The 106,255-nt window shown below is 39.1% G+C and overlaps 1 protein-coding gene across 1 annotated transcript; it reads left to right on the top strand.

The window, feature by feature from the left end:
- On the top strand, positions 1,863-93,675 carry CATSPERB (cation channel sperm associated auxiliary subunit beta). Its single transcript, XM_021099620.1, has 26 exons — positions 1,863-1,941; positions 5,150-5,238; positions 7,378-7,518; positions 12,231-12,291; positions 22,069-22,164; positions 28,755-28,904; positions 32,300-32,395; positions 32,516-32,634; positions 33,992-34,024; positions 39,102-39,168; positions 39,433-39,479; positions 39,859-40,011; positions 41,353-41,505; positions 43,624-43,768; positions 53,754-53,908; positions 57,359-57,513; positions 67,323-67,513; positions 73,122-73,460; positions 78,227-78,366; positions 80,072-80,269; positions 81,625-81,735; positions 83,686-83,796; positions 86,130-86,265; positions 88,745-88,845; positions 89,531-89,605; positions 93,279-93,675. The coding sequence occupies exons 1-26, from the start codon at positions 1,863-1,865 to the stop codon at positions 93,453-93,455; spliced, it is 3,318 nt and encodes a 1,105-aa protein (XP_020955279.1). The 3' UTR covers positions 93,456-93,675.

Here is a 106,255-nt window from a genome sequence, read left to right as displayed (position 1 = left end):
GGAAAACCATCAGTTAAATTTAATTTACTTAGCAGTTGTCAGGAACCCCAGAGGATCTGGTGTGCACTCTTCCCACAGCTGGCTACTGTCAGTCTGCTACTGTATCATGGATGCTTGCAGAGGACACGACTCCCAGGTCAGAAGTGTTGGGCTTTCCACTCACAGCAAAAGCAATAGTCAATGTCAGCATGATGCTAATCCCGGTGCCCCAGTATCCACCCCAGTCCCATGGAGTAGGTGTCCATAATGAGTGCTGTGCTCATTGACTAGGGCTGCTGTAAGCAAGCACCGCACACTGAGTGGTTTAAACAACAGAAGTTTGTTGTCTCACAGTTTGGGAGGTTAGAAGCCGAGATTGTTACTGAACCTGGCTTTGGGTCTGTTCCTGTGGTGAACAGCAAAGCCAATGTACTGATACCAGGTTGTGGTGAAGGAAAGTACAACAAGTTGATTGCAGGGCGCCAAGACATGCACAAACTCCCCGATGGCTTTCTGGGAAGGGTTTTTAAAGGTGTGGGTTGCAGAGTGCCTGAGCCGTCCGGAAACGTTCTTCTGATTGGTGGTGAGGTAAGCGTGCTGTTTGAGCAGGCAGCATCATCAACCCTCTGATCCCAAGTGGCCTGAGGTCTCTATGCTTGGAGTCAGCTGTTTGCATCTGGTGGGAGTCTGGTTTCCTTAAAAACAACTTAGGGAGGTGCATCAGGCACTGTTACCTATGACTTTCGTGGAAGAACCAGAGGTCCTGTGACTGCTGTGTGGCCAGTCTATGGTTTAAATCGTTACCGGCTTCCTGGCCCAACAGCTCTTCTTTGTTATTCTGTGTTCACATGTTCCAGTCATTAACTCCTGAGCCAGCCTTTTGAGATGAAGGGGAAATCTGAAGCAAAGCCTTTTTATTTCCAGAGTCAGGTGGTGGGGCATAGAGCGGGGTTGGGGGGCTCATGTAAACAAGAGGGTCCTATCGGGTCCTGCTTGGTTTCAAGATCAAGATGTTAGCAAAGTGGGTTCCCTCTGAGAGTCACAAGGGAGGACTCTTCCCCCTGGGTCTTCATGTTGTCTTGCCTCTGAGCGCACGTGGGTCTAAATTTCCCCTTCTTATAAAGACACCAGTCCGATTAGCCCCTCACCTAGTGGTCTCATTTTAACTTAATTACTTCTGTAAAGACCCCGTCTCTAAATATAACCGAGTGCATTCTAATGTATGGGGGGTTAGGACTTCAACATATACATTTGATGGATCTTCAACGTATGAGTTTGGTGGGGGGGGGGGCAATGCTTGCTAAGATACATAGCAGTGTGCATTACAGGAGAACAACGCTGAATTTGGGATGTTTACCATGGACCCAAGCCTGTGCTTGTCCAGAGGAGATCCTCCCTCACCCCTCAGGGTTGCTTGCTGCAAACACAACGCTGAGAAAAGGAGCGGTCGGGGTCTTGCATTGTTGGCACACGACAAGGATGTGCGGGAATGCTCAGGGCCCATGTGGATTATCTCTTCCAAGAGCAGTGCATTCATGTTCTCAGGTCAAGCTGTGGTCCTCAGGGTCTTTATTAAGTCAGGTTGTGTGTATGCAGCTGTAGAGTTGATCATGCCTCTCTAACTGTTACCTACATTGCAGAAAACCTGAGCCACAGCTCTTTAGTTTGCAATAATTATATTTATACGTTATCTTTAACACCAATAAGAGAGTAAATATTAAATTTAGTTAGCTGTTATGTTGTCCAATTTTGTCATGTAATGAGAAATATTTTTAATTTAAAGGAAGAGATGATTTATTTAATATGCAGGTGTTGATAGCAAAAGGAACTCAAAAATATGTTCAGAGTAATTGAATGGATGTAATTCTTATTCCCTCCAACAGATGGAATTGCTATTTTTATATGTTATGATTTTACTTTTGAACATGTTTGATTTTTCATCAGGAATAACATATAACAAAGGTAAGTTTCAGACTTTCTTATTCTCTAAAGTAGAAAAAAATCTTTTCAGGAGCTCCCCTTTATATCCCTTCCTCACTAACAGCTAAAATGTTTTTCTGTTGGTTCTTTTTCTTTACCTTATCTTCCAATTTTTCCCAGGTATTATCTATTGTACTCTGGTCCAGAGGTTTCTAATAACATCGTTGTGAATCTGCTGTTACTAAGTTATGAATATTGGGACTTGGCTTTTGTTATAGTATTTCATTACTTATAAGTCATAGAGTATTTAAAATTTGAGAAGAATGTAACATTTGCAAAAACTTTCTTATTTGGATAGGTCTTTTTGATTTTTTTCCTCCATGAATGATTGTACATCATATGAGTTGTAAACTAAATTATAAGGCTGGTAAAATGATAATTTTCTGAAATTAATGCATGGATTATTAAATTGGCCAATAGGACTTTCATGGTGGAAAACTTTGAAAAGGAATAAGACAAATCCACCTCCATTTGTGCAGATTCTGTCGATTCTGTAGTATCCTGAACTGGATCTACTAGAACATAGTAGATGCTCAAAAAAAGATTTTTTTTTTTTTTTTTTTTTTTTTGGCTGAGTGGATGGAGAGAGAGACTCAGGCTCTCTTTTACACATGGATGTGTCATAGATTTGGGTGAGTTCTGGGATGAACTAGTTCCAGTTCCTATGGTCTGCTAGAAATATTACACAAGTATGAGTGTAAGATTGGAGAGTCACCAGCAAATTTATGAGATTTCAGAGAACAGAGAGTTTAGTCTCAACTGGGGCAGGGGCTAGAGTGTCAGAGAAGGCACTGTATGAAAGGTAGCAATCCATATAGGTCCCCCAATATTTGGGGGTAATACTGGGTAATATTTGTCTACACCTGCATGGGCAAGAGTATCCTAAGACATCAAAGTAAGTCCTGAGAAAAGTCTTGGAGGTGGGAAACCACAGAATGTGAGGGAAGCAGTAAAGAGCTCAGTTTGACTTGAAAAAAGGAATAGAAGTAAAATTTTTGGAAAGATAGGAAACTGGCTTTTATTATAGAAGCATTTGAATGCCAGGCTAAGGAATTTGGTCTTCAGTCTATATTCATTAGGAAGTCACTTAAAATGACTGGGTAGGAAAGTAGCATGTCGTAACTATAACCTGGGAAGATTAATATGGCAGCATTATGTACAGTGGATTGACGGGGAAGAGGCGGGAGGCTGGGGCAATAGAGGGAAGATCATGATAGCAGTTACATCGATTTACATCAGTCATGGATGGTTTCTTCAATTGTGAAGTCAATCTTTTTGTCATGGATGATTTCTTCAGTTGTGGAGTCAATCTTTTACTCCTGCCACTTCATCAGTAAAAAAAGAAAAAAAAAACCCACAAAGTGTTAAACTTGGTTCTCCAATATTTGTATATTTTTGCTTTATTTTATTTTTTTTTAGGGCTGCAGGTGCAGCATATGGAAGTTCCCAGGCTAGGGGTTGAATCAGAGCTCTAGCAGCTGGCCTATGCCACAACTGCAGCAATGCCAGATCCGGGCCACATCTGCGACCTACACCATAGCTCACAGCAATGCCTGAACCTTAACCCACTCAGTGGGGCCAGGGATTGAACCTGCATCCTTATGGATACTAGTCAGGTTTGTTTCCACTGAGCCACCGCAGGAATTCTTTTCTTTTCTTTTTAAATTATTGGAATATAATTGACTTACAATATTGTATTAGTTTCAGGTATACAGTAAAGCGAATCTCAGATATATATACATATATATATATATATATATACACACATACACGCACACAGTAGGTCCTTATTTAGTTATCTATTTTATATATATAGTAGCATATATATGATACCCATCCCCCTAGTTTATCCCTCCCCCCATGGTTTCCCCTTTGGTAACAGTAAGTTTGATTTCAAAATCTGTGGGTTTGTTTCTGTTTTATAAGTTCTTTTGTATTGTTTTTTCACTTATAAATTTTATTAGATTATAGGTGACTTACGGTGTTATGTTAGTTTTAGGTGTACAGTAAAGTAAATCAGCCATACATATACATATATGTATACATCCATTCTTTTTCAGATTCTTTCCCCAAATAGGCTATCACAGAGTATTGAATAGACTTCCCCAAGCTACATAGTAGGTCCTTGTTATAAATTGGTTTTGTGTATAGTGTGTATATGCCAATCCCAACCTCCCAATCCATTCCTCCTCCTACCTTTTCCCCTCTGGTAACCATAAGTTTGTTTTTGAAATCTTTGAGTCTGTTTCTGTTTTATAAATAAGTTCTTTTGTATTATTTTTTATTATACCACATATCAATGATACCATATGATATTTTCATGGCCACATGAGTGGCTGGTGGGGGGTGAAGAATTTGAGTAGATATTGGGAGTGGTTAGATAGCAAAGATGGGGATGAGTTGGGGAGGGGAGGGGAGGAGTAGGCATGTTCTTGATAAGGTGCGTAATGAGATTATTGAGAAAATAGCTATGCAGGAAGGATAGCTTCAGAATATACATGAAAAGAATTTACATATTTCACTACAAAAATTCAACTGGATGCAAAAGAAGACAGTAATGCAGAAATGGGCAGAAAAGTTAAAGATGTGTAGAAAACTAATGGCAAAATAACAGAAGTCAGTTTCTCCTTATCAGTAATTACTTTAAATGTAAATGAATTAAATTCAGCAGTCAAAAGGAGATTGGAAAATGGATAAAATCACGTGATCCAACACTATGCTTTCTACATGACACTCTCTTTAGATCAAGATAACGAGGCGAGATCTTCCCAACTACCCCTTCTTTTTGGTAGAGGAGTCACCTTCATAACAGTAACTCTGTATCAGAACAGTTAATTCTCCAGTCTCCAACGTCTGTCTCTTTCTATATGTTCACCAAGGTTGAGGAGTTTAAGAGTTAAGAACTGGTTTTTAGCCTCCTCTGAAAATGTGTATCATAGCCTAGCATGTCTTATATTTTATTTCAGTGTTCAATCTAACCTCCCTTTCAAATGTCCTGACCAGGGTATCTTTAAAATGAAAAAAAAAAAAGTGTAAAATTTTAATTTTATCTAGAGTAATGCGAATTTAAAATATACAAATCATAATTCTTATTCTTTTAAAAAGATTTCCTCAGTTTAAAAAATATGGTTCTTTTAATGGAAATTCTTCGTCAGACCTAAAATGTGTATGTATTTTTTGCCTTGTTTAGGTGATATGGAGAATCGCTTTGCTTGTGCTAGCCAAGGTTTCCCCCAAAAGAATGAAATAATCAAGTTGTATCTTTTCTCTGATGATTTGGTAAGGTCCATTAGTAGCATTGTTACACCCCCTCATATTCCTTTTAGGTCCACATGTGAAACCAGTAGCACCGTACTCTTTTCAAATACCTCCTACTATTTTCAAACTTGGGGAGGTGAAATTCGATATAAATAATATTCCTTTCTATCCGTTCTATTTGTTTCCAGTTGGATCAGGTAAAATATTTCATTTAGCCATTGAACAGCCTTGGTGGTTTGCTTTTTTTGGTTTTTTGTTGTTTTTTTTCCCCCAAAGATGCCTCCTTCCCTCTTTTAAAAGATTGGCTATAGTGATCTTCATAGTTTTGTTTGTTTTTGTTTTTTGGCCAGTGAATGTTCATGGGCCAGGGACTGAAGCTGCACCACAGCAGCAACCTGAGCCATAGCAGTAACAATGCTGGATCCTTAACCCACTGCACCACGAAAGAACTTCTGATCTTCATTGTTAATGCATCGATTTGTCCATTTAAAGTTTGACAGATGTAGCCTATTAGAAAAATAATGTTATCTCACATGACTTTGAGAAAGAATCTTTCTTTTTTATAACAAGTACTGCACTGATGTTGTCATTTGGGATAAGGAGTGATTTAATTCCTTTAATTCAAATAATGGCAATTTTTTTAAAAACACACAACAAAGTAAAACGTACCACTTGAGATAGACATGCAGCAAATGCTAACAATAACGTAAGTTAAAACTTGTACAGATTGTCTAAAATCTATGATAAATATGACAAAAACAAACACCCCATGAGGACAAATACATTTATCCTAAAGTCTGCTTTGACTTAGTTTCTAGTTCATTCTTGATGTGCCAGACATATATTTAGCTTTTTATTTACAGCTGTTGTGAAGTGCATGCCCTTTGAGTCAAATATGTCTTTCCTATTTTTAATTAAATATTATGGGAAAAGAATGGGCTCTAGAGGAAGAGACCTGCAGAGCCAGGATCAAATTTTGGTTCTGCCATATATGGTCTGTGTGCCATAGGGCAGTTTACCTAACCTCTCTGATCCCCATTTTTGTCCCTTTGAAAGGGAATTATAACCTACTTTTTGGATAGTTGTGATGTGGTCGTTCTAGAAGAGGTATTAGTAGAAATAACAGCTAACATTTGTAGAGTGTTTATGTGTGTCAGGCATTTTTCAAAGTGTTTTGTATTCATTATGACATTTAGTCTTCTATAAAATAAGTTCTGTCAGGGAATCCTGAACCTGCCCTCTTAGGTTCAGTGGCTGGAGCCTATAAAATAAACTGGCAGAAGAGAGATTAAACAGGAGATAAAAACAGTTTATTTACACATGTGATGCACATACCCATGGGAGAACTCAGAACTGAGTAACTCAAAAGGGTGGTTAGAATTTGGAAGTTACATACCATCTTAACATAGAGCAATAAATTATAGAGGAGGGATGATGAAAAGGGTTTGAGTTTATTTCTCCATCAATCCCCTTAAGAATATAAGTTCTATTAGGTCAGGGTCTTTGCCTACTTTATGCACTTCTGTTTTCCCAGTATCTATTACACTGCCTAAGTCATGGAAAAGGCTCAGTAAATACCTTTGGAATGAATGTTTTATAGATGGGAAAACTGAAATTCATATAAGTAACTTGCCCAAAGTGATCTTAACAACTGTGAGAACTAAATGAAATAAAGCTTTTATTATCTCTATGGGTTTTCAGGGAAACCCACCATTTGCGATTGTTACATTTTCATATACCTTCTTAAAACTGGGAAATAGTCACTAAAAATGAAATAAAATGAGTTTTGCTTTATACATTTGCTTCTTTTTAATTTAGACACAATATAATGATTTTATTAAAATATAGGAATTTCTACATGGATGTAGCTTTGATTCTGTTTATTAAATGTAATTTATGACTACTTCTATGACAGAAAATGTTATTACAGAATGGATTGAAACCTATGATGACACTAACATAATAGGTTACTGAGTTCTGAAAGTGACTTTCAAAGTAATTTTTTCCAGATTAAAGGCTGAAATTACTAAAGACAGTAATCTATAGCATTACCTACTTTTCATATATTTCTCTCCACTTTTTTCCTTACTTTTAAGTTATTATAAAATATGCTTCTCTCCATCAAATTGTCATGACTTTTTTTTCTTCTTGTTTCTAAAGAAAATCCAGTGTTTTTTCCAGTCTGAAAATGAGCTTACTTCAAGGGAATTTCTAAGCGTGTTCACATCAGGAGGACTTGCTCCCAGCTTGGGAATCATAAATAGTACATATACAGGCATCTTCCACTTTAATTTAACTTTGGTAATTGCATTTTACTTTATTCTGTGAAATGTTATTAACAAGAATACTCTTCCTTTTAGCAGGTGTTTTTTTTTAATTTATTTTTTTAATAATTTTTTATTTTTTCCATTATAGCTGACTTACAGTGTTCTGTTAATTTTCTGCTGTACAGCAAGGGGACCCAGTCACACATACACATATACATTCTTTTTTCTCACATTATCATGCTCCATCACAAGTGACCAGACATAGTTCCCAGTGCTACAAGGCAGGATCCCATTGCTTATCCATTCCAAAGGCTATAGTTTGCATTTATTAACCCCAATTCCCAGTCCCTCCTACTCTACCCCCCTTGGCAACCATATGTCTGTTCTCCATGTCCATGATTTTCTTTTCTGTGGAAAGTTTCATTTGTGCCCTATACTAGATTCCAGATATAAGTGAAATCATATGGTATTTGTCTTTCTCTTTCTGACTGACTTCACTTGGTATGATAGTCTCTGGTTCCATCCATGTTGCTGCAAATGGCGTTATTTTGTTCTTTTTTATAGCTGAGTAGTATTCCATTGTTTTCTTTAAATTTAATTTTATTTTTTTAAAATAATTTTTAAATTTTTTCCATAGCATTTTTTTTAATGTTTAGTCTGATAGTATTACATCTATATATGGTTTAAACCCAACAGTACATTGTTATACTTTTTATATTAAACAGTCATATTGGTTAAAAAATTAAGAGGAAAAGAAAAAACATATGTAGCATTTACCGTTTATTCACAGTTACTATTTCCACCGCTCTCCATTTTTTTCTGTAGATATAAATTGCCATCTTGTGTCATATCCCTTCCATATTATTTTAACATTTTTTACAGTGCAGGTCTGCTGGCACTTAATTCTCTGGGAGGTTTTTCTCCTTGAAAATGTCTTTATTTCACCTTTTTTTGGGGGGGGGGTAACAGCTTCACTAAGATGTAATTTAAATACCATACAATTTCCCTGTTTAAAGTAAAGTACACAATTAAATTATTTTTCTTATATCCATAGAGGTGCAACCATCCCTACTATCTAATATTAGAACCCTTTTGTCACCCACAAACGAGAGTCCATACCATCGACAGTCACTCCCTGTTCCACCCTTCACCTCCTAGTCCTAAGCAACCACTAATCGACTTTATGTGTCTATAGATTTGCTTATTCTGAACATTTCATCTAAATGAAATCATACAGTATATAGTCTTTTGTGACTGGCTTCTTTCAGTTAGCATGATGTTTTTAAGGTTCATCTAGGTATGTATCAGTACTTCACTTCTTTTTATTACCAAATAATATTCCATCGTATTGATACCATCGTTTGTTTATCCATTCGTCAGTTGATGGACATTTGGGTTGTTTCCACTTTTTGGCTATTGTGAATAATGCTACCATGAACTTTTGTGTACAAGCTTGTGTGTGGAAATACTTTTTTGTATTTCTCTTGTGTATGTAGGAAATGTTATGTATACAATTTGTGTATATACCATTTATAGTATATACACGAATATACCCAAATTTCTAGGTCATAAGGTAACTCTGTGTCTAAGTGTTTGAGGAACTGCCAGACCGTTTTCCGAAGTCATTGTCCTCTTACATTCCCACCATCAGTCTATTACAGTCAGATGTCCACATTTTCACCAAGGCTTGTTATTATCTGGTTTTGTTTTGTTTTGCTTTGTTATAGCCATCCCAGTGGATGTGAAGTGCCATCTCATTATGTTTTGATTTGCATTTGCCTTGATGATTAATGATGTCGAGTTATCTTTTCATGTATTTATTGGCCACTTGAATATCTTCTTTGTGGAGCTATCTATATAAATTCTTTGACCATTTTAAATTGGATTGTCTTTTTATTATTGACTGGTAAAAATTCTTTATATATTTTCAATTCAAGTCCCTTATCAGACATATGATTGTACATATTTTCTTCCATTTTATGGGTTGATTTTTCACTTTTATGATAGTGTCTTTTGACACAGAAAAATTTTTGACGTCTAATGTATCTAATTTTTCCTTTTGTCACTTATTCTTCTGATGCCACATGTAGGAAACCATTGCGTAATCCAAAATAATGGAGATCTACCCCTATGTTTTCCTCTAAGATGTTCATAGCTTTGAATTGTGCATTTAGTTGTTTTGAGTTGATTTTTTGTGTGTGGTGGGGCCAGGGGGTCATATGGATATTATTTTGCATATGGATATCCTAGCGCCATTTGTTGAAAGTACTTCCCCTAATGAATGGTTTTGGCACTTTTGTTGAAAATCAATCAACTCTAAATGTGAGGGTTTACTTCTGGCTTCTCAAATCTATTGCATTGATTTATATACTTGCCTTTATGCTAGTACCATGGTTTTTGTTGTTGTTGTTTTGTTTTGGTTTTTGGTTTTTTGTTTGTTCGTTTGGCTGTGCCCATAACATGTGGAAGTTCCCAGGCCAGGGATCAAACCCATGCCACAGCAGCACCATCAGCTGCTGCAGTTACCATACCAGATCCTTAACTTGCTGTGCCACATGGGAACTCCCAGTACCATGTTGTTTTGATATTGCTACTTTGTAGTAAGTTTTGAAGTTGAGAAGCATGAGCCCTCCAACTTCTTCTTTTTTCAAGATTATTTTTGCTAGTCTCCTTATACATTTCACTGGTTTCCATATGAATTTTAGGATAAGCTTTTCAATTTTTACAAAGAAACCAGCTATGATTCTGACAGGGATTGTGTTGGATCTGTAAATCAATTTGGGGAGTATTGCCATGTTAGCAATCTTCTGGTCCTTGAATGTGAGGTGTCTTTCCATTTCTTTAGATTTTCTTTAATTTTTTTCAAGTCATATATTTTAGAGGACAAGTTTTGTACCTCTTTTGTTGATTTCTAATATTTTATTATTTTTGATGCTGTTGTAAAGAGAACTGCTTTCTTACTCACATTTCTAGAGATATCTTTGCAAAAGTAGAGTTAATTTCTTTTTCTTTTTTTGGCTGCACTATGGGATATGAAAGTTCCCAGGCCAGGGGTCAAATCTAAACCGCAGTTGTAGTCTACATCGCAGCTGTGGCAACACTGGATCCTTAATCCACGGTGCCAGGCTGGGGATTGAACCCACACTACTGCATAGATAACACCAGATCCTTAACCTGCTGTGCTGCTGCAGGAACTCCACAATTGACTTTTGTGTATTGATCTTATATACTGAAACTTTGCTGAATTCATTTATAAATTCTAGTAGTTTTTTAGTGGTCACCTTAATTTTTTAATGATTGTTTTGTCAGATATAGAGTTTCTGAGCGACTTTACTTTCAGCATTTTGAGTATGTCATTACAATTTTGAATGTGTCACTGGAAACCATTGTTTCTGAGTAAGTCAGCCGTTAGTTTGTAATGTAATGTATATGTAATGTATCATGTTTCACTTAACTCCAGGCAGATATCTCATGTTTCTCTGGGTGTTTTTAAGATGTTCTCTTTGTGTTTACCCTGATTGAGGTTCTCTGGGCTACTTAAATTATAAGTTTACCAAATTTGGAAGTCCTCAGCCACTATTTCTCCAAAAAAACTTCTCTGCTCCTTTCTCTGTCTCTTTTCCTGCCTGGTACCCTAGTTATGCACATTTTGAAACATGATATTTACTCACAGATCTTTATAGCTATATTTATTTTTCTTTAATCATTTCCCCCTTTTCCAGATTGAATAATTTCAATTGTTATATATCTAATTTCACATATTCTTTCTTTTGCCAATCCCCAACCTATTGAACCCATCTAGTAAATATTTTATTTCAGTTATATTTTTCAAACTCATTGTTTCCATTTGATTTTATTGTTATATTGTTCATTTTAATACTGTATTTCCTATCCATTCCCTCATTAACATATTTTCTTTAAATCCACTTACATATTTGTAATAGATTCTTTTTCTGTGTCTGAACTGATTCTGAGTTAGTTTATGGTTTATCTTTTTTCCCTGAATATCACTTACATGTTTCTGTTTCTTTTCCTGTCTTGTCATTTTTGGTTGAAACTGGACATTGAGGATAATAAGCTATAACAACTCTGGATTCCACTATGTTTTTACGAGAATTTCCTGTTGTTTTTGCCGGTGGTCTAAAAGGCAAATCGTTGCCTTGGTATAAATTGCAAATGGTCTTAACCTATGGCTTCAGTAGCTGATACCTCTGCTTTGTTCTTTTAGCTTCCACTGTTGTTTTTTTAAACACGGTCTTCTGAAGTTCTCCCCTGCATGTGTGTTGCTCAGGGATTTGGGAGGAGTTTACATTTAATTCTTAGATCACCATTTCTGCTCTTCCCTTGCTCCCGAGATTTTTCCTCTTAAATTCTTCAATTTTCTGTTCACACCAGGCTCTGTCCTCTGACACATTAAGCCAGTAATGCTTCAGCTTTGTGGTATCTGAACTTGGCTATGTAATATTCCATTTTGTGGCTATATTCTTATACATAACTGGTGAGTGGTTATTTCCAATCTTCTATCATCACAAATCATGACGAAAAATGTCTTTGAACACATTTCATTTCACACAATGTGAGGATAATGTAGTGTAAATTCCCAAGAGTGAAATTGCTGGATAAATGGTATATGCATTGAGTATTTTTGTTTAATTTTTGTTTTTAAAATATAAGGCAGACTATGCCAAAACAAGTGTTGCTATTAACATTGTAAAACACTGTTTTCTGATGTCTTCTTTATTCAAGTTCAGTGATCGGGTTTACTGGTTGATTGATATTCCCAGAGAAAACATTACCAAAAATACAGGTAAGAGTGATCTGATTTCTTTTACTCATGGGTCTATATTGCCAAATTTATCAAATAAAAACCATTTATTATTTTAAAAATGATTTGTTTTCCCATGTTAATGTCTCCTGTGGTTTGGGGGACATATGTACTTACTAAAAACTATGTAGTGATTCATCTGAAATTCAGATTTAGTTGGGCTTCCTGTATTTTTATCTGGCAATTATAGATAGATGGTTCTGACATACATAGCATTTATTTAAATTCATTTTCTAGAACTTGAAAATTATAATATTGAGAAATTCAGGTACCAATTAATTTTAATGAAATAAAATCATTAATTTTAAAATGTAATAAGTAATATATTATTTTACCATCAAGTCTACTATTAAGTGCAGTTGCATCAACCTAGTTTGTATGCTACTGTAAATAAATACCCAGAAGGAAAAAGGAAGAAAGTCAGATTCTAGAAGTTGTGAGTATTGAGCTATTAGACTAAGCTAGTAGAACTTCAGGCACGAGATACATTCCCATAGTTTAAAAATTATAAGTGTTATATTAGTTTATTGAGATAGGTACAAGAAACAAAAACCATCTCAACTTCACTTAAGGAAAAAGACTAAATGTATTTTTGTTATGGAAACCAAAGACAAAAATGCAGCCAGGTTATAGGAAGGAACTAGAAGTAATAAATGGAGAACCATCAAGAACCCAGGGAATACTTTCACCCTGTTTTATCTATTTTCTGTAAATCCATATTGATTTTTCCTTTTTTGCACACTGGTTTCCACATTTGAATTCATAGTGGGATAAAAGAAGATGGTCTAATATTAGTAATATACTAGAAATCAAGGAAGCACTTGTTTGGGGAAAGGAGATCATGTTAGCTCATTCACCTTTTCCTCCCTATTAGTGTATTATTTGGTGCCATGCCATGAATTTGAACACTATGTCTGTAAAGTCTTGGGAAGAGTAGAAAAAGAAAAAGCCACAAAATAATCATCACAGTGATAGAATTTACAGGTGGCATGTATCAAATTCTTATATTTTCAACACAACTCTAAACACGTTACCCGTCTCAATTCATTTGTTACTCACTATGTGTTAGGTACTATTACTATCTCCATTTTTGAATGATTTAACTGAGGCCTGTGGAGCCATATGGAGATTTGGTGATCGCTAAAAAGTGGTGAAGGCAGTTTGAAGTTTGAACTACGTAGAGCTGTTGTGGGTAAAAAAGAGTCCCTCCTTGATTTATGCTTCATCATGTGTTCTTTTTTTTTTCACTTTAAAATAAGGCATAATTTACATTGAGTAGAATATACCCTTTTTACTGCCTAGCTCTTTAAGTTTTCACGGATGTATACAATTGCGTAATCACTAATCGTGATTTAGAACAGTTCCATTATCTAACAAAATTACTCCAGCTTTAGTCAACTCTCCATCTCCTGGGCCCCAGCAACCACAGATCGGTTACTCTTCCTGTCGTTTTGTCTATTGAGGAGTCAATGGAATATAAATGGAATCATCAAATATGTAGCCTTTTGAGCAGCTGTATACTACTTTCACTTGGAGTAATTTATTTGAGATACATCTATGGTGTAGTTTCTTACATGTTCTTACTGGGTAGTATTCCACTGTATAGATACACACAGTTAACTTTGTTGCAGGGCATTTGGGTTTTTTCACTTTTGGGCAATTATGAATAAACCCACTAAAGGAATTTTTATACCTATCCTTGTGTGAACACAAATTTTTGTTGCATTTAGCTAATATTAGGTAGTAGGATTACTGTGTTAAGAGTTAAGTTTATAAGAAATTAAACTATTTTCCAAAGTAGCTGTGTCATTGGGTCTTATCTCCACTAGGTTATCTGGATCCACGTCAGCCCTTAGTATATTTAAGGGTGTGTATGTGTTTGAATATAGGCACACATGTACATATGTGAATATTTATATAATATGTATATTAATATAAAGTATATTTATATTATTAATATATATGATTTTAATTTTAGCTATTCCAATAGGTGTATAATGGCATTTAATTATGGTTTGAATTTGTATTTCCCTAATAGCTAATGGCATTGAAGATTTTTTGTGTGCTTATTTGCCATTTGGTCAATTATTCAAATCTTTTGCAAGTTTGTTATGTTATCTGGATACCACTCCTTTCTCAGATATATGCTTTATAAATATTTTCTCCCAGTCTATGGCTTGTATTTTTCATCTCTTAAGAATGTCCTTTGTAGATCAGAGTTTTCCATTTTGATGAAGTCTAATTTGTCAGTTTTTTATTTTATGGAGTATATTTTTGGCATCATACCTATGAAACTTTTGCCTAACTCAAGTTCGTAAAAGTTCTCCTATATTTAATTCTAGAAGTGCATGGTTCTAGGTTTTATATTTATGTCTATGAGTGAATTTGAGTGAATTTTTACATGTTACATAGATTGAGGTTAATTTAGGTGAAATATGAATATCCAATTATTACAGCACCATTGTTGTAAAAGCTATTTTGCCTCCATTAATTTGCATTTCAGGCTCTGTATTCTTAACCAATACCACACTGTCTCGATTACTTTAGCTTTATAAATAATAAGCTTATAACTAGTAATACTAACTCTTCAACTTTGACCTTTTTCTCATTCTTTTAGTTCTTTTGATGCTGCATGTAAATTTTAAGATCAACTTGTTTAGTTCTGAAAAAAAATTCTGCTGTAATTTTTTTGTTTGTTTTAGGATTGCATTGAATATATAGGTTAGTTTAGGGAAAGTTGACATCCTAACAATATTGAGTCTTCCAGTCATGGACATAGTATACCTCTCCATTTATTGACAGCTCCTTTGATTTATTTCATTAGGCTTTTGTGGTTTTCAGCATAGAGATCTTTCATTTACTTTTAAAAATTTATTTCTAAGTATTTCATGAGTTTGGTGTTATTTTAAATAGTTGTTTTTTGGAGTTCCCATTGTGGCACAGCAGAAACAAATCTGACTATTATCCATGAGGATGTGGGTTCAATCCCTGGCCTTACTCAGTGGGTCAGGGATCCAGCATTGCTGTGAGCTGTGGTGTAGGTAGAAGATACGGCTCGGATCCCACATTGCTGTGGCTGTGGTGTACGCCGGCAACTTGCTCTGATTCCACCCCTAGCCTGGAAACTTCCATATGCTGCAGGTGTGGCCCTAAAAAAGAAAAAAAAAGAATTTATTTTTAAATATTTTAATTTATAATTGTTCATTGATAATATGATTTTTGTAGATTGACCTTATATCTTGCAACCTTGTTAAATTCACTTATTGGTTCTAGTAATCTTTTGAGATTTTTCTATATGGATAATCATCCATCTAGAAATAGAGATAATTTTATTTCTTCTATTTTAATATGTATTTATTTATTTACGTATTTATTTTGGCCTTATAGTACTGGTAGGACTGCCAGTACAATGTTGAGTAGGAATAGTAAGAGAGGACATCTCCGCCTTCTTTCCAACTTTAGGGAGAAAATATTCAGCCTTTCATCATTAGGTATGATGTTATCTGTCGGTATTTTGGAGATGACCTTTATCAGGTTAAGGAAATTCTTTTTTCTTCCTAATTTGCTGAGTTCATGAATTGGTTTTGAATTTTGTTAAATGCTCTTTCTGCCTCTGTTGAGATGATTATAAGGATTTTCTTCCTTGTCCCTTGACACAGAGAATTCCACTGATTCATTTTTGAATTCTGAAGCAGCCTTGCAATCCTAGGATTAACAGCTCTTCATTATGATGTGTTCTCTTTTTTAGGTATTGCTGGACTCATTTGGCGAGTGCGTTCTTGGGATTATCAGCCTGGAGTTTTATTTTCTTGTAATGTCTTTATCTCTTTTCGGTGTCTGGTAATGCTGTATTTATAAATTGAGTTGCTCAGCTGTTCAGGACGCTGCTGATGACCGCTGGGGGCAGTGCTCAACTTGAAGCTGAAAAGAAAGGGCACTCAGGGCTTTGGGAAGGAGCCGAGGGAACCCAGCACAGGTGATACCAGCCTTATGCTCTTACTGAGCCTTAGACACGTCAGAATCTCATTACCCTGGGGAACTTTTCATGAGTCCGACAGAATCCTGCTGTTGGCTCTTGAGTCCCAGATATGGAACCAGGAACACACCTGCCCAGATGCCGGGTCTCCGTCCCTTCGTTCCCAAGGACTTCAGGAGTGTTTTTGACTGGAAAGTCGGTGACCTTACCAGAATACCCAAGCTCGTGGTAGGTGGGAAAATGTTGGCTAAGATGCACGTGGTTTCCCAGTCACATCACTGTTTTCCTTTCAAAGGCATTTTCACTTTGGTCTCTGCCTTGAAATGCTGTCTACTGGGAGTTTCAGGAGGGCTTTTACAAGAGGCTGATAACCTTGTATTCTCCATAGACAAAGAGCATACCTAGGATTTTTTTTATCACATTGGAATCCATCTTCTATCAAGCTTTCAATAGAAACTTGCTTCTATATCTTGATTTTCTTTTTCATAATCATCTTTTGGGTTGAATCACACAGATTTTTAAAAAATTTTTTAAAAATTAAAAAAATAAGAAATTTTTTTAATCTAGGCATCTGGGCAGAAAGTTGGTCTTCTACTTTTTATGGTAACCTCCTCATTGGACGGTGTTTATGAGTAAGGAGCAAGTTCATTCTTTCTGGGCTTGACAGCAGTACTGAGACCAGCAAGGGGCCCCCTGTCCACATTCCCCCCCAGTGGAATCCTGCTCTGCTTGGCAGCTGAGGCAGTTCCCAGGACTTTAAGGCTGAAGTATTACTGATTCCAACAGAAGACAGTGGCAAGAGCAGACGAGGGTGTTATGAGAAATTTTGCCTTGTCTTGAAGCCCTCTGTTAAATAAAGGAATTTTCGTGGCCATTAATTTTACAGTTGCTAGAATGAAAGACATTTATGTAGTGATATTGGGACTGAGTTCTGAAAGCTTGGTTTTCTGAGTCTGCTTTTCAAGTGGGTGAATTTAAGGCGGAAAAACAATGAACCTTATTCTAGGAAATACAGCGTTTTGCACAGCAGCTTCTTTGAAAGGAGTCCTGGTTTAATTGCCAAAATGAAACGCAGGTGGGCACTGCCCAGAATCCCACAGGTGTTTGATTGCTTGTTGTGGTTTTTGAAATCCTGATTGGTAGATAAACCTGATCAGAGGACAAAGTAAGTATGCAGGCTTTTAGATCTAAATTGCACTGAAAATAAAGCTCACTTCTAAAAAAGGGAAATAATAAGAGTTGGACAGAGTTCCCTCCTATATTATGGGAAGGATTTTTCTAGAATTGGGATCATTTTTTCACTGAATGTTTGGCAAGATTCACCTGAAGATTTCTGGGCATGGAGCTTTCTTTGTGAGAAGCATTTAAACTACAAATTTAATTTCCTTAATAGATATGGGAATATATATGCAAGGTTTTGTTTTTTGTTTATTTTTTGAAGTGCATTTTTGGCAGTTTGTGTCTTTCAAGGAACTTGTCCATCTCATCTAAATTGTTGAATTCATGACAGGAGAATTTTTGTGATACTCTTTTATTATCCGTAAAGGGTCTGTAGTTAGGTGGCCTATTCATCTCTAGCATGAGTTATTTGCATCTTTATTTCTTTTGTGAGTATTCTAGCAGCAGTGCATAAATTTTATTGATCCTTTCAAAGAAGCATCTTTTGATTGCACTGATTACAAGTATTGCTTTTCTGTTCTTCGTTTCATTGATTTCACTCTTTCATCCTACTTGCTTTGGGTTTCTTTGCTCCTTTTTTTTTTTTCCCCTAGTTCTTAAGTTGGGAACCTTTAGATCAGAGGTTGGCAAACTACAGTTTGCAGGCTAAATCTGGTCTACTGCCTGTTTTTGTAAATAAGTTTTTTTTTGAACACAGCCATGCTCATGTGTTTATGTTTTCTATAGCTGCTTTCATGCTATCATAGCAGTTGAAGTGTTAAGACAGAGACCATATGGCCCACAAAGCCCCAAATATTTATTATTTGACACTTTATAAGACTGTTTCTTTCAGTCCCTGCCCTAGATAATTGATTGGAGGTCTTTCTTTTTTTAATGTAAATATTTTACTCCTCCACATTTCTGTTTAGCGCTGCTCTATCTGTATCTCATAAATTTTGATATGTTTTCATTTTCTTGCAGTTCAAAATATTTCCTAATTCCCAATGACTTGTCATTATTTAGAAGTGTGTTGTAAAATGTCCATATATTTGGGAATTTTCCAGATATCTTTCTATTGTTGATTTTTCTAGATTAATTCCGTTCTGTTCTGAGAACATATTTTGTATGATAGTTTGTATTATAAAGGTTTTTATGGCCTTTTTGGTGAATCTTTCATGTGCACTTGAAAAAAATATTTACTTTGCTGTTGTTTTTAGCAGGAGTGTTCTATAAATGTTAATTGGTCAGTTGGTTGATAGTGTTATCCAGATTTTCTATATCCTCACTGATTTTGTCAACTACTTAGAGAGGAGTGTCAAAATATTCAATTATACTTGTGGATTGGCTTATTTATCTTTTCAGCTTTGTCAGCTTTTGATTCATTTATGTCGAAGCCCTGTTAGGCATGTGCACATTTAGGGTAACTTTTTAGTACATTGATCCTTTATCATATGTACTGCCCCTCTTTATTCCTGATATTATCTTGATCTGAAATCTCTTTTGTCAGGTATTGAAATAGCCAGCACAGCTTTCTTTTGATTAGTATTTGCATGATATATTTTTTTCATCTTTTCCCCCTTTTATTTCCCCAGGACAACTTTAAGAATACAGTAATCAACAGAACAGAAGTATATAAAAGAATCTTAAAATAAAATCAGTGGAGTAACAAGTAAGGTCTAATACAAAAGTACAGCTGCCTCACAGTGAGACTATAATGAGATGGAGGAAGGCATAAATCGAAGCTAGAGAGTGCAGGAGAGATGCATATAAAGGAGGAAGGACCTCAGCATACTGAATGATCAAGACAGATTCAAATGGAGTTACCATGGTGGCTCAGCAGAAATGAATCTGATTAGCATCCATGAGGGTGCAGGTTCAATCCCTGGCCTCACTCAGTGGGTTAAGGATCCGGGTTGCTGTGAGCTGTGGTGTAGGTCGCAGATGTGGCTCGGATCTGGCATTGCTGTGGCTGTGGTGTAGGCCAGCGGCTACAGCTTTGATTCAGCCCCTGGGCTGGGAACCTCCATATGATGCAGTGGCAGCCCTAAAAAGACAAAAAAACAACAAAAAAGGACAGACTCAACTAATGTCTTTAACTTCCAGATACCTTGGGCCCTATGTGATGGTCTGGAACAAGCATGATACTTGGTAACAAAGAGCAAGAGTAGGTATTTGCTGAAGAAGTTCAGAATCTGTAGAGATTATAGATACTTGATTCTATAATAAGGAAGTGGAGGGTATGAAGCTGCAAGACCCGTAGGGAGGCTGTGCTCTTTTATGTCAGGCACTAACCACATTGCAACAAGGTACAATGAAAAATGACTCAAGGTACTAGTTCAGTGGAAGAACTGGAGTAGCTTTAGGAAGGACTTCATGAAAAATGTCCAGCTGATATAGAGAAAACAGACATTCAAGCACTGGCATAACTATGGGGCTATTGTTCAGAATGGGACACCATCACCTTGGTCACTAATCTAATGGATACATCTTCTTAACCCAAAGTAAAGAGGGGTTTAACACCCAGATAGCCCTCCTTTCTGTAACTCTTCATGCAGTTCTATTGTTGTTCTCACTGAGTTCTTCAATAGCATGTGAACTAGATGTGAAGGCATAGATACTACCTGAATCAGTTTGGCCTTGAAACTCTTCAACTTCCAGCTCTGGAACTACCAGTTAATGCTATTCACACTGTCTTTGGCTGTTTCATATACATCTTTCACTAAGTGAATGACATTACAAATGGGGCTAGTATGTCCTGTGGGTTTAGGATAAGCAAGAGTAATATCATCATGAAACAGAAATGTGTGCTAGTTAAATATGCATGTGAGGGAGTCCTCATTACGGCCCAGCAGGTTAAGGACCCAGCATTGTCTCTGTGAGGGTGCAGGTTCGATCCCTGGCCTTGCTCAGTGGGTTAAGGATCTGGTATTGCCGCCAGGTTATGGGGTAGGCCACAGATGTGGTTCAGATCTGATGTTGCCATGGCTGTGGCAAAGGACACAGCCACAGTTCTGATTCAACCCCTGGCCGAGGAACTTCCATATGCTATAGGTGCAGCCATAAAAAGAAAAAAAAAATATGTACGCATGTGTGAAGAGTTAGAGTTGGTATAAAACCAATCCAGAAAATATTCAATAACTGCTAATGAAGCTCATACTTTCCCTGATATTCAATCACTTCATGTAACCATATGGGAACTGCATCATTGTTTCTTTTCTGATTTTTGTCGAGACTTGTAGAAAATTTTCCAAGACCTGTGGATTCTCAGGGCTCTTTTTTTCGTATTTTAAAAGTTCAAGAGAGCAGAGTTCCTGTTTTGGCTCAGTGGGTTAAGAACCTGACAGAGTGTCCATATGATCCGTGGCCTCACTCAGTGGGTTAAGAATCTGGTGTTTCTGCAAGCTACACCGTGGGTCACAGGTGAGGCTTGGATCTAGTGTTGCTGTGCTGTAGGCCCACATTTGTAGCTCCTCTTTGACCCTTAGCCTAGGAACTTCCATGTGCTACAGGGGCGGCCACAAAAAAAAAAAAAAAAAAAATCAAAAATAAAAGTTCAAGAAAGATATGCATATACCACCTTTGAACCAGTCATGCTAAAGTCCACTTAAGTTTTCCATCAGAAGATTGACTGCTCTCATTGTGTTCACCAGTTGTGCAGGAAGCTCCTTTTGTAGACAAGTATATCACGTTTCCTCATACCATTATCTTTCCCCAAATCCAAGAACTGCTTGATAGAGAGTGGTAACAAGAAGCATGAATAGCACTTGATCTACATCATGACCAGCTGCTTCAGCAGCCACCGAAGGTGGTGCACAGATCCACCCTAGGCCTGGGTGGACATGAGAGCTTTTGCTGCTAAGGTGTTTGGGTCAGGCATCTTCTTCATGAGTATCCTGGTTAGAGCTCCTGGGTGCAACTGCTGCAGCAGCTCCCAGGCTGAGTTCATCGCCCATGGCATACCCAGGACCACACAGTCTTTAACTTTTAACTGATTTATGTTTTTATAGTTAAAGCGGGTTTCTTAGAGATAGCATATTGTTCAGTCTTGATTTTTGTATCTAATCTGGAAATCTGCTTTTAATTAGTATTTTAGGCTACTTACATTTAATGTAGTTGTTAGTATGATTTTATTAAAATCTACTATTAGGTTGTTTTCTAGCTGTCCCATCTCTTCTGTTTGACTTTTCTTTCTCTGTCTTCATATTATTTTTTATGATTCTGTTTTATCTCAACTATTGGCTTATTATTATTTCAATTTCTTTAAGTGTTGGCCCTAAAGTTTATACTATATATTTTAACTAATCATGGTCTACTTTCAAATAATATACCACTTCACCTGAAGTGTCACAATTTGCTTCTTATCAAGCTATGATTACTTTCAGAGAAAAATTATAATCTACAATCTTATTATCTGGATTCATTGCTGTGGTGATAAGATCACTTCATAATTCTTTTTTCTTATTTTATGACCAAATATTTGTAGGAAAATCATGGGAAAACATAGAAATGCAATCAAAATGATTGGGAAATGAAAGATCATTGTTGTTGGTAATGTTCATATAGCCTTCAGTTTTGCCAATGTGACAAAAAAAATTGCTGATTGTTTGCCTTTTGTTTTCAAACAGATATTGCAGCTGTAGAAGAATGGTTAGTCAGGATCACTTTACAACACGGATTAAATATTTATAATACTGAAGGAACGCTATTGGATAGGGTTCGAGGTAAATGCCAGTAGATAAAAGTAAAGTGGAATTTGTAATATTCTTTCAACAAATCATATAGCCTACTGTATGCTAGACTCTGTGCTAAGTGCTAGAGATAAATAAATAAGGATGATCCTGACCCTTGAGGGGCTGGCAATCTGATGAGGCAGACATAGAATTAAATACGCATGTGTAATTGTTTATAGAGATCTGCATAGAGTACTATACAAATGTGGAAAGTTTTTTTTCTATAACTATATTGGGTGGTCATCACAAACAATGGCTCTGTAAAGTTAGTTTTTGCGTCTTCTATAAAGCTGTTTGAGAAGATACTGTTTACTGCCTCACAGTCTACTTTGTGAGGATCACTAAGCAAAACTTCTTGCTCAGTCTTAGAACATTTGTATTTTTTCATAAAAAATTGATTGTTTTAAGGTTATGAACACTGAAGAATAGGACTGACTAGGCTTTCCTTTTTCAGTGATCTTATATATAGCCCAATTTTGGGATCACCTGTAGTGCTATATAATATAGGGAAAAAATCCCTCAGTCTTGGATTTTGATTTATCCTCACCTTCCATTTTTACTTTTATTATTTTGCTCCCACTTTGATATGGTGCCATGTAGGATGCAGAGTAAAAATAAATAAATATTTTATCTGGAGTTCCCGTCGTGGCGCAGTGGTTAACGAATCCGACTAGGAACCATGAGGTTGTGGGTTCGGTCCCTGCCCTTGCTCAGTGGGTTAACGATCCGGCGTTGCTGTGAGCTGTGGTGTAGGTTGCAGACACGGCTCGGATCCCGCGTTGCTGTGGCTCTGGCGTAGGCCAGTGGCTACAGCTCCGATTCAACCCCTAGCCTGGGAACCTCCATATGCCGCGGGAGTGGCCCAAGAAATAGCAACAACAACAACAACAACAAAAAGACAAAATACAAAAAAAAAAAAATATTTTATCTTATGGAAAGAATCATCTGAGTAGTTTTAAGAAACCTGGTCATGATGGAGTTCTCACTGTGGTGAGAGGGTCAAGGATCTGACTGCAGCAGCTCAGGTTGCTACAGAGGCAAGGGTTTGATCCTGGGCCTGGTGGGTTAGGGATCTGGCATCGCTGCAGCTATGGCATAGGAACTTCCAGGAGCTTCCATATGCTGCAGAAGCAGCCAAAGGGAGGAAAGAGAAGGAAGAAAGGACGGGAAGAAAAGGAAGAAAGGAAGGAAGACCTATAGACAGGAAGGAAGGAAGGAGGGAAGGAAGGGAAAGTAGTGATGATTCAGGGCCAAGACGGTGAAGTAGGACGACCCTGAACTCACCTCCTTCGGCAGACATTCCAAAATTACAACTATTTACAGAGCAATTATCTAGAAGAATGACCAGAATACTAGCAGAAAAGATTTTCCACAACTAAGCACATAAAGAAAGAACCACAATGAGATGAGTGAGAAGGGTAGAGACACAGCATAGTCAAGATGAACACCCCTAGGTAGGCGACCCACAAATGGGAGAATTAAAACAATTGGAGTGGTCTTCTTAAGAAGCAAGAGGTCCAAGCGCCACATCCGGCTTCCTAGACCAGAGGTCCTGCACTGAGAAGACAAGCTCCCAAAATGCTGGGCATTGAAGGCCACTGGGGGTTGTGTGTGGAAACAGAGAATGTTGTTCTTAATGTGTGCACACTGCCCTACACAGAGGCAGGAAGTTGAAAGGAGCCTGGTTCAGACCCACTTAGGAAATAATCAACTTAAAATAATGATGTATTTAGCATGTAAACAATCATGTACATAGGTTGTTCTATGGTAACCACAAACCAAAAACTTGTAATGGGTAAACAAAAGAGAGAAATGACTGCAAACATAATACTAAAGATAGTCATCAATCACAAGGGAAGAGAGCAAAAGAAGAGAAGAACGAGAAAAGAATAAAAAACAAAAACCAAAAAACAAAACGTCAGAAAACAATGAACAAAATGACAATAAGTATATACCTATCAATAATTTTACTTTAAATGTAAATGGACTAAATGCTCCAATCATTGGCTGAATTGTTAAGAAAACAAGAATTAACATTGTTAAAATGGCCATACCGCTCAAGGCAATATTTATCAGAACACCAATGACATTTTTCACAGAACTAGAACAAATAATTTAAAAATTTTTATCAAAACACAAAAGAACCTGAATAGCTAAAACAACCTTCAGAAAGAATAATAAAGCTACAAGTGTTATGTTCCTTGATTTCAAGTTGTGCTAGAAAACTACAATAATCAAAATTGTGTGGTGCTGGCACAAAAACAGATACATAGATCAATGGAACAGAATAGGGACCCCAGAAATGAACCCACATTTCTATGGTCAATGAATCTATGACAAAGGAGGCAAGAATATTTAATGGAGGAAAAGATAGTTTCTACAGTAATTGGTGTTCAGAAAACTGGAAAGCTACAGGCAAAATAATCAAACTGGGCTATTTTTTCACACCATATACAGAAAAATAAACTCAAAATGGATTAAGTGTAAGACCTGAAACTAAAAAACTCCTAGGAAAAACATAGGCAGTACACTTTTTGACATCAGTCTTAACAATATTTTTTTAGATCTATCTCTTCACACCAAGGAAACAAAAGCAAAAATACAAATGGGAATACATCAAATTAAAAGGCTCTCACACAGTGAAGGAAACTATCCACAAAATGAAAAGGCAGCCTACTGAATGGGAGAAGATATTTGCAAATGATATATCTAAGGGGTTAATATCCAAAATATTCAATCATGGAAACAACCCAAATGTCCATCAACAGACGATTGGATTAGGAAGATGTGGTTTATATACACAGTGGAATACTACTCAGCCATAAAAAGAACAAAATAATGCCATTTGCAGCAACAAGGATGGAACTAGAGACTCTTATACTGAGTGAAGTAAGTCAGAAAGAGAGAGACAAATACGATATGATATCACATATCTGGAATCTAATATAAGGCACAAATGAACCTTTCCACAGAAAAGAAAATTGTGGTCTTGGAGAATAGACTTGTGGTTGCCAAGGGGGAGGGGGAGGGAGTGGGATGGTTGGGGTGCTTGGGGTTAATAGATGCAGACTATTGCCTTTGGAATGGATTAGCAATGAGATCCTGCTGTGTAGCACTGGGAACTATGTCTGGTCACTTATGATGGAGCATGAAGTGCAAAAATAGAATGTGTACATGTATGTATAACTGGGTCACCATGCTGTACAGTAGAAAAATATTGGGGATATAACTATTAAAAATAATAAAACAATAAATAAAAATAAAATATACAAAGAACTCGTACAATTCAACATAAAAGAAAAAACTTTGACTTTTAAAAAATTAGCAGAGGACCTGAATAGAAAAATTTCCAAAGACATAGAGATAACCAAAAAGTGCATGAAAAGATGCACAACATCATTCATCATCAGAGAAATATAAATCAAAACCACAATGAGATATCACTTCACATCTATCAGAATGAATATTATAAAAAGATAATAGGAGTTCCCATTATGGCTCAGTAGATTAAGAACCTGATATACTGTCCATGAAGATGCAGGTTTCATCCCTAGCCTTGCTCAGTGGGTTAAAAATCCAACACTGCTGCAAGCTGCAGTGTAGGTCACAGATGCAGCTCGGATCCCCTGTTGCTGTGGTTGTAATGTAGGCTGGAAGCTGGAGCTACAATTCAACCCCTAGCCCAGGAACTTCCATATGCCTCAAGAAATTAAAAATGGAGCTACCATGTGTTCCAACAATTCCATTTCTGGGTATTTTTCCAAAGAAAATGAAAACACTATCTGAAAAGATATATGCACCCCTATGTTTATTATGGCCTTATTTATTTATAATAGCCAAGAATGGAAGAAACTAAATGCCCATCAATAGATGACTGGATAAAGAAGATGTGGTGTATACATATACAATGGAATATTACTCAGCCATGAAAAAGAACGAAATCTTGCCATTTACAAAAACATGGATTAATCTAGAGGGGATTATGCTAGGCAAAATAAGTCAGACAGGGAGAGACAAATACTATATGATTTCACTTATATGTGGAATCTAAGAAACAATAAATGAACAGACAGATCAAAAAAGAAACAAAGATCTAGAGAACAAATAGGTGGTTGCCAGAATGGAGGTGGATAGGGGGATGAGTGAAATAGGTGAGGGAAATTAACAGGTACAAACTTCCAGTTGCAAAATTAATGAGTCATGGGGATGAAATGTACAAAATGGGGAACATAGTCCAAAATAATGTAATATATTTGAATGATGACATGTTAGACTTATAGTGAGGATCATTTCATCATATGTAGAACTATCAAATCACTGTGTTATGCTTGAGGAACTAACATGCTGTAGGTCAATTATACTTCGAAAAACAAACTCATAGCCAAAGAGTTCAGATTTATTGTTAACAGAGGCGGAAGGGTAGGGGAAGAGAGAACTGGATGAAAGTAGTTAAAAGGTACAAACTTCCAGCTATAAGAAAAATCAGGACTAGGAATGTAATGCACAGCATGACTGATAGAATTAACACTGCTCTATGTTAACTATGAAGTTCATTAAGATAGTAAGTCCTATTTTTTGCCTTTTTCTTTATTTTGTATCTATATGAGGTGATGAATATTCATTAAACATATTGTGCGGGTAATCATGTGTGTAAGTCAAATCATTCTGTTGAACACCTTAAATTTATATGATGCTGTGTGCCAGTTATGTCACAGAACTGGAAGGAAAAAAAAAAAGTAATGATCTCTTGACCCCACCATATACTGATTAAACTCTGATCATCTTCAGATGGGGTCAGACTTGTGGTTGCCAAGGGAGAAGGGGAGGGAGTAGGAGGGACAGGGAATTTGAGGTTAATAGATGCAAACTCTAGCCTTTGGAATGGGTAAGCAATGGGATCCTGCTGTGTAGCACTGGGAACTATGTCTGGTCACTTGTGACCGAGCATGATACTGTGAGAAAAAAGAATGTATATGTGTATGTGTGACTGGGTCCCCTTTCTGTGCAGCAGAAAATTGACAGAACACTATAAATCAGCTATAATGAAAAAAATAAAAACCATTATAAAAAAAATTCGTAGGCAATTCTGATATGCAAAGATTGAAAGCTGCATATATGCCGAGAGACACATACAAGCCTATCTAATGCAACGTTATTTGTAATCAGAAAAAAACCGAAAACAACGTAAATGTTCATCCATAAGAGAAAAAACAAATACATGTGATATATTCTGATAAAATGAAGGAAATAGACCCATATACATCAAGAACAGAATTACAATGTCCCAAATGTAAGCTCAAATCTCCCCGTCTTCTAAGATCTGGTCATTAATTGTCTGTATACACACGCTGTATCCTGGAAAGGTAGCTGCCTTGCCCCAGATCTCTTTGAATTTTAGAGTGAATTAATTTGGTTATAAATTGTGTTTCTTTCCTTTCTTGGCCACCCTTGTGTGGGGTCTGTGTGCTACACTATGTCAACCTAAATGGAAACTTAGTTTCTCGCTTTGCACAAATGAAATATATATCGCATAAAGTCTGGTTTGCAGCAGATTTTATTGAAAATTTGATGAAGAGATGGAGGAGAGTCACATTGCCAAAATGTAAACAGCTGCGCCTGAATGAATCTCTCTTCTTAAAAGTCCTTTGATTATTTTTGAAATTTAGCAGTACTCTGTCAAACTGTCCTGGCTTACTTTTTGTATTCTCTTTTCTCATTTTTTCAGAAGAACAAAATCCTCCCATTCATCTTGGTTGCTCAGTGGTTAATGAACCCTACTAGGAACCATGAGGTTGTGGGTTCGATCCCTGGCCTCGCTCAGTGGGTTAAGGATCCGGCGTTGCCATGAGCTGTGGTGTAGGTCGCAGACACAGCTCGGATCCCGCATTGCTGTGGCTCTGGCGTAGGCCAGTGGCTACAGCTCTGATTCCACCCCTAGCCTGGGAACCTCCATATGCTGCGGGAGTGGCCCTAAAAAAAAAAAAAAAAGACAAAGATGTTCAAAGCAGTACCTCCCATTTCACATGCTCTTCTGCAATATGATCTTGCCAGGCCCCCTGCAAGGAAATTAGATCTCATTCCTCTTACTCTAGAAAACGAGAATTGACCTATTTTTAAAAATTTTCTTGCAATATTGATTTCCAGTATTGTGTTAGTGATTCAGCAAAGTGATTCAGTTAAAGTATACATATATATATGTGCATTCTTTTTCAGATTCTTTTCCCATATACATTATTACAGAATATTGGGCAGGGTTCCCTGTGCTATACAGTAGGTCCTTGTTGTTGTCTGTTTCATATATAGCAGCATGTATATGTTAATCCCAGACTCTTAATTTATCCCTCCCTCCCCTTTGGTAAGCATAAATTTGTTTTCGAAATTTGCGAGTCTGTTTCACTGTGTAAATGAGTTCATTTGTATCATTTTTTAAAAAATTAGATTCCGCATATAAGCAATAACCACGATATTTGTCTTTGTCTGACTTCATTTAGTATGCTAATCCCTAGGTCCATCCCTGCAGCTGCAAACGGCATTATTTCATTCTTTTTATGGCTGAGTAGTATTTCATTGTGTATACACAGAACCTATTCTTCAGTGGAAACTTGGGACTATGATGACAAGAAACAACATCAGTAAAGTATACCCACATGTGGTAGATCTCAAAGTGACGAAATGCCCTTGTGCCAATGATGTGGCCTTACTTGGCTTCATTATGGATTCAACTCTTGATGGTAAGTTTGTGGCTTTTTTCAAAGTTGGAGTTGGTGCTTTGTATTTTATAGCAGTGATGTTTAACTGGCAGTGCGAGTTAAACACATAGGCATAAGGGAGTGAAAATGTTACCTAAAAACACCTAAGAGTTTATTCTTCATCACGTCCCCTTGTCTACTTGCTAGCGCGATAAGCTGTTTTTTCTCTGTGAGTTTTGGGCATGTTACTAGTGGCTTTGGAGTCTCTCCAAATTTCCTTGACAGTCTACCCTCCCTCAATATGTTCCTTCCCCCCAAAGACCATTCATTGCATTTCCAGTCCATCTGCCATTCTTGCCGTGTGTAAATACGTAAAGCTGTTCTAAAGGTTCACATTATTTTGTTATGTATGTGCTTTTCCATCACTGCATAATACTGAGTGGCATCCTTACACATTTCAATTACTAATCATCTAATTCTAGTCATTTTTATTAGATCATGTATGATCTCCTTGTCCCCAAATTCAGTGAATACAAAGGGGAAAAAAGAAACGAAAGATTTAAAAGATAAGAAACAAAATGTTGTTACTCATAGATGATACATGTATCTATAAAAACACAAAAGAATCAATAGACAAACCATCAGAAAAAATGCAGGAGTGCTGCAGCATCAAAGGACATCATAGCAATATATAAAAACCACTCCACCAAAACCAATGAAAGATGATAATTTAAAAATCCTATTCAGAAAGTAATGAACCCCAATAGGCACCTAGAAACAATCAATCAAAGAGCTGCAAGGCCTGTTGTGTAGAAATTATAACACCTTAATGAAAGCTTTAAAAAAAGACAAAGAAATATATATTTTATGTTCATGCACAGGAATTTCTGTTACTGTAAAGTTGTGAATTCTCTCCAAATTTATCATCAATGTGCTACAAGTCCAAGAAAAATTAATAGCAGTGTGTGTGTGTGTGTGTGTGTGTGTGTGTGTGTGTGTAAATTGACAAGCCAATCCCAAAATTCACATGGGAGACTGAAGCAACATGAAAACAGACATAATTTTAAAGAAGAATAAAAAGAATGAAAGGTTGCCCTACCATGACTTCTTATAAAGTAATAGATTCAAATAGTATGCATTGGTATAGGAATGGACAGATAGCCTTGCCCCAAAGTTCTTAGAATTCCTAATGGCTTGCAGGCTCTTAGTTATCTCTAGCTTTCATGCCTGCTTGTGCTGAATTAGGTTAATTAGAGATTGTGTCTCTTTCTCCTCTCTGTCAACCAAACGGAAACCCAGCTCCTTTTCCAGCTTTGTTTCATGGATGCCAGGCTAGAGCCTCTCCTCTCTGTCCAAACCCACCTTACTTGTATGAGTCACAGGAAAGGAGCCAGTCTCTGCATCCTGCCACACACCTGGGAGTCAAGGAGAAAAGGGGCAGTCTCAACTCCTTGGGGTCTCGCTCTTGAGACCACCTCAATGTCCCAAGAGAAGAAGCAGTTTGAAAACTTGTTTTTAGATGAAACCACCTTTTCCCCAGCTGGCCACCAAAGTCTCCAGGTCACTTATGGTCACTCTACCCCACGTACTGTTCCGGACTTTCTTTAATTTCACCCAAACTCCTGTCCCTCTCCATCCAGCCAAATCCACTCATTGGAATTTGTGGTCTGTTATCAGCAAACTCTCCCCATATTACTAATTGTTTCTCTAATTGGTCCCTTAACTTTCTTGCCATAAAGAATAATCTGGCAGAGTTACCAGTGTGGCGCAGCGGAAACGAATCCAACTAGGAACCACGAAGTTGTGGGTTCAATCCCTGGCCTCGCTCGGTGGGTTAAGGATCCAGTGGAGCCATGAGACCCCTAGCCTGGGAACCTCCATAAGTCATGAATGTGGCCCTAAAAAGCAATAGCAATAATAATAATAAAAATAATAATGATAATATTCTGGCTATTCCCAGTGAACATTCTTTTCCCTGCAGCCCTCTCGCATGTCACAAGTCTGAGTCTCAAGGGGTCATTGTCCTTATTCCTTAGAGCTACATCTTAATAATTATTCTTGTCTTCTCCCTCAAAACACCCACTTCCTTTGAACTCAGAACTTTTCCTCTTTTTTTTTTTTTTTTTTTTTTTTTTACTTTTTAGTGCTGTACCCATGGCATGTGGAGGTTCCCAGGCTAGGGGTTGAATCAGAGTTGCAGCTGCCAGCCTACATCACAGCCATTGCAATGCCAGATCTGAGCCATGTCTGCGACCTACACCGCAGCTCACGGCAATGCTGGATCCTTGACCCACTGAGCAAGGCCAGGGATCGAACCGGCAACCTCTTGGTTCCTAGTCGGATTCGTTTCCACTGCGCGACAGGAACTCTGCTAACTCTCCTTCGTTCCCATCCTTTGATGACCTTCCCATCACTCATCCTCACTGATGTGTTTAACCTCTGCACCCTGCCTTCCTCACCACCTTCCTTTTGTCACTATTTTTGGTGATTTCATCACCCTTATGGATGACTCATGCTTTCAGGGCCTCCTCTCCTCCAACCATCTTTCCCCCAGCTTACGTCTATGGTCATTTTCTTGACCTTGCTGTTTCTGACGATGTGACTATTTCCAAAATCACCGCTATAATCATCTCACACCCTGCCTGTAACCACCTATTCCACCCCCGTCCTCACTCTCTGGCATTTCTCTGATTGCATGGAGACTCCCATATCTTGTCTCCACCACTTTTTTCACTACCCAGCATTCTTACTTTTCTCTTTCTTCACCGTAATTTTCATAGTCCCTCCTTATAGACATGTCAGAAACTTCCTTACCCTTCTCTTCCTTGCCTGCACAGTCCCAGATCTCATTAAAACCCCCTCTACTCCACTGGAATAGCAAAATATTACTAGAAAAAAACTGCACACCAACTGGTCTCACTTTAAAATTCCACCAGCTGGTCTCACGGTAAATTCATGATCTCGAGTCTCAAGCCGGCACTCAGCGCCACTCTGAAATCCTCTCTCTCTTCCCTGGAATGTTTATGTCCCCACTCTGCAAAATGACCTTGTCACACCTCTTCCACTCCTCGAACACTCTGCCTCACTGCCTTTCCCTTTCACTCGCAGCTGTGTCTTTGATATTTGAGGCAGATCAAGATTGATCACAGGACTCTCTGGATTTGGGGGTGGCATATTCTGATCCCCTTCAATACAAAACAAAATCCTTAATACTTAGATGGTTGGCTGAACTCCCATGTGTAACCCAAAGTTCTCTTATCTTTCCAGTGCTTGGGGAAGTGAGATTCAAACTGAGGAAGGGGAGTTGAGACAGGGGTGGGGAATGGGCTGGGAGGGGGGCAGATGCAGGCTCTGTCCTCTAAAGACCCTGCACTGTAGGAGTGAGCCACTTGCTTTGCAAAATTGTCTTGCTTTGTTTCTCTTTTCTCTCATGGTAGGTGTTTACATAGGCCTCAGCTTTTCTGGATTTTGGAATTATAATGATACCACGTGGTATAACCTGACAGACATGATCTACTCCCAAGTTGGAGAAGGTAATTCCACTAACAGTGCCTTCATCTTCAGCATCTCCTTTATATCAGCACTTGATGACTTTTCATGAGGACGTCACTTTTTCCTTACTTTTGAACCTGTGGTGTGATTTCTTCCTTCAGAGCACACAGAGCTTTCAGTGGTGGATATGGTTCTAGCAAATCATTTTTTAGTTATCCTCACCTCTTTGGGTCTTTTTATAAGTGGAGATCTTCGCTATCCATCATCCTCTGTCTTACTGGTAGGTGAATGGCTCTGTAGCTAATAGTTAATCTTAAATATCTTCTGTGACATAAAGTTGAAATATTGGATACTTGAGTTATGTGTGATAGATCTTAGAATTGAAACGCTTCCTCCTCTGGAGAAATGGAAAAGTATAATATAGTAACTGTTTCCTTTGCCTTATGGTGTTGACTATATCACTTGGAAATGGGGCTGGTTTTATGGCTGTACAGTTTTCTAGGGAGTTTCCAATCCATACATGTAGAAAATGCTCTCTCTATGTATTTATAGTTATGTATACTCCCCAAATGCTTTAAGGTACATAAAGCTAAATATAGTATTGCACAGTAACAAATTGAAAGTAAGTTTTAGGATGAAGAGAGGGGAAATGAATTCTTAAACATGTTAATAAATACCTCTCAAAGTTACCTAAACAGAAATAGGAAAAGTAACGACAACGACTTAGGAACAGCAGGAGAAAAGATTGGGGAAGTGTACAAAACGGTGATTGCGTTGGTTGAGAAGTAGGTATTTCTTATACATGGTTATTATTACTTTTTTCAGGTATGCAAATATTAACAGCCTTCTTTCTTTCTCACTGTCTCTAAGAAAGTATCATCTGTTGCTCAAACGACTCATAGATCTGGCCTTTCATGTGCTTATCACGTGGTTGCTAAAGAAGAGAGCTGAAACCACCAGGAGCAGTGACCTAAGGTCAAAGCACAGGGACTTAGGCAGGAGCTGTGCCTCCTCAGGGCCTGATCCAGGACTGCACTGGGCTGGGCAGAAGACAGAGTGGCCGTGGCCGTGGGGGAAATAGAGGGAGAAAGGCGCGCCTCCTGAACCCCTGCTGGTGGTAGACGTGGTTTCTTCCTACGCACCGAACTCCTCCATTTAAATCATTAAAAGGGGGAGTTCCCTTCGTGGCTCAGTGGTTAACGAATCCGACTAGCATCCATGAGGATGAGGGTTCCATCCCTTGCCTCGCTCAGTGGGTTAAGGATGTGGCAGGTGCAGCTCTCATTGGACCCCTAGCCTGGGAACTTCCATATGCTGTGGGTGAGGCCCTAAACAAAATAAAAATAAAAATAAATAAATAAATAATTAAAAGGTGGCGTTTTGATCTCAAAGGCATTCTGGCATTAAGTCAGAGTATGAATAAATCAGTCTATTGGTGAAACAAGGCAAAGACTGAGAGGGAAATCTCCATGATACTGTGTAAAAAACCTAAGAAGCTGATTTTAGGGTTCAACACTCCAAACTGCAGGATGTAAAAAAAAATCATTTCCTTTCGCATAATTGAAATTGCTGTGTTTTGTTATGCCTTCTGATGTGCAAGGGAAAATTAAGATTCCTCTTTTTTTTCTTTCTTCTAGTTTTCAAGGGCAGAGTTTTGTGGTTTCGAAAGGGTAAGAAGCTTTCAATTTCCAAAGAGATGTTTCCTAAGGGATGAGCAGCAAGACAAGAATTCATAATATAGATTATCTCTGATGCTGTAATGTTATTTGCAGTGTGAACTTAAAAACTGTATTTCCACTGACCATTAAGCAATGCCTTCCCCTTCCGTTTCAAAGGAGGAAATGCCCTCTTCATTTCAGAGGTGGCCCCCACCCCCTCTGTCTGGGGTTGCTGTGGTTGTTCAGTGCGTTGTGCACAAGGGCACCCAGTTGAAAAGATAGTAGGGGCCGAAGTCTGGCTAACACTTTACTCTCCAACCCATCTACACCCCTCCTCCCGCATGTGCAGGTCTGTGTCTACCTGGAGAAAGGGGTACTCTTTCTAACTTACATGCAAGTGCCATATGAGCTCTGATTCCACAGCTCTGATTCTGGCTTTTTGGGGGGAAGGGTGGATTTTATTCCATCATTTATCTCCCTTCTCTGCTACAATGTCAAGTTTTGTGATTCAACTAAGTTAGTTTCATCAACATATACACACACTTTAGTGTGGAAAGCATGATGGAATTGTGAGTATTTCTAGCCTTTTTCTGTATCTCCTCTCCATTCTGTCCTCATACAGGCCTGTGGGCACACACACACACACACACACACATACACACACACACACACACACATATACTCATTCACCCTGTCTAAAGGACAGAGGCATTTATTTCTCAGGAAGCCAAAGAAGCTTTTGACTTTCTTGACTTCTTGCTGTGTTAACTGGGGGAAATGCCAAGCAGAGAACAGGGAAAGCCACGTAGGCAAAACTGATTTACATTAGAAAGAACAGAGGGACCAAAACCTAGATAAACTATATCATTCAAGAATGAGGGTGAAGAAAAGAAATTTTCGTAGCTAAGTCAGGACAGCTTACCACACAGAGACTCCTGCAAAGGAATGGGATGCCAGAAACAGCAATAGAACTAGAAATGGAAGCTCTAAGCTCAGCAGAAAACCTGTCTGACCTTTTCACCAGACCTGAGCCTGCCTCTTTTTTCTTTTTGAGGTAAGTCTTCCATTGTATGGACTGAACTAGAGTTTCCCTAACTTGTCTCCTATTGATAGCTATTTGGGTGTTTTTAAATTTTTTGCTTTTGGATTACAAACAATGCTGCCATTCATAATTTGTGCCTAGCAGCTTCGTACACATCCAGGTCTATCAGTGCAATACATTCCTAGAACTTGAATTGGCACATCAAGGAGGGAATGCTTCTGCAATATCAAAAGACAATCACAAATTACATAGAGGGTTTTGGCTTTTTGTTTTTGTTTGTTACCATCTACAAAGTTATTAACCTACATCCTCTTGAGCTAAAATATCTGAGCAAAATCAGGGGGGTTGGGTAGGGATGAAGGAGAGGGGAAACAGAAGTATTCCAAAGACAGTGAGGTCATGTGGCAGGGGAAGAAAGGGGAAAAGTGAGCTTATTCTTACAAGTATAAGGATTTGCCTTTGGGGAAGACCTCTTTTATAATGGTTGAAGGAAGGATGTTCAAAATGGGATGCACGTGGCTGTCGAGCCAGGTAGTTGAAGAAGTTAATACTTGATGATTCATTCATTCACTTGTTCATTTCACTTATGCACTTATTCAGCCATTAGCATTCTATTTGTTGAGCCGAAACAAGCATCTATTTGTTTAGACAAATACGTGTTTAGCATGTATTTGTTTAGACAAGAGAGGATTCCCTCCTGAACAAGACAAGCTGATGTATATGTAGCTTCCCATTCTACTGAGGGAGCTCGACCATAAACAAGTCCATAAACACACACAGAATCTGATTGTCGATTGGCACAAGGGCTTGTTGAACTTAAAGCAGGAACGAGAAAGGAGAGTGAAGGGAAAATAAGCCTCTCCAACTGCATATAAGCAGAAACTCCAATGATATGAAGAAATGATTTCAACAAATATGTCAGACAGAGGTAGAAAGGCCCTCAACTGGGAACTTGACAAGAGGCAACATCTGTCAATTATCCACCAAAATGTGTTTAGTGGAAAGAGCAGGGATTTGGGGTCACTTCCTTAAGGATGGGATTCAAGCTCTTGGGAGACATGCAGAGTCTTTCCTGGTCAGAGCCTCCCTCACCTTCTTCAGCCTTGTCGAGCCTGCCCCTCACCCCAAGGCACAGGAAACACTTGCCTTCCCGGAAATGAGCCGTCGTTTCTCCCACCTCAGATCCTTTGCTGGAGATATTTCACCTTAGGTGCACCCTCCCCTTCTCCCTTTCCTTCCTCTTCGAGAATTCCTGCTCCTCTTCAAGAACCCCTTCTGTGACTTTTCTGTGCAGTCTCAGAGCTCTCAACACTAGTTCCTGTCATTTGTCTGCATTCTGTCTGTTGAGCCCCCTTGAGGAGCCTCACCAGACTGTAGGTTTCATGTCAAGGACTATTGTATTTGCTATTGTTACTACTGTACCTTGCAGTTAGGCCATCTCAATAAATATTTGCTGAATCCATGAGTGAATAAATGAAGACAGACAGGAGTCCGGTCTTGCAGGAGCTTAGTAGCCATGCAGCATGGAACTCTGAACAGTCGTATACCTTGCTGGACCTCAATTTCTTCATTTTAAAATGGCATAACAAGGAGTTCCCATCGTGGCTCAGTGGTTAACGAATCCGACTAAGAACTATGAGGTTGTGGGTTTGGTCCCTGCCCTTGCTCAGTGGGTTAGGGATCCGGCGTTGCTGTGAGCTGTGGTGTAGGTTGCAGACTTGGCTCGGATCCCGCATTGCTATGGCTCTGGTGTAGGCCAGTGGCTACAGCTTGGTTTAGACCCCTAGCCTGGGAACCTCCATATGCCGCGAGAGTGGCCCAAGAAATGACAAAAGGACCAAAAATAAATAAATAAATAAATAAATAAAATGGCATAACAATATCTACCTCTTAGAGGTGAAGTGATTAAATAACATGACAAGGAGTTCCTTGTGGCTCAGTGGGTTAAGGATCCAGTGTTGTCACAGCAGTGGCTGGGGTCACTGCTGTGGAGCAGGTTTGATGCCTGGCCTAGGAACTTCTGCGTGCCGTGGGCTGGTCAAAAAAAAAAAATAGCATTAATAAGAAAAACCTCAGGCTGTTTCATGTATCCAAGTAAAACCTTCAAAACAAAACAAACAGAAAACTTGATTCTCTCCCCAAACAGATAGTCAGAAGGCAAATGACAGAAACCAAACTAAAACTGATTTGTGCAAAGAAGGGAAAGTTATTGGCTCGTGAAACAGAGAATTCAAGGAATGAATGCACCTGGCCTCCAGACAGGACTGGATTTAGTGCCAAACAGATGTCTGTCGGACTCTGTCTTTTCAACATTTGGGTCTGATTTCCTCTACATTAGCTTCCTTTTCAGTGGGTTTTCTGCAGTTGTCAGTAAGAGTAGCCACCAGGTGTATGTGCAATCAGTTTAGCAATCCCCTCAGGGATAAAGTACGTCTTTCCCAGGGGCTCCAGCAAGTCTCAGGGCCAGCTGTTAACCTCACTTGGATCATGTGTTCATTCCCGACCCATCTTTGAGACTCTATATCAGGCCTGGGACATGAGTTCATCACTGGAATGAAGTCAGCCTGATCGGATTAAATTATCCCCAAGGATATTCACTGAACTATTACCAGTTTTATTCCAGGTTGAGGCGGGGAGGGAAGAAGTAATCTAAAGAGAAAAAAGGAATAAGTCTATATTAATTGCCCACATATTATGATAATTATGGTATCCTGAAAACCTGAAGATTTGTATGAGACCTCAAAAGGTTCATTCAATATAATTCCTTAGATTAAAATTCAAATAACTTATTGTCCATTCCTTTTTTTTTTTTTTTTTCTTTTTAGGGCTACACCTGTGGCATATGAAGTTCCCAGGCTAGAGGTCGAGTCGGAGCTATAACCACCAGCCTACACCACAGCTCATGGCAGCACCAGATCCCCGATGCACTGAGTGAGACCAAGGATGGAACCCGCATCCTCATGGATGCTAGTTGGATTCGTTTCCATTGCACCACAATGGGAACTCCCATTCCATTTTTTAAAGGCTTTTTTGTTTAGCAGTTTTATTGAGATATAATTTACATGGCATAAAATTCACCCATGTAAAGTGTACAATTCAGTGGCCTTTAGTATATTCACAGGGTTGAGCATCCATCAACACAATCTATTCTAGAACATTTTAATGCACAGATCATAGGTTTTATTACTGGTCTTTTAAAATGTAGGAAGGTCTTCCTTTTGTCTCCACAATAATTTGAGGGAATCTTCCTATGACAAAGACCTCTCAAACTCTTGCATGTAATTCTTATCTAACACACATGTTCAGCCTCATATTCTTGGAAGCTTTTCTCTTAGGACCAATTTTTCAAAAGCTGTATTTTTGTGGCTTTGTTCTTACTGCTTCTTGCTGCTGTCAGGATTCTGGGAAGATTCCTCAAGCCTGCAGCTGAAGAAGAATAAATATGTGATCCATTTTAACTGTGGTGAAAGACCAACATCTCCTGGTAGCCTCAGAAAGACGGTCCATAGATCGTGACATGTTCTACTAACAGATGCTGATCATGTGAAATTTCCCTTCTTTTTACTTCTTTTTTGTGTTTTGTTCAAAAAGTATATTCTTATTTCCTGTCCTCTTTCTATGACTTTCTTTCTTTTCTTTTTTTTTTTTTTTTTTTTTTGTCTTTTTAGGGCTGTACCCACAGCATATGGAGGTTGCCAGGTTAGGGGTCGAATTGGAGCTACAGCTGCCAGTCTACACCACAGCCACAGCAACTCAGGATCCAAACCACATCTGTGACCAACACCACAGCTCACAGCAATGCCGGATCCTTAACCCACTGAGCAAAGCCAGGGATCAAACCTACGTCCTCATGGATGCTAGTCAGATTCATTTCTGCTGAGCCACAATGGGAACTCCTCTATGACCTTTTATTTTGTTGACTTACAGTTTTTCTCTCTTTATTTGTGCCACATTCCTGAGTTATCAAACCTTGAAAATTTCTAACAGGTTTTTCTATTGTGTATCTTCAGTCTATATATTGCCTGAATGATATTTTTATTTATGTAGGTTGACTATATCAAAGGAAAACTGTGGTATAATGAAAGATGTTTTGCTAACAGAGAACGTTTTGAAGGTAAATTTTAAAGAACTATTAATGCATTTTTTTCCGACATAGATAACATATGTAGATTAGATAAAATGAAAAGAAGTAAAAATAGAATAAAATCTAAAAATATGTTTGTTTTATATAAGTTAACAGCCTAAAACTGGTGGGAAAAATTAATTTAAACTAATAGGCATACCCTGTTATATGTGCAAGAAAATCATATTTGAGCATACTTGATACATTTAAAAATATAGATGCTGCTTATAATTCCTATACCTTTATATTTTATAGTCGATTATATTACCATCACCTTTGAGAGAAACAGGACCCTAAGTGAGGTATGGTATTAAATATTTTAAAAGCTAAGAAATTTTACTGTGCATGGCTTCATTAATGAACTGTAATTAATCTAAGAAATGGCCATTCTGCAGACCGAAAAGCTTAACAATCACTCTTTGCTCCCAGTGGTGCTTCTGCTTGGATTTAAAGGTAATTACCTACTCGTGTTAAATCTAGATTCACACAGTGGCTCCAGAAAAACAATTCATGCAAGAAAGGGATGCTTTGCAATGTTTTCTGGACTCATATCTCCCAGAGGAGAAGCACAGACATTAAAGATGTATCATTATTATTTGTGGTCAGTCCTGACACTGCAAGAACTCAGTAGGACTTTTATAGTTCAAAACTGCATTAACTTTTCATTTCTCTTCTGTGTAGGCAAGCTCTTGTTTTTATAGCAAAGAACCATTTCTTGAATGGCTACCTTGCTTACCTTCCATTTCAAAAAGAATGAAAACTATTCCATCAACTGTGATAACATTTCTTATTGACCAAGAACAAAGTTCTGGCATCTACCTCTTCCAGAACCAGGTAGGCCTCAGCCTGGAAGTGATTACCCTTGACACTACAATAATGCACATTTACGTAGCAAACCTTATTTCCAAGTTCCTGTTATCTTTGGCAGTAGAACTTGGTAAAATTGGCTACAGCAAAATTATTTATGGTTAATAATATAGTTCGATACTTTGGAGATTTCTTACCTCTGATTGTCATTCAGTTTGATGAGAACAGAAAATATAGTCCTGTTTGTGCAGTGCTTCTTCCTTGCTTATTCTCCAGGAGTATATAAGCTGAGCTTGGTCTATATAAATGTAAGTCTCATAAAATGGTTAGTTTAAATGAGCAAAAGGTGGAACTAGCCCTACTCTCATGATTTCAGGGGAGACAAAAGTAATATTTCTTTACACTCTTATGTTCAGTTTGGGGGGCCCTGCAAATTAAACTGACAAAAAAGAACAGATAAACAGGAGAAAAGAAAACAGTTTATTTATGCATGGCAGTATACATACATGTGGGTGAAAGTTGGTGATGAATAATGCAAAAAGGTAGTTCAAAGCTGGAGGTTATATACCATCTTAATAGTTTGGGGGTGTTGAGTGAGAAAGGCACTTAAGGGAAAACAAATGGAGAGATAATGTGTTTACAGAAGAGCAAACAGGGGATATGAAAGTTTGTGATAATATTTGTTTATACAAGTATGAGTGGTCTTTCCGCCTCCTTCAGGACAGTAAAACTCCCTGGAGAAGGGACTTGGAGTAGGTTTTTGTTCACATTCTCCCCTTCTGGGAGTAGATCTGCTCTGAAGAGGAATTAATGGCAGCCTTATATCCCAACACTGCTGCTTTTAGTCAGACAAGGGAAGGCTTTTTTTTCTGCATCTGCTGCACCTCAGATATCTTCAGCTTAAAATAATTGGTATGCCAGAGTGCCATATCTTAGGGTACAGAGTCTGATCCCCTTCAAAATCATCATCTGACAGATTGGGAGTGAGGTCAGTTGGAGTGTGGCATCCACACTTTTAAAAAGTCATTTGGCATCATAGTTACAAGCATGGGTGTTAGAATCTGTCAAGTTCAGTAATGCCTCTATGACACATCTCCCCATGACATTTCTTATAAAACCTTGGACAAATGATTTAATCTCCTTAACTTCACGTGCAACATCTATAAGATGGATGTATCTCGTAGGGGGAAGCAAAGTAAAAAGCTATCCGTAGTAACTAATCCTTCCAATTCTACATGGTGTTAACGGTTGTGTCCCCAACTTAGTCAAAATACAAGTAACAGGAAAACTCTAAAATTATAGCACATTCTAGTACTATTGATGGAAAAAGTCTTATGATTTGTTCATGCTTTGTTTATCTCTTCCTAGAAAAATACCACTGCCTCTGTGAGGATCTTTAGAAACAACAGACCAAGATTAAGACAAAAATTTCCCCTTTTCTCATTTCCTTCGTCATTCTCTTCTCCTGTTGGAATGGTGTTCCACCCACGAAGCCATTTTCTGTATGCCTATGGTAATCAGGTGTGTGCCATGAAAGCTCGCCCTCTAGTATGGGTGTGAATGATTCGCTTGGTCTACGCCGAGTGGTTACACCTCAAGTAAAGAGCAGTGTCGCTCTGACGGTCAGGGAGGTGGAAAGCCTCATGAAGAGAGGAGAGAACTGAGGAATCAGTGACAGGAAATGCAAACATGTTTTTTTGCAAAGTTTGGCTGAAAAGTAGAGGAGGGAAATGTTAGAAGGAGGAAGAATGTCAAGAAGAGGAGGGATACGGGGAGTTCCTGTTGTGGCGCAGTGGTTAACCAATCCAACTAGGAACCATGAGGTTGTGGGTTCCATCCCTGGCCTTGCTCAGTGGGTTAAGAACCCAGCGTTGCCCTGAGCTGTGGTGTAGGTTGCTGATGCGGCTCGGATCCTGCGTTGCTGTGACTCTAGGGTAGGCCGGTGGCTATGGCTCCGATTCGACCCCTAGCCTGGGAACCTCCATATGCTGTGGAAAGCGGCCCAAGAAAAGACAAGAAAAAAAAAAAAAAAGAGGAGGGATTATGGTATGTGCTTTGGGAATTACTTGGTGGAGAGGGAAAAATTGATGATGCAGGGAGGAGAGAGAAGAAATTGCTAAAGTGACATTTCTAAAGAGGTGAAAGGAGATGAGCTCTATGAGCCAGTGGAAATGGTGGCCTTAGGAGCACAGATAAGTGTTCTATAGTAAAAGGAGGAAGGAATGCTTGGGGCTTCAAAGGCTGGTAGGTGGGTAGCTATGGTAATGGAAATTGTGGGAATTTATCTTCTATTTTCTCAACAAAAATCAAAGTTATTATTTATGAGTGAAGACGGAGGAGGAATGTTGAGGGGTTGGGAAAAGAGAGAAAGGAGTAAAATAATTGCCTAGGAGGATGGGAAAATGAACTGACTGAGAGAATGAAGTATGGTTGCTTGAGCTTTGTACTCATGAATTCAGCATGTGACCAGTTGAGCATTATTACATGTTTTCAATGGTGGGGGTATAGACATAGTGGAACAGTCAGGGGGTTGTATTTAGCTACAGTTGGAGTTCCACCAAGAAACTGTTAACAAGCAAAAAAGTGTACCGGTGGGGAATGCAAGATGACAAAGAAAAATTAAGAAATCAAAGGCATGAATATTTAAAAGTAAACTCTCTTTAAAGATATGTTTGTCCATGAAGAAAATCTAAAAGATACATACCAAATAGTAAAACGGAAGTGTCAAACAAGGTGGGAGGTAAAGTCGATTTCATTTCTGCACACAATCAACAGTACATTTGAAAACATAATTTGAAACATTGCTTACAATAGCCAAAACAAAACAGAAACACACAAAAACTGTGAAGTACCTAAGAAGAAATCTAAGAAAAGATATCCAAGAAAATTATCAACTTTACTGAAGGACATTAAAAACTTTATGAAGACATGGACATAAACATGCTTATGGATAAGAAAATGACTTATCAATTCTTCCTTAAATTAATCTGTAGATCTAATACAACTATATAAAAATCCCATCATTTTTTTGTAGCATTTGACTCTAAAGTATATAATGTAATGTCAATTATACCTCAATAAAAAAATTTTAGGGAAAGCAAAAAAAAGTATACATGGAAAAACAGAAGACTAAGAGTAACTAAGACACTTCTGAGGAAGAATAAGGGAGAAAGATTTGCACTATCAGATACTAATATTTTTTAAAAGTTGTAGTAATTGTGACAATGTGGAGAACTCTAAAGATTCTACAAAAAAAAATCTTATTAGAAGTAATAAAGGAATTCAGCACAGAAGTCTCATTTCAATACTGGTAATTGCTGTCCACCATATCCAAAGGCACCCAACACTTGATCCTTTTATGAACAAGGAGGACCTAGTTGTGAGATAATGGAATAACTTTGTTCTTTTGTACATTCATGATGTACACACTGTCTAGAACTGAAGACTGCCACATGTACTGTCACACAAATTCTACAAAGAAAATAGAGGGTTGACTAAGCAGGTGAGTAGGTACGTGTGTGTGTGTTTGATGGACGTGGGAATATGGGAAAAATCATGCTATGTGACTTTTTCTCATATAGGAAGACCAGGCTGATAGGTAATTGCTGGCATTTACATAGTGGCTCTTTATTCCCTTAGGTATGGCTTTCAGTTGATGGTGGCAACACTTTTGAATTATTAGCTGACTTTCATGATGACATCATAAAGAATGTTTATCATAGTTTTTATACTTCGGATATTACTTTTGTTTCCCAAAGTGGGAAGGTTTACTCCACAAAGGCAGGTGAGGAATTCACTTTTATTGGTATAAGCTCTGAACGTGAGCCAGGGATTAGAAGAGGAATTGCTGTATTAATCATAATCCTAAAGTCTCAGGCCTATTAGGGGTGATGGATTTTTAAAAATTTTTGTTGTTATAAAATAAACATAACAGAATTTACCATCTAAACAATATTTATTTATTTAGTCTTTTTGCCTTTTCTAGGGCCACTCCTGTGGCATATGGAGGTTCCCAGGCTAGGGATCGAATCGGAGCTGTAGCCGCCAGCCTACGCCAGAGCCACAGCAAGGAGGGATCAGAGCCACATCTGCAACTTACACCACACCTCATGGCAACGCCAGATCCTTAACCCACTGAGCAAGGCCAGGGATGGAACCCACAACCTCATGGCTCCTAGTCAGATTCGTTAACCACTGCGCCACAACGGGAACTCCCTAAACAATTTTTAAATGTATAGTTCATTAGTATTAAATATGCACAAATATTCTGCCACCATCACTATCATCCATCTTCACAACTCTTTTCATCTTAAAACTCTACATTCTATAAACAATAAATCCCCAGTCCCCTTCTCCTCACAGCCCCACATAATGCCCATTTTGCTATCTGTCTCAATGATTTTGACTACCCTGGTACTTGATATAAATGGAATCATATAAGAGTTCCTATCATGGCTCAGTGGTTAATGAACTCGACTAGCATCCATAAGGACATGGGTTTAATCCCTGGCCTCGCTCAGTGGGTTAAGGATCCAGAGTTGCCATGAGCTGTGCTGTAGGTCACAGATGCAGCTTGGATCCCCTTTGCTGTGGCTATGGCATAGGCTGGAGGCTACAGCTCCATTTAGACCCCTAGCCTGGGAACCTCCATATGCCACAGGTGCAGCCCTAAAAAGACAAAAAGACAAAAAAAAATTTAAAAATTAAAAAAATAAATAGAATCACATAGTATTGTCCTTTTGTGACTAGATTATTTCAGTTAGCATAATATCCTCAAGGTTCACCCTTGCGGTAGCATATGTCAGAATTTTCTTTCTTTTTTTTGTCTTTTTGCCATGTCTTGGGCTGCTCCTGCGGCATATGGAGGTTCCCAGGCTAGGGGTCTAATCGGAGCTGTAGCCGCTGGCCTACCCCAGAGCCACAGCAATGCGGGATCCGAGCTGCGTCTGTGACCTACACCACAGCTCAGGGCAACGTCGGATCCTTAACCAACTGAGCAAGGCCAGGGATGGAACCCACAACCTCATGGTTCCTAGTTGGATTCGTTAACCACTGCACCATGATGGGAATTCCAGAATTTTCTTTATTTTTAAAGCTGAATAATATCAGTTGTATGGTATATATAATGGTTTGCTTATCCATTTAGCCATCAGTAGACACTTGAGTTGCCTCCATGTTTTAGCTATTGTGAATGGTGTTGCTCCAAACATGGATATATAGATATATCTTGGAGACCCTGCCTTTTTTTTTTTGCTTTTTTATGGCACACCTGTGGCATATGGAAGTTCCCAGGCTAGGGGTCAAATCGGATCTACAGCTGCCAGCCTATGCCAATGCAGGATCCAAGCCATATCTGTGACCTACACCACAGCTCACAGCAATACTGGATCCCCAACCCACTAAGCAAGGCCAGGGCTCAAACCCTCATCCTCATGGATACTAGTCAGATTCATTTCTACTGTGCCACAAAGGAAACTCCCTCTTATTTCTTTTTTTTTTTTTTTTTTTTTTTTTTTTTTTTTTTTTTTTTTTTGACTATTTGCTATGGCTAGAACTTCTAGTACCATATTGACTAGAAATGATGAGAGTGGGCTTCCTTAACCTTGTTCCTGATCTTGGACAAAAGCTTTAAGTCTTTCACCATTGAGAATGATGTTCACTGTAGGTTCCTCATATGATTTTCATTATGTTCAGGTAGTTTTCTTCTATGTCTAGTCTATTAAGTGTTTTTATCATGAAAATATGTTGAATTTTGTCAGATGTTTTGTATCAGTTGAGATGGTGTTGTGATTTTTTTCCCTTTCATTCTGTTAATGTAGTGTATTACATTGATCAGTTTCCAGATATTGAACTATCTTTGGTTTCCAGGAATAAACCATACTTAATCCTGGTGTATACTCCTTTTAATGTGCTGTTGAATTCAGTTTGTTAGTATTTTGTTGAGGATTTTCGTATCAGTGTTCATCAGGATATTGGTCTATCACTTTATTTTTTTGCAATGTCCTTGACTTTGGTATCAGGATAACACTGACCTCATGGAATGAGTCCAGAAATGTTCCCTCCTTTTCAATTTTTTGGAAAAGTTTGAGGAGGATCAGTATTACTTCTTTAAATGTTTTGTAAAGTTTGCCAGTAAAGCCATCAGCTCCAGGGCATTCTTTGTTGAGGTAATTTTTATTACTAATTCAGTCTCCTTACTAGTTTTTGGTCTATTAAGATTTTCTATTTCTTCATGATTTAGTCTTGTAGTTTCTAGGAATTTTTCATATTATCTAGCTTATGTAATTTGTTGTTATACAGCTGTTTATAGTACTCTTTTATAATCCTTTCTACTTCCCTGGAAGTAGTAGTAATGTCCCTAATTTCATTTCTGATTTTAATATCAAATTACTAAATTACTTCTTTTTTCTCATTTCGTCTAGGTAAAGGTTTATTGATCTTTTCAAAGAACCAGCTTTTTCTCTCTTGTTTTTCTATTCTCTATTCTGTTTTCTCTGCCCTAATCTTTATTACTTCCTTCCTTCTGCTAGCTTTTAGTTTACCTTGTTCTTTATTTTCTAGTTCCTTAAGTTTTAAAATTAAATTGTTGATTTGAGAAATCTCTTGGTTTTTGTTCTGTTTTAATTAATTTTAATTGAGGCATAATTGATGTATAACATTATATTAGTTTCAGGCATACAACATAATGAAATAATATTTGTGTACATTGTGAAGTGATCACAATAAGTCTAGTTTACATCCATCACCATAAATAGTTACAAATTTTTTTTCTTGTGAAGGGAATTTTAGGGTCTACTCTCTCAGCAACTTTCTTTTTTAATTTTTTAAAAGTAAATTTTATTGGAGTGTAGGTCATTTACAATGTTGGGATAGTTTGAGATGTATAGCAAAATGAATCAGCCATACATATACATATATATCCATTCTTTTTCAGATTCTTCTCCTGTACAGGCTAATACAGAGTATCAAATACATTTCTGGGAGCTACACTGTGGGTACTTGTTACCAATCAATTTTTAAAATTTTTTTATTTTTTATGATTTTTTATTTGAACAACTTTCAAATATATAACATTAAGTCACCATACTGTACTTTACAGGCATATGTCATTTTATTGTGCTTCATTTTATTACACTTCCCAGATATTGCTTTTTTTTTTTTTTAACAAATCAAAGGTTTTTGGTGACCCTCTGTTGTCAGATAATGGTTAGCATTTTTAGTGATAAAATACTAAAAATTTAAATCAAGTTATGTACTTTGCTTTTAAGACATAATACTATTGAACCTTTAATAGACAACAGTCTAGCATAAATATGACTTTAATGTACACTGGGAAAACAAAAAATTCACATGACTTGCTTTATTACTTTATTTATTGTGGTGGTCTAGAAACAAATTTGCAGTATCTCCAAGTTATTCTGGTACATCTCCATGACTTATTTATTTTATAATTAGAAGTTTGTCCTTTTTGGCTCCCTTTACTCATTTCTTCCTTATTTTTTAATATAAATATTTATTTCAGTAAACTTCCCCCTTAGCCCTACTTTCATTTCATCCTATAGATTTTGGTATGTTGTGTTTTCATTTTCATTTGTTTTTAAATATTTTACAATTTCCCTTGTGATTTCTACTTTGGTGGATTGATGGGTTTAAATGTGCTTTGTTTAGTTTTCACAATTTTTTGAATTTTCCAGTTTTCTTTGTCATTGATTTTTAACTTTATCTCCTTGTGGTCAAAAAAGATACTTTTGATATTTATCTTTTTAAATCTGTTGAAACTTAATTTGTGGCATAACACATGGTCTATCCTGGAAGATGTTCCATATGCACTTGAGAAGTGTATGTACTGCTGATGGGTGGAGTGTTCTGTATCTGCCTGTTAGGTCAAGTTGGCTTACTGCACTGTGTAAGTACTTGATATGCTTACCTGTCTTCTGTCTGGTGTTCTACCTATAACTGTGAGTGAGGTGTTGAAGTCTCCAGCTATTGTTGTTTCAACTGTTGTCACAAAATTATGTCATTATACATTTTGTTCCCCCAAACATAAACTAGCAATTCTTTCAAATCACTGGTCTCCTAAATTATGTAGAAAATGAGATTTGGAGTCTCACCAGGAATAAAAGGAGGAATGTCAGTTGTTACCTCTTCCGGCCAACACTTGGGATTGTTAGTCTTTTAAATAGTAAGTCATTATGGTGAGAATCTACTGGTATCTCCTTGAAGATTTAGTTTGTGTGAGTAATAATGTTGAGCACATTTTCATGTGTTCATTGACCAATTTTAATATCTTGCTTGTGAATTATCTCTTTGAGTCTTTCTAATCATGTTTTTTTTTATTGGGTTGACTTTTTCTTTTTTTCCTTTTTTTTTTTTTGGTCTTTTTGCCTTTTCTAGGGCCACTCCCACAGCATATGGAGGTTCCCAGGCTAGAAGTCGAATCAGAGCTGTAGCTGCTGGCCTATGCCAGAGCCACAGCAACGTGGGATCCAAGCCGTGTCTGTGACCTACACCACAGCTCATGGCAATGCTGGATCCTTAACCCACTGAATGAGGCCAGGGATCGAACCTGCAACCTCATGGATGCTAGTTGGATTCATTAACCACTGAGCCACGGCGGGAACTCCACTGGATTGACTTTTTCTGTGAGTTTTAATGTATTATGGATAGGAGTCCTTTTTAGTCCATTTAGTCCATTTGGAAATATGACTTGGTAACATCTTTTCCCAACAGGTGGATTATTTTTATCCACTTCATGGTCTCTTTTGATAAACCAAATTTTTATTTTTATTTTTAAAAGTTCAGTTTCTCGATCCTTTTTGATTAGTGCTTCTTATATCCTGTTCAAGAAATCTTTGCCTATCCCAAACTTATGCAGATATCCTCCTGTTCTCTTCTAGATTAATTGTTTCAGATTTCTTGCCTAGATCTATGTACAATTTCTAATTTTGTGTGTGATGTGAGGTTACATTCTTTTTCCACATACAGCTCTCAGGTTCTCTGCTCTAGCCTTAGGTTGGATATTCAAAGTCATACTTTTTTTTTGGTAAGCTCCCAAATACATCCATAAATCATCCTACTCCATAATCTTTGTAAAAACCACGATTGTTACAGTAATCAAAGAAAGCCACCCCATCTGGTCACCTAAAGTCTTGCTCTCCATAGGCCTCCTCCATCCCATGCTATTAGCTTGGAGGAATTGTTGCCCTCGCTTGGTATGGATTGCCAGTGTCACAATATCTAGCAGAAGCCATCTCTGCATGCATCAAGTAGGTGAGCAGGAGTTCTCACTGTGGCTCAGCCGGCTAGTATCCATGAGGACGCGGGTTCGATCCCTGGCCTCACTCAGTGGGTTAAGTTCTGGCGTGGCTGTGGCTGTGGTGGAGGCCAGCAGCTGCATCTCCACTTCTACCCTTAGCCTGGGAATTTCCACATGCTATGGGTGTTCCCTCCCCCCAAAAAAAAGACAAAAAATATAGATGAGCAGCTCAGTTTCAGAATCCTGCCTTGATATTCTGTTTTCTAGGGATAGTGCTGGCAAAAATACTGTACCAGTAATCATACTGGCAGGAAATATAATCCCACTCAAATGTGTCCCCTGTAGAGCCTATTTGTAGAATGGTGGGCTAGTTAGAGGGACCAAGAGAAATATTAAAATATTCAGAGACTAGCAATGGAAGAAGGCCATACAGTTCCTTTGGCTAAAGGAGTAATGCAGGTAGAGAGAGAGAGATTGATTTCTCCTTCCCTTGTTCTTATCTCGTGTTAATGCCATTCGTTGGCCAAAACCAAACAGAAGCCAGCTGGAAACAGCACAAGTATTACAATTCACAGGAGTCAGCCTTTCAGTGTACTGAACAGGGAAGAGAAAGTCTGGGAATATATCTGGAGGAAGGGGCCAATAAAAAATAAATAGCACATAATATGAAGCAAACATCAAAACAGACTAAGCAAGATTACTTTAGAAACAGTAAAAATAATTGTTAACACCTAAGAAAACTAAACTAAACTGGTGTTATAAATTATAAACAATGATAAGTTATAGGTATAAACTGTGGAAACATGGAGAATTAATAAATGAGTAGAAGGAATAAAAAATGACAAATATAAATGTTGAAGATTGAGAAACTGAAAATTATAGGAATTTCCAGTGATGAACAGAAGTTGTGGCTCTGTGTTTCTCTGTTTTCTCTACACTTACTGGCACATCGTAGCTCTAATATAAATTAATGGATGAATAAATGAAAACACTGAAAATAGGAAGAATAAAGGAAACCGAAATTGATAATAAGATAGTAATTTTAAAAAAATCTTTATCAAAGTATAGTTGATTTATATTATGTTTCAGAGGTACAGCATAGTGATTCAGTATTTTCACAGCTTATACTCCATTAAAATAATTTATTACAAGATAACGGTTATAATTTCTTGAGCTATACAATATATCCTTGTTGCTTATCTGTTTTATACCTAGTAGTTTGTATCTCTTAATCCTATAAGAGATTGGATTATTGGATTATTAAGAATTGCCTTTCTCCTATTCCCTCTCGCCTTTGGTAACCATTAGTTTGTTTTTAGTATCTGTGAGTCTGCTTCTGTTTTGCATATACATTCATTTGTATTATTTTTTAGATTCCACATGTAAGTGTTGTCATACAGTATTTGTCTTTCTCTGATTTATTTCACTAAGCATCGTATTCTCTAAGTCCATCCACATTGCCATAAATGGCAGAATTTCATTCTTCTTTATGGCTGAGTAATATTCTGTTGTATACAGAATCCTTCTTCTTTATCCATTTGTCTGTAGATGGGCATTTGGGTTGCTTCTGTATTTTGGCTATTATAAATAATGCTACGAACATTGGGGGCATGTATCTTTTTGATTTAGAGTTTTCTTTTTTTCTGGATATATATCCAGGAATAGAATTACTGGATCGTGTGGTAGTTCTATTTTTAGTTAGTTTTGTTGATGTTGTTTCAGTTTTTTGAGGAACCCCCATACTGTTTTGCATAGTGACTGCAAGGAGGTCAATTTTTTAAACTAAATAAAAACCAATAATGGAAGCCAAAACACTTCTGAATTATTTGAGCTAGAAAATGTGAATCATTTTAAAGGCATAACAAAATCAAGTCAGCACTGGACTTTTCTGCTGCAACAATGAATGTCACATATTCTTGTAAAGAATATTCCCCAAGAATTCCGGAGTTCCCATCGTGGCTCAGTGGTTAATAAATCCACCCAGGAACCTTGAGTTTGCGGGTTCAATCCCTGGCCTCACTGGGTGGGCTAAAGATCCAGTGTTGCCGTGAGCTGTGGTGTAGGTCACAGACTCGGCTGGGATCTAGCATTGCTGTGGCTGTGGTGCAGTCTGGCGGTTACAGCTCCAGTTAGACCCCTAGCCTGGGAAGGTCCATATGCCGTGGGTGCATCCCTAGAAAAGACAAAAAAAAAAAAAAAAAAGAATATTACCTAAGAATTTGGAGTGAACTCAACTGTTACCAAAGTGTAAAACCAACAGAAGAATGTTATAAACACTATATTTCATCAGACCTGAGACTCATTGATTGTAAAATGCACTTTATTCTATTAACACAAAGAAAGAAAAACTCTTGCATTTGAACTTCGACACGGTGTTTTAACAGTGGTTGCGGTGATGCCTGGATAACACTGACATTATTTCCCCAGCTTGCTGTGTGATAAGACAAACATTTCACATTTTTCTCAGTAGTAAAACATAGTGCAATTTGTGCTTGTGGTTTTCTTCCTTCCTTAGGTCCTATAAAATGCTTTGTGGTTGTTCTGCAAGAAAATGTGGCTTTGTGGCAATGCTTCCAGCGATACATACGCCCTGATTTATTTTCCTCTCTTGTTACACCTACAGTAATTTTGTTTCAATGCCAAATTATAATGTAATATTTTAAGGCATTTTAAGCAACATTAAAACTCAGTACGTATTGGAAGTTCCTGCATGGCACAGAGGTTTAAGGATCTGGTCAACTGTGGTGAGGGTTTGATCCCTGGCGTGGGAACTTCCACATGCCATGGATGTGGCCAAAACGAAAAACAAAACAAAACAAAACAAAATCTCAACATGTATCATACTAGTGTTTCAGGAAACTCCAAGTGATGACAATATAGAGTGGAGACAAAGTACATGCATGTGTAACCGATTGACGACTATGGTGTGACTGTCACCTAGTGGACAATGATTGTAAGACACATCAATTATAAAACATCTTCATTTCCCAGGTGTAAAAATGTGAAAAAGTGTATCTTACATGTATAGATGAAATATGGCATATTGGATCTTAGCAATTTTAATGGTTACTTTTATATTTCAACTTGAGTGGGCCAAGGGGGTGCCCAAATAAAACATTTCTGAGTGTGTCTGGGAAGGTGTTTCTGGATGAGGTTAGTGTTTGAATCCATGGACTCAGTAAAGCAGACGGCCCTTCCCAGGGTGGGTGAGCATCATCCAGTCCCTTGAGGCCTCAGCAGAATGAAAAGGTGGAAGGAAGAGGAATTCATCCTCTTTGCTTCCTACCAGCCTGCTTGACCTGGGACTCTGGTTGTCTCCTGTCCTGGAACTGGGATTATATCAATACCCCCCACCCCTGCCCCAGTTCTCAGGCCTTTGGGATCTCATTGGGAACTCCACCTTCAGCTCCCCTGGTCTTCAGGCCTTTGATTCTCCATCTTATAGACGACAGATCATATAGCACTTCTCAGCCTTCATAATTGCATGAGCTAATTCCTCAAATAAATCGATGGATGGATGGATGGATGGATGGATGGATGGATGGATGGATGGGGAGAGATATAGGTTTGTCTAGCAGTGAGAAGTGGCCTAAGACACAAGAGAAATGCAAGACACCAAATTTGGTTTAACATATTAATCCTAGTCTAACTAATGACCCAGGGGTCTCTACTGATAATTCCCCGTGCCTTCCGGAGGGTTATTTTCTCACTGCCTTCTGCCTATTCAGGAGTCTGATTTCAATATTAGGAAGAGAACCACTGCCGGGAGGAGCTAACCTTTTTTTGTCTAGAATTCATAAACGTCCCCTTGCTCTGTCTGTCCTTCACCTATGTCAGCAAACAGGTTCTGCAACGAAATGGAGCCTGAAAAAGACTTTCCAGAGACTCACCAAAGACCAGCATGGTATTTTGCTAATTCTGGAACCTCAGAGCCCTTCTCTCACCTCTTAGTTTAGTTTTTAAATTTTTTATTGAAATATAGTTGATGTACAATGTTGTGTTAGTTATGGGTGTACGACAAAGTGATTCATTTTATGTATATTCTTTTTTAGAGTCTTTTCCACTATAGGTTATTACAAGATATTGAGTATAGTTCCTTGTGCTCTACAGTGGGTCCTGTTACTTGTCTATTTTATATATATAGTAGTATGTATATTTTAATCTCAAACTCCTAATTTATCCCTCCCTCTTTCTCCTTCGATAACCATAAGTTTTTTCTATATCTGTGAGTCTATTTCTGTCTTGTAAAAAGTTCATTTGTATCATTTTTTAGGTTCCACATATAAGTGATATCCTATGATATTTGTCTTTCTCTACCTGACTTACTTCACTGAGTATGATAATCTCTAGGTCCATCCATGTTGCTACAAATGGCATTATTTTATTCTTTTTTATAGCTGAGTCGTATTCCACTGTCCTACCTCTTAGTTTAAATGAAGTTTTTGTAATATATAGTTTAAAAGTTCTCTAATTGTATAATATCACTATTGAGAGACAGTTTCTTTCCTAATAGGATTAGGAAGATATACTGAAATCGGATCCATCTCTGATCAGATTTTCACATTATACTATGACCACATGGGATTCATACATAAACTGACTCCAGATCATTTTGAAGCTAGTGGGTCATTTGGTGCCTTTGGAAATTCTAAAGGTATTTTTGGACAGGTCAGTGATACCATGCATTAAAACAATTTGCTATGTTTTAAGAAAAGATGCCATATTCTATATACAGAGATATGGGAAAATGGGAAAATATTTTCCTTGTGCCAAACTCTTATTTATGCTCTTTGCTCTACTTAACTAAAGGGAAAACCTCCATATATAAGGGAAGATCTCCAAAATCTGTCAAGTCCCATACAGGGTTATATAGATTTAACTCTCCCCAGGATCTTTTCTTTTGCTTTTGCTTTTTAAAAAATATTTATTTATTTGTTTATTTTATTTATTTATTTTGCTTTTTAGGGCCACAGCTGTGGCATATGGAAATTCCCAGGCTCAGGGTCAAATCAGAGTGCAGCTGGTGATTGCTGCCACAGCAATACCAGATCCAAGCCATGTCTGCAAACCATGCCACAGCTAGTGGTGATGCTGGATCCTTAACCCACTGAGCAAGGCCAGGGATCAAACCTGTATCCTCATGGATACTCGTTGGGTTCATTTCTGCTGAGCCACAATGGGAGCTCCCAGGATATTTTCATGTAAGTGTCTTCACAGCAATCCACCAGATATGCTAAGTTAGATCCAACCCAAGCTCATGGTGGGTTTGACGCTCCACCTCTCAAGATTGACCTTTAAGAAACATGAGTTCTTTTTTTCCCCACCATTTTACCTTTCTTCTTTCATATTAACCCTGTCCCCTTGCTTCTCCCTTTTCTAATGCCAACAGAGAAAGAAGTCATCATCTACTTCACAAATTATATCATAATTAGATTTTCCTAATAATTTCAATGGATAATGTGCCATTTGTGAAGGTACATATACCTATGAACTCATGATAGGACACAAAATTGTGATAATTAATTCTCATCAATACATCAGCAAAGAATTGGACAGATTTTTTTAAGTGGGATTTAATAAAAGCTGCCCTTTGGCTTAAAAGAATTAGAATAAAAGATGACTCTAGTGTTAATAGAAATTACCAGGCCAAGACTGTGGTCCAGAAGGTGATGTTATAACTTCCCTGTCTGTCTGAGATATTTGTAGAGAGTAAAGTGGAGCTTTTTAGGGACAATAAGATGCCATCACATGTCTCCTTGTGTATTTGTTTGCCATTCTGTTGTGTGAATCTGCATAGACTTAAATCAAGCCACATGATCAGGAGGGTAGCACTAACCAAAACAGCAGTTACCTAAATTTGCTTCACTAACTTCACAAGTGTTGGGAAATGTCTTGGCTTTCCCATTGTGGCTCAGTGAGTTCTGAACCCAACTAGTATCCATGAGGATGTGGGTTTGATTCCCGGCCCCACTCAGTGAGTTAAAGATCTTGCATTGCTGTGGCTGTGGCTTAGGCCAGAAGCCACAGCTCCCAATTCATCCCCTAGCCTGGGAACGTCCATATGCTGCAGATGTAGTCCTAAAAAGCAAGCAACCAACCAAGCAAGCAAGCAAGAAAGGAAAGGAAAGGAAGGAAGGAAAGAAAGGAAGGAAGGAAGGAAGGAAGGAAGGAAGGAAGGAAAGAAAGAAAGAAAGAAAGAAAGAAAGAAAGAAAGAAAGAAAGAAAGAAAGAAAGAAAGAAAGAAAGAAAGAAAATGTCTTAGTTCTTTCATGTGAAAGGTTAAATTATTATTAAAATGAAAAGCCAATGATGGGAACTTCCAACTGTGGCTCAGAGGTTAAGAACCAACATAGTTTCCATGAGGATGCAGGTTCAATCCCTGGCCTTGCTCTGTTGGTTAAGGATCCAGCATTGCTGCAACCTGTGGCATAGGTAGCAGATGCAGCTCAGATCCAGTGTTGCCATGGCTGTGGCATAGGCCAAAGGCTGCAGCTTCAATTCGACTCCTGGCCAGGAACTTCCATATGCCGCAGATGCAGCCATATAAATAAAAATAAAGCCAATAGGGGTTTTTATACCCAAGGTGAGTGATTTCAAGAAAATCATGCTCCATATTATCACCTCCTTCTCCCAAAACAAACTACATGCACCCTCTCTGGATACAAATAACCCCTAGACCTTCTGTGTCTCTGACAACATGCCAGGCAATGTCCTGAGCACTTAATCTTTATAGCAGTTATTTATCTTCATTTTACCTATAAGGAAAGTGAGGCACAGGAAGGCTAAATAATTCACCCCAAATCACACAGACCACTAGTTAATGGAATGAGGCAGCAGGTTCCAGGGCCTGTGTCTTTAGTCACTGTGCTGCCTTTCCCTGGACTTGTATGTTCTTCTTATGGGATGTTCTTGCCGCTCCCAGGCTAGACTGTCGTGCAGAATTCTGAAAGCATTGACAGTCATTTTCAAGAGTCCTTAAGCCATCTGTTCAGTCCCACATGTATTCTCCTGGCTTCTGTTTCCCACTTTCTCCCCTTCTCGGTGGGCTCCCAAATTTGAGACCAGGGGAAAAGCCATGACGGAAAATGGATCTTGAAGGCACTATCCGATGGCTGTGCCCCCAACCAGCCTGCATTATCTCCCACCCCGTGCTCATGTCACAAGCCACAAGGTCAACTCCCACACCCCATTGGGACTGGTCCCCACCTGTCTTCTCACCCATACAAGTTCCCAAGCTGGGCAAGGTCAGGATCAGAGAAGGATGTGTTGAGAGGAAGAACTTCAGGTCTGGATTCTGGGCCAAAGGTGTTGACAGTGGCAAGGGAAAGCCTTGCGGAGCAGAAGCGAGCAGGGACTATGCCACTAGCGTTGGGGACTCAGACTGCAGCTGTGCATAGTCACCAGCCTGAGATGAGGTTGGGGGAGCAGTTCTCAAGTGATGAGAGGTGCTCCTAGCCCCTTTCTTACAGAAAATGCCAAATAGGAGCCAAGTTCTAGAATGTGCACGTGCAGACTCCTCCCCCTCACACAAGCCAAGACACTCGAGTCTTCACTGCAACCCTCTGCACAGGAAACGTCAACTGAGTTTCACTCCTCGGCATTTCTTTCCCTCCTCAACAGAAAAATGTGTGTTCCCTTGAGCCCGTGCATGGATATTCAGGCAGAATGTGTTGAAATACTCCTCCTGTTGATAAACAAAACTGTGTTTTTATGTGAACTGGAAGCAAAGTTGTTATTCACCCTTTGCCGTGATGGAAACAGAAAGTCATTTGGGAGTTCCCGTTGCTGCGCAGCAGAAACAAATTCGACTCGTATCCATGAGGATGTGGGTTCAATCCCTGGCCTCGCTCAGTGGGTTCAGGATCCAGCATTATTGTGAGCTGTGGTGTAGGTTGCAGACACAGCTCAGATCCTGTGTGGCAGTGACTGTTTTGTAGGCTGGTGGCTACAGCTCTGATTCAACCCCAAGCATGAGAACTTCCATAGGCCACGAGTGTGACCCTAAAAAGCAAAAAAAAAAAAAAAAAAAAAAAAAATTAAATTGTTTACACTTAAATACAATGTTTTGATTTTTACATTTTACATTTAAATACAATCTTTTCTTTTTTCATATTCCAGGCTCCTGACATGGGCTTTGAGACAGCCCTTGCTCCGCAGCATATCACCTTAAATGAAATGATCTTTTATGCATATGTGCCTGAGAATGAACCTCAGGGAAGTATCTACACCAAGAAATTCAACGAGATTCACTTTGGAAAAGTGATACACTCCAGGTAGGTACTGATTAACGTCACATTTTTACTTAGATGTTCTAAATTCTAAATTTTGAGCCTACCTTTTGGGAATAATTTTCTTAGTCAAAGAGAGTCTCTTTCTGACATCTCAGAAGGCCAAGTACATCTATGGACTCCAATGTGCCTTGGTACAAAGTCGCAGTTTTAGAAACACGGGGCAAGGTATATCAGCACCAAAGAAAGGAGTGTTTGTCATCTTGAGTATCAACAGCCCCTGAGCCACACTGGGTCCATGGAGCTCACTCACATGGCCGTTGTGTGTGTGTCCTAAAGGCAAGCACATTTAACGGAGAGGCCATCCTGCAAAAAGACTGTGTGTCAGGGTATGCAGAGTTCCCAAGCACTCTTACTTGAGAGACATTGGCCAGAGCCAATGACTCTTAAAGCTACCTTTAGGCCCAAAAGCTTTATTTATTTATTTATTTATTTTTTGTCTTTTTGCCTTTTCTAGGGCTGCTCCTGTGGCATATGGAGTTCCCAGGCTAAGGGTCTAATCCGAGCTGTAGCCACTGGCCTATGCCAGAGCCACAGCAACACAGGAACTGAGCTGCATCTGCAGCCTACACCACAGCTCACGGCAACACCAGATCCTTAACCCACTGAGCAAGGCCAGGGATCGAACCCACAACCTCATGGTTTCTAGTCAGATTCGTTAACCACTGAGCCATGATGGAAACTCCCTAAAAGCTTTTCTTTGAAAGATACTATGAATTCTATAACCAACCCCCAAAATATAACAACCAAAAAAGGAACAGTTTCAGATTACCAGAAACTCACCCATCTCCAAAGGGGTGGGCCTTCTTCCACCAGGTTGAAATCTGTCTATTATATAGGCCTTGGGCTGTCACTGGACATAGACAGTTGTGTAATGACAGCTGACCCAAGTCTGCAACAGAGGAGCGCAAAGCTTTGAGAGAGTGATTTCCTGGGAGCTGAGGCCTTGTTTGAAGGATCTTGGAAGGCTTCTCAGAGGCCATGATGCTTACGATGAGATCAGAAAAATGAGACTGAAGGAAGGAGTGGGGTAGGAAAAGGTTCCAGCATGAGCGAACCGTGTGGAAAAGGCCCCAGGCCAAAGGATCTGATGTGTGTTTGAGACACCAAAGGAAAAGCCAGAGTGACTTGTGTCAGGACCCAAGGAGAAAAGTCCTTCAAGACCAGGTCAGGTGGGGCCTTTTGGGTCCCGGTGAGGAATGTGGATGTTATTTTAAGGGAAGGAGAAGCCGTCGAGGCTTTTAATGAGGTGAGTAACCGGACTGATTATGTGTAATCTGTTTACTGAATCAGCTAGATAGCTTTAGTTTTCCTCCTTCCTTCTCAGATTCCCTCTGCGGACCTATTTCCTTTCTGCCTCTAGGTAAAGTATCAGGCAAGTCTCATCGCTTTTCTCTTAGAGAGTAACTAAATACTTCCTGCCTTAAACACTCTTAAGTCAGCCAGTTACCACGTGACTCCATCCCTGTTAGTGTTTTAAAAAACTTCAAAGTCTTATCTAAGTTTTTTTAATTAATTAATTAATTTATTTGGTCTTTTTAGGGCCTCATGGGATGGTCCCAGGCTAGGGGTCGAATCAAAGCTGTTGCTGCCGGGCCTGCACCACAGCCACAGCAACACTGGAGCCAAGCCGCATCTGCGACCTACACCACAGCTCACGGCAACCCTGGATCCTTAACCCACTGAGCAAGGCCAGGGATTGAACCTGCGTCCTCATGCATGGATGCTAGTTAGATTCATTTCCCACTGAGCCACAACAGGAACTTCTCTAAGTCTGTTTTTTGAAACTTCTGTTTGAACCTGACCCAGCCTGGAGAGCCTGGAGCTTGGGGAGGAGAGTTTCTCCTTATTATTTTTGGACTCATATCCTCCCTCCCTGGTAGCTTCTGGAGTTTGGGTGATCAGAGGGAGGTGGGATAAGGAGTCTGCTGATGGAAACCTCCAGAGTCCTTTGAAGGCAGTGACCCTTCCACCTGGGGACAACTTTCTGCATCCCCTCCCAGCCTCTGCAAGTCTTCCACTCTGTTGGGGCCCCTCCCCCTTCCAGCATTGCTTCTGGGCAGCTTTTCTCCCTGCCTCTCCCCAGCCTCCAGCACCATGCTGCCCCAGAAATAAGCTTTAGCTTGAATTTTGTGTGAGCCTTTTTTTTAAATGATGCTTTAAAGCTTTAACATATGTATGTATCAAAATATATTGTTTCGTTTTGCCAATATTTTACCTTTTCCCGTGACCTGTCTTTTTCATACAACCTGATGCTGTTACTATTACCCCATATGTTTTAAAAATTATTTGATATTGATGTACGTATCTGTATTGACACATATGATTATGCTGCACTCTATTTAGCTATTCTCCTATTCTGCCTTGTAGTTTTAATCTTTTGCTTTGTACTTTTAAGTTTTTAATCTATCTAGAATTGATGTTGATGTGTCGTGTGAAGTAGGAATCAGATTTCTTTCTCTTTTCTTAATACGGCTAACCAGTTGTGCAAATAAGTCCCTCCCTTTTCTCCCCCTCATCTGCAGTGTCACGCTGGCGGTATATTATAGTTCCACATGTGTGTCAGTCTGTCCCCATCTATGTCATTGCTATCTGTCTTCCTTAGGTCACATGACTCAATTTCTCTAACTAGGTAATCCGTATGACTAGCACCCCCTCCTGGTTTTTCTTGGCCTTTGTTCTTGTATTTTCAATGTTAGACTCAGCTTGTCAAGTTCTGTTAAGGAGAAGAAAAAAAAAGCAAACAACCTGTTAAAAGAAATTACTTCTCACAGCCAAATTCTGCCTTATATCTGCAATTAGATCTTGGGTGGAGATTCTTGGATCTTGCAGTAAAATAACTATCTGTTCTCCTAGAACTTTAGGCCCAAGACAGCCTCCTGACCCTCCATAAGGGTAGAGAGTTATTAGTTTATCCTTCCCTTATCCATAATGTGTCTTCACCTGTGCCCCAGTGATGGATGGCTTTGCTTCCATTCTCCCAGTAGCTTAAAGCTTCTGCTGCATAGGGGAGAAGGAGGAGGGAGGGAGTAAAGGAGGGAGGAGGGGAGCCAGGGCTTCAGTGCCAGCACCCTCCAGGTCCCCCTCTCCAGCTATGGATCACCTCTTTTGAGGCCTGTGTGCAAGTGTTTAATGCCTACCCGCTGTGGCTTAAGCCTTTTGCTTCTTATGAAAGAAGGTTCAGGAAAGTGAGTAGTAGGCTTCATGCCTGTTTCCTCCCATCCTCTCCGTCCCCACTGACCTCACCCCATACTCCCTTGCCACCTGCACTGCCAACAGGGGCACTCTGGTCTATTCCCTGCCTGGTCTTTCTTCTGAGCTTCTAGGGAAGCCCACGGGAAAGAGCTTGCAAGTGGGTGCAGACTCCCTTTGGAAAGGTGCCCCAGCATTTCCAAATTCTCAGGCCAGCACATACTTGGCCTTTGGCAGTTTTGTTGTTGCTGTTGTTGTTGTTGTATGATTTTAGCTACTTCTTACTTGCTTTCTTTGTGGCCAGCGCTGTATTTCTCCCTCCCACGCTCTTCCATAAATGAGACTGTTCCTGTGTTCAGACTTTTCTTGGAATGGCTTATTCCTCTGGATGTCAGGTCAGTTGGTTATCTTATGACCTTAGTTCTCTGATGGCTTAAGGAAAGTGGTAACTGTGATTTATCTGTTTTGTTTCTTGTTGGGTTGCTTCTTTTTGCATCGAAAGCAAAAGCAGATGTCTTTTGTGTAGCAGTCTTACATTTTTCAAAGTTGCTAAATTTTTTTGACAATTCCAGTATTTTTCTACATGTTCTTTTGGATTTTCTGAGAAGAGATAAATTTTTAAAAAATTTATTGGTACATCATTGACTTATAATGTTGTGCTAGTTTCAGGTATAAAGCAAAGTTAATCAGTTATACATATACATGTATCCATTCTTTTTCAGACTCTTTTCTCATATAGTTCACTACAGAGTACTGAATAGATTTCCTTGTGCTATACAGTAGGTCCTTCTTACTCATCCATTCCATATATAGTAGTGTGTATATATCAATCCTAACTTCCCAATTTATCCCTTCCCCCAATGTTTCCCCTTTGGTAACCTTACATTTGGTTTCAAAACATTTAAGTCTATTTCTGTTTTGTGAATAAGTCCTTTTGTATCATTTTTTATTAGATTCCACATATTGGTGATCTCATGTATTTGTCTTTCTCTGTCTGACTTACTTCACTTAGTATGATAATCTCTAGGTCCACCCATGTTGCTGCAAACAGTATTATTTTGTTCTTTTTATGGCTGAGTAATATTCCATTGTATATATGTACCACATCTTCTTTATTCATTCCCCTGTCAAAGGACATTTAGTTGCTTCCACATCTACCTAAAGAGTCAAAGACCTGTACTCTGTAAACTATAAGATGCTGATGAAAGTAATCAAAGATGGCACAAATAGATGGAAAGATATACTATGCTCTTGGATTGGAAGAATCAATATTGTCAAAATGACTATACCATCCAAGACCATCTACAGATTCAAGCAATCCCTATCAAGTTACCAAAGACCTTCTTCATAGAACTGGAACAAAATATTTTAAAATTTGCATGGAAACACAAAAGACCCTGAATAGCCAAAGCAATCTTGAAAAAGAAAAATGTAACTGGAAGAATCATGCTCTGCAATTTCACACTATACTACAAGGCTACGGTCATCAAAACAGTATGGTATTATCACAAAAACAGAAACAGAGATCAATAGAACAGGATAGAAATCTCAGAAATAAACCCAGGCAACTAATCTACGACAAAGGAGAAAAGGTAGTCTCTTCAATAAGTGATGCTGGGAAAACTGGACAGCTACATGTGAAAGAATGAACTTAGAACACTCTCTAACACTGTATAAAAAAAATGGACTAAGGACCTAAATGTAAGGCCAGATACTATAAAACTCCTAAAGGAAAACATAGCAGAACACTCTATGACATAAATCATAGCAGTATTTTGTTTAATCCACCTTCTAGAGTAATGAAAATAAAAACAAAAATAAACCAACAAGACCTAATTAAACTTAAAAACTTTTGCACAGCAAAGGAAACCATGAAAAAAAGACAACCCACAGAATGGAGAAAATATTTGCAAACCAAGCATTATAAGGAATTAATCTCCTAAAAATATACAATATCTCATGAAGCTTTATATCAAAAAAATATATAACCCAATCAAAAAATTTGCAGAAGACCTAAAAAGACATTTCTCCAAAGAAGACAGATGGTTAAAACACACACACACATGAAAAGATGCTCAACATCGCTACTTATTAGAGAAATGCAAATCAAAAGTAGCACTTCACACCAGCCAAACTGAGCATCATCAAAAAGTCTACAAACAGTGCTGGAGACTCTGTGGAGAAAAGGCAACCCTCCTACACTGTTGGTGGTAATGTAAATTGGTACAACCACTGCGGAAGACAGGATGGCATTCCTTAAAATTCCATAGAACTACCATATGATCCAGCAATCCCCCTCCTGGGCATATATCCAGAGAAAACCATAATTTGAAAAGATACATGTACCCCAATGTTCATTGCAGCATTATTTACAATAGCCAAGACATGGAAGCAACCTAAATGTCCATCAACAGAGGAATAGATAAAGACGATGTGGTATTATACAATGGAATATTATTCAACCATAAAAAGAATGAAATAATGCCACTTGCAGCAACATGGATGGACCTAGAGATGAGCATACTGAGTGAAGTAAGACAGAAATAAATAGCATACAATATCACTTATATGTGGAATGTATAAAAAAAGTGATACAGAGGAGCTTGTTTATAAACAGAAACAGACTCACGGATTTTAAAACCAATCCATAGGGTTACCATAGGGGAAACTGTGGGCGGGGGGGGGGGGGGAATTGGGAGGATGAGAATAACAACTACTGTATAGAATAGATGATTAATGGGAGCCTACTGTATAGCTCAGGGAAATCTACTCAATAGTTTGTAATAACTCATCTGGGAAAAAAACTTTCCAGTGTTCACTTTGCAAAGTGTAACCTGAAACGAATACAACATCATAAGTCAACTATACTCCAATAAAATTTTTTTTAAAAAGCTGACATCTAACCTCTCCTGGAAGAGTGGAGTTTGATGGCCCCCAAGGGCAATCTTAGACACTTGAATACAAAAGACTCATTTATTTCTCTGTTGGTGGGAGAAGTGAGGAGACAGCTTTGGTGATTGGGGGATCTGCCTGGCTATTGGTCAGTGACTTCAGAGGCAAAGTTAATTTTTTTTAATTATGGTAAAAAAATTATTTTTTAGAGTAGCTTTAGGTTCACAATGAAATTGAGCATAAAGAAAGTACAGAGAGCTCCCATGTACCCCTTCTCTACACACAGCTCCCTCACTCTTTTTCTTTTTAGGGCCACACCTGCGCCATTTGGAAATTCCTGGGTCTGAGAGGGATCTGCCTAACAAGCATTACTGAAAACAACATTTATCTTCCAGTAGTTTCTCTCATATATTTGCTCTTTCACACTCTACCACACCCCTAAAAACCTTAGCACTTCTCCACAAATTAATTAATTAATTAATTAATGTATTTATTATCTTTTTAGGGCCGCACCCGCAGCACATGGAAGTTCCCAGGCTAGGGATTGAATTGGAGCTGCAGCTGCCACCAGAGCCACAGCCACAGCCACTCAGGGGATCTGAGCCACATCTGTGACCTACACCACAGCTCACGGCAACACCAGATCCCCAACCCACGAGCGAGGCCAGGGATCAAATCCACATCCTCATGGATATTAGTCGGATTCGTTTCTTCTGTTCAACAACAGACACTACCTATTGTTCTTTTTTAAGATGCTTGGTGAGCCCTGGTTCTAACCACCGTTTTGGGTTACTCATCACTGATGTCTCTTCCCAGTATAAGAATGACACACACTAATAAACAGTTGGTTTCCTATTGTCAACCTGTCTTCTGTTAGTTTAATTTCTAGGGTCCCAGGCACAGAACCAAGGAGGAGAGAGGAAAAAGAGGTTTTATTCCTCTCCTACAGTTTATATTAGACAACAGTCCTTTGTCAGATATGTCTTCACCAGTCCATGGCTTGTCTTCCAATTCTCTGGATGGTGTCTGTTACAGAGCAGAAGTTTTTGATTTCAATAAAGTATAGCTTGTTAATTTTTTTCTTTCACAGATTGTACTGTTAGTGTTATATCTAAAAAGTCACCACCATACCCAGGTTCATCTAGATTTCTCCTATGTTCTCTTCTAGGAGTTTTAGAGTTTTGCATTTTATGTTTAAATCTATATAATTCACTCTGAGTTGATTTTTGTGAAGGAAGTAAGGTCTTTGTCCAGATTTATTTTTTTGCATGTAGATATCCTAGCTTAACATTTTAAACACAGATTGTTTTTCTTGATTATAAAGCAATGCTCATTGCAAAAATTTCCTAAAAAACAGGCAAATATAAAGAAGACAGTTGAAATCACAACTGTTTAATGAATTGCTGATTTATCCTTTTCAATATGCATTTCAACATTTTTCACCATGCTTCTTTCATTTAGATGTTGTAATATGACAACTTTCCTAATGTAATTCAAAACTCTTTGTGGAGTTCCCGTCGTGGCTCAGTGGTTAATGGATCCGACTAGGACCAAGAGGTTGCCGGTTCAATCCCTGGCCTGGCTCAGTATGTTAGGGATCTGGTGTTTCCGTGTGCTGTGGTGTAGGTCGCAGCTGCACCTCAGATCCCCTGTTGCTGTGGCTGTGGCCTAGGCTGGCCGCTGTAGCTCGGATTAGACCCCTAGTCTTGGAAACTCCATATGCCTTGGGTGCAGCCCTCAAAAGACAAAAACTAACTAAATAAATAAAGAGGCTCTCTGGGAGTTCCCGTTGTGGCGCAATGGTTAACGAATCCGACTAGGAACCATGAGGTTGCGGGTTCGGTCCCTGCTCTTGCTCAGTGGGTTAACGATCCGGCGTTGCCGTGAGCTGTGGTGTAGGTTGCAGACGCGGCTTGGATCCTGCGTTGCTGTGGCTCTGGCGTAGGCCGGTGGCTGCAGCTCCAATTGGACCCCTAGCCTGGGAACCTCCATATGCCACGGGAGCGGCCCAAGAAATAGCAAAAAAAAAAAAAAAAAAAAAAAAAAAAAAGACTAAATAAATAAATGAATTAAAAAAAAAAACAAAAAACTCTTTGTAAGTAGCATTTTAATAGATGCATTTTGTCTAAATAGATCAGGTATTACCATTTACTTAGTTTTCCTACTGTTGGGTTTTTTTTTTTTTTTTTCCCACTGTACAGCAAGGGGGTCAGGTTATCCTTACATGTATACATTACAATTACAGTTTTTCCCCCACCCTTTCTTCTGTTGCAACATGAGTATCTAGACATAGTTCTCAATGCTATTCAGCGGGATCTCCTTGTAAATCTATTCTAGGTTGTGTCTGATAAGCCCAAGCTCCCGATCCCTCCCACTCCCTCCCCCTCCCATCAGGCAACCACAAGTCTCTTCTCCAAGTCCATGATTTTCTCTTCTGAGGAGATGTTCATTTGTGCTGGATATTAGATTCCAGTTATAAGTGATATCATATGGTATTTGTCTTTGTCTTTCTGGCTCATTTCACTCAGTATGAGATTCTCTAGTTCCATCCATGTTGCTGCAAATGGCATTATGTCATTCTTTTTTATGGCTGAGTAGTATTCCATTGTGTATATATATCACATCTTCCGAATCCAATCCTCTGTCGATGGACATTTGGGTTGTTTCCATGTCCTGGCTATTGTGAATAGTGCTGCAATGAACATGCGGGTGCACGTGTCTCTTTTAAGTAGAGCTTTATCCGGATAGATGCCCAAGAGTGGGATTGCAGGGTCATATTGTTGGGGGTTTTTTTAATGGCCACACCCACAGCATATGGAAGTTCCCAGGTCAAGGAGTGAATCTGAGCTGCGGCTTTGACCTAGACCACAGCTACGGCGATGCCAGATTCTTGAACACACTGCCCTGGGCTGGGGATCAAACTCGTGCCTCTGCAGTGACCCGAGCTTCTGCAGTCGGACTCTTAACCTACTGCACCACAGCGGGAACTCCATATTCTTGGCGTTTTTGATCTCTTTTATCATAATGCTGTAATGAACATCTTTGTCTAGAAGGCTTTTCTTCCTCCCTGTGTTCCAAGTTATTTCCTTGGGACAGAGCCCTATCATATGGAATCAGAAGGGGGAAAAATAACGTCAGAGGTCTTTTTTTTTTTTTTTCTTCAAGGTCACACCCATGGCATATGGAAGTTCCCAAGCTAGAGGTGGAATTGGAACTGCAGCTGCCAGCCTACGCCAGATCCGAGCCACTTCTGTGACCCATGCCTCAGCTTAAGGATTCTTAACCCACTGAGGGAAGCCAGGGATCGCACCACATCCTCATGGAGCCCATGCTGTGTTCTTAACGCACTGAGCCACAGGGGGAACTCTAATGTTAGAACTCTTAGCACATAATGTCAAATTGCTTTCTAGGAATCTTATACCGGTTGACTGTCCCATTAGTAGTGGATGAGTGCCTATCTCTACTCAGTTCTAACCATAATTAAACACTGTCTTTTAAAAATCTTTGCTAATTGGTAGTTGAAAAATTATATCCCGTTGCTGTAAATGACATTTCATTGAGTGCTAATGAGGTTGAACAAATGTTACTCAAATACTCATTTGTTAGCCAATTGTGGTATATTTTATTTACAGCTTATATGTTCATAAACTTGCTCATTTAAGCCACTGTTTTATCCGAGTAGCTTGATGTTTGTTGGTTTATTTTTTTAGGAAAACTGGAACAGCTTACATAAGAGAGATATTGTACCATGACACCCCTAAAGGATTTTTGTCCTCAGTTATTGCAGAAATGATAGACCCTTTTGGAATAGAGGCAGTACATGAAAGCTCTTGTTTGTCTAGTTCCCTTTCCATTAATCAAGCTGGAAATTTCTTCTATAAACTTAGTCTTCAATTACAAAGTAAGTATAATAATATATCTCTGATGGCAGGGAAAAATGAAAAATTATCTTTTGGGAAGAGTGTTCATGTTTTTAATAGAAGAGTAGATTTCAGAATTGAGTCCAATTGATAATCTGCAGATGTTTACATATACTTAGATTCCTCAAGGAATTCTTTACTTCTAATATAATAAAATCTGGCTATCACTTCATTGATATTTCATCAATAGTAATACCTGTCATTAATGTCTATGATGTTATTTTGTCTTAAACAGTGCTCAGGAGACATGAGAGAAGATAGGAGGTCCATGCAGATTTTACCCTAAATAATGAAATAATTTTGAATCATTCTTATGTGGGATGTTTCTGTTTCAAAGGATTATATGATAATACATAACAAAAGTTAGCATAGTTAGGAGTTCCCCTTGTGGCTCAACAGTAACAAACCTGACTAGTACCCATGAGGACATGGGTTCGATCCCTGACCCCACTCAGTGGAATAGGGATTCAGCATTGAGGTGAACTGTGGTGTAGGTCACAGACACAGCTCAGATTTGGCATTTCTGTGGCTGTGGTGTAGGCTGGCAACTGCAGCTATGATTCGACCCTTAGCCTGGAAATTTCCATATGCCATGGCTGTGGACCTGAAAAAAAAAAAAGTTGCCATAGTTTATTATAAGGATTTGTGGTTGTTTTTTTTTTCAGTCTGAGCAAATGGCAAGCCACTGGAGTGTTTTAAGCAGAAAGTGATATGATTAAACTTACATTTTAGCAAGATCACCTTCACTGCTCTGTTGAGAATAGACTGGGCAGTGATGGAGAGAGGGCAAGAGGAAAAGCAGATAAATCAGTGAAGAGGCTATTTCAGTAATTGTGGGAGATATCATATTCAATGTAAGGTTCTTGTTACTCCATCTAAGTGGACAAACAAAGTGGATATATAGAAAGACAAGTCTGGAGTTCAGGAAAGACCTCCAGAAAAAATGAATTTGAGCAGTTAGAAGGAGAAGAGAGAGAAAGAGAAAGGAGCAGGAAAATTATTTGAGGAAGTAGTGACTGAAAACTTTCCTAACCTAGGAAAATTCTATAGAGTTCTAAAATAAGATGAATTCAGAGAGACCCACACAAAGACACATTATAATTAAAATGTCCATTGTATGTTCTTGCTTCCTTTGTAATAGATTGATTGCCCATAAGTACATGGGTTTATTTCTGGGTTTTCTATCCTGTTCCATTGATTTATATGTCTGCTTTTGTGCCAGTGCCATACCGTTTTGACGACTGTAGCTTTGTTGTATAGTCTGAAGTCAGAGCGCCTGATTCCTCCAGCTCCATTTTTCTTTCTCAAGATTGCTTTGGATATTCAGGATATTTTGAGCTTCCACAAAATTTTTTTTTAAATTTTCTCATTCTTTGAAAAATGCCATTGGTAATTTGATGGGGATTGCACTGAGTCTATAGATTGCTTTGGGTAGGGTGGTCATTTTAATACTATTGACTCTTCCAATCCAAGAACACAGTATATCTTTCCATCTATGATATCTTCAGCTTCTTTCATCAGTGTCTTATAGTAGATTTTTTGCCTCCTTAGGTAGGTTTATTCCTAGATATTTTATGCTTTTTGATATGATGGTAAATGGATTGTTTCCTTAATTTCTCTTTCTGATCTTTTGTTGGTGGTATATAGAAATGCAACTGATTTCTATATATTAATTTTGTATCCTGCAAATTTACTGGATTTATTGATGAGCTCCAGTAGTTTCCCAGTAGGATCTTTAGGATTTATGTGTAGTATCATGCCATCTGCAAACAGTGACAGTTTTACTTCTTCAGTTTGGATTCCTTTTATTTCCTTTTCTTCTCTGATTGCTGTGGCTCGGACTTCCAAAACTGTTTTGAATATAAGTGATGAAATTGGACATCCTTGGTTCCTGATCTTAGAGGAATTGCTTTCAGCTTTTCACCATTGAGTATGATATTAGCTGTGAGTTTGTCATATATGGCCTTTATTATGTTGAGGTATGTTTCCTCTGTGTCCATTTTCTGGAGAGTTTTTATCATAAATGGATGTTGAATTTTATCAAAAACTTTTTCTGCATCTATTGATGTAATCCTATGAGTTTTTTCTTTTTTAATTTTTATTTTTTTCCATTATAGTTGGTTTACAGTGTTCTGTCAATTTCCTATACAGCAAAGTGACCCAGTCTCTCTCTCTGTCTCACACACACACAGATATATATATATTCTTTTTCTCACATTATCCTCCATCATGTTCCATCACAGGTGACCATATAGTTCCCTGTGCTATATATCAGGATCTCATTGCTTATCCACTCCAAATACAATAGTTTGCATCTATTAACCCCAGACTCTCAGTCCATCCCACTCCCTCTCCTTCCTCTTGGCAACCACAAGTCTTTTCCCCATGTCCATGATTTTCTTTTCTGTGGAAAGGTTCATTTGTGCTATGTATTAGATTCCAGATATAAGTGATATCATATGGTATTTGTCTTTCTCTTTCTGACTTGCTTCACCTAGGGTGAGTCTCTAGTTCCATCCATATTGTTGCAAATAGCATTACTTTGTTCTTTTTTATGGCTGAGTAGTATTCCATTGTGTATATTTACCACATCTTCTTAATTCATTCATCTGTCAATGGGCATTTAGGTTGTTTCCATGTCTCGACTATTGTGAATAGTGCTGCAATGAATATGGGGGTGCATGTATCTTTTTCAAGGAAAGTTTTGTCAGATATATGCCCAAGAGTGAAATTGCTGGATCATATGGTAGTTCTATATTTAGTTTTCTGAGGTACCTTCATACTGTTTTCCATAGTGATCATGCCAATTTATGCATTCCCCCCAAACAGTGTAGGAGGGTACCCTTTTCTCCACACCCACTCCAGTATTTGTTATTTGTTGACTTGTTAATGATGGCCACTCTGCCAGGTGTGAGGAGGTATGGGCAAAAGACCTGAATAGACATTTCTCCAAAGAAGATATACAGATGGCCAACAGGCACAGGAAAAAATGCTCAACGTCACTAGTTATTAGAGAAATGCATATCCTATGGTTTTTATTCCTCAATTTGCTTATGTGGTGTATCATATTGAGTTGCAGATAGTGAAAAATACTTGCATCCCTGGAATACCACTTGATCACGGTGTATGATCCTTTTAATGTCAAAAGTAGACAAGAAGAGAATCTTAAAAGTAGCGAGAAAAAAGCAATTTATTACTTTTCTGATTTATGGTACGGTAGAACCCCCATAAGAATATCAGCAGATTTTCAGCAGAAGCTTTGCAGGTCAGAAGGGAGCGGCATGATAAAGTGCTTAAAGAAACAAAATTGCCTACCAAGAATATCTACCTAACAAAGTTGTCATTCAGAATTGAAGGAGAGAGAGAGTTTTCCAGACAAGCAAAAGCTAAAGGAGTTTATCATCCTAGACTGGCCTTACAAGAAATGTTATAGGAATTTCTTTAAGCTGAAACAAAAGAGAGCTAATCAGTAATAGGAAAACATATGAAAGTGTAATTTGCATTGATAGAGGTAAATATATAGTAAAATTCAAAATAATATTGTAAAGATTGTAGTTAATCACTTATACAGCTCATATGAAAGTTAGAGACAAAGGTAATAAAAATAACTATAATAAGTAGTTAAGAGATACACAAAATAAAAATATGTAAATTGTGACATCAAAAACATAAATGTTGGGGGGGGGGAAATGTAGTGCTTTAGAGCATTCAAACTTTAAGCATTTAAATTTAAATTATCAGGAGTTCCAGCGGAAACAAATCTGACTAGGAACTGTGAGGTTGCAGGTTCAATCCCTGGCCTTGCTCAATGGGTTAAGGCTACGGCATTGCCATGAGTTGTGGTGTAGGTCACAGATGCAGCTTGGATCTGGCGTTGCTATGGCTCTGGTCATTTTTTTTTTTTTTTTTTTTTTTTTTTTCTGCTGAGGTTTTTTTTTTTTTTTTGTCTTTTTAGGGCCATACCCAGGGCATATGGAACTTCTCAGGCTAGGGGTTGAATCAGAGCTTTAGCAACCAGCCTATACCATAGCTCACAGCAACACCAGATCTGAGCCATGTCTGCAACCTACACCACACTCAGAGCAATGCCAGATCCTTAACCCATGAGCAAGGCCAGGGATTGAACATCCATCCTCATGGATACCAGTCAGGTTCGTTACTGCTGAGCCACGATGGGAACTCCCCTGCCAAAAATTTTATAGAACTAGTTTCACATGAAAGGTTAAAGTATAGGTTGTGGTTGGCATATATGTGATACACTCTCTACAAAATAATTTGAATTATTACCTAAAATCTAGTTAAAATCATACTTTAGGGCTTCCCGTCGTGGCGCAGTGGTTAACGAATCCGACTAGGAACCATGAGGTTGCTGCCCTTGCTCAGTGGGTTAAGGATCTGGCATTGCTATGAGCTGTGGTGTAGGTTGCAGGCGCGGCTTGGATACCACATTGCTGTGGCCCTGGTGTAGGCTGGCGGCTACAGCTCCAATTTGACCCCTAGCCTGGGAACCCCCATAAGCCACAGGAGCAGCCCAAGAAATGGCAAAAAAAAAAAAATTAAATTAAATTAAAATCATACTTTAAAAACTCAGGAGTTCTCAAAGTGGTGCAGCTGGTTAAGAAGCCAGCATTGTCTCTGAGACAACATGGGTTTGATCCCAGCCTGGCACAGTGGATTAATGATCTGGCATTGCAGCTGTTGCTCAGATTCGATCCCTGGCCCAAGAGCTACAAGTGCAGCCAAAAAGAAGAAGAAAAAAAAATAGAAATAGCTAATTTTGGCATGTTGTAAATCAACTCTACATTAATACAAACATAAATAAAGGGAGTTCCCATATCATTCCAAATCATTGAACAAATCATTCCAACACAACTGAGGAAGTAGCATGTGCTCAATCAATTTGCTGTCCCTTAGTTTTGTTAGAACAGAAAAATAGAATACTAAAATAAATGAGAGAGGAGTTTCCATTGCAGTGCAGCAGAAACATATCTAACTAGGAACCATGAGGTTGCAGGTTTGATCCCAGGCCTTGCTCAGTGAGTTAAGGATCCAGCATTACTGTGAGCTATGGTGTAGGTTGCAGACAGGGCTCGGATCTGGTGTTGCTGTGGCATAAACCAGCAGCTGTAGCTCTGATTTGACCCCTAACCTGGAAACCCCTATATGCTTTGGGTGCGGCCCTAAAAAGCAAAAATAAATAAAATAAAATAAAATAAAATAAAATAAAATAAAATAAAAGAAGGAGTTCCCATTGTGGTGCAGTGGAAATGAATCCAACTAGTATCCATGAGTACATGGATTCAATCCCTGCTCTTGCTCGGTGGGTTAAGGAGCCAGTGTTGCTGTGAGCTGTGGTGTAGGTCGCAGATGTGGCTCAGATACCCCATTGCTGTGGCTGTGGTGTAGGCCAGCAGCTGCAGCTCTGATTTGACCCCTAGTCTGGGAACTTCCTTATGCCACCAGTGCAGCCCTAAAAAAGCAAATAAAATAACATAAAATACTCAAATACTGTATACATCAGTTATGTCTACAAGTATTGCTTGAAGAGACTTGGCTATTTTACTTTATATTCAATCATTCCTGTTTTAGCTTCAGGTGATACGTCCTCATTTCAAGATTCAGATATAGAGAAGACTGTGGTGATTCCTGGTTACAGCAGCTTCCTGATCACAAGGATTTTAGATAATGAGAATGCTTTAGCTATTGCTACTATGCCTGGAAGAGTACCCAACAATATGACCTTTCTGAAAGACTCCTGGTTCTTATACAACTTTGGGCAAAGGAATGGCCGAACATGGAAGATATATTCAAAACCATGTAATTACTGGTTTCAGCAACAAGATGGCTCACTGTCCCTCAACGTCCTGAAATATATTGACCTGGGGAAATCTCATTCTTTTAAAATTAAGGTCATACCTAATACAAAAAGTAAGTTTAGTTTTATTGGGAAGCATCCAAAGGAGGTGTCATTGCTTTTCTTGAATGTCAATTATACTCTTCTTTATTTCCTTTCTCTTTGTTTTCCATAGTAGGTGGCATTGTAAAACCAGCTGGTGCCTAATACCAGTAACAGTGTTAGCTTCTAATTATTAAGCACTTCTGAAGCTCGATATTAAGTGGATTTTTTTTTTTTTTTTTTTAGGGCCGCATTTGCGGCACATGGAAGTTCACAGGCTAAGGGCCAGATCAGAGCTGTAGCTGCTGACCTACACCACAGCCACAGCAATGCAGGATCCTTAACCCACTGAGCAAGGCCAGGAGTCAAACTCGCATCCTCGTGGTTATTAGTTGGGTTCATTACCACTGAGCCACAATGGCAACTCCTTTAAAGACTTTTTAATATGTTTTAAAATTTCATGTTTACAATGAAGCCTTGATAATAATCATTATTTTACAAGTGAGGAAAATAAGGTGAAATTACCAACCCAAATTTGCGCAGGATTTTAGTCTATTTTTGCTGCCCTCTGAAAAGAAAACCTTATAATTTCCTCGATACTGTTATAGTCATTTCAAGTGTTTAAGCCAAAAATGACTTTCAAATATGATTCTATACTTTTCCCCATTTTTCCAGTATTTACTTATTATGACAGTAGAGGGAAGTGGCATACTGGAAAAAAGTAAAACAAAATTTTTAGTAAGTATCTTAGCTAGAAAATGAGGAGGAAAAAATGGGAAAGAGAGAAAGAGAAGAAAATAGGTTTCCAGAAATGAAGAAACTCAAAATTGAAGAAATTAGCCGATATGTGGCTCCTGGATAGTGGTGAGGCTCAGACACAGACCATGTAGGCAGTGGGATGGGTTTCAATGTCCAAGCATTGGTAGGAGGTGTAGAGCTTTGGGTGTTTCTACCTTGTGGTAGGAAGTTGGAACTGCGAACATGAAGTAAGTCCAGAACCATCAAGCTGTGAAGAGGGGATTAGGGAAACACTACCCAACAACCCAAAGAGGGAGATGGGGGATTATCATCTCCATGGGACTCAAAGACTTTCCTGTAAAAGATCCATGCTGCAAGACTGTGTAACAGCAGAGACTATCCAGCAAGTGCGAGAATCCTAAGCTGAGAAATAATTAGAATTCCTGGACCCCAGCATCAAAAAGCACAAAGCCTTCCATAGGAAAAATTTTGTAAGCCAGGTAATATGGGATTCCATGGAAAAGTCAATCTTCATTGAACATGAGTTGAGAAAAAGCATTTTAAAACCATGTCAGGAAATGATCCAACATAAGAGAGAGTCAACAAGCATAGGGAACAGAAAATTTAATCTTGAGATGATAAGAACAGAAAACAAAGACACTACAATATCATAATTGTAAAATAGAAAATGTAAAAATTTTATTTTATTTTAGTCTTTTTGCCTTTTCTAGGGCTACTCCCGCGGCATATGGAGGTTCCCAGGCTAAGGGTCTAATCGGAGCTGTACCCGCCAGCCTACGCCAGAGCCACAGCAAAGCCAGATCCGAGCCACCTCTGTGACCTACACCACAGCTCATGGCAATGCCAGATCCTTAACCCACTGAGCAAGGGCAGGGATTGAACCTGCAACCTCATGGTTCCTAGTTAGATTCATTAGCCACTGAGCCATGATGGGAACTCCTAAAAATTTTAGAGTTCAAAGAAGATATATGAAGCATAATGAAAGGACAAATACTATTTTTTTAAAAGGGCTTATTTGAAAAACTGAACCAAATACAACTTACAAAAATGAAAACTATAGCCTTTGGAAAAAAGATGGAGACTTTTATTTCAATTTTCATCAATATTATGGCCTAAATATTCTGAAAAACTTTCTAAAACCCTTAAAAGATTTCTTTATTGATTAAGTGGCTAACTGTCCATATTTCTTTCAAGTAATTTTAGAATTTTAATTTTATGGTTTCAACTTTATGTACATTTTGTTGTCATACATGGCCTACATTGTGTTGAAGTAAATTCCTTCTATAATTTGTTGAGAATTTTATTCATGAATGGATGTTGGATTTTGTCAAAAGCTTTTTCTGCATCTGAGATAATTTTTACCTTTCATCCTGTTAATGTACTGTTATCACATTAAAGACCTTGAGTAGCCAAAGCTGTCTTGGGAAAGAACAAAGCTGGAGGAATCGTACCTCCCAATTTCAAACTATATTCCAAAGCTACATTAATAAAAACATTACAGTGAAGGTATAAAAACAGCACATAGACCAATGGAACAGAATGGAGAGCCCAGAAATAAACCCATACACACACAGTCCACTCATTCTTGACAAAGGAGCCTATGGAGAAAAGGATAGTTTTTTTTTTAATAAATAGTGTTGGGAAAGCTGGACAGCCATGTGCCAAAGAAACGAACTCAAAATGAATTAAACATCTAAAATGTAAGACCTAAAACCGTAAAATTCCTGGAAAGAAAATCATAAGGGAAACGCCCCTTGACATTGGTCTTGGCAATTATTTATTTATTTATTTATTTGGATATGACACCACAAGTAAAGGCAACAAAAGCAAAACTAAACAAATAGAACTGAATCAAACTAAAAAAGCTTTTCATAGCAAAGGAAACCAAAAAAAAAAAAAAAATGAAGAGGCAACATATGGAATGGGAGAAAATATTGCAAGCCATATATCTGATAAGGGGTTAACATCTGCAATATAAAAGGAACTTATGCAACTCAAAGCAAACAAATAATCCCACTCAAAATGTGGAAAGGACCCGAACAGACATTTTTCCAAAGACATACAGATGACCAAAGGGTACATGAAAAAGTGTTCAGCATCACTAATCATTAGGGAAATGCGAATCAAAACACAGTGAGATATCACCTCACGCTGTTAGAATGATTATTATCAAAAAGAAAAGAGATAATAAGTGCTGTTGATGTGGAGCAAAGGGAGACTTTGGGTGCTGCTGGTAGGAGTATAAATTGGTTCAATCACAATGAAAAACAGTGGAAATTTCTCAAAAAAAGCTAAAAATGGAACTACTGGAGTTGCCTGATGGCCTACTGTTTAAGGATTCAGTATTGTCACTACTGTGGCTCAGGTTTGATCCCTGGCCTGGGAAATTTTGTTTGCCACAAAAAAAAAAAAAAAAAAAAAGATAGAACTACTATATGATCCAGCAATCCCACTTCTTGGTGTTTTTCTGAAGGAACCAAAATCAGTATTTTGAAGAAATATCTGTACTCCCACTTTCACTGTAGCATGGCTCACAATAGCCAGCACATGGAAACGTGAGTGTCCATCAACAGATGACTGGATAAAGAAAAAGTAATCTATATGTGTATAGGTAGACACACTTATACAATATACCATACATGTTATATATACAGTAGACCATATATATTATACTATGTATATATACACACACACACAATGAAATATCATTCAGCCATTTAAAAGAATATCCTGCAATTTGCAGCAACATGGAGGAATTTGGAAGACTTTATACTATAAGTGAAATAAACTAGATAGAAAGAGTTCCCATCGTGGCTCAGTGGTTAATGAATCCAACTAGGAACCATGAGGTTGCAGGTTCAATCCCTGGCCTCGCTCAGTGGGTTAAGGATCTGGCATTGTTGTGGCTGTGGTGTAGGCCGGCAGCTACAGCTCCGATTGGACCCCTAGCCTGGGAACTTCCATATGCCACAGGTGAGGCCCTAGAAAAGACAAAAAAGAAAAAAAAAGAAAAAGAAATAGTGTGTGATCCCAGTCCTATGTGGAATCGAAGAACAAAAGTCTAACTCATAGAGAGTAGAATGCTGGTTCCCTGGGGCTGAGGGCTGGAGAAAACATGCCAGTATTAGTCCAAGAATACAAACTTCCAGGTACAGTAGAAATAAGTCCTGGGGATATAACATGGCACATGGTTGCTATAGTTAATAACACTGTATTGTGTACTTGAAATTTGCTGAAAGAGTCAATTTACGTGTTCCCCCCGCCCGGCCCCTCCCCACACACTGTGTGAGGTGGTGGCTGTATTAAGTAACTAATTATGGTAAGCATTTCACAGTGTTTAAGTACACAGACCTCCATGAAGCTGTGAAGGGGGCAGAATGTGGACTCTCATGCCCCTCCTCAGACCTGCTAAGTCAGCATTGGCATTTTAACACAATTCCCAGTTATAGTTTGGAAGCACTGGCCAGGTGTTGGCTTAAGGGAAACCGCTAAGGCTGAGACTTCAGGCAAGTGGTTGCCTGCTTCTTGGCTCTGACTTACTCACTGGTAGAGATGGCAGTTAGGTCACATGGTCTTTCAGACCTCGCTCTTTAGGCTAAATTTTCCCCGGTGCAGAGCTTGCAAACAAGAGGCCTACAGGCAGAAATTGGCCTGATAACGTACTGCGTTATCTGCCTGGGCCTTTTCTCTTGGCAGCAGCTGACTGACAGCTCTTGAAATTGAGCACACCTTCTCAGTTCCTCCACTGAGCTGTCCAACTCAGTGTGACCGGGCCTATCCAAGTGCCCTTTATAGGCATGTGGAAACCTGCCTGAGGCATGGGGGAGGGGAGCAAGAGTTCTGTGAAAACATCTGCAAAGTGAAATCTTTCTTAGAACTATTAAAGTTACCTCTCTATAAATCCCTAACGCTATTTGTAGCTGTTACGCAGCCTTCATAATAGATTCTGTAGATGTCCTAGAATCCTGATCAGCCAACCATTATGAAATTGCTTGAAATTTTCATGATTTCATGTTAACTCTTGTCTTTGTTTCCGTAGGTGTTCGAACCCTTGAAATACCACTATTGAAAGTAATTGTGGGAAACCCAAATTTGTTGGAAGTTAAAGCTAAAGGCTATTTTGATGATACTGATAGTTATCTAATGGAAATTTCTGCAGCTAGCAAAACTTTACGACAAGTAAGGCTTTCTTTAATTTAAAAAAATCTTGGCGGTCCCGGCATGGCCTAGCGGAAACAAATCCAACTAGGAACCTTGAGGTTGTGGCTTCAATCGCTGGCCTCGCTCAGTGGGTTAAGGATCCAGCATTGCTGTGAGCTGTGGTGTAGGTCACAGACGCAGCTCGGATCTGATGTTGCCATGGCTGTGGTGTAGGCCAGCAGCTATAGATTCAATTGGGCCCCTAGCCTGGGAACCTCCATATGCCATTGATGTGGCTCTAAAAAGCAAAAAAAAAAAAAAAAAAAAAAAGAAAAAGAAAAAATGTCTGTTGGAGTTCCCATCGTGGCTCAGCAGGAGTAGTAGTATCCATTAGGTTGTAGCTTCAATCCCTGGCCTCACTCAGTGGGTTAAGGATCTGGCGTTGCTGTGAGCTGCAGTGTAGGTCACAGACTCGGCTCAGATCTGGCGTTGCTGTGGCCATGGTATAAGCCAGCAGCGTCAGTTCTGATTTGGCCCCTAGCCTGGGAATTTCCTTATGCCACAGGTGCAGCCCTAAAAACACCAAAAAAAAACAAAAACAAAAACAAAAACAAAAAAAACTATTGATTATAGGAAATTGAGAATACAGTTAAGAAAAAGAAGAAAAAAAATACGTATAATCTTATCTATCAAGGATGACTAAGCACTGTTAATATTTTGGGTATTATAAAAAGGTTGTATGTGATAGAGGTTTAAAGAGTGAGCTCTGGGGAGTTGCCTGGTGGTCTAGTGGTTAGGACTCAGTGCTTTCACCATTGCAGCCTGCGTTCCTTCACTGGTCTGGTTCAAGTAGGTTTATTGTAAATAAATTGCCACCAAAAAACATATCTTTGTGAAATACAGTAATTGCTAAATGAATAACTTCTCAAAAGGTATACCAATGGAAATTATTTTATTCTTATTACCCAAGCAAATGTCCAGGTGCTCATCAGTGAATGAGGGAAGCCTTGCCAATCTAAGTTGGATTTACATCCAACTACATTCAATATCGGTGTTTATTTAATAAGTTTTTCTTGATCCTTGCTCATTTCCAAATGTCACTCACAGTCAATTAGATTGGAATGTATTTCCTCCTGGAAAAGAATTTGTCTTCTGTTAAGATTTAGTCTCAAACAGATTGTTGTGGTCAAACTTATGTAACTCTTATTTCTATTTTATATTATCACTCTTTTTCTATTTTTTTTTTTTCATTTTCTGTATTCTTTAGTTGCTACAGTATTAGTTTGCTAATACAAACTAATATTATTAGTTAATATATTCATTTGCTAACACAAACGGATACAGCCTTAGCAAAATTCTGTGGACCGAGTGGCTTAAACAATAGAAATTTATTTTCTTGCAGTTCTAGAGGCTGGAAGTCCAAGATCAATGTGTTGGCAGGGTTGGCTTCTTCTAAGGCCTCTGTCCTTGGTGTGCAGATGGCTCTCTCCTCCCTGTATCCTCGCCAGTTCTTCCCTCTGTGTGTGTCTATGTTCAAATTTCCTCTTGTTATATGATGCCCATCTTAATGGCCTAGGGCCAACCCTAATAATCTCAACGTAATTACCTCTTTAAAGATCTTATCTCCCAAGACAATTGCCTTCTGAGATACTGGGGCAGGACTTCAACATATGAATTTGGAGTAGACACAATTCAGCCAGTAGCAGTTACTTTAAATAATCTGCATTTACTTGGATTTTTCCAGGGTTCAACTTCACTGGCATTTATTGTCTGGGGAGCGTCGACTGAGTGCTTTGTTACAACAATCGTGCCAACCTTGAAAAGCAGCTGTAGTTATCTCAAGTCTATGCATCACATCCCTAGTGAATTTATTCCGTTGGAAGACTGGAACAGTGGAGTTCACGTGGACAGTCAGGGTTTTAATATGATCAAAGTTTTGCCAGTAAGAAACCTAAGCACATTGTTTGAAGGGTACCGGTGATATATTATTTTGTGTGATTGACTGGCCACTTTCTTACCATTTTTTTGCTGAAATGCTCAAAACATTCTAGTTATGTTTCAATCCTCATGTTGATACTGGAAAGATGATACCGGAATCTGGGTTCTTATTCACGGTAGCCAAAGAATAACTTCGTGAACACACAGGCAGCAAGCAAGAAAAGTCTTTATTAAAGAAAAGCAAATAGCTCCCAGGACAGCTGGGAGTGGGGAGAAGAAGAGCCCCCTTTCTCTATCGTTCTTTAGGAGTTTTTATTCCTTAAAGATGTGGGGGTACCAACGTGGGGTCCAGAAAGGTGTGGTTTTCTCCCATTGGCCTTGTTCAATTACCTATATCAGTCCTTATCCAATAGGGCTTTTAGGGTTGGGAATGTCCAACAGTTTTACGGGTTTTTTTGTCCTTTTCTTTCCTTAGATTAAGTCACCATTCTTCTCATTCCTTTTCAACAGTTGAGGAGTGGGCTAGAGATTCGAATTTCCCTAGAGTAAACAAAGCCGGTGGGGAATGCGCATTTCCTATAATAAAACAAGGCCTGTGGAGGTGTTACTCCCTGGGAGCCCTTAAGCCACAAAGGTTAATCAATATCCATATCAAAGAATGTGTGGGAGCCCATGCTTCTACACTAACTACCTGAGTTAGTATTCTGTCTCAGTGTCATTTCTGAAGATGTGATACTGTTTATTTCTAAAATGTGAAAACCTTCCGAAATAATTTTTTTCTTGGTAACTTGGTCTCATCATTATTAATATCAACATTTTATGCTATATATTTATGCTATATATATATATATATATATATGTGGGCTTTGGCAATATATACAGTTATATATTCTTAAGTTCATCTGTCATGAGCTGATATATCTTACTGGCCCCATTTCAATGTAGTAACGATTTTAATTTTTGCCTTGTCAGAACCTGTGACTCATTTTAAAATATAAATTATTACTTTTTGTTAACTTATTACTTATAACTTTCTTTGTGACAAGAAACAAATAACCAAACTCGATGAATTATTTATTAAATACGTCACTAAGACTCTCTATAAGGTGTTTAAACCTTATTCCACTGACTTTATGATGGCTATTTTAGGTGCTAAAATGCTTTTCACCTATTTACAAGGTCCAAGTGATATTACCTTGGGTTGAGAGAGTGCTGAGGGAAGAGAAATTTACTTAAATGTCTGAAGCTAAAAGTGAAATATTTGTTGTGAGGGTTTTTCTGGAAAAAATCAAGATTTTTAAATTAAAAACTTTGGTAAATACTAATGAATTTTACACTATCTTTGTTTATCATTTTCAGGTAAACTACAGGCCTCCCTCTAATATGGGAATTGCTATTCCACTCACAGATAATTTTTATCATGCAGATCCTAGCCAACCTATACCAAGAAATCTATTTCACAAGTCAAAGGTAAATATTTTTTCCTGCAAATAAGCTAGTATTTATTTGAATTTGAGAAATCATTCAGTAAAATTATAGATGTAAAGTCCCAGCTGCAGGGATTAAATGAGAAGATGCATTTAGCATAATCCACCCTGATACAGCATCACTTGTCCTTATTGTTGTTGTTACTCCTACTGCTACTCCTCTTCCTCCTCCTGTGACTTTATCTCTTTCTTCTCTTACTGCTATTCCTGAATATGGTCTTGGGACCAAGAAATCGAAGTGGACTCCTTCTCCTTAACCTCTCCCTGACTCCCATTTGGATTTCAAAGGGCATAGAAAGGGTGAAAGCTTTTTTTTTTTTTTTTTTTTTTTTTTAATGAGAAAGGCCTCTGACCCATCTTACATCTCCATCCCTGGGAAAGGAATGATGTCCAAAAGGAAAGAGTGTTTGCAGCAACATTGCCTCATTTGAACTCCTGCCTAGGATCTGCCTAGGAAAAAACCCAACCCCAGCTGCACTCGGCCTCTCTGGGGTTGGGGTGAACCAGGTAGAGAGAATAGAAAGAAACCAGTAAGTTCAGAAGAAAAGTACATCGTGGGGTGGCTTCTCAAGGAAACTCTATAGATACCTGGGAAATCTCTCTCCAGAAAAATGCACCTACCTGCATATACCTATGGACAAGCCAGCATTGCAGTCAACTCATGGACATATATGTGCACACAAAGACAGAAAATGGTTTTTTTCTTTTGTTCAAAACCCTTCATCATCTTCCCATCTCATTCAGAGGAAAAGTCAAATTCTTACAATGGTTTATAAGGTCCTCTGTGGTTTAGCCTTGACTTTACATCTGACCCGATCTCCCCAGGTCAGTCTGCTCTGGCCACCTTGGCCTCCTTGCTGTTCTTCAAATATACAAGACATAGTTCCACCTCAGGGCTTTTGAGGTTTCAAAAAGTTCCTTTCTACAATCCACTTCTGCCAGATGTTGCAGTCCATCACTTTCTTTCGGGTTTTGCTTAAATGTCACCGCGGCAGTAAGTCCTTTCTCGCCCACTCTATTTAGGATTGCAACCCCACCTCCACTGATACCCACTCCGACCCCCTTCTCTGCCTTATTTTGCTTCATTGCACTTATTACAGTTTTACATATTTTACCCGTTTATCTATTATATTTCATAAGAAAGTAAGCTACATAATGTAGGGTTATTGGGGTTTTTTAATCTATTTTATTCCCTACTATATCTTTAGTACCCAGAAAAGTGCCAGATATAAGGAGTGCTTAAAAATTGATGAACAGGAGTTCCCGTCATGGTGCAGTGGAAACAAATCCAACTAGGGACCATGAGGTTGCGGGTTCCATCCCTGGCCTTGCTCAGTGGGTTAAGGATCCAGCATTGCCATGAGCTGTGGTGTAGGTCACAGACACAGCTCGGATCTGGCGTTGCTGTGGCTATGGCATAGGCCAGAGGCTGCAGCTCCAAATAGACCCCTAGCTTGGGAACCTCCAAATGCCACGAGTGTGGCCCTAAAAAGACAAAAAAAAAATTGTTGAACAAACAAATAATACATATTTAAACCCGTATGATTACACACATACACACGCCCACACACAGCACGAGGTTGACTTGTTATTGAACCTTGCATTTTGGAGTATGAAGCTCTGCTCCAGGCAATTTGCAACTCAAATATTGAGTTCTTCTTCAATTCCAATTTCTTCCAAAGATAAACTCTGATATTTTACTTGAAGCCAGCCTCCTCTCTTAAAATATGAGTTTAATATATTTACATGGAAATCTTTAGGTTTTTTTTCTTTTTCTTCTTCTTCTGGGTTTTCTTGGGAGTTAAATAGGAAACAAATCTAATTTACACCAAAGTAAATAACAGGTGATGGGGGGCACCTGTTATACATTCAACAGACGTGACTTTCAGCATTTCCAGAGTTATCAGACACCGCATTTTAATTCTACTTGCAGAAATCTGGTAAATTCAAACAGTGTGCTAATGCATCTACTCGAGAGGAGTGTAATTGCACAAACAATCAGAAGTTTTCATATGCTGTTGGGTTCTCAGATTGCAGAGAAAAGGTAAGATAATTTTTAATTTCTTAAAGACAGAGTACTTTCATATTAATAAGATTTTGAAATGTTCATTTTGGTTAAACATGAAAGCTAAGACATAGAATTAATGTCTTATTTAATGACATAAATCTTTTTAGTTCTGAATTTAAATGCCCCCCGACACTTTAATTAAGTCCATCTGTTAGAATAATACCTGCACAGACCTAATCATGCCACAGGTTCTTATGAAGGTATACACACACACATATGCATTGCCTATATGAAAACAATTGTCAAATGCTACACTAGATGATGGTGAATGTTGATTGAGGAGTTCCTGTTGTGGCTCAGTGGGTTCAAAATCTGACATAGTGTTGGTGAGGATGTGGGTTCGATCCCTGGCCTCGCTCAGTGGGTTAAGGATCCCGTGTTGCCACAAGTTACAGCTCAGGGCACAGATGCAACTTGGATCCAGTGTTGCTATGGCTGTGGCATAGCCAGGCAGCTACAGCTCCAATTCGACCCCTGGCCCAGGAACTTGCATATGCCGCAGGTGCGGCCGTAAAAAGAAAAAAAAAGTCTTAGGTATCCAATGTGGTATCAGGTTCTGGAAATATAGAACTTGAAGCTCAAGGTAGTAGTGGCAAAATAGAAGACAGTAAAATATGCTGATTAAGAGAGTGGGTTCTGGCATTGTTTGCAATGAGAGGTGAGCAGTCCCCTTGACAAGGTTGGAAGAGGCCCTTGGGCCTGACAGCACGCACACCTATTCATGGCATTGAACCATTGTTTTTGATAGAAAGACAAGTATCATATGATATCATTTATATGTGGAATCTAATAGAAAATGATGAAAAAAAATCCAGTTATTTACAAAACAAACAGACTCAGATTTTTAAATCCAACTTATGGTTACCAAAGGGGAAAACTTGCAGGGAGGGAAAATTAGGAGTTTGGGATTAAGATATATACGGTACTATATCTAAAATAGATGACTAACAAGGACCTCCTGTATAGCACAGGGAAATCTACCCGGTGTACTATAATAACCTCTATGGGAAAAGAATCTGAGAAAGAATGGATATATGTATAACCGATTTACTTTCTGTACACCTGAAACTAACACATCAATTGAAAGTCAGCTGTACTCCAATAACAATTTTTTAAAACACTATAATAAGACAATGTGTAAATCTAGAAAATTTTGCTATACTTGCTTAAAGGGTAAAAAACTCTTTAAGACAGTATTTTCCATTGCTAAAGAAAAATCTACTTTCTTGTTCTCACTTAGAAAATCATTTGAGGACAATACATAATTATAATAAATGCCTGCATTTAAAAAAATAAAAACTAAGAGAGACGTTCCTGTTGTGGCTCAGTGGTAATGAACCCAGATAGAATCCAAGAGGACACAGGTTCGATCCCTGGCCTCGCTTGGTGGATTAAAGATCCAGTGTTGCTGTGGCTGTGGCATAGGCCGGCAGCTACAGCTCCAATTCAACCCATAGACTGGGAACTTCCACATGCTATGGGTGTGGCCCTAAAGAGACTAAATAAATAAATAAATAGAGAGAGTGGGTTCTGTGTCAAATGCTTCCTGTTAGTCTCAAAGCATTCAGAGGCATACGGTGATAATGTTTGTGTGCATTTGGTATAATTTTCGAGCAGATCTAATTAAAAGTGCAGTAGAAACATCTGTAATTTTATATGTAGATACAATTGCTTGACATAATATTGGACACAGGGTCAGCATTCAATACATTATGAGAGTTGCTCTTCCATTCTTTACAACCCCACCCTTGCTGAATTCCAATATTTCTTGGGCATTTACTATCCATCATGTACTGCTCTGAGGCTTCTCCATGACTTGTATCATTTCATTTAAGGCCCAGAGAAGCCTGGTAATTTTCCAAAGAGCACATCATTAATATGTGCTGGAGCTAGATTTGAACTCCAGAACCTGAGTTTAAGGAGTGTGGCTGAAATATCATGACTGGCAGGGAGAATGGTGTAAGGGATTTGGGCAGGGTCCCTCTCATGCAGTACCTTAGGGGAGATGGGTTCATCAAAAAAGTTTGAATGCCATCATAGCAAATTCCTGTGGAAAAAAAGGCCAATAAAAGGTATGAGTTTTGTTTCCACAATGTTGGCATATTACTTTTGCAGTTCACATTGATTCTGCTGTTAAGACAGATTTTTTTCTTTTTTTCATGCACTGAGAAGGCAGGAAACCCTCAGAAGCACATTTCATTTAGAATAGCCAAATCCTTGGGATTACATCTATTTATTCTTTACCAGAAAATGACATTCATGTACTGAAGTCTCCAAATTTACATTCATTTTTGTAATTTGCATTTTAGGTTCCCCGTTTTAAGTTTCCAGTTACACAATATCCAATTTCTTTGAAAATTTACAATGAAGATGGATATATCCCAGTGGAAACGCCATACCTGGTTACTGTGGCTGAAGTAAATAACAGGGAAAACTGGAAACTAAGTAGGGTTTGCTTTCTTCTGCAATTATGATAGCTTATAAGTACTCTTGTTATGACCTAGATAAGTGGGTTACAAAACCTGTTTACACAAAAAAATAGCCAGGAGTTCTTTGGAAAAGAAGCTGAATTGGTTGTCCTATTGCTGTTCACTCCACTTCTGTTGTCTCACACTTATTTTATCATCACTTCCATTGACCTGGACTCAGGAGGTTAGCAGCATAATGTGGCTGATTGAATTTGCACTGCACATTGGTCTGGTGTCTCCTTGCATTGCTTCTGCAGTGTTATAGAGGAGGAGATAAGAGGTGTTGTCAAGTTATCTGCAGGATCTTCCTTCTAATACGAGAAAAGTTTCTTAACTATTTTATGATAAAGTAATTGAAAGATGCAGAACTAAAAAATGGTCTGCACAATTCAATTTTACCTCAAATTTACAATCTCTTGTTGTACATTTGTGTTTGTTCATGAATGCGTACCTTTAAGAAGATCAATAGGTAGATAGATCAATAGATCCATAGGTCAATAGAATGAAAGGAAATTTCCAAGTGTTACCAAACAGCTAGATATTTGGCATTCAGTGAGTCTTACTCTGACCAACATAGGCATTTTTTTTTTGAAATGAAAAATCCAACAAGGAAAATTAGTAAATATTTTGCTTTACCTAACATTCCCATTTTCTGTGGTGTGCTAGAGCCTGTTCTTTTTGAGCATCGATTTTTAAATACTCAAGCATTTCGAGTACTGGTTGTTAAACCACTGGTTGTTTGAAATTAGCCATGGTGAGGATATTCACACTCTGTGTGGAGAAAAGGGAACCCTCCTACACAGCTATTGGGAATGTAAATTGGCACAGTCACTATGGGAAAATAGTACAGAGGTTCCTTAAAAATTTTTAAATGGAGTTGCCATCTGATCCAGCAATCCCACTACTGGGCATATATCCAGAGAAAACCATAATTTGAAAAATACATGCACCTCAGTGTTCATAGGAGCACTCTTTACAATAGTCAAGACTTGGAAGCAAGCTAACTGGCCACCAACAAGTGAATGGCTAAAGAAGATGTTGTATATACACAAATGGAATACTACTCAGCCATAAAAAATGAAATAATGCCATTTGTAGTATCAGGGATGGACCTAAGATTATTGCACTAAGTGAAGTAAGAAAAAGACAAATATGATGTCATTTATGTGTGGAATCTACAGTGTGACATAAGGAGTTCCCATTGTAGCTTAGTGGAAAATGAACCCAACTAGCATCCATGAGGATGCAGGTTTGATCCCTGGCCTCTCTCAGTGAGTTAGGGATCCAATGTTGCCGTAAGCCATGGTGTGGGTCGCAGAAACATCTTGGATCCCATGTTGCTGTGGCTGTGGTGTAGGCCAGCAGCTGCGGCTCTGATTCGACCCCTAGCCTGGGAACCTCCATATGCCACAGGTGCAGCCCTAAAAATTAATTAATTTAATTAAAATCAAATATGACACAAATGAACTTATTCACAAAACAGAAATGGACTCACAGAAAACAAAATTATAGTTGTCCAAGGAAAAAAAGGGGTGAGGGAGGAATAAATTAGGAGTTTGGAATTAACAGATACAAACTACTACATATAAAATACGTAAACAACAAGGTCCTACTGTATAACACAGGGAACTATATTCAACATCCTATTATAAACCATAATGGAAAGGAATATGAGAAAGAATGTATATGCATGTGTGTGTGTGTGTATATATATACACACACACATATATACATGTACACACACATTCTCTCTATATAGAGAGAAAGAGAGAGAGAGAGTGTGTGTGTGTGTGTGTGTGTGTGTGTGTGTGTGTGTCCAAATTACTTGGCTGTACAACAGAAACACAACATTGTAAATCAGCTGTACTTCAATTTTTAAATTTTTTTAAAAAGGATATTCACATCCTGAAAATTGGCAAATGCTTTGACATTCAGAGCTTTTTTTCCCTTTAGATCCCATGTACCATCACACCACTGCAATTCCTAACCTTCACGCTACATACCTGGTTTGAGAAAGAATTATAAGAAAGGCAGGAGTCACTGATTACTTCTTTTGGAAAAGATTTAAGGGATCATATTGTGGAATTTCTTTTCTACTTAACTGGAAATAATTTACAAATCACTAACGTGGTCCCAAAATTATCTCATCGCCAAAGACTTAAAGCATATGCAGGTCAGGATTAGTCATGAGCCTGGGGCGGGAAAGAAAAGTCAGCCTGACTTAAGGTGGTCAGAGGTCTCGTCCTTCTTGACGATGCCCCTAAGAAGATGGTAGGCCTAATTTCCCTAAATATATTTTCCACAGAGTCAAGGAGAACGAAAAGTATGGAATAACTTAGCCATGTTATGGAGTGGAATCTTTCATTGTACTTTAATGTATGTAAGAAACTTACATACAATATACAGAATAAGAAAATAGCATACATGTGCCTAAAATATACTTTGTGTAATTTTAGAACAATCTGTGCCAGAAAATGTGAAAAAACTGAAAGACTACTTAGGACTGATTCTTCATGCTCCAGTGTATAATCCTTTAGGCCTCAATTTAAGTGTAAAAGTAAGTTGACAGCATTTTTGTTTTTCCTGCTTTGAGTTTAGATAAAGCCTGTATATCTGGTTTGAGTTTTAAGGTACCAATATCCATGCATGGTGGAAATAGCATCTTTGAAATATTTAGCGTTTATTTTTTCTCCATTTCCCTTGATGCTATTATTTCTAAAGATATCTGAACGTTGAACTTCACTGTAATGTACCATTTTTTTGAGCCGAAAGGCAGCACTAATAGATCATGAAGGTGAAGCAGGAAAGGTGTTTCCAAAAGTTAGAGGAGAAGTGGACCCAGTGTTCACCTGGATATGCACGGACGCACATCTTCGGGTTCCAGCTGCCCGTAAGAACACAGCAAGTTGAGGTGGTCTAGATAATTGTTGTGAAAGCCAATAAAAGTGAGGGGTCACAGCAAAACCATGACTGTGTGGATTAGCCCAAAGTACTCATCAAGGCCATGTTGGGTTGTGTGTTTCTGTCTCTTCATTCAAAAAAATATATGTCAGCTGTGTTTCAAACTCTCATCCTTCTCTCTCCAGCTTTACTTTGATACATGAAGTATGTGCCCAAGAACCTTAGGAAGGAGATTGAAATTTTTCTATGCTGCATCTTCGGAAAAGTGGCCCCAGTGAATATTTTTACTCAAAGGAATTTACGTGTCAATGTTGCTAATGCCTGGTGTGTTTTTTCTGCAGGGCTCTGAGCTCTTTCACTTCAGAGTGTCTGTCGTTCCAGGGGTCACGTTTTGTAACTTAGTTGAAGAATTTCAGGTATAGTGAAGGGACAGCTATCCAGTGGTATCTAGTGGGGTGATGGCTGGGGAAATAATACAGCAGGCATCCATCCGAGAGACACTGAAGAGAAAAAATGGCAGGATGTGTGGAATGGACAAGGCCTGAAGATGGAGGATCCTGGAGAAGGGTGATGGCATTTTCAGCAATGATGAAGTTATTGATAGGTTGCAGGGCGAATCGATGTTGAGAAAAATTTAGTAAGTGCCTGTATTTGTTTGTGTTCCCTCGCCACCTTCCATATCTAGCTTGGTTTTCTGATCCCACCCCCCATGGCCCCACAGAGACCTATGCCTGTAACATTTTAGTTCCTCATATTATCTTCCATTTGCATTGTAACAGTAGAGTCTTAAATATCCCAAAAGCTATCACGATCCAAAAGATTTGGAAACCAAACTCAGTCTCCCGAAATCACCCTATGACGTTCAGTGACTCATTTTTGCGTATTCATATAATGATATCTGCTGCCTCTAGGGGGTAGTAAGGAATGAGGATTTGATTAAATTGATTAACGGCTGACTCATTGTCAAATACTGAGACTACATTATCAAAAACAAAATCTCGCACTCTCTCTTTTTCCTTTTTCTATCCTGGCCCTGCCTCAGTAACGAATCTGCACAACTGCAGTTGTGGGCAGCCATGGCAGCAGAGTAGTCACCTAAGACCCTGAGAGAAAACCCATCCCACTAGATAGAGGATCTAGGGAAAGAAGCACCTGTCATGTGAGGAGCCTGAGAAAAAAATGCCCCATTATTTTTCCTCTTTTTTTCTTACCTCTTTGTCCTAAGGTCGTCCCCCATTTCATGGAATAGCACAATAGTTCAGGGGGCTAAAATGCTAATGAATCCCAGGCTTCTTCCCAGAGGACTAGGAAAAAGGGCCCCTGGGGTAGAGAATGTGGGAGAAATCCCTAAAAGAAGAGCACTGGAGAAGGAGATTCCTAATTCTGAATATGCTCTAGGACAAATACATGTAGAACTGAGCAGAACACACCCAAAGAAGCTTAGCAAAAGCTTCAAAATAAAACTGCCATATAAATACCACATAAGTCAGAATAACCCATGAGTGGCAAAGGACCCAGGAAGACACAATAGAAGAGCTGAGACTTTTTTTTTGAAAATAGAACTGACATTGGCACCATTGCCCAGAGAAAGTAAAGCCTAATTTTGTGATCTGAGCTCAACCAGTGTGACTGACTGCCAACAAAAAATTCAACATTTTCCCAGAAAATTGTTAGCAAGACCCAGAGTCTCACAACATAATATCTTAAATGTCCAGGATGCAATCCAAAATTATTCAACATACCAAGAATTAAGTAAATATAAGCAATTCCGAAGAGAAAAGACAATGAACAAAAGACAGCAAATGGAATTATCAGACCTATATTTAAACCAGCTCTTAGAAGTCTGCTCTAGATAAAGGCAAACACTTTTGGAATGAATGGTAAGGGAAAAGAAGGAAGTCTCCATAGAAAAATAGAAACTATAAAAAAAAATTGGAAATTTTAGAACTGAAAATACAAATGCTTAAAATTTTTAAATCACTGGATGGACTCAATAGCAGAATGGATATTGCAGAGAAAAGAATCCTTGAATTTGAAAATACACTACATATAAATGAAAAACAATTTGAAAAACGATTCCCATCGTGGTTCAGTGGAAACGAATCTGACATAGTATCCATGAGGACACAGGTTCAACCACTGACCCCGGTCAGTGGGTTAAGGATCTGGCATTGCCATGAGTGTAGTGTAGGTAACATACGAGGTTCGGATCCCGCGTTGCTTGTGACTGTGGCACGGGCCAGTGGATGTGGATTTGCTCTTTCTTGATGACATTGAACAAGGAAGCTTGCAGCCCCAGGAGCTACAGTCAGTCCCAACATAAGGACTGTTGGGAGTATGGAAGGATTTATTCAACACTGAGGAAGCAGAACAGAGAGAGAGAAAAATCGGATTATGATTGCCATGGATGGTTTCCACCAGTTCTTCCTAATTTTAGCAGAGAAAAGAAAATCCATATTTGAAAGTACATGTGGTACACAATTTTATCTCTTATTGGCCACAAACAGACTAGATCTTTCTTAAAAATTTTCCAACTTGCTTTGACAGGCCACCTTTAAAAGAAAGATTTTTGTTACCTTGTAGCACCATACTGAAAACAACAAGCAGTATATCACCTTCAGAAGGTACTATTTTTCCATCAAAACCCTAATAATTCCCATAGCACTGGGCACATAGTCTGGGCCTCCAAGTACAACAGGACATAGTTAAACCAGCTGGTCCATTGCCTTGAGGATAATTATCTTCCCAGATTGGCAAAAGCACAGTTTCTCACTGCTTGCCATGCCACTGGGCCAGACCCACCTTTTTCTGTTGCTTACAGTATCCCATTTCTGGTACCAGCTCTTGACAGTCAAGATTCTTCTAGTTGCAAATAAAGCAATCTCTCTCTCTCTCTCTCTCTCTCTCTCTCTCTCTCTCTCTCTCTCTCTCTCTCTCTCTTCTCTCTCTTCTCTCTCTCTCTCTCTCTCTCTCTCTCTCTCTCTCTCTCTCTCTCTCTCTCAAGTGTTTTATAGACAGACTGGTGTTTTCCAAAGATTCATCTGTGTTATTATGTCGACGTGATTGACATCATGAAAAGGAAGCTATTACAGGAGCTTATTTATATAAAGTGAGGTGATAAAACTCACAATAACCATATTGAAAGTGGAATAGAAGGAGTGACTCAGAGAAATTGTAAGGGACGTGATAGTTTAAGGGACTGTTTCCTAAAGAATAGACACATCCTTGGGCCACTGGCAGGGTGATGATACTTCTAACTTGAGTTCTACCCTAAGGCAGCTTATCGACCCTCGATCTTATTCTGGCATGTCTCCACATTCCCCTTGTCCTATTTCCATTTATCTCTACTTTCTCCTACCTTAAAGGATTGCCTTGCTCCCTGCTTCACAGGGAAACCATAAGCTCAAACCATCTTACTCTCCATGTGCCCCCACTGCTGCTGTGAACATAAGTGGTACCCATCCTTGCCTCTGGTCTCAGAGAGAAAAATGACTCTGTGTCTCTCTATCAACAATCCTGTCTCTCCTCTAGGAACTTGCTGTTATTAACTATCCATTCAGGCAGAGGAAACATTTTGAATATACAGAAATTTCCCAGTGTGATCAGAGGATTTTCTAAAGAGATGCTAGTTTGTAAGAGCGTGGGCTTATTCTCTCTACCTTGAATGTACCTTCTTCCCTTCTCTTATTCTTCAAGATCAGCTCAGGATGCACGTTCCCTGATTCCCCTAAGCAGCTAGGCACTTCCAAACCACGTCCCCACAGAACGTGGCCCATCCCTCTGTAACCCAACACAGAAGATTTGCCCATCATGTGAGTGGTCTATCTGCCCACCTCTGCCATTAAAGACACAAGATAAAGGCAGAGGGTAATAAATAGAATTCTTATTCCCTATGTATCACGTGCACATTGTTACCTGTCGGATTGTCAGGAGACTATTTCTAAGCTCTGTGGATGCTAAATATCTCGGTCTGGACAGAATTTTACTAAAAGAGTAATAGCGTCTCCACCACTGTGGGAATCACATTAAGTTTGGCCTTTTGAATTGCTGGGTTCGGAAAGCTCAAAGACTTTGCTTTTTCTGTTGCAGATTTATGTCGATGAAGCACCTCTGCCGTTTCCTGGACACACACTTATTGCCGTTGCAGCAGCTGTAGTGCTGGGGGGATTAATTTTTATAGCATTTATGTTCCAAATACATAACAGCCACCCATACCAACAACTGTCTAAAACAGACAGTGTGAACTTAGGTGTCAGTGCCACCTAGCTGGTCAGAGATGAAAAGCTGAATAGTGAACAAATGATTGTCATCATTTTCTCTTTATTTCCTAGTTTCCTTAGACAATTCCTAGAAAGCTGTATTTCACTGTTAATGTAAAAACTAGATAAAACACCATCGAGTTGTTCTTATTTTTGAATACATAGACCATTTCTTATGTCAACACTTACGTAGAGGATTTTCCGTGAGGTTTTCAGAAAAATACAAAATGATCACCATCTCTGTGTGGAATGGGTTTTCTGTATTTTTCAGCTTTTATTGACTGGAGCCCCTGCTGAGCTTTGCACTTCTCGGCGTGGAATGTGAGCCGAATGCTGTCCTGCCAGGGCAATTAAGTACTAAAGGAGGCACAACTCCACAGGTGCTTTCAGAGCCTCATGGGAATTAAAGATGAAGCCACCTGGGGTTCTTGAGACAACTTTGAAACCAGAGGGTAGCACTTAAAGAGAAGAAAATGTGACCGCACCACAGGGTTGGAAGAACATGGGGTCTGGGCGAGGTATTGGTGTACAAACCTACCTGCAACCTGCAGAATTCCATAGGAGGCACGTCTGTGTGCTCTCAGAGCACCTGCTCCCAAGTAATCAGCAGGTGGCAGGAGATCAGACAGTTACCCTGTGCTGGAAAATCTCAGGAGGAGCTGCAGGCTGCTCTCACAGCACAGGGAGAAGCTAGGGTCCAGTCCAGAAGAGCTGGGTTCTGAGAGCTGTAATCCATGGCCATTCCTGTGTATCATGGAAGTTCTTTTGAGGGGAGAGTGGGCAAGGTAAAGCCAATGATCACACACAGGAGCCAAACATCCAAAATTTTCTATTTCCTAAATGTGTGACCTGAGCATCTTACTTAACTTCTTTTTGCCTGAGTGTTTTCACCAGTAAGCTAGGGATACTCTTTTTTTTTGCTATTTCTTTGGGCTGCTTCCACGGCATATGGAGGTTCCCAGGCTAGGGGTCTAATCAGAGCTGTAGCTGCCAGCCTACGCCAGAGCCACAGCAACGCGGGATCCGAGCCGTGTCTGCAACCTACACCACAGCTCAAGCCAACGCCGGATCGTTAACCTCATGGTTCCTAGTCAGATTCGTTAACCACTGCGTCAAGATGGGAACTCCCAGGGATACTCTTAATACCTGATAGGGCTGTCGTGAAGGTCAAATGTATTAATTAACACCATGTAAAGTAATTAGAACAGTGCCTCACTCTGTGAAAACTCTCAGTGTTAAGCTGTTGTTAAGTTACAAGTAATAGAACATGATTCTGTCTGATTATAATAAAAAGGGAATTTAGGACTTCCCTTGTGGCACAGCAGGTTAAGGATCTGCATTGTCACTGCAGCAGCTTGGTTCTCTGCTGTGGCATGGGTTTGATCACTGGCCTGGAACTTCCACATGCCGCAGGCACAGCCCAAAAAAGTGGGGGTGGAATTTATTGGAAGGATACTGCAGAAAGTCATATAATCAAGGCAAAACTCTGTTATGGCATCTTGTTCTTGACCATGAGAAGGAATGAGAACCATTCTGGGGGGCTAGGAAACAGGAGTTTGTCAATCCCTCAGAGCATCACTTGGGCCAGGGCACTGGAGATAAAACATGGCACTGAAGTCAAAAATGTAAGCTCTAGAGTCTAATGACCTGTGCTTCGCATTCCCTACCGCTAAGAAAGACAAACAATACCTGGAAAGGTGAGGCAGCACTCACTGCCTTCCATTTGGAATTTCTGCTCTAATAATATTGGTTCAAGTTACGGCTACAAGTTACTACTGACAGAGTAACAGTAAAGCAATGAATCCCCCAATATCCACCCATTGCCTCATGCTCCCTGACCTTCCTTGTACAAGAACTAACACTTCTGCAGCGCTTTCTCGGTGCCAGGCTCTGTTCTAAGCATTTTTATGGGATAGGGCCAGAGGCAAAATATATGGAATTAAAAGGTTACGCAGTTCCCGTTGTGGTGCAGTGGAAACGAATCCAACTAAGAACCATGAGGTTGCGGGTTTGATCCCTGGCCTTGCTCACTGGGTTAAGGATCCGGCCTTGCCGTAAGCTGTGGTGTAGGTCGCAGATGCAGCTCGGATCCCGTGTTGCTGCGGCTCTGGTGGAGGCCAGCAGTGGTCACGACAGAACACCATGCTGCCACCCAGCCAGGGGAAGCCCTGTGCTTGACGTGGAGCAATATGCCAGGTACCAGAGCCCTCACTGGTTGTCTCTGTACCATGATTCCTGTGTAGTGAATAGGAGGGATTTTGAGAGGCAAAAAGGTGTCGCATCAGGAAATGGCCAAGGTTCCATCGAAGGAAAAATTTAGGTGATTCTTAGTTGATTGAGCATATTAGTGGATATTTACAGCAGCAGCAACCCTTAAATCCCAGCTCTCAGTAGCTTGTAACAATAAACATCTCTTTCTTGCTCACTGGCCTGAATTGGTGGTTCTGCTCCAGGCAGGTCTGCCCCAGGCGTCTGATTCTGGAACCCAGGCTAAAGAGCAAGGCCCACCTGGGCAGCTCTTCTCACGGCCCAAGTCCAGACTCAAGAGACCATCTGAACTACCTAAAACCCCCGAGGGATGCACGTCATGTCTGCTCATATTCCATCAGCCAGATCAAAGCAGGTGGCCAAGCCCAACACCAGCAGGACAGAGAGTTATACTACCCGTATTCTAAATGTCATTCAGATCCAACTCTAACCTGGTTGCTTTGATTATCTGTTGCTGTGTAACTGATTCCACAACGTGGAGACTTGAGAAAACCACCATTTTCTTTGCTCAGGATGGTATTCTGGGTTAGACTTACTGGGTGGTTCTGCCGGTCTTGCTGCTGGTCCCTCCTGCTCATCCTTCAGCTGGCGGGTTGGCTGGGGCTGGGCTCAGCTGAGCACCTGATGTCTGAGCTTCCTTCTCCATGCAGTCTCGGGACCTCTCCTTTTTCCACATGGCCCCTCTCTGTGGCTCCTCTACCAGGGTAGCTGGACCTCCTTCATGGCAGCTCAGGGTCCTACACGTGCAAACGAGGAAGTTACCGCACCTGGGTCTAATACTGGTGCAACACCATCCACTTCCTATTGGTTAAAGCAAGTCACCAGCCTAACCCCAATTTAAGGGACAATCATGAATATTGAGAGGTGAGGTTGATTGAAGGCCACCAGTGCAGCAGACTTATCAGAGCCACCCTTCTCAGCGTTGTAGGCTCCTTTGTATGTTGGGGCTGGAACGTTCATGATGGCTTCCTAATTCATGTCTGGCTCCTCAGCTGGGTTGGCTGGTACAGCTGGGGACTAGCCAGGAGGCATCTGTCTCTCCACTGGGCCTCTCCATGGAGCTAGCTCAGGCATACTTGCAGACTTGCAGTATCAAAGCCGTTGCACTTACCTGGCAGCTGACTCCCCCCAGAACATAAGGGTGGGAGCTGTCAGGTTTTCTTTAACACTTGAGACTTCAAAGTCTCAGACTATCACTTCTTCGTCCTATTGATCAAGGTGGTCCCAGGGCCAGCCCTGATTCAGAGGGGTGAGAAATAGACTCCCCCTCTTTTGAGTGGCAAGGTGACATGGCACAAGAGCCTAAGGGTCAGGAGGGATTGTTGCAGTCACCTGTGGAAGTAAAATCTGCCACTTAGAGATTCACTAAGGAAATCTACTGGAGGTGTGACCTCAACTGGTAATCTACTTCAGAGAAGCTCCAGATAAACTCTAAACTGGCTTTTTGTCACCTCAGTGTTTGGCCACAGCAATGACAGCTTAATTCAGAAGGGTCACAATACAGTTCCAATGGAGACTGTTTTGTCTAAATCTAAGCAGTTGAGATTTGAGTGCTACCATCAGAAGTGACCATCCTTCCTCTTCCAGGATTCAAATAATATCCACCTGTTCCTTCTGCCCACCCCCATCTCATGTCACACTCCAGTGGTCCATGAGTCTGCATAACAGGCAGCTCTAGGCTACAGCAACAGGAGTTCCTGGCCGGACTTATCACACTGCCATGGTGTGACTAAGCTCCCTACACATACACACAACTACAACTTCCATCTCCAGTCTCTGATTCAAGTTAAAATCCTCAGCAGGAACCTGACTGGCTGAAGGAGTCTAGATCATATGATTATCTCCAGATGATTGGCTATGGCCAAGGGACAGAGTCATGCAACTCAGACTAGCCCTTCTGTTCATTAGGACCAACCCCAGAAAAGAAAAAGAAAAATCACTGCTTAGTTTGACAATCCCTCTATTTGGTGAGGAACACAAACATGGATGCGGCCAGTGGAGCGCAAAGAGGGTGACTGAGCAGGACAGGTGTCAGTGACTGAAACATGGAGGCACTGGGCAAAGTTCAGCTGGAAGGGGAAGGGAAAGAGCTGGATTGGTAGATGACTGGACAAGGCTGGAAGGGGCCAGCAGTTCTTCCACATCCCAGCAAGAGTGTGTGCTCCAACCCCATCGGCTCTGGCCATGCCTTTGGTGGTAGATGCCACCAGTGTCATTGGAATCTCTGCCTACCTTGGAGTTGGGAGCCCCACCCCAGTTCACCCTACAGAGCCTCTCTGCCAGCCTTCTCCTCCCATCAGCCTCTTCCTCCATGCCAGCCTCCTCCTTCCTGCCACCCTCTCCAGCCTCTCTCCCTGTCAGCCTCTCTCTGCCAGCCTCCCCAGTCAGCCTCCTTCTTTCTCATCCATGATCATTTGACCCATCACTCAAGGCCCTGTTGAAATGTGTCCTCTGTTGAGAAGTTCTCTCCTAGCTTTCTTTGATAATGAGTTTTTCTTTCCTTTGAGGAGCATCCATTGTGCACATTTCTATAGTATCATGCCTGCTAGCCTGGTTCTGCTATCTACATACTTGTCTATCCTCTGCATTAAGAGTTGTGCTAATTTTCTGTCACATTTCTATTTCATGCCTGTCCAGTACAGGAACTAACACATGGTTGATGTTCCATAAACGATTGAAAAGTTAAAACACTTTGTTATCAAATTCAGGGGTGAACAGAAGAATACACAAATATGGACAAGAAAATTTTACTGTAAGAGAAGTTCAGATAAAATAGTACAACGCCCATCATCTTTTCAACCTTGGCATTTGAAGGGGAAGCTACGTGCTCTGGCAAAGCTGGATGATTCCTGAGTTGAAGGATAATACATAAAAAAATAATAAATGATATAATTTAATGAATGCCTACTTTATACAAGATACTTTATATACATATTGCTTCTTTTAACTATCCTGTAGAGTAAGTAGCACTTCCATATTACCAATGGGAAAACCGAAGCTTTTCCATATTTCCATTGATATATGAAATATTGATAATATACTTTCACAGTAAATGGCAGAGTGGGAACTGAAATCAAGTCAGCCCTGCTTAGAAGCATGTGTTTTTTCTATCATTCATTCAATCGCCCTGGTTCATGACCAGAATTTGAAAGTAATAGTGTTCTATTCCTATTTCCACAATAAAATTTGAATGTATTAAAATCCATTCACTATCTTAAAGACTTATGTAACTGTTCTAGGATATGAACACATCAGGTGGAGTGGGGTTGCCCTGCCTTAGATGCCACAAGTCCCGGAGGAGCAATGTCACTCGTGACAACGTCATAGGCATAGCTTCCAGGGACTAGAGTCACCACACTCGGGAAGCCCAGAGACGCCAGGTATTCATAGTTCTCACAGCCTAGTTTCAGCTTACAAGTCTGGGATCATTTTTACTGTAAGCAATGCTCCCAGTAACACAGCCGAAACACCTTGTTGATCAGGTTGCCAAGGAAGCAGAGGAAGAAAGCTAACAAAAGGTCAAAGGCTCATCCAGAGGGGAAAGGGTTTATTAACCCTTTACTCATTGGTTCTAATCTAGTTCTGCCACTGACTAGCTATAGGCTTTGCGCAACCACTTTCTGGGTCTCTAGCCCATCATCTATAAAACGAAGGCATTTTGCTAAACATCCATTCTTCTATCATCAATCATACATAGCATGGCATAGTGAAAGCAGTCCTATGTTAGAAGTAGAAAATCTAGGTTCTAATCCCTTTAACCAGCTCTCCTACTTATGAGTTATATGACCTGAGACAATATTACCTGCTAATCCTCATAGTGTTAAGACAAGCAGAAAAGATTCGAATTCATATGGCTCTGCTTTGGAAACTAAATAGCATTATATAAATGTAAATAAAGAGGGCCAGCATTTATTACATTAATAACTTATGTTGCAAGCACCATGTAAGTTTTTTTTAAAATATGTTAGCTTTAATCTTCGTGGGTTTAAAGTTAATTTATTTTCCTAGGGTCCTCCAGCTATATTTTGCAGAGCTAAGATTCAAACAAGATTGCCTGGTTTTAAAAGCCCATGTCTTTCACGATATCAGTTTTAGCAACATAATCTGTAATTCCAAAACTAGCACTGTGAAGGTTATTTTATGTTAGCTTGAATTAGACATATTAATAGCAGTAGCTGCCTCTGGCTTGTATGGTCTTGAAAATCACTCCCTTATTTAATGATTATTTTTTAGCCTTTATGCCCCTCTCCCCCCTCCTCAAAAATATTCATTGTTATTTATTAAGACAAGATTTATTTTCAAAGAACAAAGAGAAATTTATAGCAGTTCACATCAAAAGGATTTGCTCCTGGGGTGAGAATCGTGAATAGCATTATGCGGGTATCTTTCATTTTCATTTGACTTTGGTAACTGCTTTTCGAAAGTCTAATGCTCTGATACTTTATCCCTTTCTATGAAGATATTCTTTCAAATTTACTATAATGATGTCTTTAATAGTTTGTTAAGATTTAAATTAGTGCCTTAAAAAGAGAACTACAGTAATTCAATTTAACAAATATTTATTGAGCGCCTAATATATATTGGGTACTGAGTGAGATGCTTAGAATGTAAATATATATAAACCATGATTCCTTTTCTTCAGGAGCTCACAATATAGTGGGAGTCTAAGAAGCACCGAAAAATACTTTCATATAAGACAGGTCTGCTCAGAGGAGGAACAAAGTGAAAAGGAGACGAAATTGGAACAGAGAGAGGAAGAAACAGTTCAATGACGTTTGAATTGGATCTGAAAGATGATAAAGATTTTGAGAGGCCCAAAAGAGCAGAATCAGGCGGAAGAAACATCCGTAACAAAGGCGTAGGGGAAGTAATTTCAACAAGCGAACATTGAGTAGCGTGTATAGTATTGGAGAGCATGTCAGAATGTGTGTAAAACATATCAGGCTGTGTATGGATTTGACTCTGTTAAGGGAACCCTTGTGCACTCGTGGTAGGAATGTAAATTGGTATAGCCACTGTGGGAAACAGCAGGGGTTTCCTCAAAAAAACTAAAACTAGAACCTCCATGCAGTCCAGCAATTTCACTTCTGGGAATTTTCCCAAAGAAAGCAAAAACACTCATTCTAAGAGATCTATGCACCCCTATGTTCATTGCAGCATTATTTACTGCATATATTATATATATATATATATAATAGAATGTTAACCATAAAAGTAATGAAATCTTGCCATTTGCCACAACATGGATGGACCTAGAGGGTGTTATGCTAAATGAAATAAGTGAGAAAAAAATACCATATGATTTCACTTGGATTCACGTGGAATCTAAAAAACAAAACAAATAAATAAAACAAACGAACTTATAGATACAGAGCACAGGAATTCCCGTCGTGACGCAGTGGTTAACGAATCCGACTAGGAACCATGAGGTTGTAGGTTTGGTCCCTGCCCTTGCTCAGTGGGTTAAGGATCTGGCGTTGCCGTGAGCTGTGGTGTAGGTTGCAGACATGGCTCGGATCCCACGTTGCTGGGGCTCTGGCGTAGGCCAGTGGCTACAGCTCCGATTCGACCCCTAGCCTGGGAACCTCCATATGCCGAGGGAGCGGCCCAAAGAAATAGCAAAAAGACCAAAAAAAAAAAAAAAAAAAAAAAGATACAGAGCACAAACTTGTGGTTGCCAGAGGGGAAGGGGAGTGGCTGGGAGGGATGAAATAGGTGAAGGGGATTAAGAGATAGAAACTCTTTTGCAGCCGTAAAATGAATAAGTAATAAGGGTGTAAGGTGCACAGACAGAATATAGTTGATAATATCGTAGCAACTTTTTATGGGATGGAGGGTAATTGGTCTTATTGTGGTGATCATTTCATAATGTGCAAAAATATCAGGAGTTCCCGATGTAGCTCAGCAGTGACAAGCCTAACTAGTCTCCATGAGGACTCAGGTTCAATCCCTGGCCCCACTCAGTGGGTTAAAGATCCCACAGCTTAAGGTCAGCTGTGCTGTAGGTCACAGACACGACTCGGATCCCAGGTTGCTGTGGCTGTGGCGTAGGCCAGCAGCTGTAACTCCAGTTTGACCTCTAGCCTTGGAACTTCCACAGGCCTCAGGTGCAGCCCCATAAAGCAAAATAAGGGGGAAAAAAATCAAACCACTATGTTGTACACCTGATAATATAATATCATATGTCAACTCAAAAAAAAAAAAACTCAAAAAAATTTAAGACCTTCATTTATGTTGCTTGCTTGTCTGAAAAAAGAAAAAATACACAAAGTGATCTAAGATTTTCTAACAATGCAAATAGAAATAGGAGCTGTCCCCTGCTCCTGTTATAAACGTAAACCGCTTTGCAAAGATTCTTCTATGCCCTTCTCCCTTTTTAATTTTGAAGGTCATAGTTTAACATGATATAGTTTGAGTATAATTTCAAGTTTTCGCCTTATATAATCATACTTAAAAAAAACTATCTCAAAATGAGATGTGTTATGTAAAATATATTATTTTCTTTGTTGCCTTTTTCAGGTTTTTTTCAGCTTTTGTAATTATTACTAGTTATTTCAGAAGTAGCCAGAATGTAACTACCCATTTTGTTTATGCCTTTCTTTCTAACCATATGCAGCCACCTCCCTGCCCAATGTAACTGAGTTGAATGGCTATGGAGTGATTGTGGGTGAAAGGGATTAAATGAATGCAGGCTCTATTCTCAATGTTGTGGTACCCTTTCCCTGTGAATGCAAAGCCTATACTCCAACATCTGTTAGATTGTCCCTATACCTACCAATTTTTACTTGAGATGGAAGGCCTAGACTTCAACATTTTAAGTAGGATCTATACATTTAAACATCTTAAAGTGACTACTCTCCTACTCAGAGAAGATATTCAAATTTGCCCTCAAACTCCAATCAGTTTTAACAAGTGGCTGATTAGGGCTTGGTGCATCCAGCACTATTTTGGCATCTGTAGGAAAAACGAAAGACATGAGACAGTCATTGCCTGTGAGGAGTTTCTTAGTGAAGTTTTACAAATAAATTTTAGTTCATTCCATATTCTACGCAGGGCTAGCCTCATGCATAATTTTTTGTTCTACACATCATTTCCATATAATAAAAGATAAAAGTATCACTGGAATACATTTAAAACCATCAGGAACAGAGCAAGTACTTAGTGTTTAGAGACATTTAAATTTTCAGCATCATGGTAAAACTTTAGGGTAATAAGGGCAATGACATAAAGGCCCTTCATTTTGATGGTGGCCAGTCTTATTCCGCTTGTGGCAAGCAGCATGCTCCTTCCTAGAGGGGCAAAACATTTCTCCACCTTTGATTCGGAGAATATGCTAGTGTGTTGGGCGCGCAGCTGGGGATCTCAGGGTGTCAGTTTTGCAGTGAGGCCTCTTCTCTGCCCTGGACAGGTTACTAGTGAATTGTGCCGACTATAGGCTCTGAGGCATGTTGAAGTTCAGGTTTATTTTTCTGATGGAGAAGTTCTTTTCCAGTGGAGGAGAAATTATAACCAAGTCTTTCTGCCTTCTGACTTGTCGTTTGGTCTTATGTGAGCCCTTCTTGCATTCCGTGATCACGAAGGCACTGTTCAGCCTGGCTGGCTCATGTTTTACCCTGGATTTTCACAGCTATAAATGTAAGTGAAATGAACCTGTTGTTTTCTTGTCTGGTACTGTCTGTGTCTGGTTTGGGCATACAAGTAGTTCAGTCATAAAATGAGTTTGGCATCTTTCCCTCTTTTATGGCAGTGTTCATTTAAGAGTATCTCGATTATCTGTTCCACTAGTATTTTATAAGCTCACTGATAGAATAGACGTGGCAGGCCTCACTAGGCTTCACCCTACTTTCTAGTTTACACAAGCTCCTGGGTTGATTTTCAATTTAACTAAGTATTATTTTTTTAATCCCCATTTTCTACTGCAGTCCCTTCAAGGGACATTTCATCTCTTGATCCCTTACTGTCCTCTTCTTCAGCTATCGATTTGATCATTGCTTCTGATATATTGAGTTTCTTGACTTGGTATTATTCACTTAGGTGACAAGTATTTATCGAGGGTCAGGCACTGTGCTGGACTCCACCCTTTGCAAGGGATCCAATAGATTGTTTTTCCTCAGTGATGGTAGCAGTATTTTGTTCTTTAGCTAAGAGCCCTATTTTTTTGTTTGTTTGTTTGTTTGTTTTGGATGGGGGTTTTTGTTGTTGTTTTTGGCCATACCTGCAGCATGCAGAAATTCCTGAGTCTGGGATAAAATCCATGCCTCTGCCATACCCGAGCTACAGCAGTCACAACAGGTGATCCTCAACCCACTGAGCTATGAGGGAACTCCAAGTTAAACCCTAGTTTCTACAGAAACAGATTTGTTTATCTGTGGTCGTTCTGTCTTTCATTTTATTTTTACTCTATACTATAGATACTTCTCTTTCATTCGAATACAGTCATGTGTATTTCAAGTATGAGGTGCTTATTTGTTTTCATTTTTGAGATGAGAAAGAGCATTACATCCTGAAGCAACAAAACTTTTGTATTCTGATAGTTTTAATATTGTAAAATAATTTCCTTTTTGTTTTCTCTCCTAATTTGAGAGTCTTGGTCTCTATTTATTCATACACATTCATTCATTCACTTAGTAATTGTCGATTTCTTTATTTAACATATTCTGTGGACCAGGCCACGTGCTGGGTCCTGGGGCGGTGAAAATGCACAAGCATGTTCTCTTCCGTCATAGAACCTGGGATATACTGCCAGGAAAAAACATGTAAGTTTAACAAAACTATTCAGATATGATGCCATCAGACGGAATTATGAACAAATTCAAAGGAAAGGAGGATTTAAAATCTCTAAAATTAACAAGGCGTTTGGGAAAGGGAAAGGGCTTGCCCTGTCGACACGTAACAGGGAAATGTGTCCATAAGAGGTAGGTCTTGAATAAGAAAAAGAAAGGCTGTGGACACATAGGAAGAGTAAGTTATTGTCATTGTTTTTGCTTTTTCTCTATGATATTTTTTAGATTATGGTTAGACTTTGAATCATGTTTGAACACTGCTCACTTTCCTAGAAATAGAGAGACCCCTGGCGTTATAAACCCTCGTAGTCATAGCACTGCTGACCAGCATCACGGCCTAATAGGTCATCCTTTATCAAAACACGTCCCTGCCCCACCCACCTTATACAGAACCAAAGAGCAGGGCTTGAAATCTGATTTATTTACTTTTAATATTGTCTTTATATAGGTGCCCTTAAGCTTCTAAGCCCTTTTTATGATGTGCTCCTTTTTAGAGAAAACTGATAAGGTTGCCTGGCTGATAGCTCTTCCAAGAGAAAACAAGAATTGCTTCTCTTACAAATAGCTTATATTTTAAATGTTAATAATACATGCATGGAGACTTCTTCTTTGTCTTTTTTTTTTTTTTTTTTGTCTTTTTAGGGCTGCACCCACGGCACATGGAGGTTTCCAGGTTAGGGGTCCAATTGGAGCTGTAGCCTCCAGCCTACGCCAGAGCCACAGCAATGTGGGATCCGAGCTGCATCTGTGACCTACACCACAGCTCACCGCAATGCCAGATCCCTAACCCACTAAGCGAGGCCAGGGATTGAACCCATGTCCTCATGGGTGCTAGTCGGGTTTGTAAACTGCTGAGCCACTATGGGAACTCCAAGACTTCTTTTTGAACTAGACTATCTTGAACCAAATTTTAAAGTTGGTAAAAAAGGTTGATTTTTAACCACTTTGCAATGTTAAACTTAAAAAAATTCAAACTAAATACTTCCATGGGAGTATATTGACTAAGAAAGTGTTATAGCCTAACTTCCCTAATACTGTGAATATTCCAATTTGTTCTTCAAGTTTTTAGTTCAGCATCTCTGTACGAACCACTAAAGAGGTTAACTTCAAAAAATATGTGAAGACAGTCTCCAGTTCCAGAAAATAGTTCTTGATTTGTAAGTCTTACATCTATTTTATTTAGAACGTGTTATTTAGATCGTCCTAATTCTTACTTTTATTTACTCTATCTACTTTGTGTGCTGAATTCGTCACTTTCTTTTTTATCATACACTTTGTTATTATTATTATTTTAATTTAATAATTTTTGTTTTTTCCATTATAGCTGGTTTACAGTGTTCTGTCAATTTTCTACTACACAGCCAGGTGACCCAGTCACACATACATATATACGTCCCTTTTTCTCACGTTATCATGCTCCCTCATAAGTGACTAGATATAGTTTCCAGCGCTATACAGCAGGATCTCATTGCTTACCCATTCCAAAAGCAATAGTTTGCATCTATTAACCCCAAATTCCCAATCCATCCCACTCCCTCAACCTCCCCCTGGGCAACCACGATTCTATTCTCCAAGTCCATTATTTTCTTTTTTGTAGAAAGGTTCATTTGTGCCATATATGAGATTCCAGATATAAGTGATATCCTATGGAATTTGTCTTTCTCTTTCTGACTTACTTCATTTAGTATGAAAGTCTCTAGTTCCATCCATGTTGCTGCAAATGGCATTTTTTTTCTTTTTCATGGCTAAGTAATAT

Source organism: Sus scrofa, chromosome 7 (genome assembly GCF_000003025.6).
Source record: "Sus scrofa isolate TJ Tabasco breed Duroc chromosome 7, Sscrofa11.1, whole genome shotgun sequence".
NCBI lineage: Eukaryota > Metazoa > Chordata > Mammalia > Artiodactyla > Suidae > Sus > Sus scrofa.
This window is presented reverse-complemented; position numbering and strand designations above follow the sequence as displayed.

Bases quoted from the DNA above. Each gene is read 5' to 3' on its own strand.
- CATSPERB (XM_021099620.1), top strand. From the start codon at position 1,863: ATGGAATTGCTATTTTTATATGTTATGATTTTACTTTTGAACATGTTT. The intron at 7,519-12,230 runs GTAATTGCATTT...TCTTTATTCAAG, and splicing joins TCCACTTTAATTTAACTTTG to TTCAGTGATCGGGTTTACTG. The intron at 41,506-43,623 runs GTGTGTGCCATG...TTATTCCCTTAG, and splicing joins TGTATGCCTATGGTAATCAG to GTATGGCTTTCAGTTGATGG.